The sequence below is a fragment of the Indicator indicator genome, chromosome 6 (genome assembly GCF_027791375.1).
Source record: "Indicator indicator isolate 239-I01 chromosome 6, UM_Iind_1.1, whole genome shotgun sequence".
NCBI classification, from domain to species: domain Eukaryota; kingdom Metazoa; phylum Chordata; class Aves; order Piciformes; family Indicatoridae; genus Indicator; species Indicator indicator.
In genome coordinates, this window is record NC_072015.1 from 38,450,316 (window position 1) to 38,594,494 (window position 144,179).

At 42.6% G+C, this 144,179-nt stretch overlaps 2 protein-coding genes across 2 annotated transcripts; one reads left to right on the forward strand and one right to left on the reverse strand.

Annotated features, from left to right (window-relative positions):
• Window positions 1-3,267: 3,267 nt before the first annotated feature.
• On the forward strand, window positions 3,268-15,646 carry ZNF830 (zinc finger protein 830). The gene is made up of 10 exons (XM_054381667.1): window positions 3,268-3,389; window positions 3,536-3,635; window positions 5,309-5,429; window positions 5,967-6,000; window positions 7,381-7,592; window positions 7,922-8,012; window positions 8,654-8,717; window positions 11,658-11,738; window positions 13,061-13,137; window positions 15,049-15,646. The coding sequence occupies exons 1-10, from the start codon at window positions 3,268-3,270 to the stop codon at window positions 15,230-15,232; spliced, it is 1,086 nt and encodes a 361-aa protein (XP_054237642.1). The 3' UTR covers window positions 15,233-15,646.
• An 8,778-nt stretch (window positions 15,647-24,424) lies between these two features.
• LOC128967521 (poly(rC)-binding protein 3-like) lies at window positions 24,425-87,292 on the reverse strand. Its single transcript, XM_054381666.1, has 12 exons — window positions 87,215-87,292; window positions 71,140-71,163; window positions 70,990-71,022; window positions 67,040-67,156; window positions 57,899-58,030; window positions 53,087-53,215; window positions 50,264-50,407; window positions 43,777-43,833; window positions 43,196-43,271; window positions 41,312-41,364; window positions 30,603-30,772; window positions 24,425-24,773 (listed from the first exon to the last, which is right to left on the reverse strand). Exons 1-12 carry the CDS (start codon window positions 87,290-87,292, stop codon window positions 24,425-24,427), a joined length of 1,362 nt encoding a protein of 453 aa, XP_054237641.1.
• Window positions 87,293-144,179: the final 56,887 nt, after the last annotated feature.

A 144,179-nucleotide genomic window follows, 5' to 3' on the forward strand; every position in this document is an offset into this window, starting at 1 on the left:
CATAGATTTCTGATGTACTGTGGTTTTTTATAGGTTATTATTTTTATTATTTGTGTTCTGTCTCGAGTTATGGTGGGAAATTAAATGAGATTACTCATGCTGCTCATACACCAAGAGTTCAGTTCAAGCAACATATAACTAAGGAGCTATTCTGAAAGTGGTTTTTATACTTTTTTTTCTGATTGTACTGAATTCATGATGCTATGGATTTAATGGCAAATTGCAGTGGTTATTTCTAGTCCATTAAGGTAATTTTAATTGAATTTTTGTAACATTACAAAGTGACACAACTTAATTTTAGCAGTGCTGTGCATCTGAGGGTTATAACTGATTCTTGAAGTCAGATATGTGCCACATATGACCTTCTCTGTTGGGTGAAAAATAAGCTTTTTGCAGCAGATAGTAACTGTCTGCAGGTGCAGCCAACTTTGCAGTTTTTGATCAGAGCCCCTAGCTAACATACGTGTAGTGGCAGTTGCTGTTTCACTGATGCTTGTGGTCAGGAGATCAGCAGTGACTGCTAAGGAGCCTGTTTCTCTGTGGAAAAAAAGCTCTTTTGTCTCAAAGGAGTCAGACTGAGAATATTTTGAAATGGCCTTTAGGTAGTGAGCCTTTATAAATATGTGACTATTTTGAGATTCCTGTCCTTTCAATATGAAAATGGGAAATGTGTATAAAAAGATGTTCTGATAATTATAGAAATTAAATAGTAGCTGAAGTATTACTATTAAAGTATCATCTTTGATATTTGTAACTGGAGGAACATTTCTTCAGTGAGAAATGCTGTTGGAGAAATTCAAGTGATAGCCCTTAATTGGAAAAGGTCACTTTTACTCTAAAAAATGTGTTTGACCATACCAAAATTGGAATTGCCATATTTTTTACTGTTAACTAATTTCTTCAAAGTTTTTTTTTTGTTTTGGGTTTGTTTTGGTTTGGGTTTTGGGGTTTGTGTTTTGTTTGGGTTTTTTTTCCCCATATGTAAATCTCTTCTCAGCATCTGTGGAGGATTTTAAGGTCTAAATTCCTAGGAAGCTTGTCTTTACCATGTTAGGAAATAGCATGCTTGGTAGGACTGTATTTTTCCCTAGGTTACCATTCTGGTCATGCTGCATTTTCCCTGCACTTTAAGGTTGGGAGGAAGAAGAGTTGGTTGTAGCTGTTTTTGTGAAGCCCTACCTAGCTTGGTGCTGCTTCCAGATCAGATTCAGCTAACTTTTAAACCACTAGCAATACTGTTGCCTAATCATGGAATGCAAAATGAGCCACTTTCCTGTGACAGAAAGGAGCCTCACTCTCTCAAATAATTGAACTTTCACAGGTGCATGTGTCTTCTTGTGCTCATGAAGAGAACTGGGATGTGTGGTCATGGCTATGACTGCTGCTCCTTTATATTTTTCTCTCTTGGGTGAGAACACTACAGCTATAGGCAGACATCATCTTCCCAGTGCTCCTTTCCAGAAACTTGCTGCTTTTTGAGATGTGCTTGTGTGAGTACATCCTCTGCCTCTCTCAAAGCTAGGTGGATTAACTTTTAAGGTGATCCATAGCAGATTTTCTGATAATTTGGTGCTTGAAGCAAAGGGAATGATGATGAAGCTCTTCCACCAGGACATCTGGATTCAGCAAGGGGTGGGTGTTCTGAGTTGTAGTTACCCTACAGTGGTAATTCCTGGTATCAGAGTGTTTGGTTTCTAGGACAAATGTGTGCATAAAGACAAACTTACGCAGTATAAAATATTTTGTCTTCCAAATATAAAAATTAGTTGATCCATTTTGGAAAACAGATGGTTGTATTTAGAGTTACCTGAGACCTCCTAGAGTGGACTGACTTTTATACTTAGTTTTGAAAGACAAGTCATACACTTCATTTTTTTCATAGTAGCCTTGAATTTCAGCAAAAGCAAACTTCCATGCTTTTGAAAAGTACAGCAGCCTACAAGCATGGGAGGAAGGAAGAGGAGATTTTAAATATGCTTCAGAATTTGTAAAGGTAAACATAGACCTCAATCATGCTTAAGCTGTATTCTCACTGATTCTGTAGTCTAGGTGTTAGTGTGATACCTATTTTGGTACTGAATCATTTTCTCACCTCAACTGTCGTCCCTGATCATGTCAAAAGAGAAATTACTCTCATTTGCCTTAGTTGCACTTAGCCCATCATCGTCCTCCAGTTGCAATATTACTCTGGCTGTGTTTACACACTTCAGATGTACTTTCTGAGCAAAAGGTTTTACTCAAAATTTGTCATCTATGAAGATGGAAATCGAATTACACGCTTCCTCGCCCCATTTCCTCCTCCAGCTCCTGTAGGTTGGTGTGAGACAAACCAACCCCACGTTCAGGGATGCTGTTGAGCCTGAAGCCCTGGGATGGCTTGGTCTCTGGGAACAGTGAAATAACAATGGTTGTAGCAGTGTCCTCTGTGGCCAAGTCCTCCTGAAGGTAGTGTCGCTGTAAACCTGGAGTAATGCATCTATCACACGCTTTTTAAAAATGTTAATAGTCACTCGTGGTTTGTGGTGGAGTACTTAACACCATGGAAATTGAGGCTAGAATATTTTTTTTCAGTTATTTTATTGTGCTATCATAAATGGAAAGGTATAAATAAAACATGGAAAGTTCTCTGCTGTCCTTGGTCATGATGCAGTTCCTCAATGCTGTCAACGGGCTGTATTTTAGTGGGGAAGGTGCCTGCTGCTCCGTGGTATGGAGTTCACTGTGCAGGCAAGTAGGAAGTGTTTAGGAAGAGGTGGCTGTGCCAGGCCTCCCAAGGGCCTGGAATGTTACTGTGACTGGCAGTAATGCTGGGGCATAAAGAAAAGTTTGTTTCTATTTTTTTATTATTTTTTTAAATTATTTTAAGCACTGAGTTGTGCTGCATACTGAAGGGTTCTGTATATGGGTGTAGTGGGGTTTTCTTTGTTTTGGGTTTTTTTACTTGTTTTGAGGACACTTTTTAGGATATTTATGCAGAGGTGTGGCCGTTAGCTGGACAGCCGTGCTTCTCCGTTATAAAGGCTTAACTACTGAAAATCCTCATCAAGCCAGATGATTTAATGCTACACCTCTGACAAAGTTTATTTTACCTCTGCTCCGCTTCCTCTAACTCGGGGAGCCGAGGGCGGGCCCCGCCCCGTTGGCGCCGCCCCGCCGGAGGCTGGTCCCGCCCCACGGCGAGGGTAGGGCAGCTCCGAAGCGCCGCCGTCCCGACGTGCCTGGCGTAGCGAGGCGGAGCCAGGAGCTGCTCCTGCGCGTCGGTAAAAGATGGCGGCGACCGGGGTGGGCTCGGGCCGGAAGCAGGTGCGGCAGGAGGAGCTGCGTCGCCTCATGCGGGAGAAGCAGCGGCAGAACGCGGGGAAGAAGCGGATCGACTCGCCCTTTGCCAAATATCCTCGGCACTGAGCTCCTTAGCCCCCTCTTCGGGGGCTGGCGCGTCCCGTCCCGGTGCTGTGGGTGGGAGGTGGTGGCCGGTGAGGGGCGAGGGTCCGCGCCTCAGCGCGCTGCTTTCCTTAACGGCGGCCGCTGTCGTCACGTACAACAGCCTGGGGCACCTGAGCTGTACGCTGTGCAGCGTGCCCGTGAAGAGTGACCTGCTGTGGCAGACGCACGTCCTGGGCAAACAGCACCGTGAGGTGAGCGGCCGCTGGATTCCCGCCCTGGCTGGCGAGCGGGTGGTGCCGGTGTTCCGACGGGCCTGGCTGCCCGCTGGCATGGGGTGCGGGTTTCAGCTTGCACCGGCTGGGATTTTGTTGTTCAGAAGTTTTTCTGTGTTCAGAAGGGGGAGGTGATTCTCCCCCTCTATTCCGCTCTGGTGAGACCCCACCTGGAGTACTGTGTCCAGGTCTGGAGCCCCTATTACAAAAAGGATCTGGCTATGCTGGAAGGTGTCCAGAGAAGGGCCACGAGGATGATCAGAGGGCTGGAGCACCTCTCCTATGAGGACAGACTGAAAGAGTTGGGGCTGTTCAGTCTGGAGAAGAGAAGGCTCTGAGGAGACCTTCTTGTGGCCTTCCAGTATCTTGAGCAGGCCTACAAGAAACCTGGGGAGGGACTTTTTAGGGTGTCAGGTATGCACTAGGGGGAATGGAACAGAAATGGGTAGACTCAGATTGGATGTTAGGAAGAAATTCTTCCCCATGAGGGTTGTGAGACACGGGAAGAGGTTGCCCAGGGAGGTGGTGGAAGTCTCATCCCTGGAGGTTTTTGCAGCCAGGGAATGTGGCTGTGAGCAACCTGATGTAGTGTGAGGTGTCCCTGGCCATGGCAAGGGGTTTGGAACTAGATATGATCCTTGAGGTCCCATCCAACCCTAATAATGCTATGATTCCACAAAACTGGGGTCCACATGAGAGGGGTGGAGGATTGGGGAGGGTATATGGCGTTAAGTGAGCCTCGGGGTTTGCTGCTCTTTGAGGTGTGTGCTGATAGGTCACGGTGGTGCATCTACCGGGAGAGCGCAGTGTGAAATCAAGCCTGATCATTTTGTCTTGTTTGCTTAAAACGTGTGCAGCGACTGAGAGGCCAGCACCTGTGAGAATCGTCCTTTGTCTTTCAAGAGGTGTACTGTTTAACGTGAAGCTGTGCCCAAGTTAGTGACATGTTTTAAAAAACTGTCACTTGTCTTCAGCTCGGACTTGAAGACCACTCTTGGGATTGCTTTGTTACCTGTATGCTGTGAAGGGACAGCTACATGAGGTTAAGAAAATACGCTTTCTGTTTTGGTATAGTTTAGCAATAAAAAGAATTTGTAAATGGGTTTCAGGAAGCTTGTAAGTTGGATGCAGCCTTAAATCTAAATTTTGTTAACCTTTAAAATTCTGTAGCTGCTTCTTGGCAGAAACTGAGAGATTGCCTTTAATCTTGCAAGTACTGAGGAAAAGACCAGAAGAACTGAGGTGTTCCGTGTTCATTGCCACATTGAGTAGACAATCATGGCAAGGCACAATGGTGTGTTTTTAAACTACTGTTGTGTTTTAATGTTAAAAGCACTTACTATTCCAGGACCTTCAGCATGAGTCCAGCCTTCCTGCTCTTTCCTCCGGTGCCTTACTGCTGTAAACGTCAATGATCTTAGTCTTTCATTTCTTACTCATACTGAATCTCTTGTGCAAGTGTCAGTTCCTCTGCCCTCATTTCACATCATTCCACAGAAACATTGACCTTGGTTTTGGTATCTGTGATGTCTGTTTCAGCGATGTTGTTCTAGAAAGATATTAGCTCACTTTAATAAAAGTGTTCTGTATTGTAAACTGGAATCCAGAAGTTCCTGATAGGATAGGCTCCTGAATTTTGTATTTCTTCATAGAGAGTTGCAGAATTAAAAGGCACAAAGCAGACAGCAACTGGTTCATCTGCTGGAACATCATCTCATCCTGTCAAGAGAAAAACGGTTGACACAGAAAATACAGAGCTAAAGAGAGTCAAAGGTGAGGAGAGAAAAATACTTTTGTCAAGTATGTGCCAGAGTCTAGCCACTTCACATATTGAATGCTTTTGATTGTTTTGTTTTGTTTTCCTGTGGAACTGAGTGTGAATATACAAGAATGTTGAGCAAATGTCAGCCTGATGTTGCTGAAAAGGGAAAAAAAAAGTCTGTCTTGCTCTGTGAGTTCACTGAGTAGGAGAAAACCTTACTATGATAGTTTACCTAGTTTTCTTTTGGGTTATTTGGTTAAATTAGATTATGGAGACGTGGGCTTGGTCTAAACAGTACCACAAACAGTGTAAGTTGAACGGTAGAAGCACTTTCCCAGAAGTGGTGTTACTAATCTTCAAGCCTCTGGTGTACCTCAAATCACACATGAAAACTTATAGCAAAGGAAAGAGAAGTTTTGTTGGTTTTTTTTTTTTTCCCCTTGATACTATTAAATATGTAAATATGTGAAAGTGTGTCTTTATGAAGTTTGAGGGATATTTCTTTTAAAAGCATGGATGGTAAGAAGTGACTCTTGGCTGTTCTACAGGTACAGATGAAAAGCCACATACATCTACATCTGGGTAAGTACTACACATGAGATGTTTGTGACTAGCAGCTGCTGCATTCTCACCCGGTTCTGCCTCATCTCTTCTTTCTAGCCAAAGAGATTCAGCAGATCCCTGCTTCTGCTTATTTTTTAATGTGGGTGTATATTCCTGAATATGGCAGCAACTCCCTCAGTGCAGATGAGAAAATCATGGTGTTAACTCTGGAGTCCCTGACAAAACAGGAGTTCTTTACTGCTACTATCAGACTTACAAGAACACGTTGCCCAGGGAGGTGGTAGAAGTCCCATCCCTGGAGGTTTTTAAGGCCAGGCTGGATGTGGCTCTGAGCAACCTGATCTAGTGTGAGGTGTCCCTGCCCATGGCAGGGGGTTGGAACTAGATGATCCTTGAGGTCCCTTCCAACCCTAACAATTCTAACTATTACATAGTTAGAATTAAAATAACTAGGATGTGTCATGTATTCTAATCTTTAATGTTAGCATACTGCAGAAGAGATAGTAGTCTGAAATTGAGACAAATTTTGAGTGTATGTTTAAATATTTTAATGGCATTTATTCACAAAAACTACTAAAATGTCATGAACACATCTTTATTAAGATATTTTTGTCACTTAAATACATGTAAATGCACATCATGAAGTGGAACTCTCATAGGAGTGTATTTGACTTGAAGGGATTGGGTTAAGCATCTTAATACTACTCATGGTATTCAGACACCTTTTTGGGGTTGGTATGTGTCACATGAGGCCTCCTCTTCTTCACAGGAGAAATTATTACTATCTTTCATAGATACTATAATGCTGTTATCTTGACAGCACCTTTAGAAATGTTGCACATATGTGCAAAATGAAGAGTTGAGAGGTATGTTCATTATTAAATGGATCAGTATGATTATGTTAAAATATAACCTGGAAAACTGTTTGGCTTGGAGGCTTGCAGTGAATCTAGGCAATCTTTTTTCTTATTGCTGAGCCTGTGTGGCTTTTGTAACCTGCAGTAGGTACCCCAGGGTTATCAAGGTCTACATGATGCTAATACGAATGCTGAACTGTTCATTTTCTGTTTACTGTGTTCACAGCAGGTGTACTGATAGAAAGAAATTTGTCTGTGGAAACAGAATTACCTAAGCTGCCGTTCCTCTACATACATTTTGTTACAGTATTTTATTGATGTTTCTTATATTGACTATTAAAATACAGATGGTGTTTTCAGAATTAACCTGAGCATTTCTGGGGAGCTTTAGATGAAAGCAACAAGTATGTGCTGCCTTCAGCCAGTGGTGACCTGGGTAGCTGGGCACTATATCTAAACAGTTGTATTGCTCACAGATTGAATAGGTTATGGGTGCTAGACTGTAGCTGAGCTTGGTGAAATGTTTGGTGTTCCTTACTAGGCTACCTGCAGACTTTTTTGAAGAAATGGAGCAAGGTGGTTCAAATGAACAGGTTTCAAAGCATCCAGGTCCCAGTTTATTGTCAGGAAATTATGATGATGATGATGATGATGAAGAGGAGGAACAAGATCAATCAAACAAATCTTCTGTTACACATAAAACTGAACTGCCCTCTCCAACTCAAGAATCAATAACTAATTCTCTACCTGCAGGTAATACTGACTGAAATAGTAAGTAATTCAGTAAAGAGAAGCTGTGTATTAACTGATGATTGAAGGGTTTGAATTTATTTTTCTAATTATTCACTATTACCTGATTATTGTATGTAATGTTGGTAGAGAAAGGAGATTCTTTGCTAATTTGTTACTGAGCGGTGTTTTCTCAGCATGCTTATTGATGATAGATTCTAATTGAAATAATGTCTGGCTGTTCATCCCTTGATTCAGTAAGGAATTAATTGAAATGCCTGTCTAGTCAGAATTTTATACAGAAGCTTGAACTCTTGCTCCTTTTGCTCAGATGCTGTTGTCCTTTCTTGTAGACTTCTTTGACAGCAAAACTACAGCTGCTCCTATAGTTTCCCATTCAGGATCCATACAAAAAGCAGAGATACAAGAGAAGATAATAGAAAGGTAAGCAGTCAAATCAAATATTAATAGATTTGGGAACTGTAAATAATCATTCCTCAAGGCAATGCAGACTGCTATCACTTAGAAATCTGTCATTTTGTTAACTTGTATTCAGAATAGTTTGTATGTGTGTCAGCCTCCAACATGGTTTCAAACAGTTTGCACCCTAGGGGCAGGATAAGAAATGGAGCAATTCCACGTAGTGTCTATGAGACATCTCTGCTTGCTAATTGTAACCCAGGATACTTTAGAGGCTTAATGTCAGCCACTGCTTTTAACTGTTTAAAGAAAACCATTTGCTTGTTCTGTAGTAATGGCTCAGCTCACTTGGGCACTTTATTAGACTTTCTAAAGTAGAGACTGTGTTTTTAAAATGTGTGTTCAGCATGCTGGAAAAAAATAATTTAAGGAGAAGCCTAACCTATGGCTCTTGTTTAACAGTGAGATTTAAACCTGTCTATGCAGCTCCTTGTAAGTTAGGTAAGACCAAACTGAAGAACAAGGATTGTAGGCAAAACTTGGTGTGTTAGAATCTTGCTCCATTTCTAGGCTCTTTTATAAAAGATTATGGCTTTTATTCTTGACTATTTTTAACTTCATGATAAAGTAGACTGTAAAGTGTTAATAGTAATCAAAAATTTCAGGAAAGAAAACACTGCTGAAGCTTTGCCAGAAGGTTTCTTTGATGATCCTGAAGTGGATGCAAAAGTAAGTGATCTGCTCTTTTTATGTGCTGGATTTATTTTCCCAGTTGTTATGATTTTGTGAGTAGTAAGGACATTTTCCCAGGTAATTGGTTATACCAGAATATAAGAAAAGGACTGAACTACATAGAATAGAATATAGAATAGTACTATTGCAGTTGGAAGGCACATGCAATGATCATCTAGTCCAACTGCCTGACCACTTCAGGGCTGACCAAAAATTAAAGCATTAAGAGCATTGTCCACATGCCTTTTAAACACTTCACAGACTTGGGGGAACGACCACCTCTATAAGAAGCCTGTTGCAGCCTTTGACCAACCTCTTGGTAAAGAAATGTCTGATAATGTCCAGTCTAAGCCTCTCCTGGTGCAACTGAACCATTCATTCTGCATTAATTAGAAAATATGAAAAAGAAACAGAGGTGGACAGGAAGAACTTGTTAACTCATCTCTCTGAAGGTATTTTTAATTGTGTTTTCTTAGTGGCTTTTAAAGAAAACCAAAGAAATGTGATGTGTTGGTTAAAATGCTGTACTTGGATTTGGACAATCTACCTGTTACTTTATTCTTTGAGTCACCTCAGGAAAAGCATTCCACCTGATTTGTATAGCCAGTTCTACTTTGGAAATGAGGATATAAAATCAGTTCTCTAATGTTTGGGGAGATCTGCTCAAAAGTGCTAGGAGTTGCTGTGTGACTAATACTTACATCCTGTAGAATGAAAATAGACTATAGTACTGGTATACTGGTATACTGCAACAGTGAACTTGGTCTTCAGCTCTTTTGTCTTTTACAACTCAGGGGGTGGTTGGTTGGGGTTTTTTTATGCTTGGAAAAGAAAGGTGGACATTTAATGTGTTGCTCAAAAAAAATTGAAATTTTGATCAAAACCATTAATATTCCCTTCAACTTGCACAGTACCAAATGATGAGTACAATAAACAATGTTTGAAATACAAACCTTTTTTTGATTTGTTTTGTAAAATTGCCAGATATTTGACACTTTTCCTGCCTGCTTTATTGAAATTATAGTGTGTCAGGCTTAAAGTTTTTTTTTTTCTGTTTTCTCTAGTTCCCTATAGTTCACACTGTGGAAGGGTGTTGGTGTATTTAAATTGAGTTGTGAGATTGGGCTATGACTTCAGATTTGGAGACCTTGCAAATAATGTGGAGTTTTTGTGTTCAGTTAGTCCCACTGTACCAATTTTAAGCTGGGGTGTCTTTTATTTTCTCTGGCAAGATTCTGTAGGCACCACTCAGGTCCACAGGCTCATATGTGATTACTTTTCAATAATGACATGTTGAATATTGAAATACTTACCTGAAAAAGCCACACCCTTTTTTTGGTTGTTGTTTTTCGCATATCACTAGTTGGAGTGTTAGTTTTTCAAATGCTTATTTCACCATGGGTTGGGAAGCTTGTGCAAAGCAGGAAGGCCTAGCAAAGGAGAATCTGCTTGTATCTGTGAGGACACTGGTTTTGTTTTGGTTATTGTTTCAGCTGATAAAATTTACAAATGGATATATGTTTCCGTAAGATCTTCCTTCAATTGCTTGCAAGCATTTTTCTCTTTAATCAGCCCTTTCTAAATGTAGCTAATATACAGAGGAAGGAAAATGTTTGTGACATCTCTTATACTGAGATGGCTGCATTGATTCTGTGTTGGAATTACACACAAAATAATTATTTTCAGAATCATTAGTGAGCATGTGGAACGGAGATCGTGGACTTGAAAAAATGTGTATTCTTTACATCAGGAATTTATAAAGCCTATAAATTCTTGATTAGATAAATATTTCAAGGAAAAATAATATTTTTAGTGTTTAAATTTATTTTAAGAAATAGAAATAATTATGAATTACAAAAGACAACCACAATGTGTAATAACACAGTACATACACATATGATAGAAATAATCACAGAACAGAAGAATGAAATGACGGCTATTACTTCCCAGTATGTAGTTTGTTTGGAAGCTTCTAATTTATTCTGTAAACTTAATCCATACTAGATTTTTGTACAGTTCAGGAACAAAATGTACCAAAATGTTGCCTTTACCGTGATGATAACTGATAGGTTACCGAAAGAGAGGAATGAAGTCAAAATTAAACTAATGCAAAAAGTTGGTGTCATGTTCAAACTGCGTAGTTTCCTAGCTGCATAATTTCTACCTAGTCCAGAGTCAGGCATTACCTGCCATCTAACGCAGGTAATGTGTCACATTTTCCAGTCTTAAATTGTGGTTGCACAAGCAGATTATCTTGTTTGTTTGTATTAAAAACACAATCTGGTTTTCATTATCTTATATATCTTAAACATAGTCCTACTGCTACTGCTTTTCAGTCTTCTTCTCTCAGTAATTCATGCCACCTATGACAGAAGAAAAAGCTTTGCATGTTGGTAAAATTGGTATGGAGCTGTACTTTCTTCTGTTAGCCAACAAAATTAGACTAGGCTTGAAATACAGTCAGACTATCTAACACCAGTCAGACTACTGACTGAGCAGTTTGATGTTTTATATTCTGCCAAAGGCAAACAATTCACTGCTTTTTTGGCATGTGAGATAGCTAGTATATACAATTGAACAAGCAGCTTACAGAGGAATTTAAAAATTACCACCAGACATAGTGAAATTACAAACTATCAAATTAACAGACTTGGTCACTTCTGTTACTCCAAATGTTCTACACCATCCATGCTTAATCAGTTATTCTTAAATGCTACAGTCAAGGATGTTGTCTTAATCCAGGAGAAGAGTCAGATTTTTTTTCTTCAAAACCATCCTGCAGCTGCACTTCCTTACTCATATACATTATTTAGACTGAAGTATGTTAACAACACTGAGAACACAGCCTAATTTGCCCTATTTCTCCAGGTGTTTTACAGTGCCACAAAGAGTCACTAGATGTAAATTGTCAATAAGCTTGTTTGTCATGTTCCTTAGGTACGAAAAGTTGATGCTCCAAAGGATCAGATGGACAAAGAATGGGATGAATTTCAAAAGGCAATGCGACAGGTCAACACAGTAAGTAATGGAATCTATTTTTATCAATTCTAAATATTATACACCATAAGTAAAACAGCAGTTTCATGCAGCTCTGCAGAACGACTGACATCTGCATTTGTCAGCTGTTTGTTGCAATGCAGTGTGTGGTTAAATGCACTTTATAAATGAGCAAAGGGTTCCTTTTATTTTTCCACTTAAGGGAAATTAAGGTGCAAAAAACCCCTTCTGAACAGGATCTAGTCATCGATACATATCTAGTTACATTTGTTAAATTGTATTTAAACAAGATAGCATATACCTCAGATCAGCATCCTGTATGCAAGCAGGACATAACTGTGGGTTCTTCTTTAGATGAGATATATTCATATTTTAACCTTGAAAGACACAAAGCAAAATACCACCCATTTGTTTATCTTTTTCAAAAATTATCTATAAAAGTGTAGGTCACGTGGGGGTTATTTTGGTTAATTTAAATGTAATGAAAAGGAAGTCCCAGATATGGGAAACTGACAAAAGATTTTGTGTGAGACACATAAGTGGGCCGCAGTCTTTTTGTACTTTTTTACTTTTTAGAATTGCGTGGAAAGTCTTCCTGGAACAGGTTTTCATTTGCCCTTTCGTACAAAATTAAATGACTAAAGATACCTGATGTCCTCAGTCTTTTCCTAGAGTATTAGCTATTTTTAACATTTTAATTGTAAGTAATTTCTCATATGTCAACTGCTAAGAAAAGTGGTGCAAAAAAACTGATCATTGCTCATTTTAAAGCAGTCAGCACTATAAACAGAGCGAATGTTCATACAAAAGCAGTGGTGGATACATTTTGCTAGCATTTGCCATTCAGATAATTCTTCAGCTTAGAAGGAATCTTCTCAGTTATGCGTGGACCATTGATTGCATAGCATCTCCCAGACATTCAGATTTGAGAAAGTATATGCTGAAAAAAATAACAGGTTAGAAACACTTCGGGATCTAGTGGAATATTCAACACTTTCAATAACCTTGTGTGATATAAGTCCCAAGCATTGGTTTTCAACCTTAGACTTTGGATGCTCGAAGTTTATGCTCAAATAGTAAAAAAATTCAAAAGGTTAACCCTATAGCAGCCAAACTAGTTTTAGTTTTAAGAAGAAACATTTCCATTTCAAGAATTTCCATTAAATCAGATAATTTTTTTTCTGTATTTGCCTCCAGAGTCTTTTGTGAAGGTTGGGAGTATATGTATAGGACATTGACATTGACTTGAGGTAGAGGAGAGGAAGGGAAGACACAGACATCAAAAACTAACAGCAGTGGAATTTGGGATGAAGGTGAATTTTCTTAGCACTTTTCTGATTTAGATTTCAGAAGCAATAGTGGCAGAAGATGATGAGGAGGGACGACTAGATCGTCAGATTGAAGAAATTGATGAGCAGATGTAAGTAGATCAGTTTTTCCTAACTTTCTTTTCTCTAGCAGTAGTGGATCGTTATTTGTCTAGAGCACTAAGAACATTTTCAGTGTTAATCTTCTGTGATACTAACTTTAATTAATCATCTAAATATTGGAAGGACAAAAACAAGATTCCCATCAAGCTGGAAAATAATACCTAATAAAAACATGAATTTTGGTGCCAGGTTATCTATTTGCAAAGAGAATGCACTGAAATCACTGAAAGTACAGCAAGCAGGCATGGGCAAAATAAAGCAAGTAGAAAGCAAACTTTGAACAAACTCTCCCCCTTCCCCCTGTCGAATGCCTTAATTTGTTGCTGTCTGTGAATTCGGATTGATTTAGATTTTTATGTGGACATAAAAAAACCCCAAGGTCTGATCCTTTGCACTGCAATTAAAATGTCAGTAATGAGACTTGTATTGTTATTATCCAGATGCTGTACTGAAAACCTCCTGTTCTGTGACTAACTCTCCTCATTTCTAATGAAAGCTTACTTAAAGGCTTTGTGGAATGATGCATTTCATGTAATTGAAGTGGTTTGTTTTTTTGGTTTTTTTTGTTTTTTTGTTTTTTTTTGTTGAAATGGTAGGTGTTGCAGTTGGATGAGCATTAGTTTAAGCTCTTCAGTAACCTGAAATACAGCTTAGTGGAACACATTGTTATTATCCTGTGGCTTTACATGCTCATTAGCAGTGATTATGACAATGGTAGTGATTGAAAAGAAAAAGATTAATTCTGATTTTAATGAAATTCACAACAAAAAGACGACACTGAGAATTAAAGCAACACTTAAGCTACCTGGACAGATTTAAATGCTACAGATAATCAGCATATAATAACAATAGTTTGGGACTCAAATTGAGCTTTGGTAGTACAGAAATATCTTCTAACAGTGTTTGCATTATTTTGGAAAGGGCTCGAGCTAAACCTGTGTGGGTTGAGCGTTCAGTTTTCCCATTACCTTAGGATCCTATAGTATGTAGAACCAAATTCAGGAATTTGTAGAGAATTTCAAGTTTGTAGCCAAAATTATTTTTCCCCAAAATAAAAGTTTCAAATAGATTTTTTTTTTTTTTTAATACTTATTTTTTTAGCTTTGTATTCTGAGTGTATTTCAATGCAGGCTATTGTGAATTGAATTAAAAATCGTATTCATTCCAGTGACATTAATGTTTTCCTTAGCCTTCAAATCTTCACCTGTGACTGCCTGTAAGTAATTGTATTTCCAATACATAAAGGTTAGAGGATCCAGATAAAAATCTTTCCTTGTTGATTCTTCCTTGCAAATAAGAATGAAAGAAGCAAAGATGTACTTAAATCAGCCTGATACTATTTGGCATTTTCAACAAAATGCCCTGTTAAAATGGCTAGAATAATTGTTAGGAAATGTATTTCAAGGACGGAACGTTTGAAGTAAATGGAAAACTGAAACTTGTGAATTGTGTTTTCTTTATAAATGTTTGATTACAGCACACAGTAAGCAGATAAAGAACCCAAACACTTGTGCTGCTTTGTTTATTTTCAGAGATGCCATCACTAAGTTATCAAAATCAATGGCCAATTCTACCATCTATGAAAACCATAAGGGAATGGTGTCTGTTCTTGTGTGGGAAGTGGATATTGGATCTGTGCTTTTTAAAAAACGGTTTGTGATGGTACTGCAGCTGTTAAAGTGTTTGGATTAGATCTCATGGCTAGAGAGCTGACCACACCTCTCTCCTCTGGTCTATTTCCGCTCGATTAACACAGAGAAGGTGCAGTAGCATATTGAAATTTAGGTTTAAATTTACAAGAAGCTTTCATCCCAAGTTGGAGAAGTGAAGTCCAGCACTGGAGAAAATCCAGTTACTGTTGACGGGCCTGAAGTGTTAACAAGTGGTTTGCTTTTCAACAGTGAATGTTACCGCCGTGTTGAGCTTTTGCGTAACCGCCAGGATCTGATGAAGGAGAAGTTAAAGGAAGCCATGAGATTAAGAGCAACACAAGAGAAAGAGGATGAGGCTATTGGTAGCGAAGATGAAGAAGAACTGCAGGATTTGCTGTCTCAAGACTGGCGGGTGAAAGGGGCTTTGTTGTAGCATTTCTGCAACATGGTTGATAGTCTCTTTATCGCTGATGTTACTTCCACTGTTTGAAGTGAGGGGCTTTTGTTAAATATTTATTTAAAGCGGATCGTGAGACGGTAAAATCCAATTGGATCGAAAAGAATCATCTTTGTAGATCTGCAGTGGTCTATTACTTGCTGTAAAAACTGTATATTGCTAATGTTTTACCATATGGAATCCACATTTCCTATTAAAATTATTTGTTTCCTACCAGAGGTATTTTAATAGAATTAATAAGTAACTGAAGAATCTCTTAAGGTTTTGGAAGCATTCGACGTATCTGGTAATTTTGAGTCTCGGGACTCTTGTGTGTAGAAGTGAAGGACTTTGAAAAGTGATAGTCTGAGGGGTTTTCTCAGACTGGGGGAATAGGGAAAAGAAAATATTACATAGTTTATGTTATCTTAAAATTTGTAAATGCTCCTCTGTCTGTTGCCCCAGCTTCCAATAAAATATGTACATTTTTTTTCAGTATCTGTTACAGTTTCTTTGTGCATGGTAGGGACAGAAATGTTGAGCTACAGGTTCTCCACAGTGTATTCTCTGTGCTACGCTGTAGTCAGTGCTGAGTATTTTTCTTTATAGTATCTTGTTTTGCTTAGTGCAGCTGTAGTGTAGCATAGCTCACATTTCTTGAACAAGAGGAATATTTTTTTTTCCTGAAGGTTATCTTGCACATGGAGAGCATCTAAAATTGATTTCTGTTCTGATAAATACAGATGAAGTAAAATCAAGAACGAGCAAACTTGACAAGATTGAGGCACAAAGAACCAAAACTACCTTGAGCTTTGGTAAGCGAAATGAAACTTCTTTTGGTTGTTTTTTACATTTGAAAATCTTAAATTCAAATTTGCAGAGGACTTTAAAAAATTAGGAAAAAATACATGGTTTGGTTTTTATCAAAAGTAAAGGAAGAGCTTAACATTTTGCTCTTTTTTTTTTGTTTTTATTCTGGTTTGAAAACCAGTTAGTGAGGTTTTAAAGGGAAAAGACAAGATTTGTTCTTGTGGAAGCATTCTAGATACCTGCTACAAAGATGCTTATTAACCAAGCAACAACAAGAAAAACTAAAGCTAGGTGTGTGATTTGCATGTTTTACAAGAAAGACTTGATATGGTGGGAGCACTTTCCATATTGTGAGATGGTCTTTTACCACTCCTGGTTCCTGGGTTCAACTATTTATATTTAAAAAGCTGTCAAAATTCAGGCAATGGTCCTGAGCAGTTTTGTGCATCCATTTATTCCTGCTCACTTGTGCTGGCTTACAGCCATTTTGTTGGTTTAATAACTTTAAGTGTGAGTAGCTGTTGCTGCTAAAATGTTTGACACAACACTCCAGTCTTCCATGAATTGTTGCTGTTGTACAGGTAGCAACATTCAGAGAGTATTGAAATATAGAAACATTCAGAGAGCATTGGAAAAAAAAATCTTTTGGCAAGTTGGAGAAAATGTAGTTGGGCCAAATATGAAATAAAATTCCGTTCTATAGCATGAAACATTTGAATATCAATGCAGAAAGTACTTATGCTGTAATGAAAGATCCATTTATTACTATACAAAGAACCTCCAGCTGAGAGGGTGAACAAATTTCTTCAAAAGAAAACTTAAGACACTCCCCAATTTCATTCTGAGGAGAGCTAAGTTTCTCATTGCTCTATTTTGCTTTTCTCCAACCTCACTCACCAAAGCACACTGGCTTGTTAAGGCTGAACTTTAGAACCATTCTCTGCACTTGGCTTTACTTCTTAAACAGATGTGCTTGAAGTCAGGTTACACTGAGTTTTTACAGTGCAAAAACGTTAATCTCTGAGTTTATAACTTGTACTTGCATTTTGTACCTATATTTGAAACTTTAATTTTGTACATGAATCTGCAAATCACAGTTTCCTGCAGATAAATAGGAAAATAACTGAGCACTAATACAGTTCAGGGGGTTTAGTTCAATTGCCCTCTTATTTAGAGATATCTAAAGTAAGAAGCTAAAGGCAGAGAGTTTAGTTACAGTGCAGGGAGCTTGTACATTCAAATCCAAACCAGTGCAGCCTGTTATAGTTAGCAAAAATAGATGGCAGGAGTAAACACTGGGTAAGTCATCAATCTATCCTCGCATAATGTCTGTTGAAAGAGTAGAGATGATGGACCAGGCAGTGGTTGTATGGGTTGCTGAGGGAGTAACTGACAGCACTGGCCCCTCATTGCTCCTGCTTGTTCAGTAGTTAGTGCTTTCTTCCTTAGAAGAATCTCATAGATCCACAAATAGTGTTGTATATAAGTTTTATGCAGTTAATTGTGTACAACTGTACATTTCTTCAGCATTTGAAAGAAAGCTTTTAGACAGCTTTGTGAAGGAGATAGGAGTGACTTTGCCATCTGTATCTGATGTGGCCAGTGATGTTGTGTCAAGAGGGCATTTTTAGCAATGGAAGTAGCCTGGCTGTAAGGCAAAAGAGGGAATTATCCCAACCTTACTGAATAGTCAAGCTAATTTATCACAGTAAATGATCATAGAATCATAGAATTGTTAGGGTTGGAAGGGACACCTCAAGGATCATCTAGTTCCAACCCCCCTGCCACGGGCAGGGACACATCATACTAGATCAGGTTGCCCAGAGCCGTAGAAAAACACAGGCATAATTCATTTATATCTTAAGTCTGTCGCCAGAAAACAATTTTATGGTCTTCTGATGAGCTACTCAGATGATTAACCAGAGAAAATAATTATTTTTAAAAACACATGCTTTCCTAATATCTTTATAACTTATTAACTTCTTTTAATTCCCTTTTTAAACAGTAAAGATCAAAGCAGTCCTAAAAGCTAGCTCTGTACATAGCCACTATTAAAAGTGAAGTTTTAAACCTCTGTCATAGTGGAACTGAGAAGAACAACAATTTAATTCTAATCTACAGGACCTCCAGAAAACTGAAGAATTGGGATTAAGAGGGAAGGCATAGCATTTGCAATCCTTATTTATTGATAAAGTAATAAATACTGCATTGCTCAAGTTTAAGAACTGGAGTTCCACACCACTAAAAAATAGTTGTGGTTCCCCCGGCTCAGTGGGTTTGAAACTGCTAAGTGACTTTGAGGGGACACAATGTGTATGTGCAGGCATGCAGGTGTTTCTGAAACGGAGTTCAAGAAGCAGCTCTGCAAGGAGAAGCTGACTACAGCTACAACTGCAAGTTCTTGGTAGTTAGCTGTTCTCTGACAAGTGCAATCAATCACAAATGGTAGACTGTGTGCTACTTTCTCTCCTGCCGTGGAGAAAAGAAGCTTCTTCTAAGTCATGACTTACAAGTAGATGTGGAAAAAGATCTGTATTTGGTACAGAAGAACCAACCAAAGCAAACTAAAACAGCAACAACAAACAAAACAGTGTACTTGTTTGCTAGCATGACTGTCATTTCTCCACTAAAGCATGTAATTCTAAGTTTTGTTTCAGAATTGCAGATAATAGTTAAAAAAAGAGCGTGAACATTAGCTTTGGTCCACCCCCATGCCAGTAAGTCCCATCTGAGGGGAGAAAAATTCTGCTAATTGCATGCCAGTGTAATTAAATTCTTTGTATTTCATCATCTTAAAAATACTGAGCTAGAAAAAGCTTTAATGAGAGGAGCCCTATGATTCAAGTATTTTCAGCACTTAAAGTATTTTATCTTCTTATAATCAAGAAAGCTTGCACTGGGAAATCAGACACTTAACCCAGAGGAGTCATGCTGTGGCTGTCGTTAGAAGCCACAGTGTGAGCATACAATGTTTCAGAAATTCCCTTTTGCTAGAGTGACAGGACACGTGCACTGATGCAGAAACTGATTTAATTAACATTACTGTGTTCCTTCTGGAACCATGGAGTAAGTGCTGTGGTGGCAAGAAAGGCAATTACATACTTGGATCTCTAGAAAGTGTCACTCTGACCAAGAGATGGAAATTTTCTTGTTTGAAGCAGTTTTTCAGCATTTGCCTTCATTTAAACTTTTGTTCTTCACTTCATTTAGAGCTATCCTGGCCTGTTAGTTGTGGGGGAAAAAAAATGTGAGCAGTTCCCTTCTGTAGATACTGAAACCAGATCCTTCTTCCATGAATACAGTGGAGGAAGTGATGTCTTCTGTAACTGGTTGTTACAGCAGTACCTAAAACATCACTCCTCTCAATGCTGTCCTTTGAATGTACAGTTCCTGTGATCTAGATGAGCAGCCTAACAATTTCAGTCTTCTGTAGCAGCTGTGCCACTGTAAAGTAATTGCATTAGTGAGCATAAGTGACTTTCTTGTTCACTTATCCTGTCATTCATCCAAGAATGAGAAGGTCCTGTTCTGAGTACATTAAAAAAAGGTGCTGAAACATTCAGCTGTGAGATATGAGGCTATGGTAGAAACTGGATTTGGATCTACTCCGTCCCAGTGATGTGCTCTGGTTTGCATGCTGTTGGGTATTCAAAAATGAAGAAAGCAAGAAAACAAGTTTGGATGAGGAAGGTTCAGTGTGTGCTTTAAAGCTGTTGTGTGCAACCTTGCAGAAACACTTTGCAAGTGCAGCCTGATGAGGCTGTGGCTCTTTACCAGGTGCTTACATTCATGACATAAGTGAGATTTATGCTGTTAGCTTCCTGGGAGCCTTGACTGGCACAAATATGCACCTTTGGGTCTTAGATGCCTTCTGACTCCATCAGAGAACTGAAAGAAGGAAGCAGGAGGACTAAGGAAAAACTGCTCTGAGGGTGATAGAACACTTGAGCAGACTGCCCCAGAGAGGCTGTGGAGTCTCTGGAGACTTCAATAACCTGCCTGAATGCATTCCTGTGCAACCTGATCTCTGGAGGTCCTTTCTAACCACTACCAACCTGTGATTCTGTGAAAACACTGCCCACTAGCAATGAACTAGGTGGTGTGGCTGAATACCTTTAACTTGGTTTGTTTTCATTCTGGCTGACTGTTACAGCCAGCATTCATACTGCCTATTGTTTTCACCTGAGCTGCCTGAATTCATATGAGCCAGAACTAGTGTTTGACATACTAGGGGCAGAACTTGTGCTGTCTTTCGTTTGGAAACACACAGTTGGTGTGGGCAGTGACTTTCATATCGGGTGTATGTTTCCTGCCTTTGGGAATGAGTAGGGAAGGAGGTTACAGCATTAGTCTCACTTCATTAAGGATGCTACTCGCTTGCACTGCCAAAACCTCTGCTTTCTCATGAGGATGAAGCAGTAAATGTGAAATTATTGCCAGTACCCTGAGAGGTGGGCAGAAGTGCTGTATGCAAGCAGCCAGCCCCATTCTTTCACTCTCCTGTGAAGAGATAATTGGAGGCTGTGGCTGCAGTATTTCAGCAGAGGCTCTGGGCAGGATGAGACGCTTCCCTTGGGCCAGCTCTGTTCTCGGATTTTAATTCAAATTGTCATGCTAGTTTCCTGGCAGGTGAAAGGTGCTGCTCAGAAGCCTTGCCATGGAATAGTGCTGCTAAGAATGGGGAAATATGAAGGGTCTTACCAATAATGTACCCAGTACCCAAATTCGTTCTTTTGTTCCTGTTTTTCTTTCCCCAGTATCTGATCTTAAAAGCAGCATGGGAAAAACAGGAGATACAAAACCAGTGACTTCTTACAGCGAGAAGCTAAAGTCTGTTGTTTCTATGCAGTGTGAGAGGTTCTCTGAGAGCAACTTTGTTAGAAAACAAATAACGTTTTGTGGAAATACTGCTTACTCTACTAATTACACCATCTGTCTCCATGTAATGATGAAAAGACTCATCAGCCCTGACAAGGGGCTGATGTACTTTCTAACGTTGCCAGCGTTGCACAGTTGTTGCACTCTTTCCCAATGAGCACTGGGACCTTAAACGTGGTGATACCAAACCTTTAATCATTAATGAAAACAAGCAATTTGTCTATGATCTTAGTTTGACAATCCATAAAATAGTTTCTCTCAAATGACAAATTACCAACTTGGTTACAAAGAACAAAGTTTAAACAACACAACAGTTGTATGCACAAAGCTACCACGTTTTTTTTTGTAGTTTTTTTTTTCTTCTTTTTTTTCTTTTTTAATCAGGAAAAAAAATTATTTATAAAAATGTCTCATTTAATTTACTGTCAAGTCTCTAGCTGAATACAGTGGTTTAGAACACTAATGGCCCATGCTTTCATACAGATTAGCCAAAGCATGAACATCAATGAAAATTAACTCTCCTGAAAATAACTTTGCTTTATGTTATGAGCCACAACAGTGTTAAAACTGGAACAGTAATGAAAGCAACACAAGAGTTAGGAAGCACAGTTGCTTAAAGAGTAAAGGAAGTATTTTCTTTTGATGTCTCAGAATAATAAGAAAGTTAGAAATGGCAGAAACTCCTCTGTAGATTAGTCCATAGAAAGCATTGTCTCATGGGGCTTTGGGAAAGTCCTGTCTGGTGGCTAATGCACTAGGGCATGATGAGATACATTACAGAGCCCCCAGGCCAGTAACTTCTGAAGACAGCCTAAAATGTAGAAACAAAACCAAGGAAAACAAAAGGAAATATAGAAGGCAAAAAAAAAAAAAAAAAAAAAAAAAAAAAAAAAAAAAAAAAACAAACAAAATAAAAAAGAAAAAGAAAAAAATCTTCTCACTATTAAAAAAATAACACTTGAGTACAACCAGCATAGAACAGCATTTCAGTGCAGGCAAGTTTTCTCACACAGAGGTTGGTGGGGTGTTTTTTGTTGTTGTTGGGGTTTTTTTTAAATGTCAGTTATTGAAACAGTTACAATAGTCCAGAACAATTGTACAGCAGTTTTCTAGAGCTGTTAAACAGCTGAGGTACCTTGACATTATTTCCAGTGTTTCCTTCATTATATACAAACACCAAAAAAAAAGAGGGAAATAAAAAAAAACAAAGAAAAAAAATTTAAAACCCAAAACAAACAACAAAAAAAAAAAAAAAAGGAGGCAAAAATAGCCAAATCCAAACAAACAACAAAACCAACCAAAAACCCAGTTTGGATAAGTGCAAACTGTAACAGTGGCAGTTCTACAAATGGTTACAGTGACACAACTTAGTGCAAAGGTACTAAGGTGAATAAAAGCCCACAGAATACAGAGAGACACAAAATACTGAGATAGTACTTAGCCCTATACAATAATAATAACACACTTTGAAATACCATGTCTTAAAAAGTATTGCATTTGCATTGTGTTTTTAGTTTATATTAAAATGCACTGAATACAGTTCAATCGTTAAAGCTTTGTGTCCAAGGAGTGCAAAGAGGATGAATATGGCAGGCTAATGGGATTCTGGATTCAGAAGTGCAGAGGAAAGCAATATTGCATTACTGGGTTATGCAACAGAAATTAAAAAAGAAGGTGGATGGAAAATAAAAAAAAAAGGAAATGCAGTTAAAAACTAGTTCCAACAGCTAGTAACCAGCCATTGCATCCCCCAGCTCTTTTTGACTAGGCTGACATTAGGTCTCTGGCTCTGATTTAATCTGAATGTCTCGTTACAGGGATGTCCAGGCAGCAATCTTTGCATGTTCTTTGATTAACACTAGATTTTATCCATAATTAAAATACAACCCAACTGCACAGTTAGTGATGAGTTCAATAGGGATGTATTTTGTAAAGAAGCCTAACAAAACCGAATCATTTTGGCTGAACAAAATAGCAGGTCTAGAGGGGGGTCTCCTTCCCTTTTACTCTGCCCTGGTGAGACCACAGCTGGAATACTATATCCAGTTCTAGGCGTCCCAGTTCAAGAGAGACAGGGATTTACTGGAGAGGGTCCAACAAAGAGCTATGAGGATGGTTAAGGGACTTAAACATCTCTCCTATGAAGAAAGACTGAGAGAACTGGGACTCTAGTCTTGAGAAGAGAAGGCTGAGAGGGGCTCTTACTGATGTCTGTAAATATCCTGAGAGGTGGGTGTCAAGAGGAAGGGGACAGGCTCCTTTCAGTGGCACCCAGTAATAGGATAAGGAATAATGGATATAAGCTAGAACACAGGAAGTTCCACCTCAACATGAGGAGAAACTTCTTTACTGTGAGGGTGACGGAGCACTGGAACAGGCTGCCCAGAGAGGTTGTGGAGTCTCCTTCTCTGGAGACTTTCAAAGCCTACCTGGATGTGTTCCTGCCCTATGTGATCCTGCTTTGGCAGAGGGGTTGGACTTGATGATCTCTGGAGGTCCCTTCCAACCCCTAACATTCTGGGATGCTGTGATATGCAGGAAAGGGTACCAGAGTTAAGTGACTATCCATGTCTGACTTGTACCTACTATTAAGTGCTTGCAAAAATAAGTACTCGGTATATATGGGTAAATCATCTGAGTGCAAAAGGAGGAGCATGCTCCCCATCCCTAAAGGAGTGTTCTGTTTTTTCCAAACCAGAGGAAAATTGTTGCAGCCTTTAAAAGAATTAAGTGGAAAGGCACAGGTGCCTGACACTACTTCTTACTATCTTCTAATAGTTTTAATTTAGCAGTTCTTCTCAGACCAGAAAGCATTATTTGGTGTATGTAGAAGTACCTGAGGCTTGGTACTTTCTAGCCATCACCTGTTGCTCACAGGCAGGTGTTTGGGCAGGGAAGATGGGAAGTCTTCAGATCTGTTGAGGGCAACAGAATGACCGAGGGGGCCAGCACATCAGATGGGATTTTAGGGGCATTAGCAATCATTACAAGTGCCAAATCTGCAGGCAGTTAGCAACAGAAAAAAGAAATCATCAGCGGTGCCCATCTGTTTTGTAGTTGGTGGGATCCCTTGAAGGGGCTGTAAGTGTATTCATGAGACAGGCAGCATTGCTGGAACTGAGGGACCTGGCAGTAGAGAGTGGGCTGTCCAGATTTTGCCTCATTTATGCACCTTTTCTCTCCAGATGTCTCCTTGCTGGGATGGGGGCAGCCCGGCTGTGCCGCAGGGCTACCGGAGGGCCAGCCCTAGCGGTGGCCCCAGCATCAGGAAGGTGTTGTCAGGGAAAGCCCCTGGGCTAGCACCCGCCTGCTGTTGGAACTAGTTGGTAGGTGGTGCCTGGGTGTTAGTTGTTATGGAGAGCGGAAGACGACTTGAGTCGGCAGCAGTTAACACTAGCGATTGAACAGAAAAATAAAAGATGCCGTATTGTTTCCTTGATAACTAGGATCTACCAGAGACTCGTGGTAGAGCTGGCAAAGCTTGCATTGTGTCTCATCCCTTCAATATGGAGCAAACTTCTGGCGGTCAGATTTCTTAACCCCACTCGTCGAAGGAATTTTGGCAGTGTAAGCGGACAAACTCCCCGGGGCCCCCGCGGCAGCCGCGGCATTTAGTGCCAGGAGTGGGACAGTTTTCATGCCAAGCAGACTGGAGACAGGAACGGCATAGTGGGTGGTTGGCAGAGTTGGTAGGGGAGGGGGGGTACTGACGGTAACGGCGGAGGCGGCCGCCAGCACGGCCATGGAGGTGGGGGTGGAGGTAGGGGTGGCAGACTGAGAGAGGTTCATGTTGAGGTCAACAGGGGTCGTGACGGAAGCGGTCTGGGTGCTGACTTTAGCCATCTCTAAGCTGCAAACGAAGAGAGGAAGAGGAACAAAGGTTGGGAAGGTTCAAGCCAGGGTGGTGGGGCAGGGAGGAGGAGGAGGAGAAGGAGGAGGAAGGAATGGCAGGAGGGACAGCAACCACGAAAGGTCAGGATTAGATCGGTGGACAAGGTGGACAGACGAGTGGGAGAGGGGGGAGAGAGAGGGAAAAAAAGGGAAAATGAAGGTCATAGGAGGAACATGTTATGTGTTAAAGAAGAGAAATAACAAAAGGGTTTTTAATGATTTGATGGTGAAAACATAATCGAGACTAAAGTTCTTTCAAAAAAGAAAAATAAAAAAAATGTGGAGGGGGTTGCTAGTTTATTTTTCATATGGAGGGGAAGAAAAAAAAAAAAGGGAAATCTAAGGAATGCAGGTAATGGCAAAAAAGATGGAAAAAACCAAAACACAAAGGAAAACTCAAAAGTGACTATGAAGTTTACTCCCCAGCACTGATAACGGTGAATTTTGCTTTTTCCAAATGACAGTAGTTTTGAAAGGGGGACGCGGGGGGTTTTAGCAATTGCTTTCAATTTGGCAATTTTGTGACACAAATAGTACCTTTTGTTGTTTTGCTAGGACGAGAGGAGCCTAAGCATGGATTTGATACTTTCATCTAAAGTTTTGGTAGTTTGGTTTTGGTTTGGTTTTGGTTTGTTTGTTTGTTTTGGGGTGGGATTTTTTTTTTTTGTTTGTTTTTTTCTTTTTTTTTTTGAAAGTTAGTTTTTCATTTCATTCACTGTGAGGTCATTGTGCATTTTTCATATAAAACAAACCTGATTAGCCAGTGTTCACTTCCGTTTCTAACTTCTCCAGACTTTTTTTGGTTTTGTTTTAAAGCACAACAAAATATTTATGCGGTCTAATTATAAGGAAATGAGCGAAAAAAGAAGAGAGGAAAAAAAAAACCAACACCCTGGTTTCCACAGCAACAGTATCCTTTCTGAACTTGTGGCAGTGGTTACAGAGAGCTTAACAACATCCGACAGACGAAGTACTACATGGATACAACATACATATACATCATCAGATGGACCCCACCAGCGCCAGGAAGTTGACTGAACCCGACCTCCCTGCCCAAGGCAACAACAGGCTCTTTAGCAACAACAGGCTCTTTGCAGGCTGCTGATCCTCATGCCTAACTCCCACCCATTGACAGGGGTGATGAGTTTGGCCCACATGCTGAGGCTTTTCTGTACATTTTTAGGCACAAACATACAGTACTTCCAAGGACGCATTGTTGTTTCCTTGTGACAAAACCTTTACCTCCCTCAGCTCTCCGTTAATTCTCCATTTGCTGTCTGCTTGTTGCAGCTTTTGGGTTGGCATACAGCCTAAATACATATTTCAGGATGCGTTTTGTATGTAGCCAGCTGTGAAGAATGTCAGCCTAGCATATGAATCGCACTAGTTACAGTTCTTCATGTAGCAACTCCAAGTATTTGGGGCTTTTTTTGTTTTGTTTTGTTTTGTTTTTCCCCCAGTAATTACTCTTTTATCAGGCTCCTGGGCTTTCTCCTGAGGTGAGCTGAGAGGCTGCAGCAGCTTCTCCCTCCCAGAGTGGATTGCTAGTGAGCCGACTGCCTGGCTATGCAGAAGACCTGCCAGGTCCTTATTGGGTCCTACCAGGTCTGTGGAAGCTTCCCAGCACAGGGTTTGTGCTGGTTCCTGTTGGTGCTAGGGGTTGGGTGCGCAGGCTTAGAGAGCAGCTGTAGCCAGGCTACAGGGTTGGGGAGGGAATGGGGTCACCCTGCTCAGGACCTAGAAGAGCCTTGCTTTTCCTCCCCTTAGACTTATGTGCAGCTTTGAGAGTAACAGCCTCTGATCTATTCATGGCTGAGAAATGGAGTGACTAAAAGGCCTTTCTGCTTTGTGCAAGGGCAAAGACACAAGCACTACAGATAAGATGAAGAGGTTGGACTCGAGTTTTCCAAAGCACTAAAGGATACTTGAAGCAAGTCTGAGCTGGGGAGAGGAGCATGAAGGAAAAGGGGAAATACCTGAGCATCAAACTCCACTCTTCCTCATACTCTCTAGGGAGTATTAAATTCTTGGTGGCTTTTGCTGGGAAGTTGGAAGGTGCCTCTCTTCTCTTAGGGGCTGGGAAGGGAGAAGGGTGAGTGCATAAAACAAGCACCTCTTTATAGGAGGTAAAGCTTTGGTTTCCTACCCCGTGGTGTTTGTCCCCATGGATGAGCAGCTCCCAATTTTTCTAACCCTTGCAGCAGAGTTGCTCTTTGTGGAAAGCAAGGCATCCTTGCACCATTAGCTATGCTGCTTGCAATCTACTTGCACAGTGGGATTTATATCAGGAATACTGAATTGGTGTAGCCAGCTGCAGTATACATCCTCAGCTTGGGGTGCAGGAGTTATGTGGTGACATCTTAGTAGGTTCTGAAAAATTCAGTAGGATTTTTAAGTATTTTGAACTCAGTATTATTATGGGAGGGAGGCATATAGAAAGATAATGCAGGACTCAGTGTTTCAGTGACTCCAAATGTGCTTACCTTGCATTTGACAACAACAAAAAAATTCCTTACTGACTTGGGGTCTATGGGAGCCTGAGATTTTGCTACACTGGCAGGGAGAATAGGTTCCCCAGGCTAAATGCTGGTGTACTCCCTGTGTCTGCTGTACTCATACAGGTACAATTAAAGCAATAATTTGCTCTGCTTCACATTCATTACCAGTGGTAACACAGAAGGTGAAGGTATATCAGGTTAGCTATGAGCTGTCCTGTGACAGTGGCAGTTTTCCAAACCAATTGTAAATAGAACAGAATTGAATGTGAAAGCAGATGAGGCAGCCTCCATGCAAAATATAATGGTGCAAATTTTACACCATTCATGTCAAGACCTACATTTTATGAATATATACAGTGAAGGCTACATCCTGCATTACCCCAAACTAGTGACAGAAGTAAAGGTTGAGTGTGGCATTGGCAGTCCTGTTAGCTCTGTGAATGAACCTCTCACCAAAATCGCAGTAAAAAACAAAATCTTTGGGAAACAGCTCTTCAACAAGGGGCAAGTGCTGCTGGCTACAATTCATCTACAATTCAAAGTCGAATATCACACAGGAAACCCAAATGACAGTTCATTCTTAATGAAAACTAGAAGATGGGATTGGAAAACCCATCAGTTACTACAGTGGAGACCAGTTAAGAGACGAGAGATTGTACAGGAAAGTAAGAGAATTCTACTGCAAACAATCTAGGACACAAAAGTCAGTGCTGGGTAATCAATACAGAATCAAAACAATACAATAGAAAGATTTAAATCTCTGTCTTGATATTGAATCAATGTATTTATATATATATCTCTATCTATAATTTAGAGTATGTTATGTACATATTTCACACCAGATTTCAATAAAAGTCTTAAAATGAGTCAATAAATTATTCTACAGACAGCAGCTTTGGTTGGAGGGTAGTTTAAAGAGACACACAGAAGGTTTCAGAAATACTGTGGACAGATTTTTTGTTTTGTTTTGTTTTTACATCCTATGCTTCTGTGAGACATTGATTTATATAGACACTCTAGCTCTGGAAACCAAATCCAAGAGAACAACAGATCTTGTGAAGGAGAGAAAAGAAAAAAGTCCACCTTACCCTTAATGCTTATATGATTTTCTTTATTGTAATTACTCTTTTGACATACCAGGCTATACCTGGGGCACTCTAGGTACTGTACTCAGTGCTTCCCAACACTGTTTATTTTGTGCCAACATCTTTAAAAGAGACAGCAGTACTGGTGGCAGGGTTAGGACTGACAAACACTGAATTCTGCTCCCAGTGTGGCAGCAGCAGCCCTGAACTACCTCTCAGAAACCTGCCTGAGCACCTAAACCTCAGCTAAAGCAGACCTCCCTCTTGCCTGAACATTTCTTGATTCTTCCTCCAGCGCAACTGCAAGCTGGCACTGCTGCAGCAGTGGCATCTAACTGGACAGGAATTTCATCTTGTGAAAGGAGAAATCTGGAACAGTGTCACTTTTTAAAAATGAAAAAGTCACCTTAATGTCCTATGTTATCTTAGAGCTTAATTTATTATACATTACTTCAAGAGTCTTCACTTACAAATGAAGTCACTTCATCTAAATACAGTTTCGATACATGGTACATAATAATAGATGATGGTTCATTGTAGATGATGGTAACAAACGACTTCTATCTAGGAATTCAACAGGCAGCAAATGTTTTGTTTCTGGTTGCACAGAGTATAGAGAGAGCATCCGTGGTATATGGCTGCTGAGAAGTTTTCTTCTTTGCAAAAGTATGTTAAAAGACCTCATCTATATCCCACTCCACCAAGAGAATCGTTAAGCAGTAGTAATAAACAGAAGTGTGAGAGTTCACAGGCTTTTCTAAAGTGAGTCAAACAGAGGTTTGTTCACTAACATTTCTGTCTCTGGTGAGCAGCTCACTGCAGCTCCATTAGTAAGTGCATTATTTTATTTGCATGCTTTAGCTGTCTTGAAGATCTTAAATTGGTATCTTCTGAGATCCAGATGCATGCCATGTGGTGTTTGTGCAACTAAAAATGAAGGGGTCTATTCTCGTCTCGATGTGTGGGGAATCCCTGAACACCAAGAGAAGAACATATCCTTAAGGGTTAAAGGAGGGAACACATTTTTATTTGATTACAGGGCTTATGGAAGTGACTTATATTTGCTACAAAGAATATAAAGCAAAAGAGCTGTAGGTTGTTTTAGGAGTCTGGAATTGGCTTCTCTTTAAGTTTCACGACACACCACCCCTCAATGTCTCTTTCCCTAGGAGGCTACTTTCAAGCTGAATTACAAAGAACAGTATTTTTGTCTACTGTAACACAGAGCTGCACAAACATCCTTTTCCTCCATTAAGACACATACAGTGGCATTTAGTGGTGCCCTACAGAACTGGGCTGGAGAGGAGGTTAGACCATAGGAAGCTGTACATCTGCTCCACAGATAAATCACATATTTTCTGCTACCTTAACAACAAACGTAGTTAAACACAATGCTTGATTCATATCACAGTATTTTGAGAGGGGAAAGAAAAAAAAAAGAAAAAGAAAAAATTTAAAAAGGCAATGAAATACATAGATACTTCCCCCTCCTCCCCCCAATATGTTGCCTCAGTCCACTGTCTACAAGGGAACTTAAGAAAACTGCAAATGAAGGTGGCAGCTATTTTAATATTTTTCTAAATAATCATATCAAAATGATGAGAGAGATATAAGCTGTCACAGTGCCTTAGCTGAACAGCCAGTGTTTTCATTCATTCTGGCACCAAGAGCTGGTGAAGCAGATAGTCTCACCCTGTCCCATTAGGGAATGCTTTTAAAAAAAAAAACATTTGTGATGCTGTCTCTGAAAAAAAATAAATTCTGTGCCTCTTTTAGCAACCAAATGTCAATGACCCAGAGTAGCCATTTCCAGTTAGTATATTAAATCTGTGTGGCAATTTGTTCCACTATATTTGCCATTTAGGACAGTAAAGTGGGTCTCTGGAAAGTATTTTCTTCTAAAGAATTTATGATTGCCATTTAATTGATCTTCCTGTATTTTAGATGGATGCTAATGTGATTATTCAGATTTTTTTTTTTTTACCTTTTCTAGTTCAAAATGCACCAGATGGAGCTCTGTTGCATATGAACCAACAGCAATCACAGGTTCTAACGATACAGGCTTTACAAATCACTAGGAATTGAATACTGCTATGCAAAATGGACACTGCAAAGCAACCTTCTGGATCTGTCCAGGACAGATAGTGGCTGGAGAGCAGACAGAGCAATCTTGCAGAAGCATTATCACTTACAAAGCAAACTTACCTTGCGTTAATGAGGTACTGTGCTAAGCTGATGTTTGCAGGGGATCCTGTGATTGTAACTTGTCGTTCTGCAGAGCCTTCTGTGGCATTAGCAATCTTGATCTGCGCTCCTGACATCTGCCTGATTTCATTTATCTTACTGCCTTGTCTGCCAATAATGCAGCCTATTAACTGGAGCGGGACAAAGACTGAGATTAGTGCCACAGACACAAGCAAAAACCACTCAACTGCAGTTTGTCCTATTCTAGAAACACAGTCATGAAGAGCTCAGGATCAAAAGATTTTTGCTGTGCTGTTTGGAACGAGTAACTAGTGCAGTCCATTGGCTGTGTGGCCATATGCCTGTGAATCAAGTTCTGCTGCTACAACTCAGTATCCAGACTGTTTTGCTGTCTTCTGTGGCAGAAAATGACAGCGTACCATGATGCTGACAAATATAAAACACAGGCCAGCCTGACTACCATTGGCAGCAGCGAGCTGAGAGCAGCAGCTGGAAGTCAGGCTGGCCACCCACAGCTGCTGCTGTGCAGCTCTGCACTGTTCCAGTGCACTGCCAGTCCCTGACCTCCTTGGGGACATGTGGTCCTTGCTTGGCCAGGTACTGCCCCATTAAAGTCAGTGGGATTTACAGCTCTGTAACTGCAGGCAGAAGCAGATGTAGGAAGAGACATAGTTTTGTGTCTCCAGATCTCAAGGCTTTTTTGGTGTTATCCTCAATTATCAGTGTTTTAAAGGTCTGCTAGAGACAGATTTAGTATCCAGACATTTTATCAAAAGAAGAAACCTTGGCCAGCATAAATCTTGCCCCATGCTCAGAGGCACACAGAAAGCCAGAGCAGGGACCTGGATAGCCAAAACAGGCACAAGAGCAGCACCTGCAATGGGGGAAAAGTGAGGTTCCAGGAAACATGTACACATGATATCTGGGCCTGTTCAAGCAGGAGGGCCTTGCTGAACTCTCTGTCTTTATCCTGAGGACCTGTCTTAGCATGTAACTCTACATGCCACTGCAGAAGCCCCATGTGAGCTTTACCAGGAGGCCTGTGACCTGGCTCTGTGTGCACATGAATGTGACTGCATATGCAAGATGGTAGCAGCACAGGGATCCCCAAGTGCCTCCTTCCTATACCTCAGTCTCACTGACCTCCACAGCCTGCAGGCAGTGAAAGTGCAGCAGGTGAGAAGAGTGCCCAGAGCACAGATGGTAGCACCAGTGCCAGCCAGTGGTGGGATCTGTTTTTTTTTTATTAGAGTATGCCCTCAGTGTGGGGAAAGCAAAAGCAGTCCTGCCAGAACATCCATGTACAGCAAAACTGGCAGCACTAGATCCACTCCTATCTATTTAAACCTGTGTAAAAAATATGCAAAAATATATAACAATGTATTATTTAGAATAATTTCAAGCAGTCCAGTGTACAGATGTGGCTGTCATTGTGACATTCAAAGCAGAGGAACTGCTTGGGACTACTGGTTCTTGTGGCACATTGTGAGAGGTACTCTTACAGCTCTGAGAAGGCACTTGCTAGGTTGCTCAAGAGACAGCCACTTGTATGTGCTGAAAGTCCTCCAATGAGGTCTGTAACCTAGGTGGGTCATAGAATCATAGAATTGTTAGGGTTGGAAGGGATCTCAAGGATTGTCTGGTTCCAACCCCCCTACCATGGGCAGGGACACCTCACACTACATCAGGTTGCTCAGAGCCACATCCAGCCTGGCCTTAAAAACCTCCAGGGATGAGGTTTCCACCACCTCCCTGGGCAACCTGTTCCAGTGTCTCACCACCCTCATGGGGAAGAACTTCCTAACATCCAATCTGAATCTACGCATTTCTAAGCATCATAGAATTGTTAGGGTTGGAAGGGACCTCAAGGATCAGCTAGTTCCAACCCCCCTGCCATAGGCAGGGACACCTCACACTAGATTAGGTTGCCCAGAGCCAGGTTGTCCATTCCCCCTAGTCCTATCACTACCTTGACACCCTAAAAAAGTCCCTCCCCAGCTTTCTTGTAACCCACTTCAGATCCTGGAAGGCCACAATAAGGTCTCCTTAGAGCCTTCTCTTTTCCAGACTGAACAGTCCCAACTGTTTCAGGCTGTCTCCATAGGAGAGGTGCTCCAGCTCTCTGATCATCCTTGTGCCCCTCCTCTGGACACCTTCCAGCATGTCCAGATCCTTCTTGTAAGAGGGGCTCCAGGTGGGGTTTCACCAGAGCGAAGTAGAGGGGGAGAATCACCTCCCTCGACCTGCTGGCTACACTTCTCTTGATGCAACCCAGGATGTGATTTGCTTTCTGGGCTGCAAGTGCACTCTAGTGGCTCATGTTGAGCTTCTCATCCACCAGCATTCACAATCTCCTAGCTAAATTCTAGTTAGGCAGCAAGAATTCAGTCCAAACCTGTCGTGAACACTGGTGATGCCCTTCTCTAGAAAAGCCTTCAGTCTGAAAGTCTCCACCGTCATCCTTTGTTGCTGTGACAGTGGGATCCCTGATCATGCCCTGCAAGCCATGGCGTGACTTGCAGCTCATGCAGAATTCACTTCTTCATTTGCCATGCAGGAAGGACAACAGTGCTGGAGTGCATGAGCTTTCTCTGGGCTGCCTTTCCAATTGCCTACTAGTTATGATGACATTTGTGCAGTACCTGAACATTCAAGAGCTGAAGGGTTCTGGAAGAAGTTCAAGGGACTGGCTTTCCTCTAAAGAGCTGTGATCAATAAGGGCATGGACATTTGGTTTTACATAAAACCACCTGTTCTGCCTTGCTTTGAGGTGAGGCTGTGCCAAATCACCTCCAAACGTCTCTCTTTTCAAGACTGATGCTTCCAACGCTGTCAGCTGCCCCCTGCCATTCCGTAGCTATTATGAGCCACGTGTAATTCAGTCCCACAAAGGCCCCTAGCCACAAAAGCAAGCTGCCCTAGGCTTTGAAAGCAGCTACCTTGTGTGCAGTGCTGCCAGTTTCATAGACATGGGTTGGCTGCTTTGCCAAGCCCAGTAGGTGAAGTTAAGGAATGGGGAAGCAGAGCTGTGTTCAAGGATTTTAGAATCATAGAATCAGTCAGGGTTGGAAGGGACCACAAGGAGCATCTAGTTCCAGCCCCCCTGCCACGGGCAGGGACCTCTCACACTAGATCAGGGCTCCCTGCCCATTTTAGGTGCTACATTATTTTTGATGCTGCCCTGCTTCCTCAACACACAGTAAGCTTTACTCTCACAGAATACATCCAGAGGAAATTCTCCAGGAAAGAAGTGATAGAGCTGGCCAGTGAAAGAGGAACCAAACCTGCTATAGATTATACCAAGCTTACTATTCACTATGGTGTAGTACACATACTATAAATATATATATATATATAAATAATATCTAGACTATAAATATACATATATACAAATGGACGCACACATGTGTATGTACATGCACATACATTTTAATGCTCTCAAGGCATGAGTGGAACAGCTCAGATCAGATGTGCCCCTAGCCTGGCAGCCTGTCTCTGGCTGTGGCAGTAGCACATGCTTACAAAAAGGATAAAGCCAGGGTGAGGTATGAACCAAGTGACCATTGGTATCCCAAGTCCCCACCTGAGGCTTACAGACTACCTGAGCAGCAGCTGGTATCTTTGCCTTTATGCTCAATAGTCTGTGTGTCTGCCCATTCATTTTTTTCACCCATTTCTCCTTCTGCTGCCCAACATGGGTCATAGCAGTGACCTGCAGAGCTTGCTCATGTGTGGTGTCTATCATCATTTGTCTGTACACCTCAAAATTTCATCTGACTTCCCCTACTGCTTGGACTGTGAGCACCAGGGACAGCATTTCCCTTTTCATTTTCTCTACACCTGCCTCAGTGTACCTCATTTCTCCTCATGCCAAAAAAAAAAATCCAGCACTTGAACAAACCAGCCCTAAAACATGATTTCTGCTTTTTTCTACTTTTACTCTGTCCTGCTGGTGCTAATATAAACAGGCCTGATCAGGAGTCTTGAGTCTTGAAGAGTGGGACTAAAAGATGCTCTGTGAGTTGTCTCACTCCAAATTCTTGATGCTGATACTTTCTCCCAATGCACTGTGCTGTCCCTGATGCAGATCCCTCTCTTCCACTTTTTTTTTTCCCCAGTTCCCTATCATACTAAAGATATATGTGATTCTCCCCATCCCCCCTTCCCCTGATAATGCTGAAGTCATTGACAGAGCCTAAAAATAACATCTTTCTGCTGGGTGCTTCCTACAATTTGTTCCTCTATGCTCATCACACTTCATTGCTTCTGTGCAGCACTGGGAGCAGTCAGACCTTTAGGTTTTGGGTTTTACCCTAGTCCAATGCCACAAAGAATTGCTTGTCACAGAAAGTGACATAGAGCCCACTTGCTTTCTAAATTACTGCTTAAAAAAAGTCAGATTCCTTTCTTATAATAAATGTAGCATGGTAAAAATGGACAAGGAGTAGCCTCTGCAACCTAATATCCGCTGTCCTGAGCAGGGAGGTTGACCATACCTGTCCACAGGTACACATGGCTCCCCTGCCAACCTCCTCTGCCAACCCAGAGCATATCCATTTGCTTTGGCAAAGTCTCTGCATTAGTTGAGCAAGGAGGGGCTCTTCAATTGCTTTTCATGAAGAAATAGACTTCTGTAGCTCCAGTTCTAGTTTTGTTGTTTGGTTGGTTGGTTTGTAGTTAGAAATGTTGGGGCAGAGTGCTCTACAGTGAGAAATAATCTCCTGAGATGTGAGTACAGTTCTTTACAGACTTACTGCAGGGCCTGGAAAGAGATGCTTAAATACTCTGTGCCTCTTACAAGACAATTAATAATAGTAATTAGCTTCACATTCCTTGCCAGGATAATGCAAAAATCTGGACTATGATAATTTCACAGGCTTGGCAAGAAGGCATACAGAAAACTGAGAAAACCATGTCCAGAAATGAGCCTCCTTATTACTTGTTTTGTAACCCAAACGACACTGCAGATCTGTCTGCATTTCAGTTTAGTGAGGATCCAACACCAATTCCCATCCTCTTCCCTAAAGTCAGCAGTAGGCAGTTCTGGGAGAATTATCACAGAATCAACCAACCAACCAACCAACCAGGTTGGAAAAGACCTCAGAGATCATCAAGCCCAACCTATCGCCTAACATCTCTTGACAACTAAACCATGGCTCCAAGTGCCACATCCAATCCTTTTGTGAACACCTCCAGGGATGGTGACTCCACCACCTCCCTGGGCAGCACATTCCAATGGCCAATTACTCTTTCTGTGAAGAACTTTCTCCTCACCTTGAGTCTAAACTTCCCCTGGCACAGCTTGAGACTGTGTCCTCTTGTTCTGGTGCTGGTTGCCTGGGAGAAGAGACCAACCCCCACCTGGCTACAACCTCCCTTCAGGTAGTTGTAGACAGCAATGAGGTCACCCCTGAGCCTCCTCTTCTCCAGGCTTAACACCCCCAGCTTCCTCAGCCTCTCCTCATAGGGCTGAGCTCCAGACCCCTCCCCAGCCTCATTGCCCTTCTCTGGACACATTCAAGTATCTCAATGTCCTTCTTAAACTGAGGAGCCCAGAACTGGACAGGTAGTTCTAGAGATGCTACATATGCATCTCTACACACATCTATTAATGCTCAATAGTGCCTTGTCCCACAATGATCTTATTTTGCTTCTGGTGGATATTAAGTCTGAAAAATCATTCTCCTGCTTCCTGAGCTCATCTGGACTGGTCTACTTGAGAATCAAATGGCATTCTCTTAAGGTGAAACAAAAATCAGGCCTCATGTAGGCATCAAAAATTACTTTTTAATACTTATTTTTAATTACTGCCATAAGACATCCCTTTTAATATTGCTAATTGATAGAATATGGTTAGTTCTGAATTTTTTTTCCCTCTGGGCATTATTTCTCTATTACATGGGAGGCTCTCAGCAGTAATGTAAATTTATTGTGGTTTTGAACCCTCTCATACAAATGGAATGTCTGAGCCTGAGATAGGCTTAGTCAGCAGCTTAGTTTTATAACTAAGCACTTGCTCTTGGGACTTTTCTGCAGAGGGCTGTAGGGAGGGTGAGGTCCATCTTGCCTGTAATGTGTGGTGGCCTTGCTAGAGTCAGACACTGCCCCTTATGTTTTTCTTAAGGGCTTGCACCATTTTTCCCCTCTGCAGGTGATGGATTGAGGATCTGGAAAGATCAGAGCTCAGCTCCCCCCAGCCATCTCTGGTAAAAGAGGCAGGGCCATGAAGACCTCCTCAGAGCCATCACATGGAGCTGATGTTGGATTCTGTGGTGCTCTAAGAGTGTTTTGCACATCCCCTCTGTCTATCATTTGCAGGGACGTACTTCTGGCTCCAGGGAGAAATAGAGATGGTTCTCCAGTATGCTGTTCCAACTTGGATGGAGTACTGATCAGATTTGTAGCTTTCTTACAATGTTCATGGTGCTTTCCAAGGGGAAAGTTTTTTTCCTGGTACTTGCCCCTGCCTGTCTCTCTTGCATATACACAAAATATGCATACTTTGTTAAAAAGACAGATTTTTTTTTTGCCTTTTAATTATTATTAATAGTTTGTTCATTTACTCTCAATGGGTAGTTTGAGGGATCAGATTGTGAAATCTGAAGCTGCTGCAGGGCCTGGAAAATAAACCTTATGAAGAGAGACTGAGGGAGTTGGGGTTGTTTAGTCTGGAGAAGAGGAGGCTGAGGGGAGACCTCATTGCTCTCTACAACTACCTGAAAAGAGGTTGTGGAGAGGCTGGTGCTGGTCTCTTCTCACAGGTAATTAGTGATAGAACAAGAGGGAATGGCCTCAAGCTACAACTGGGTAGGTTTAGATTGGACATTAGGAAAAATTTTTTCCCATCAAGAGTGGTCAGGCATTGGAATGAGCTGCCCAGGGAGGTGGTGGAGTCCCCGAGCCTGGATGTGTTTAAAGGTGGTTTGGATGTGGTGCTTGGGGCTATGGTTTAGGGGTGAACTTTGCAGAGTAGGGTTAATGGTTGGACTTGGTGATCCTGAGGGTCTTTTCCAGCCTTAATGTTTCTGTGATTCTGTGAAGATATCTGTTATCTGTGCCCATTCAGCTACACCCAGGGATAAAATCCCTTCTGTTTCCCAAAACACTTGCCACTGTTAACACAACTTTATCTTGAGACTTGAGTAAAATTCAGCAGTGGAAGGCCAGAAAAGATTCCAGCAAGGAAAGAAAGGCAAACAAATGCCCCTATAGGAAGTTTTGGTGAGGAAAAGGAGATATTAGTGACTTCTGAGAGGGACCTGCAGTAATCTCCTCTCTGTTCCCTTTTTGGAAACATGCAGAAGTTATAAGAAAACTTAGAAAGGTAAATCTTCTGAATTCATTACTCAGAAAGGAGGCTTGGGCTTTTAGCATGTGGAAAATAACTTTCTGTAAATGCATTTCTTTGTTCTCCAGTATCTCTCCAGTAACTGAGAAACAGGTTTGTTGCAATTATCAGTATTGTGTTTGAAGGAAGCAGCATGATGCTGTTACTATTAAAAAAACCCAAAAATTCTATCACTGCCTTAATGCCAGAGGGAAAATTATTCTAATCTGAAGCTATGCAAATTGTAAATGGCTGCTATCCACATTCTATAGACTAAGCTGAAGTCTGAGCTCCCTATTCTCTTTATATCTAATTTTGCTCCATCAAATTCTCACTGAGGCTTTGGCTTTATGTGCTTATCATTACCTTTGTTTTAAGATGTAAGTGCAGCACACGCAGATACACACTGACCTCTCTGGTAGCTGTAGAGCATGTAAATGTTTTCAAGTCTGATGTTCTTCTTGTGCATGCTGAACGTTTCCATGGATAAGCACATTGAATAAGAAAAGCTGTGGGACCCATGCAGCACAGGGAACCCCTGGAGTCAAGGTAGGCAGGAGGCTGGCCATGTGCAGCCTCAGGGCTACAACACAACCCCATACAAGGGCCTGCAGCTTCCTTTACCTTCAACCAGATACATAATCTCTATGCCACACCAACTGCCTGTCTATCACAACTGGGACTAGGAGATGCTCATCAGGAAAGCAAAGTCAAAACACCCATGCAGGCTTTGCTGCACAACTGCTGTTGCCTCTCCCACCCTGACCTCCCTCTGTGCACAGCATCTGACTGCAAAGACACACAAGACACAAGTGAAACATGGTGCTGGCCTCTCCTCACCCAGCTCCCTCTCTGCCCCATGTCCCTCCATCTCCCTCCTCCTCATTTTTGGCACTGTGCTGTCTGGAGTGCAGCCTTGCTGTAGCAGTGCTGGGGCTGCAGCACTCTGGTATGAATGGTTACACTGGGAGACCCCAGGGGTGTTCCCCACTTGCTGCAGCAGTGTTGGGGCTGCAGCACTCTGGTATGAATGGTTACACTGGGAGACCCCAGGGGTGTTCCCCACTTGCTGCAGCAGTGTTGGGGCTGCAGCACTCTGGTATGAATGGTTACACTGGGAGACCCCAGGGGTGTTCCCCACTTGCTGCAGCAGTGCTGGGGCTGCAGCACTCTGGTATGAATGGTTACACTGGGAGACCCCAGGGGTGTTCCCCACTTGCTGCAGCAGTGTTGGGGCTGCAGCACTCTGGTATGAATGGTTACACTGGGAGACCCCAGGGGTGTTCCCCACTTGCTGCAGCAGTGTTGGGGCTGCAGCACTCTGGTATGAATGGTTACACTGGGAGACCCCAGGGGTGTTCCCCACTGGCTGCAGCAGTGTTGGGGCTGCAGCACTCTGGTATGAATGGTTACACTGGGAGACCCCAGGGGTGTTCCCCACTTGCTGCAGCAGTGTTGGGGCTGCAGCACTCTGGTATGAATGGTTACACTGGGAGACCCCAGGGGTGTTCCCCACTGGCTGCAGCAGTGTTGGGGCTGCAGCACTCTGGTATGAATGGTTACACTGGGAGACCCCAGGGGTGTTCCCCACTGGCTGCAGCAGTGTTGGGGCTGCAGCACTCTGGTATGAATGGTTACACTGGGAGACCCCAGGGGTGTTCCCCACTTGCTGCAGCAGTGCTGGGGCTGCAGCACTCTGGTATTAATGGTTACACTGGGAGACCCCAGGGATGTTCCCCACTTGCTGCTGCAGCCCAAGGACAGCTGGCAGGGCACTGCTGACAGCCTGGGACAGAGGTAAAGTGAATGCCTTTGGGAGTTGTGTGGGAAAACTGCAACATTTCCAAGCAGCCCCTGATGCCCAACAGAACATGAAGAGTCCTTTCTCCCCTCTGCACTGGCATTGCAGCACCACACACATGGGCAGCACTAATGCCTCTTGGTCCTTTAACAAACTCCCTGACACCATACAAACATCTCACCTCCCTCTCAACCACCTGTAGAACCCCAGCAGGCTGTTTCTAAGCCTAACCCCTCTTTGGCCTTGGTTTTGCTCCTTCAGCAACAGCATCAAGGCATGCATTGCACAGCCAGGAAAATGTTCCATTAGAAACAACACATAGGTGCATGTTTGATTTTCCTAGGACAGTGCTGAGCCAGGGAATTTCAAACCTCCTGAATGAGAAATTGATGGGGTTTTTCAAATTTTTCTACTGCACTACAGGAAATAAGGCCAACTTTCTCCCATTCTTTCTCCACTATGAACGAAGTGAAGTCAGAAGAGTGACCTTGGATTTGGATGACTGATGGCAAGAACATCTGCCTGAAAGTGAGATTTACAACTTTGCAGTGTAAGGATAAACAGCATGCTCCCATAAAACTCTGCACACACAATAAATTGGGTTGTAAAGCAGGTACTGATAAATCAGCAGGCCATCTTCTACGTAACAAAGAGCATACAAAAAATCACAGGGCTCACACCTCTGCTTCTTTTGTTACTCTCTATTTTTTTCCTCACTGTAAATCATTGCCACTGAGTTTAATAGGGCTTACAGAATATTCTCAGTATCTCTTGGGTAATAGAATTGCTCTTTGTGATCCCACTCATGCTTAAAAGCTTTTTTTTTTTTTTTTTTTTTTTTTTTTTACTGTAAGAGAACTCTTCCATTTCCCAAGTGACTTTCATTTGTAATGAAAGTGAATAAAAGGGGAAAATGTTTTCATAGGACATGCTGTGTATCTGACTGAGCATCATCCTGTTTGTGGAGACTGTTTGTGTTTGTTGATCAGAGCCAGTCCAGAGCTGCTGCAGCAGGAATGCTTTTTATCTTTTATTCTTCAAGTAAGTCCTTATATTGCCCCTTCACATAACTGACAATAGATATTTTGCTTAGGAAAAACTCGAGGTGCAGTGGATACTGGCATGGTACAAGCCACTGTGGTGCAAGTTCTCCCCCCCCCTGCCACAGAGGTCTCCAGCCCAACATATGCAGCATGCAGGGCTTCAATTATTTACATTCCCTTTAGCCCCCCTCCTGGGACTGTGCCTGTTAGTGCCATGAGAGAGATGAATTTTGATAACTCATCTAAGACCCCTGTGAGCAGCAGGCTGCCAGACTTTAATGAAGGTGGTGAAGCACCACGGGATTGGTGCCATCATGCAACTAAAGCAACATCACTGGAGACCCAACACGAGAGGGGACAGTCACGTCTACTCTCCAGCATGTCACTAACCCCTAACATCCCTTCCCCAACAGACTAAAGGCCATACAATTTATTCTGGGGATTAGTGTTTGCAAATCAGCCAAAGATGAGAGTTTTTCCCCTCCAGTAGCAGAGGAGCAAGAGAAGAGAAAGTGAAACTGACTATTGGTCCACTTACATCGTTGGGAATAGTAAGTTCATGGGAACTGGTTGGAGTAGTGGCATCCAGTCCTATTCAGGGGACAGAGGGAAAATGTTATGCCAGTCGTTTGCAACAAGGGCAAGACACAACAAATGATATTTTAAAGAAGGAACATACAAAAAGAAGAAGAAGAAGAAGAAGAAGAAGAAGAAGAAGAAGAAGAAGAAGAAGAAGAAGAAGAAGAAGAAGAAAAAAAAAAAGGAGTAGCAAAGAAAAAACAGAGAACTGCTATTGAAACAGGAAAGAAAGCAAGAGATGCAGAACTCACAGGGCTGGACTACTTTTAAATAAGTCTTATTTTAATTAACCTTTAACCCACCAAAGCAGCAAATGTCACATGAGATTCCACAGGGTCATAAAAAGCTTCTAGAAAATTCCCCTAAATTCTGATCTTTGCTCTAAACACATCAATGGGTGGCTGAAAATTTGACCTGTCTACCAGGAGTTCTAGAACATGGGAAATGAAAGTCAAAAAGAACAATTAGCAGAACAAAACACATAGATATGGACAAGAAAAATTAATAAATTAGATAAGGAACTTAACCTAGGAAAATTTAGAAATTATATGTGGGATTAGTTGCTGAAGAAATGTTGTGAAGGGTAATTTTTGGAGGGAAATGCTACAAAATACTCTTAAGCAGCATACATTTGTTTGTAAATTGAATGGACAAAAGGAAAATGCTCAGGAAAATCGGAACCACTGCTCTAACACACAGCAAAAATTACAGAAACATACATGTCACAAACATAACCAGTAGAAGATTAAGGAGCAGCAAGTTAATGACAGGAATAGGGAGAATATAAAGCTAGGAAAGGCAATTTAGTATGACTTTGAGATATTTTATCAGATACATCATGAAAAAAAAATGAAAGTACATTTTTGGATGCAATGTTTATTTCTCTCCTTTTTCTCTCCTTTTTTTTTTTTTTTGGTGTTTATTATTACTACTATTATCTGAAAAGCCATGCCAAAAAAAGAAAAATCCTCATTTCTAACTAGAAAAGTGGAAAATAAATACTCCTACCAAAAGAAAAACAAACAAACAAAGTGACTCATCCATATGTTACTTATGTTTACATGCAACTAAGAGTTGCATATGCTTATTTTACCCTGAGTATAAAAGAGTCAGGTTGCTTCTGGAATTTGATGTATGTGATAAAATGTTATTAGCCATACAAAGCATGTACCAGTACATAATGGACCTCTGTTCTGGGAAGTTTTTAGATGCCAAGCATGCATCTCTAGTGAAGTACAGTAAAAATGATTTACTGCAGGATTAACTGCACTCTTGAACCAGGAGGTCAACTTCAGCTTTAATAAGTCTGGACCAAATGTACAGTCCTTACTTCCACTAAATTCCCATGGCATTTTGTAGCTATGTCTGCATATCCAGTAGGAAGGGAGGCACTTGTGCCAGCAGTTTCAGCATGCCACAGTTTCATTAATCAGCATTTCTGCTCCACAGTTGTGTTGCCTTCTTTCTGAACCACTTTATCAAACTGGAAATCTGATTAGATGCACGCCCAAGTGCTTCACTTGGGACCAACTGGTACATACTGTATGGTCCACAATAACTTCAGAAGGACCAAAGAAACTCAGGGGGTTTAGCCAGTGGGAAAAATGAAGCAGTTTTGATTAATATATGTAACAAAAAAAAAAAAAAAAAAAAAAAAAGCAGCACATTTTAGTAATGATGAAAGGAACTGTAACAGAGGTATGGGAGGAAAGAACAGAGATTAATGTGTAAAACCAGAAGGATTGCTGGTCATTGACCACATTTATTATTAAAATGATGTAATGACCACGGGAAACAAAGCTGTTAAGAAGAAGGACATCCCCAGGGGGTCATGGGTACGTACCAGGGAAACCAGGGGTGGTCTGCCCAAGGGGAGTAAAGGGGGGATGCTGCATAGCCAACTGGTGAAGCTTGGTCAACTGCAGGGCAGGATGGGAAATTAGAACTAACCAATCAAATGGAATTATTTCAGAGCAGAGAAACCATCTTACATGTTCTAAAACTGGATTAATTAAAATTATATTTAAAAAAAGGAAAAAAAAAAGGTTTCATCATTCATTCTAATCTATTGTAGAGAGAGAACAGAAAAACAACCAAACCAAACTGGTTATAAATGACATCTCTACTGTTATTACATGTAATGGCTATTGTTAATATTTACTAATTACTGTAGAATTACATACTAAAAGAACTCAAATATATCACATGCAAAGAAGGCCAAGAATAACTGTAATTTGTTCCTGGGCCATTGTACTTTCTAGCAATTATTACACAAGGTAAGAGATGCAGCTGAGCTGACACTTGGCTATACAGTGTGTGGGGTCAGGAAAGGTGTCCCTAGGCCACGTCTTTATTGCTAACTGTAGAAAGCAAATGTTGCCCAGAACAAATCAAAGGGAGAGGAAGAAAAAGGGAGTAATTTACATGTGCTGGACTCACGTCTGGATGAGGGATGGCATACTGCCCCGGAATCGTGAATGCCTGGAAACAAGCACAGTTAAGACACAGCTCAGTCAGGGGGGACAAGCAGCACTCCTCATCAGAAACGCTCTGCCTGGCTCCCCAGGCAAATGTAACCCACATCACTTTTCATGCTGAGTGAAGCTTAATTGTCTTGTGCTGCTTGACAGTGCTTGGCAGAAGATGGAAAGGCCTTTGTCAGGACGCCTGCATACCCTCTGCGAGCAGGGGATGCCTGCGTGAGCTCTGGTGACCTCAGTCCTCAGGACATCTCTTCATTCCAGCTCTGTCTCCCAGGAGCAGAGCTGGGGCCACTGTGGTGGTTGAGGAGCACAGGGGTGGCCACTTCCCCTCCTGGCTGCTCTATCTGCCCAGTTGTACCAATGCACATGGGGAGGTGCTGACACTGAAGGGGGGCAAGCGAGGAGGAGGCAGATCTGCCTGCGGGATGCCCTGCTCTACCATCCAGTTCCTGACTGCCATGTGCAGGGGCACCTGCCAGCCAGCTCTAAACCACATCATCTGGCTACCAACAGCCACAGATGCTAAGAGTCACCAAACATGTGCCCTGGTGCACCCCATGGGGCTTGTGCCCCAGGCTGCCATGGCAGTGGGTGCATGGGCATGGGTGCTGGAGAGCAGCCTGTCCCGCAGTGCCTGGGCAGAGGGCCAGCACACCAGGTTGGTAATAGGAGCATTATGGTGTGGTGGTCTCATCTTCCACAAGAAGCCAAATATCTCCCCTCTCCAAATCCAGCCTGTCTGCATCAAAAAAAGCAGTGCAAGGGGCATAGCTTCTGGCAGCACTGGGGTAAGGTGAGGGAGGCAAAAAATTCCCACGAGTGAGGCAGGATACGAAGGCATGCCTGGCACCTGTTAGCACAGGCCTTTGTCTTTCCAGATGGGTCTGGTCAATCCTGTGTAATGGCCTACAAATTAAAAAGTATAGAGAGCTGACAATTTTCTATTACATCTTGTGGTGTTTTTCTGAAAGGAATGGCATGTCAGAAAAAATTTAATGTGCTTGCTCTTAGGCAGGCAGGAAAGCAAAAGGGCAAATTGCAATGGATAAATATTTGTACTGGGAGAATGATAGGAACAGAGCTGATCAGCTTAGTCTGCAAAATGTTAATTTGACAAAAGGCCTCTTAGAAAGTAATGGCCCCTCTGCAAATGATAAAACAATTCATTTAATGGAGTTTGGATGTTAAAATCTTTAATGTCTCAGCTGCTCGATGCACATTCCTGCAGCTGAATTTTGCTTCCAGAAAAGAAAAAAACCCCAAACACACACCATGGAAAACCTAATGCACATGAGCAGTTTTCAGGCTGTGACTGGGCTCAGTGAGATGCTCATGGGCATCTATGGGGGAATGGCCATTACTGGTGGTTTATAAATGACAAGGAAATTGTTCCAGTCCACCAAAACAGGTGATTGCTACCATCAGTGGCCCTTAAGTAAGCAAATGAGGACAACCCTAAGGAGATGTTACACTGCTTTGCTGAGCTGGGGCTCTGCATGCAGCCAAGCACAGAACAGCCTCAGGCTGGCTATAGTTGGAAATAGCACTGGGTGAGGGCTTAGGCCCATGAGCAAACAGCAGGTTTGGAAACAACACTTTGGTCTTTGAGCCTGAATTACATAGGCACTTTCTGATCATGGCTTTACTTCAAACCCAGCTGACAGGACATCTTTTACATGGGTGCTTCCCAAGCAGTGGTCTGCAAACCAGCAAGAAACCATCACAAAAAAACCACCAGCAAGCCTAACAGAAGTCACCCTTCCCTCCTACTTCCATCTATACATATGAGGAAGCAAACAAACTGGACATACAATAACAATAATAATAATAATAATAATAATAATAATAATAATAAACCAAACATTGAGAGCTCAGAGTAGCTTTGATTTGGTTGTCAAAGAAAACCATCAATGCAGCATGTACAAGATGGGTCTTGAAGTATCTTTCTTAGTTTTTTTTTTTTTTTTTTTAAAAAGGCAGCTTTTAATTTCTTAGGCTCCCCAAAAGTAATTTGATTGATTTAGGCTGAGAAAACCTATCACTGATAGTATGTCATACTCTGCCCTGGTGAGACCTCACATGGAATATTGCATCCAGTTCTGGGCTCCCCAGTTCAGCAGGGACAGGGATCTGCTGGAGAGAGTCCAAGGGAGGGCTACAAGGATGCTGAAGGGACTGGAGCACTGCCTGATGCAGAGAGGCTGAGAATCCTGGGGCTGTTTCATCTGGAGAGGAGAAGGCTGAGAGGGGATCTGATTAATGTCAATCAATATCTGAGGGCTGGGGGTCAAGAGGTAGGGGACAGCCTCTGCTCACTTGCACCCTGTGATAGGACAAGGGGTGATGGATATAAACTACAACACAGGAGGTTCCACCTCAACATGAGGAGGAACTTCTTCCCTGTGAGGGTCACAGAGCACTGGAACAGGCTACCCAGAGAGGTTGTGGAGTCTCCTTCTCTGGAGACTTTCAAGCCCCATCTGGATGTGTTCCTGTGTGACCTGTGTTGGATTCTGTGGTCCTGCTCTGGCAGGGGGGTTGGACACAATGATTTCCAGAGGCCCCTTCCAACCCCTAACACCCTGTGAGCCTGTGAGCCTGTGACAGAGGAACTGTGCCTTTCTGTGGCTAAGGCATACTAAGTACAGGTGTGGTAGATATGTCCTGAGACATCTGTACTGCAACATTTCATTAAGGACACAAGCTAAGGGTCTGCTTCCACCAAAGTCAAGGGCAACTTCCCTACTGATGCATTGACATTAGTGACAACAGCCATGTCTTGGTCTATGAACCTTCTTCAATTTAAACCATAAAACTGCTATTAAACATAAAGCAAAGCTGCACCCTGTGAGTACCCATCTAAACAACAGTGGAGCACAGTAGGTGGAAATGTCTAATTTTTTTCTATCAGGCAGGAATGCTGCATTTTTTTTTTTTTAACCTTTGCATATGCTAAATATCAGTCCGGGGCAGAGCAGGGCAAGACAGTGTTCATCTTCCTTTTACTTCTGCCATGCAATACAGTATCAGAGAAGCACAAGACAATTAAAGCAATATATAAATAGCAGAAGAATCCCAAATTTGTTAAGGAAAACTAGAAATTTGATTTTGCTGGTGCAGCTGGATATGCAAGGATTAAACAAACCAAACCCTTCCAAGCATGCATGATACAACTTGGAATGGAAAAACAACTTCCGACAGCGTAGCCAAAAGGTTGGATGGAATTGGTACTGCTGATTAAACCTTATTTTCAGCATTTCATTCCATTTATGAAGCCTGGATGGAGTGTCTTTCCATCCTGACACCCAAACAGATTTGGAACATTTTCTTTAGAAGTTCTGCTTAGCCAGAGCATGCAGAAATTCAAAGCACACAGAAAGCATCTCTTGCAATGTCTCACACCAACAAGGTCATATTCGAGCAGTGAGAACACTTTTAACTGATAAAACTGAAGAGGACAAGAGCTATTAAATGTAAAAGAGGACAAGAGCTATTAAACTATTTATTATAAACTGCTCAGAGCACTCTAGCAAACAGTTTCAACATATACAGAGAGAGTCTTTGAAGGCAGTGGCAATTAAAACACTGCTCACATGGGGTTGTTGCATTTGTACACACACACATTTCTTTAAGGAAAGCACTGCAGTGTAAACACATGCATGGAGTAAATGATTGAAAACTTTCATCCATAGACTGACTTCTGGCAAAGTATTTTAGATTTCAATTCAGCTTTGGCCACTGAGGAAGCAGATTTCTTCTTTTCAAGGCAGCTTAGGGTGGCAGGCTTGAACACCAGGAATTGAAGGCTACTATGTCTAGATGATGAGAATCTGGATACACATCAGCTCAAGGTTCAAAGAGAACACAGAAAATTTTTGCCCCAAGTAAAGGATACAAAAAATTGCTGCTCATGGATACTACAATAGCATATGTAGGGCTTCAAATAGAGCTGCAGAAAAGTTAATAAAAATGCAGATCCAGAGAGAGGTTACCATCCAAAGAATCTGATAAAACAAAGCTGTGAGACATGAACTACTCTAACAGTGGAGAAGCTAAAAATATCATTCCTAGTGCTCAGTAAGTCTCCACGTTTACCACTCTGATCTCTGCTTCCACCACACAGAGTATCTCAATACAAGAGAGATGAGGAGGTGCTGGAGCCAGTGCAGAGGAGGGCAATGAAGCTGGGGAAGGGCCTGGAGAATAAATCTTATGAAGAGTGACTGAGGGAGCAGGGGATGTTTAGTTTGAAAAAGAGGAGGCTGAGGGCAGACCTCATTGCTCTCTACAAGTACCTGAAAGGATGTTGTACAGAGGTTGGTGCTGGTCTCTTCTCACAGATGATTAGTGATAGAGCAAGAGGGAATGGCCTCAAGCTACGGCTGGGTAGGTTTAGACTGGACATTAGGAAAAATTATTTCCCAGCAAGAGTGGTCAGGCATTGGAATGAGCTGCCCAGGGAGGTGGTTGAGTCCCCAAGCCTGGATGTGTTTAAAGGTGGTTTGGATGTGGTGCTTGGGAATATGGTTTAGGGGTGAACTTTGCAGAGTAGGGTTAATGGTTGGACTTGGTGATCCTGAGGGTCTTTTCCAAGATGAATGTTTCTGTGATTCTGTATCATTGCAGAGTTGAAGGTAAAAGTGAAACAAAAGCTCAGAGAAAGCTCATTACAATGGGCTGTCAGAAGCAATGGCATTTTGGCATATTCTTGAGATGCACAGCAGCTTCCTTGCATACTGGCAGGTTGTGGGAGCATGATTCATCACACCACCCACAATACTGGCAGCACTTTTTGCCCCCTGCCCCACCAAGAACCCTGTGCCCACCTTCTCATATCACCTCTAAATTTCCTGCTGGGGTTAGACACAGCTCAGGCTCCATGCCCCACAACAGGGTGGGACCTGGGCTGGGTTAATGGGATGGGAGGTGGGACCTGCCTGCTGATGGTCCACCATACAGGTGAATGTCTTTTCCCAGTGGGCTACTAACCAAAAAAAGAGGCCTTGCCATCATCTTGGGGAAAAGATTTGGCTAGGTAGGGGAGATCTACTGCCAGAGAGGTTTCACATAGGTGAATGCAGAGTACAGACATGGCTGCATTCTTCTAGGCCAGGTTTAGGAGACCAAATTTCCCTATAAGCTGGGCAGAGCTCTCAGAGTCTCACTCTTCCATTGCCCCTTAGCCTGTTGGCTGCATGAGAGCCCTTGGGAGGCTCCTATGGTGGTTTTAGGGTACTTATCAGCTGCATTCATGGCTGGCTCATCAGAGGCTAAAAATTGTATTCCCCCTGCAACAGATGACAGCAAAACAAATTTCTACCATGTCTCAGCAGCATGTTGCAGATTCATCTCAGAGCATTACTGAAAGAAAAGGAAGACCTGACACTGCACGCAGGGTTTTAAAGCCAGATAAGAACCATTACTGATATAGCTTAAGATGAATGGGAAATGGTCAAAACTTCACTATATATAAAGGAAGCAGGAATGCTGCTCTTGTGTTATTAGGCATAGTCGGGAATGTTTACACTTGCACACATGTAGTATTTATAACCCCGTTGCTACTTGCTCCTGAGGGACTTTGAGCAGCAGAAATCACAAGTGCAAATTTTTACTGCAAATGTTTTATTTGGTCTTAAAAAAATATGAAAACTGTGAGAGAAAAATGATGCCTTTCATCAGCAGGCACATCCTGCTGTTTGATTGTCTCAGCAAACTGACAGAACATCTTAACCTGCTAGTGGAGCTGTGGAGTGAAAAAAAACAACCACTACAGTAAGCAGTTTTGTCCTACTCAGGGACCATTTAATTTGGGCATCTCTCAATTTGCAAAAGGGCCATGAGGATGATCAGAGGGCTGGAGCACCTCTCCTGTGAGGACAGACTGAGAGAGTTGAGGCTATTCAGTCTGGAGAAGAGAAGGCTCTGAGGAGACCTTATTGTGGCCTTCCAGGATCTGAAGGGGGCCTACAGGAAAGCTGGGGAGGGACTTTTTAGGGTGTCAGGTAATGATAGGAGTAGGGGGAATGGAACAAAAATAGAAATGGGTAGATTTAGATTGAATGTTAGGATGAAGTTCTTCACCATGAGGGTGGTGAGGTTGCCCAGGTTGCCCAGGGAGGTGGTGGAAGTCCTATCCCTGGAGGTTTATAGGGCCAGGCTGGATGTGGCTCTGAGCAACCTGATGTAGTGTGAGGTGTCCCTGCTGATGGCAGGGGGTTTGGAACCAGATGATCCTTGGGGTTTCTTCCAACCCTAACAATTCTATGACTCTATGATTAGAGAAGTTGGATCTTACATCTTGATCGTCACAATTTTGCATCAGGTTTGCAGTGCAGTGGTTTCCTTTCCTGCAAACTGTAAGCACACAGAGTAGACAAAGCACATCAATACTATACCAAGCAAAAAAGGAGTAAAAGTTGAAAACTAACAGGTGCTGGCTGAGGCTGGGCCAAGACGGTGTGGTTTCCAGCTTGAGTCAAAATGGTGTCTGCTCTTACCTGGCCACCTGCAAAAATGATAGGTGCAGAGGCAGGTTTGGGACGGTAGGGGATGGTGGCACCTTTGGGTGGGGACTGCAGACAAAAACACAAAGTGATCAAAATGCAGAATGAAGCAGAGCATGTATTAAAATATCACTCCTTATCTTGGTCACCTAAGACAACACAAGGCATGCAGCTAACTTTTTTTTCCCCAGCCCAGGACACCCTCCACCCCATCAACCCCAAAGAAAGCCAGAGGTCAGTTGTCTGGGCTTTGAGGGAAAGAGCCAATCCCAACCACACAGCCAAACAGGCAATGCAGGCACTTGTTCCTTCATTACTGCCATTGTTGGATGAGGCTATGGAGCTGCATTAGGCATGAAAAGGCATTTCATGAATTACAGGCACAAGTTTGAAATCTGTCTGTGTTGGAAGAATCTGGCCAGGGCTCTTGCTTTGTTAACACAGAGAACATCTCCTGCTTATGGATCCTTCCTACAATGGTCACTACACATCAGGGTTTCTTGTTTTACCAACTTGGTTAAGTCAGCTGTTCAACTGCAAATGGCCAGCCCCATCCTGCTTCTTGTCTGACCGAGCTGGAGGGTTGGAAAAAAACCCTCTCAGCTTTAGCAGAGAATAACCATGGACTTCATAATGTACAAAAAGTGAGCTTGTTCCTTGCAGCCCAAGGCAAGGACCCAAAGGGGAAATCACAGACCAAAGCTTTCTCCTCGGAAATGAAGCAAAAGCAGGTGTCTGTAAACAAGGCTTCAAGTGCCTGTGCAGCACCCAGCCTGTGCAACTGTGCTGGCTTCAGTGCATTTGCCACAACTGCAGAATGAAACAGTAATGTCATTTCCATTAATGAAGGTCATACAATTAACTAGCTACTCATGTCAGTTGAAGTTTCTTGCCAAATTAAATATACTCTGCAAATTAGAGCACACTTCACTGTAGGTAAGGTGGTGTCTTGTTAGTGCTGCTCACTATTTGCCTAACACTAAAACAAAATACTTCCTTATCTTAAAACCAGATATTAAAAAGTAGCTCTACCTGTGGGAAAAAAGGACTCTCTCTTTCTCTCTCTGATTTTGAGAAGTGTTTTTTCCTATCTTCCTTAGCAGGTAACTATTTATTCCATGAATGTCACTTGGACAGTAGACTACACTTTATTCACAAAGCTGATAAGTACTGACATCACATATTCCATCTCTAACAAACAAAAAACTTCTTTTTTTGTGTGGTTTTTTTTTTTTTTATATTGTCTTCCTGTCCTCTTCCACTTTTAGAAAGAACTTCCTTCCTCAAAGTCCTTCAGAAAAAAACTGAAGCATGAGCAACTTTTCCCCAGTAAAATGAGGGAGGTGATTCTTCCCCTCTGCTATGGTGAGACCCCACCTGGAGTACTGTGTCCAGTTCTGGAGCCTCTAATCCAGGAAGGATCTGGGGGTGATGGAACATGTCCAAAAACCAGCCACGAGGATGAGTAGAGGGCTGGAGCACCTCTGCTATGGAGGCAGACTGAGAGAGTTGGGACTATTCAGTCTGGAGAAGAGAAGGCTCTGAGGAGACCTTCTTGTGGCCTTCCAGTATCTGAAGGGGGCTCCAAGAAAGCTGGGGAGGGACTTTTTAGGGTGTCAGGTAATGACAGGACTAGGGGGAATGGAACAAAACTAGAAATGGGTAGATTCAGATTGGGTGTTAGGAAGAAGTTCTTCACCAAGAGGGTGGTGAGACACTGGCACAGGTTGCCCAGGGAGGTGGTTGAGGCCCCATCCCTGGAGGTTTTTAAGGCCAGGCTGGATGTGGCTCTGGGCAACCTGATGTAGTGTGAGGTGTCCCTGCCCATGGCAGGGGGGTTGGAACTAGATGATCCTTGAGGTCCCTGCCAAGCCTAACAATTCTATGATAAAACAGTGGGGATTTGCTTGTTTTAAAGCTTTTATTTTCATTAAGCTGATGACATTTTGATGCAAGGCTGTATGTCATCTTGATGCATTGCATACTTCTGAACAGCCAATAGCCACAGTGCTGTCTCAAGCACTCCACCTTTTTTTCCCTCTTTAAAGAGTAGCAGCATAGTAGGGTGCCAGAGATAATAGAGAGACAGCCTTTGACTAGACTTAGGTAAAGAATAAAGAACCACAATGAAACAAAATGTGATAAAAGCAGAGATGTTTCACGTTCCTTGTCAAAAAGTATGGTTACTAAGTCAAAAAAATTTAATTTTGATTTGCTGTAATATTTTTCTTTTCTAAGTTCTATTCATTTTGAACAGTTGAGAAATGTACTTGCCTGATTTTCAGCAAGGGTTAAAATGCCCAGGCTTTGATATATATTAATTTTGCCTCATTTCATCTAAGAGCTAAAATCTGCCATCAAAATTAAACATTCTGCCCTTATGAAGTGACTGGTTCTTAAGGAAGCAAACCCCCCCTGCTAAATCTACGTTATTCCACTCAGAATTATTTATATTTGAAAGGAGACCTAAGATGTTTTCTGCCCTGCATCAGAATCAAATGCTTTTCTCTTCAGAACAGGCTGCAGCTCAATGCTGGACACCAACGGTGTCACGACAGCCCTGGCCTTTGACTGCTAAGCCCTGCTGCGAGAAGCTCTCAAACACCAGGCAGGGCACAGTCGAAGAGCCCACTCAAAATTCCTGCTACAGGAAGGGCAGGCAGCACCCCTGGGGAACCCTTGAACACTTGGAAATGGCTAATGTGTCTGAAGAGCTCCCGAGCGAGGGGTGATACGCCGAGCACTCACCTCCAGCATAACCACACAGATCTGTTTCACGCACTGGATGATGGCGTCAGGAGTGCCTGATATGGTCACTGCACGCTCTGTGGAGTTGGGCAACATGTCCCCTGCTACCTGCACCTGGGCTCCTGTGGACTAGAGCAGAAACAAAGCAAGGGGAGCGTCAGCAAAGGGCAGGCCACAGCACCTCTCAAAAAAGCCACAGGTTGACTGGTGTGGTGGAGGGAATGCACCTCTAAAGCTTTTGTCTTTGCTAGGTAGGTGGCAGAGCGCACCTGTAAATTCGTGTCCAGACAGGTTAATTGGGGTCTGGCAGGGCACGGATTTGCCTGTGCAAGCCAATTTGCAAACACTTTCATCCCAGGAAGATTAGCCCTCAGTAGCTGTTAATCAATCAAACTGTGACCTGAATTTCAGGACAAGTCTTTTAACCCTCCGAAAGGGAGACAGCTGCAATGCTAAATGGAGTACTTTTCAATAACAATAATAATAAACAAAAATAAAAAAGGAAAGAAATGCTGATAACTGAAGAAGGTCTCCTAATCAAATGAGTTGCAGATAAATGTCTCTTCAATCCACTAGAGCCACAAGGATGATTAAGGGACTTGAGCATCTCCCCTATGAAGAGAGACTGAGAGCCCTGGGGCTGTTTAGTCTTGAGAAGACTGAGAGGGGATCTGATCAATGTCTATCAATATCTGAGGGGTGGGTGTCAAGTGGAGGGGGCCAGGCTCTTTTTGGCAGTTCACAGTGATAAGACAAGGAACAATGGGTTCAAAGTAAAACATAGAAGATTTCACCTCACCATGAGGAGAAACTTCTTTACAGGGAGGGTGAGAGAGCACTGGAACAGGCTGCCCAGGGGGGTTGTGGAGTCTCCTTCTCTGGAGACCTTCCAAACCCACCTGGATGCCTTCCTGTGCAGACTACCCTAAGTGATCCTGCACTGGCAGGGGGGTTGGACCTGATGATCTCTTGAGGTCCTTTCCAACCTCTGATATACTGTGAGACTGTGATGGCTGACTTATGTCTCTGGATGCAAGGTCCTGCATCTGGGTCAAGGCAACCCCAAGCACCAGTACAGGCTGGGCAGGGACTGGCTTGAGAACAGCCCTGACGAAAAGGACTTGGGGGTGCTGGTGGATGAGAAGCTCAACATGAGCTGTCAGTGTGCACTTGCAGCCCAGAAAGCCAACCAGAGCCTGGGCTGCAGCAAGAGAAGCATAGCCAGCAGGGTGAGGGAGGTGATTCTCCCCCTCTACTCTGCTCTGGTGAGACCCTACGTGGAATACTGCATCCAGTTCTGGAGCCTCTATTACAAGAAGGATCTGGAGGTGCTGGAACGTGTCCAAAGAAGGGCCATGAGGATGATCAGAGGGCTGGAGCACCACTCCTATGAGGACAGACTGAGAGAGTTGGGGCTGTTCAGTCTAGAGAAGAGAAGGCTCTGAGGAGACCTTCTTGGGGCCTTCCAGTATCTGAAGGGGGCTCCAAGAAAGCTGGGGAGGGACTTTTTAGGGTGTCAGGTAATGGTAGGACTATGGGGGATGAAGCAACACTAGAAATGAGCAGATTCAGATTGGATGTTAGGAAGAAGTTTTTCACCATGAGGGTGGTGAGACACTGAAACAGTTTGTCCAGGGAGGTGGTGGAAGCCTCATCCCTGGAGGTTTTTAAGGCCAGGTTGGATGTGGCTCTGACCAACCTGATGTAGTGTGAGGTGTTCCTGCTGATGGCAGGGGGGTTGGAACTAGATGATCCTTGAAATCCCTTCCAACCTTAATGATTTTATGATACTGTGGATGAAATCTAGGGCTGCCTTATGGTCCTGAGTATCTCAGGATGGTACAAAAGTAATTCTAAATCATGTGTGTTGACTAATATGTGCACATCATGAACTTTACCTCATTAATGAACCCAAGGAGATAATGAGTCACTTTTGTTGTCTTTTTTTTTTTTTTAATATTTGATCTTGGCACTAATGTATCTTACTTAACCAAAAGAAAAAAACCAAAACCAACAACAAACCACCAACCCCAAGAATGAAAAAAATACACAAGGCCAAACCAATCCCTGATGCTATTTCACAACCATCCTAGAGGACTCTTAGTCAACAGAGAAAAACCTACACATTGAGGTAGCCCTTCCATGTGTTACAAACAAAAGTTTCTTCTGCCTGCTACTGCAATGCAATGTTTTTGGCTATTTAAAAAGTGTATTTGCAGTAACCTTTGACTTTGTGTCAGAAAACAAGGAGTTAATTTTTCTTGCTGCTTACATATGACCCATAGTATTCTTCCTCCCAAAACCTGATTAAATTACTGATTGCATTTTCTGTTCACTAGTGCTGTTTGAGGCCACAATACCAATTCTTTGCTCTATAATAGGCTTTGGAATTTTGCCATAATTTAATCAATCAGCCATGCTTTAATTTTTCTTTCTGGCGATCTTCCCTTTAAAAATGGTACTGCATCCCTACCTGTTCTTTCTGGGTACCTGTCTGAACACAAAGTGTGTGGTGTGATGACAAAATTAGAACACATCTCAAACTGGATGCTCCTTTTCCTTTTCTATTTTTCCCCCCCTCTGATCTTATTTGCTGTTTAACAGTTCTGGGTATCTGTACATCCAGCACAAAATACTCAGCCACATACTGCTGTCATTTATGGATTTGTTTCCAGTGCCAGTCTTATTTAGTCTTCGACTTTGGTCATGTGTCAGCAATGACAAAGCAAGTAGTATTTTGTTCATTACACTTATGCTCAAGAAAATATAGGCTGTGACTTCCTGCTACATTAGCCTTATCAAAACACCAGGCCAAACACAATCCTTTGACTTCCTTGTACTCCACTAGTAGGCAATTGCTTCTGAAATTAAGTTCACCAGAATAAGCACTTCAGTCATTCATAACAGCCTCACCTTTCAAAGCCTGTATCCTAAAGGCACTCACTCAGTGCTCTGGATGAGCTTACCACCATTTAATATAAAACTCTGCAAAAATCTAGAGCTAAGCACTCACCAGCACAGGCTTCACACTCACACCAGCTCCTACTTTAACAAAACTAAGAAATCAGCTGGCTTCCTGTTGCCTGAGGGTTCTCCTGGACACCTAAGAAATCTGGAGGACCAAGAGAAATCATGCCTTGTAGCTAAGATCACCTCTGTGTGCTCTGACAGTGGCAAGGCTTTAGCCTGGCTTTGCTTACTGCCTGCCAGGATGAGAGCATGAAGCTGCTCATCAGGCTTTCTGACTCACCCTGACCCAAACACCAACAGTCTGGTGGCCATTCAGAATCTCAGCTAGAAATGTCCTATGTGTAAGGCAAACTGAACAGCTTCCTTCAACACAGGAAATGCAGTTGAACACACAAAGTATCTTCTCCCATCTATAAAAAGTTCTCTCACTAAGCTTTGTTGGGAATAGAGAATAAAAGAGTGAAAGCTTCCTACGACCCAAACATCTGCACAGAAATAATATTTTCTTCTCCTCAGTTTCATTAGGTAACAATCCAGAATAAAAACATGTTGTGTTTTTTGGTTTTTTTAAATGCTTTATTTGGATTGTGTCCACATAACTGAGCATGTACCTAATTTTCTTGTTTGACTGATTACTGGCTCCTTGGCCTGGCATGTGCTCTGTTATTACAGTCATGCATGGAAAAATTAAAACTGGCACTGTAGGACAATTTTTGCATTACCTGGTTAAAGGAAAAAGTGGCTGCTAGCACAGCACATTGAATGAATACCTACAAATAAAAGTCTGTATTAAAAAAAGTCAATAATGGTTTAGAATACATGAAATCAAGTCACCTATGGCAGAGTGAAATGAGGGAGAAACAGGAAAGGAGGATGCTGTGATGGGTTAAAACTGTCTTTTTAATTTTTCTTTGCAAAGTCCAAGCAGAAAAAGCTGAAGAATTTAAATAAGTCACTATTGGGTGTAAGAAAGCAAAATAATAATTGTTCAAAACACTTCAATTGGATAGATAGAAATGTTTAAGAACCACTACTCAAAACAAAGTAGGGGCAGTCAGGGCAACTTGCTGGGCTGTCTGGCTGCTGTTTCTTCTTCTTCTCTTCTGGCTGGAGATAACACACTGACCTTGGTGAGCTAAGTTAACAGCTTCTCTGCTTCTGTCTCTCTGCCTTCTGCCAGGGGGGTCTGGGGGAGAGGTCCCTTGGGAGGTGCCCTCAGGGGAAGCAAAGGGAGCTTGGTTGTACTTTTCTGTTGATTGCACATATTTGTAAATGTTGTGAATTGTGTCTATTTGTACATATTCATTGCATTTCATCATAGATTGTAGTTTTGCTTGTAAATGCAGCTTTCATTTGCTTCCAGACTGAGCTAGCCTGGTCATTGTCGGTGTGGGGGGAATTTCAGCTCACACTGATACAGATGAAAACAATTTTTTTTCTAAAAAGTAGATCAAGTGCTTGATCTTCTCACCTGACTCCCCAGTGCTACCTGGGTCTTCCTCTGTCTGCAAAGGTGGTAGCTAATTTGGAAATGACTGGAGTGTTTCTGGAAAGGAGGTTGTGCCTGAAGAGAAACTGTGGCTAAAACTGCTGTTTAGCTATATTGTGCAGTTAATATGTTGTAAAGCTGTTTATTTCCTATATGGTCTATAGCTTCATGGGAGGAAGAAAGGTGCAGTTGTGCTGGACTCCTGCTTCCCCCTAGCAAGACTTTTCAGGCTTCTCACTCAGCACATCCTCACATTCACGTAAGAAGCGAAGTGCACTGACCAACAGTGACAAAGAATGCTGCAGCGGGATGCTGAGCTAGCCAGCATCCTTAGCAGGCATCCCAACACTTACCTCCCTGATTTCTTTGATTTTGGAACCTCCTTTTCCTATAAGGGATCCACACTGACTTGCTGGGACGACGAGTCGCAGCGTCACAGGCGGTTTGCTTGTCACTGTGCTGTTTGTCATCGAGGCGTTTATGTCCTGCAATCACAATGTCAGGAAGAATGAGTGGAGCAGTTGTCATTCCTTGGTAAGCACTGAGCTGTTTGTGGAGATCTGGGGAGTGTAAAAGCAGTTGTGGTTGGTTTCTGTTGCTAGTCAAGCCAGCAGCTGCGTTGGTGGTAAGCATGAACAGCACAAGTGGCTTGTGCCAGAGGAACTCTTTTGCTGCCTGGCATTGCAGGTTGTGGTAGTTTTAGGCTGTACCTTGAAAATTTCCCACAGATCTTGAACAGAAAGTAGTAGAATGTAGCTATATCACCATTGGATGTAAAAAAGAAAATACTGGTAAGTTCTAAAGTTCATGATGAGTTCAATGTTAAATAAGTTAAATGATAAATGAGTTCAACGATAAGTTCATCTATGAGGATGATCAGAGGGCTGGAGCTCCTCACTTATGAGGACAGACTGAGAGGGTTGGGGCTGGTCAGGCTAGAGAAGAGAAGGCTCTGAGAAGACCTTATTGTGTCTTTCCAAGTACCTTAAGGGGGCCTACAAGAAAGCTGGGGAGGGACTTTTTAGGGTGTCAGGTAGTGACAGGACTAGGGGGAATGGAACAAAAATGGAAATGGGTAGATTCAGATTGGATGTTAGGAAGAAGTTTTTCACCATGAGCGTGGTGAGACACTGGCAGAGGTTGCCCAGGGAGGTGGTGGAAGCTTCATCCCTGGAGGTTTTTAAGACCAGGCTGGATGTGGCTCTGGGCAACCTGTGTGAGGTGTCCCTGTTGATGGCAGGGGCGTTGTAACTAGATGATCCTTGAGGTCCCTTCCGAACCTAACAGTTTCTATGATTGTATTAATAATCCCATTGGACAGACTACTAACAAAGATAGTTTGTATCAACTAACTTTCTCTCTATTTTCATCTTCCTTCGCTTGGGCAGATACTAACTGCTTGGCTTTGCTGACCTTGAATGTGTTCTTGCTGTGGTTTAGTTACTAACAGCATCTCTCTGCTCTTTCTCTTGTCTGGTGTACAGGGGGTAGGAAAGGGAGCTGGGAGGAAGAAGCTATTAGTAGCCCCCTGGTTTGTCCAGGCAGGTTCTTGTGTTGTTTGTACATTGTACATACATGCAACTATTGCACATTTTGTACATATTCATTGCATTTCATTTCTAGATTGTAGTGTTGCTTGTAAATACAGCTTCATTTGCTTTCTAATTGAGCTGGTCTGGCAATTTTATGTTGGGGGGGAGGAATTTTCAACCCACTGCACAGGTCCGCACTGCAGGACTAGAGAACACAGCCTCTGAGACAAGATTAGGATGAGAAGGTCATTAGAACAGCTGAAGCAGATGGAAAAGACAAAGAGGCTTTGGAGTTTACAGGCCCTGAAATGCTGATTTGCTTTCTTTCCCACCATCTCAAGTAGAACACTTCTACCAAAGTCTATGTCTTTACATTTCATGCAAATTTTTGTCAGGCTTGATACAAACAAAAGAAAAGCTACAAAAGGGAATGACAAAGCATCTGTGAGTAATATGAAGAACAGAAAATCATATTCGTTTGATAAATATTTTGTGAACTTTGAGCTTTAATTTCTCTTTTGTCACACATCCATTAAGTATCTGTTGTGTTACACAATTTCTAAAATCTTTTCCATCCCAGCTATGTAACCAGAGTACAAAGAGCTCAACAGAATGGCAGTTACCTGCATCCAGGTAATGTATCCTATATCCATGTATCTCTTATCCAACGAGACTACACTGTAGGATTTCATGACCATTTCAATATGCTACTTTTTGCGTGGTTTACAATGTTTTAAATACATTTTGCTAATTCAAAATCTTCCAGGTAAGACAAAACAACCCCTCTGAAGTCTTTGTTGCAGAGGAAAGGATAAAGCTTTTCTTCCCACAGATTGGTGGGATGCTGATTAGTACCCTGAGGATCACAAAAACAAGCCACAAGTTGCATAGCACTTGCCCAGAAACTCATGAGAACCTCAGTGTGGTTTGCTAACCCTAGCTGTGAGCTGAAAAGACCATCTCATCCAGCTGTAAGATGGTATGGCACAGCTATTACACTCTTCACAGAAATGATGCCCAGAAGATTATGAGAGGAAGACCAGAAAACATTCCTTTCATGTCCATTTAACTCATTGAGGATGCACAGTAGTTCTGCCAGACAGAACTGATGTGTTTCCCTACATTCTTCTTTATCAAGACTGGAAGAAAAAAAAGTGCTAGTACTGTGCAACCAGGAGCCCAATTTCTTATTTTAAACAACTCAGCATGCCTTGTTTGTAGAATCATAGAATTGTTTTATTTGGAAAAGACCTCTGACATCATTAAGGTCATCCATCGACCCAACACCACCATTGCCATTAAGCCATGCCCCCAAGTGCCACATCTACACATTTTTGTAATGCTTCTAGGGATGGTGACTCCACCACCTCCCTGGGCAACCAAGTGCAGGACCTGGTACTTGGCCTTGTTAAACCTCAGTTGAATTGGTGTGGGAGCTCAGTGACACCAGCACCAGTTCTTACAGTAAATAATACACAGTAATCCTGCATTTGCAATACTCAAGTGTGACCTTGCTTGGCTTAAAAGAGAAGAAAAAAAGCTGGAACAGAATGAGGCATTGTTGCGTGCCAGAAGACAGCTACCAAATCATTCCTCTGTCAGCCAGTAACTCACATTTTGTTCAATGCCCCTGTCAGTGAGAGAAGGATAACAGAATTTTGCAGCACCCATGTATCTGAAATAAAGTGCAGGTCAGGTCTATTTTTCATCTGGAAGACATCATCTCACCACATCACCTTTGTGGCAGGGGAAGGCACTTGATCATCCAGCTGTAGGTGCACAATCCTCTTCAGCCACCCAGCACGACCCTGATAATGCCTCCTACTTCCATATCATGTGTGGTCTGGCCTCAAAGCCTTCACTACACTTAAACTGCCTTCCAACAGCACTTCACAAAAACTGGAAGCTGCCTTTCTTTTTATCTTCTTCCCATTTAAAAAAGAGCAAAAGAAAAAATACAGAGGCTCAGCAGTGTGGAGTGCATACAGGATCCAGTCCAGTGTATAAACATGACAAAAGAGAAATGAGCAGAAAAATATCCCCTCAAGAACTGCAGCCTCCCAAGTAGAGTTGACTGGAGACTTTCTCCCAGTCTTTCCAACTGTGCGATTCCTATTTCTTTAGCCTCTAACTTTCTGTGGCACTGCATTAATTTCCTCAAGGTTCTGGCAGGCACTAGAGCTGCATTGCTTTTCCCAGCTTACCTGGGCTTCTCCTCAGCCAGGGCAGGCTAAGTGGGAGCCTTGACCTGCTGGGAGAGCCAGCTTTTGGTGTTGAAGCCTTGCAGCATCCCTAGCTCCTGGCATCCCAGAGTCACAGTGTCTAGGGCTTCCCAAACCAAACAAACTTGGGAGAAAAGCATTGACATTCTTCCTTGCTGGTTTCTAAATGAAATATTAACCCTGCCAATTTCCACAGCAAGTGCAAGGAGTCTGTGAGGTGGCTCTTTGAGGTGGCTCTTCACTTGGTAATGACCACAACAGGATTTACCATAGTTGTAGCAGCAGGAGTTAGTATTAGTCAAAAAAGTGTATCTCAATTTTTTCTTTATCACCTTGCTTTTCCCTCCTCCTTATTTCTAGAGCTAAGCAATTTCTTCATAAATGTTTGCATACAAACAAGGATCCTGCCAAACTTTCTCTTATTCATTTAGAGAAGGTCAGACCACTGAGCTCTGCCTGCTGGTTTGTCCAGCACTTAACTACCACGTGCTTGCAGTGGATTATTCATATTTATACCCCAAACTGGAGGTGTCCCACTCACCAGTGAAATCAGAACTGCATTTCCTTGGGTCTTGGCCTCCAGTCTGGAAATCACTGCTCTGAAATGACCTCCCTTGCAACTCCAGTGGTCTGCCTGGGGTTACTGTCATTTTTCTAACAACTTTCTTTTTCTTCTGTAGTGAACATTTCAGTTGTTTATGTAATGGACTACCTAGGTTAGAAATTCATCATCAGCCTGCTAGAAAATTACTTCTATTAGGAATGTTGTCAAAGCAGAGCAATACAAGGCTGCAGAGCAACTCCTCCAGATCTTTTTTGGTTTTCTTATCTTTTTTTTAATGCAGTTTGAGATTTTTGCTAGCATGATCTAGAATGCTAACAGCATTCTAGTGCTCCTATGTGTTTCTAGACCTGCTTATCCCCAGCTATACAGATGTAAGGGAAAATTAAGGGTTCAAGGGCTTCACGTGGGCATCCATATTCCCCAAACCATCTGTGGTGGTTTTAAGGCTATGCCTTTAATTTCTTTTCACAGAGTTCGAGCAGAAAAGTAAAAGAATAAATAAAAATGTTAAAAAATATAATATATATTATATATGTATATAAAATATATAATATATATTAAAATATAGAATAAATAAATAAATAAAACCAAATAAATCACAGTAAGAAAGAAAAATAATTATTATTCTAAACTCTTCCATTGGAGAGATAGAAACCTTTAAGATTCAGTTCTCAAAACAGAAGTTCAGTGCTCTCTCTGCAGCATTCTAGCATGGGTGTTTCTGCTCCTCTCTTCTGGCTTTGCTTTGGAGGTAACATACCTGCACACTGACCTTGGCTAAGTTCTAACAACCTCTCTGCTTCTTGTCTGGAGAAGGCAGGGAAGGGGGAGGCAGAAGGGCAGAGCTTTCCTGGCTTTGGCCAGGAGGGTTTTGTGCAGTTTCTGTTAATTGTACACATCTGTAAATATTGTAAAAAGTGTATCTTTGTACATATTGATTGCATTCCATTGTAGATTGTAGTTTTTGCTTGTAAAATACAGCCTCATTTGCTTCCAAGCTGAGCTAGTCTGGTGGTGTTAATGTGGGGAGGAGATTTCAACCCACCACATTACACCATCCATCTCACACATATATCTTTTTTTTCTTCTGTTTGAAGGCAACTGTGATAACCAGAGCTGAGCCAAGCTCTGTCTGCTCTGGAATTTCCATATCTTTTTCATGACTGAATAAATCTCCAACAAAAAGGTATGCATGAAAAACAACATTGACAGCTGGCTCATTTCTACCTTCTGAGACAGTGCTGTATTTTGCTTCCAAAGTATTACAGTTACCTCATTTTATTGACAGGAATAAATATGGGAAATCTAACTGACTATAGGAGATGTTTTTCTTTACCATTGTTATTTTAAATACATCAGAAGCAAATTCTATTCAGATTAAATACAGACACTTGAGAATATAGGAGTAGTACCTTATCTGTGGAGAGTGCCAATACTTCTTTGATAAAATCCACATGAAGAGTCAAGACTACCCCTCTAAAATCTTTAAGGGTCAATGGATGGACTTAATGATGTCAGAAGTCTTTTCCAAATAACACAATTCTATGATTCTATGAACAAGGCATGCTGGATGAGGAGATAAGAGTCCACCATCAGTAAACTGACAGATGACACCAAGTTGGGAGCAGGTGTTGAATGCTGGAGGGTAGGAGGGCTCTGCAGAGGGACCTTGACAGGCTGGACAGATGGGCAGAGTCCAACATGATGGCATTCAACAAATCCAAGTGCAGCACTACAGGCTGGGGGCAGAGTAGCTGCAGAGCAGCCAGGCAGAAAGGGACCTGGGGGTACTGGTTGACAGCAGCTGAACAGGAGCCAGCAGTGTGCCCAGGTGGCCAAGAGAGCCAATGGCATCCTGGTCTGCATCAGGAATAGTGTGGCCAGCAGGAGCAGGGAAGTCATCCTGCCCTGTGCTCAGCTCTGGTTAGACCACACCTTGAGTACTGTGTCCAGTTCTGGGCTCCTCAATTTAAGAAGGACATTAAGATACTTGAACATGGCCAGAGAAGGGCAATGAGGCTGGGGAGAGGTCTGGAGCACAGCCCTGTGAGGAGAGGCTGAGGGAGCTGGGGGTGTTTAGCCTGGAGAAGAGGAGGCTCAGGGGTGACCTCATTGCTCTCTACAACTACCTGAAGGGAGGTTGTAGCCAGGTGGGGGTTGGTCTCTTCTCCCAGGCAACCAGCACCAGAACAAGAGGACACAGTCTCAAGCTGTGCCAGGGGAGGTTTAGGCTGGAGGTGAGGAGAAAGTTCTTCCCAGAAAGAGAGATTGGCCATTGGAATGTGCTACCCAGGGAGGTGGTGGAGTCACCATCCCTGGAAGTATTCAAAAAAATCTTGGATGTGGCACTTGGAGCCATGGTTTAGTTGTCAGGAGGTGTTAGGTATTAGGTAATAGGTTGGACTTGATGATCTCTCAGGTCTTTCCCAAGCTGGTTGATTCTGTGATATGAGTATGTATACTAGTACTGCACATATTGCTCTCCCTCTCTGTGAATATCAATCAGGTGGCTGTTCAGACAACACTATTCATATAACATTGTCATGTTGGGTGGTGGGGATCTGAAGCTGTGTGGTGTTCAATGTTTTTATGAAAAATGCAGCCTTATTTCCTCTGGGTGCTCATTTTGGCAGGAATTGGAAGGGCTTATCTCTGTTAATGATTCCCTCAGCATTTTTCAGGATAGGGCCTTAAGCAGAGCATGTTCTTTGTGTAGAGAATAGAGAAGCAGCAGTCTCTAGGTCTCTGTGGACAGGAGAGTAGGTAGTGTACACAAAGCTGCCTCTTAATGTAGGAGAAATAGGGACGGGTACAAGATGGATGAGAGATAAATCTGAGAAGAAAATGACAACAGCTCTTTTTAAAATTGGGCTGGAGTGAATTACTTCTGCAGTTTTGCAGGACACAACCTAAAAATAATTATTATTTTATTAACAACTGGTAAGGAAAACAAAATATTGTTCTTAGAAGATGTGCCATGCCACAAAATAAGGGTGTTTTATCCACACACAGAATGATTGGGACATCACAAAGGACGACCTGAAGCCCCATGAAGGATTGGAGAAATATAAATGTGATTCATATTTGCAGTATATATATAAAAAAAAGGGGTCATTTGTCTAGGAGATGACAGAAATGTCTGCCAAGACCAAAGATGTTTCGACTGAAAACACCTGAGCAGGGGCTGGGGATACTTGCCAGGCACAGTATGTCAGTGAAAAAAGCAGGAACACTAGCAGGAGGCGATGCATTTCCAGCAGCAATAGGGATTTGCTAGCAAATAAGCCCTCATGGACGTAATTTGCAACCTGTCAACAATTAATACATACATTTAATACAAACTGTAAGTGGGAAAGCCATGAGGATGATGAGGGGACTTAAGCACATCCCCTATGAAGAAGGACTGAGATCCCTGTTCAGTCTTGAGAAGACTGAGAGGGGATCTGATCAATGTCTATCAATATCTGAGGGGTGGGTGTCAAGTGGAGGGGGCCAGGCTCTTTTGGGTGGTTCACAGTGATAAGACAAGGAACAATGGGTTCAAACTTGAACATAGAAGATTTCAGCTCAACAGGAGGAGAAACTTCTCTACAGTGAGGGTGACAGAGCACTGGAACAGGCTGCCCAGGAGGGTTGTGGAGTCTCCTTCTCTGGAGACTTTCCAAACCCAACTGGATGCCTTCCTGTGCAGACTACCCTGAGTGATCCTGCTGTGGCAGGGGAGGTTGGACCTGATGATGTCTTAAGGTCCCTTCCAACCTCTGATATACTGTGAGACTGTGAAAAGGTAGAAAGGGATTAGTAGAATCACAAGAGGGGTGGGTAATGCATCACCTGGAAGACTGAGCTTGGCTCACTCTGGCAAAAGCAGGGTTGTGAGGGGATGAAACTGATTTCTAAAAATATGCTCAAGAGAGGAATCCCCAGGGGTGGAAAGGCAAGAATTGTTTAAACTAATGGCCAGTGCTGGCACAGAAACAAAGCTGTACAAATAGCTTTTGAATAAATTCAGGTAAGGAATGAAAAGAAGGCTTGTGGATTCAGTGTCAGGAAGGAGGATAAAATCTAACTGGCTTTTGATCATGCTGATCAAAGTTGCAAGCAGCAAGACATACTGCTCATGCTAGTAGACAACTGCACCTGATGACCCACAATAAACAACAGAGTTGCTTTAGATGAGAACAGGGGGTAAACAAAGGCACACACTGACCATTTCCCACCAATGCCAGCAACTCCCAGTGCTGTGGGGAGATGTGCAGACAACTGCATTGACTTGGAGAAATAAGTACAGGTGAAAAAGGGATTCACATCCCTCCAGCTAAATCACTGATGAAGAGGCACAGCCCCTTCCTTCTGCTGCAGGTGATTCAGTCCACCTGTCTGCAGGCTCTTTCCTAGGAGAAGGTGACTTTCCATAGGGGCCTATGTCTCTCCGGAGAGGACAGGAGACATTCCTGGACTAGACTTACGATTCTCAAAAGTAGAAGAAATTAAATCCTCCCCTGAGCGAAGAGGGTTTGTCTTTTGTGACCTGCTGCCTTTTCTGTCAGGCTTCCCATTAAAGTGGTGACCGTATCTAATTATGGTTAGTTCAGGGAATTTTATGAGATCCCTGCACTTCAGTTACATATCAGCACAGAACAGTTGTTCGACAGTAAATTGAACTCTTGTCTCACATACTTTCAGTACCTCCATTTCCATTCATTTTAAAAGCCAAGCTTTAACTATGGTAATTGGCAATCACATATTTTCTGTGTTGAAAACAAAACATTTCTAGTTACATATTCATTTTGTCATGCAGAAGATTTACCTCAATACCAAATAGAATCATATTAAAAAACAGAGTTAAAAGTTAGGAAACGATTCTTTTCAAATAAGGAAATTTTCCAAGACATTTTTTCCTCCCATTAGTACACATTATTAGAAGTAATTGCTTTTCCCTGAAGCCTCCAAAAAAAGCAAAAGAAATGATCAAACAGCTTGTAAATTGACCCATTCTTCTTCTTCAGCATTACTGCCAAGAGCATCTATAAAAATACAACCACTTTCATCGCTATTAAACAGAATGTTAAACAAACCATACTTAAACATTAAAGCAAACACAAGAAAAATCAAACAGTATTTTATTTCAACAAGAAAACAGGGGACAAAAAAAAAAGTGTTGTATTTGCTTACCTCTTCAAATTTTAGTGCAATCATAGAAAAAGCTTTGAAAATTGCATCTGTTGGGCCTGTTATTGTCACAATTCTCTCTGGACAGGAGCCTTCTGAAATATTGATTCGAGCACCACTCTGTGAGGGAAAAAAAAAAACCAAAACCCAAATATTTTTCAAATTTATACTTCCCAGGAAGCAAATTAAGTAGGATTAGGGATATACTTTGGGAAGGAATATCTCGAAGCATCTAATTCTCTCCTCTACAACTGCAGCCCCAGCATCACGGAGTTTCAGCATGAACTGGTCCTGTACTCAGCACTGGTTAGACCACACCTTGAGTACTGTGTCCAGTTCTGGGCTCCTCAGTTTAAGAAGGACGTTGAGATACTTGAAAGTGTCCAGAGAAGGGCAATGAGGCTGGGGAGAGGTCTGCAGCATAAGCCCAATGAGGCTGAGGGAGCTGAGGTTGTTTAGCCTGGAGAAGAGGAGGCTCAGGGGAGACCTCATTGCTGTCTACAACTACCTGAAGGGAGGTTGTAGCCAGGTGGGGGTTGGTCTCTTTTCCCAGGCAACCAGCACCAGAACAAGAGGACACAGTCTCAAGCTGCACCATGGGAAGTTTAAGCTGGAGATGAGGAGAAAGTTCTTCCCAGAAAGAGAGATTGCCCATTGGAATATGCTGCCCAGGGAGGTGGTGGAGTCACCATCCCTGGAAGTGTTCAAAAAAGGATTGGATGTGGCACTTGGAGCCATGGTTTAGTTGTCAAGAGTTGTTAGGTATTAGGTAATAGGTTGGACTTGATGATCTCTGAGGTCTTTTCCAACCTGGTTGATTCTATGATTCTATGATCACACTCCTAAAAATTCATCCAACTGTGGGAAGCCAGATTCTGTCTGGGTAAACACTCACACAGCCATGTCATCGCAGTATGCAAATAGTGCCTCTTTAATTCAAACTTACAAATAAATGCACAAGCAAATATTTTCCCTTTCCTCTTGCAAAGGTTAAGCTTAAGTTGGACCAGAGCTGCATAATTTCAGACAAGGTTGTCTCCAGTGAAATATGAACCTCTCTGTTTTGGATACCCAAACCTGGAGCTTGATATCTCTAACTGGGACATTGCTTTGCATTGTAGACAAGGTTTCTGTGGTAGTTTCAGGCTATGCCTTTAAAGTTCTTGAACAGAAAGTAGTAGAATGTAAATAAATCACTATTAGGTGTAAAAAGGAAAATAATGATTATTCTAAACAATTGGAGAGATATCTACCATAAGATTTGGTTCCCAAAACAATCTCTCGTGTTCTTTCTTCAGGCTGGGAGATACTACCTTGCTTCTGCTTCACCTTGGCTGCACTGCTTTTGTTTTGACTGGTATTAATTTCTTTGCTTCTATCTCTTGTCCCTTTTGTACATGGGGGGAAGGGGGAGGCAGGGGAGAAGCTGTTGCTGCTCCCTGTTTTTTGGCCAGGGGGCTCCTTGTGCTGTTTGTTAATTGTAAATATCTGTAAATATTGTAAATCCTATTTTGTACATATTCATTGCATTCCATTGTAGATTGTAGTTTTGCTTGTAAATAAAGCTTACACCTGCTTCCAGCTGAGCTGGCCTGGCAAAGTTAATGTTTGGGGGGGAGGAAATTTTCAACCCACCACAGTTCCTTACAGATGTCTCATGTGAAGGCAGTCAGTTAATATGCACCAACTGACCCTTTGAAGGAATAGCAGTAAGACAGGCAACAGTAAGAGTGCTTGCTTAAGGCAAAGAGACTGTTGGAAGGAGTTATAAAACCTCAGTCCTGGAGACAAGCCAGGATGGCTCCCAGGTACACTTAGTCCTCTTTATGCCACTGCAACAGTGCAGAGAAGAAAAATATATTTACATCTGGTTTACCAGTTAAGAGGATATTGGTGTAGATAATGATCAAATCCAGTTCAGGTAATATGCACCCTATGCTTTCCCTGAGGTTTTAGGTGTGCAAATGTGCTAATGCATCCTAACAAGTCACTGGAGCCTCAGCTCAGCCACAGGCACTGACCTTCTAGCAGATCTCTGCCTGCAGCAAACATGAGACAACCTGGGTTCATTTGGCCCTTTGCCCTCAGGATTGCCATGAATCAGCTGCTGCTGCTGCTGCTGCTGCTGTGTGTCGGAGTCCTTATCCACCTGCATGCTGCAGCTCAACAGCAAGATACTGTATTTCCTCATATGACAGCAACCAAGCACTCAAACCCCAACAACTACTGAGAGAAAAATCTTGCTGCCACAAACTCAACTGTCAGACATACTCAGCACTCACAGATAAGAAAGGGCAGCAGGCACTTCTTCTGACAGGCCAGTCTGAATGGGACCTGCCTTCATCAAACACCAGTGCTGGATCAGAAAAAAGATCAGCACTCAGGGTTCCTTCAGGCTGGTGGCAACACCTAGCTGCCACCACCCCACGTGAACGCAGGGCCGTTGGACTCAGGATGGCAGGGAGCATGCCAGGTGTCATGCTGGGCAGAGCTGCCTGCCACAGGCCTGGCCAACCCACAGCTGCCTTTGAGCAAAGCCACAAGGGCACATTGCTGTCCCATGGATAACCTCCCACCCACCAGGACTCCCAGGTCTTTCTCCACGGGGCTGCTCTCCAGCAGATCACCTCCTAACCTGTACTGGTGCAGTTTATTACTCCTTCCCAGGTGCAGGACTCCTCACTTATCCTTTTGAACCTCATTTGGTTCCTCTTTGCCCACCTCTTAGTCTGTCCAAGTCTCTGAATGGCTTCACAGCCTTCAGGTGTCTCAGCCAAGCCTCCCAGTTTGGTATCAGCAAACTTGCTGAGCAAACACTCTGTTCACTCATCAATGTCATGAATAAAGATGTTGAGCAGGACCAGATCCAGCACTGATCCTTGGGGGACTCCACTAGTTACAGCTCTCCAGCTGCACTTGGCACCATTGATCACTACTCTTTAGACTCCATTGTGTAACCAGTTCCTAATCCATCTCACTCTCTGTCTGTCTGTTCCACACATCCTGATCTTGCTCACAGGGATGTCATGGGAGACAGTGTCAAAAGCCTTACTAAGGTTAAGGCAGACTACATGCCCTGGTCTCCCTGCATCTACCTATTCAGTTATGACATCACAGAATGCTCTTAGATTAGTCAAACATGATTTCCCCTTGGTAAATCCATGCTGACAACTCCTGATAACCTTCTTCTCTTCCAAGTGCCTAGAGATGACCTCCAGAATGAGCTGCTCCATCGTTTTTCCATGGATGGAGGTCCAAGGAGTCTATAGTTTCCTGGAACCTCTTTCTTGCCCTAGCATGTCTACCCGACTTTTTCACAATCCACTGAAGACAGTGAAGTTTGTTCTGTGGCAGGGAAAAAAGTCTGCAGACACTGGGGATGGTGAGGTTTATGCAGTGCCTTGTTTTGCTTGCAACTTTTTCAAAGGTTGTGAGTAGTGGTTGTGGAGGTCTACCCTGTCCACATCCTACTCACAGCTGCAAAAGGATGAAATGTTAAGGTGTTACCAAGACATGGCAGAGAGATACTCTGGCTTCTGCCATCCTGTCTCCTGATCTGCTGAAGCTTGTACATACCCCCAGGCTTTGCACAGCATCAATCTAGTGGTTCAGATTTTGGAAACTCTCTATCAGGAGGCCAAGCCACGTGCAGGGCTGATGTTGATATGCTAAAGAATCATGCACTGAATCATGCTGGATAAGCTGTTCCTGAGATAAGACAGCAGGAGGCATATTGCTATGGGAATGAAAGCCTCCAGGCTGCTGTGGTGATAAGGAGATTGCATTAACAACAATGTTTAATTCAGGCCAGGACTTTATACACCACCACTTGCAAAGAATGCTGATGTTAAACGATCTGCCCTCTTGATGGCAGTGTCGGTCTGCACATGCTGAATTCACCTGCTCTCTGGGCTGGAAAGAAAGGCAAGTGAAGACATCAAGGCTTGTCTTACCTCCTCTCTCATCTTCTTAACTGTCTCACCTTTCTGTTAAAGAAATGAAAAAAAAAAAGAAAAAGAAAAAAAAGGTTAGGTTGGGCTGATGAAATGAACTGATATACAATATTTCAGCATGAAATGAAAGAGAGAAAATAATTTCCTGACCTTTCCGATAATACTTCCGACCTCCTGAAACAGAAAAAAAAAAAAGAGGACACTGTGAATAATAATAATAAAGACTCACTACAGATGAACATTTGCTTTGCTCTTAGGCTATTTCACTCTCATTTATTCCAGATCTGCAGTGTGCAGCACAGCCCCCTTCCATTGCTGCTGTATACGAGTACGTCGGGTTAGTTACAAAGAGGTGGACTGAAAATGTGCCTTTGCAGCTTGCTGATGGTGGGGGGGATTCCTTTAACAGAAACTGCTTTTTGTGGTTACAGATCAATCTTGCTACTATAAACACAGATGAACCCCTACTGGGGAATAAAAACTTCAAAACTAATAGTACTGCACAGCCTGCATGTAATACAAACATCAAAATAACTGCTGATCTCTCTGAGGGTAGGCATTTACTGACTTTACACCATGTAGTAGCAAGAGATGAATTTCCATGCTACCAAGTGTTACTGTGTAAACACCTGGTGGCCTATCTTAATCTCCCAATTAAGCAATTACCAAAAAAGAAAAAAAAAAAAAAAAAAGAAAAAGAATTGCTAATCACTTTTGAGGGATCTGGGAATTGGTACTAAGCTCCTACAATACTCCATGAAGGGACAAAACAATACTGAGAAACAGTACTGGGAAACAATTTGGCAGTTCTGGCTAGGGTTAAATAATTGGTGAATAAACCCAACAGGAGGCAAAAATGAAGCTAATAACTCTAAAGTGAATAGTCTGGACATGTTACACAAGTCACACAGGTGAGAGATCAGACTGGAAATCACAGGATCACAGGATCACAGGATGTTAGGGGTTGGAAGGGACCTTCGAAGGTCATAGAGTCCAACCGCCCTGCCAGAGCAGGACCATAGAATCCAGCACAGGTCACACAGGAACACATCCCGATGGGTCTTGAAAGCCTCCAGAGAAGGAGACTCCACAACCTCTCTGGACAGCCTGTTCCAGGGCTCTGTGACCCTCACAGGGAAGAAGTTCCTCCTCATGTTGAAGTGGAACCTCCTGTGCTGGAGTTTCTATCCATTACCCCTTGTCCTATCACAGGGAGCAACTGAGCAGAGCCTGTCCCCTTCCTCTTGACACCCAGCCCTCAGATATTTATAAACATTTATCAAATCCCCCCTCAGTCTTCTCTTCTCCAGACTATCATCTGTTGGAAAGGAGACCACCTAAAGGAATACCAAACTTTCCTCCTGTACTCAGATTGTGAAATCCACGTAAAGGGAGAGAGATGGCTGCACATGGTCTGATCTGTCCCAGATGATACACAGTTTCCTGCCCCCAGGCTATATATACTTAAGTCTGACTCATCCTGAAACACAGTCTAAAGAGGAAGATAGGAAGATTTAACAAATTACCCTCCTTTATTCCACCCAATGATGGGCTCATGACAAAGTGGTACTAGCTTCACTTTGCAATAGAGAGTTACCTGCAGAAACCTTGAGAAAGCTATTTCTCACCAGGAGGTTAGTTATAGGCTTGTGATACAAAGTTCCTTATACTTGCAACTCTTTACATCCTGCTCACAAGGCACAAAGGCTTTTCATTGAGAAGAAGACCTATTACAATGAGGAACTTTAGCATATGGTTCCTCTGCAGGTAACACCAGACTGAGGGAAAGAGTCAATAAATACACTGCTGGAGAAGGCTGCCTTTTTGCAGTCACTTAGTCTAGAGAAATGGGCTGAGTGAAACCTCAGGGAGTAGAACGGTCATATAAAAAGTCCCATGAATGAGATCCTTCTGCTTGGGCAGAAGAACAAGCTAGGCAAAAATTTGCTTTGCAGAAGATGTCCTTAGGGTCCCAATGCACCGCTCCAACGTAAGTATGAGCATGCATCAGCAATGCATCCCAGACCAAACAAATATTAGCAAGAGTGCAGCCAGCAGGATGAGACAAATGATTCTTGCCTTCACCTTGTGTTTGTGAGTCCATGCCTCAAGGTTTATGTCCTTTTTTGGGCTCCTAGTACAAGGCAGACAAGGATACACTGAACTGAATCCACTGCAGGGCCATCAAGATGACCACAGCACAAAAGAGGAGAGGATGAAAGATTTGTGTTTGCTTGTTCTCAGGAAGAGAAAAGTTAGCAGGATCTTATTGCAGTGTACAACAAGGAAAGCAAGTTGCAACATCAAATTCCTACTCAGTATGAGGAAAAAAAAACACCATAGGGATGGCTGGACATTAGAATACGTATCCGGAGAAGCTGTGGAGTCTCAGTCCTTGAAGGTGTCCAAACTCAGCCTGGGCAAGTCCCTGAGCAACCAGCTCCAGCAGGATTAGCTTGATTCATGAGACCTTTGGGGATCCCTTTCAGCCTCTCTGGGTCTGTGATTCTTCAGGAATGACCTTATACCCACTGAAATCAATGCCTAACTATCCATAAAGTTCCTCAACCCAATGAGGCCTCTTCTCTACTCTCTCGTACTTACTGATCAGAAAATCACAGAATCACAGAACTAACAAGGTTGGAAAAGACCTCAGAGATCATCAAGTCCAACCTATCACCCAACACCATCTAATCATCTAAATCATAGCACTAAGGGCCTCATCCAGTCTTATTTTAGACACCTCCAGGGACAGTGACTCCACCACCTCCCTGGGCAGCCCATTCCAATGGCCAATCTCTCTTTCTGTGAAGAATTTCTTCCTAACATCCAGCCTAAATCTCCCCTGGTGCAGCTTGAGGCTGTGTCCTCTTGTTCTGTCACTGATTGTCAGAGACCAACACCCACCTGCCTACAACCTCCCTTCAGGTATATATATTCTGATCAGGAAATATATATTGTCCAGGCAGGAATCACAACTCTTCCAAAGGTATCTGCTTTGCAAACCTATAGTTCTGCTGGCTGCTGTACAGTAGATCATTACACACTGCAGAGTTGTGTGACTGTTGTTGAAAAGCTCTCTGCATCCATCTGGGACTGTAAAACTCCTGCACATACAATGTAAAGGAGCAGCTCTGGGAGAAGAGGAACGAATGAAGCAGACTTGCTGCAGTTTTGTGTCTTGTGACCAAATTATCCTGTGTCTCTTACTATGTGGGTTTGGGTTGCACTTTTTCCCATGGCTGAGGCAGGTGTAGCAGCATGCTCCATAGGCTGGCTAATGAGGGGCATCTTTTTGTTAGCAGTGCCACAAGTTTGGGACACTTATTCCACAACATTTATAAGATCTTACTGTTCTTTATATATCACTATAACTCTACCAACCTGCTTGTACCTGCTGAATGGGATGAAACAATACAGGGAGTAAGACTCTCAGTAATGATAAGCTTTCAGAACCCCTCATGTCTTCTTGTTCCTATCTGCCTATTCAGCACATTTAGCAGTCTGACCTTGAAAACTTTTCCCATTCTTTTTGGTCCCAGCTTTCAGAAATAATTTATAACCCAGATTCTGAGGAAGTAGAAAGACCTTTTGCTACAGGTGAGCATATTGTCTTTCTCTAGCTATGGGCAAGCAATTCTGTTTCAATCTGTGGTATAATTATAGCTTTCGTGCATCTGAAGTTTCATTAGAAGCTGCAGGTCTGGTGTAGAACCTACAAATCTCTGCCACTATACACTTGGAATGAAACTTGTCCCAATCCATTTGATCATCCTGTGTTTAATGACAGATGTTGTTCTTTCAGAAATGCATGAATGCGGCTTGGCTAATAATAACTACAAAAATATCTTCCTTGGGAATGGGAAAAGATAGTCATGCTTTGGAAACAGAGGCAATCCCAAGCACAAATCCAGGCTGGGCAGGGACTGGCTGGAAAGCAGCCCTGAGGGGAGGGACTTGGAGGTGCTGGTGGACAAGAGGCTCAACGGGAGCTGTCAATGTGCACTTGCAGCCCAGAAAGCCAACCAGAGCCTGGGCTGCATCTGGAGAAGTGTGGCCAGCAGGTCAAGGGAGGTGATTCTCCCCCTCTACTCAGCTCTGGTGAGACCCCACCTGGAGTACTGCATCCAGTTCTGGAGCCCCTAATACAGGAAGGATCTGGGGGTGATGGAACATGTCCAAAAAATGGCCACGAGGATGTTCAGAGGGATGCAGCTCCTCTGCTATGGAGACAGACTGAGAGAGCTGGGACTATTCAGTCTGGAGAAGAGAAGGCTCTGAGGTGACCTCATTGTGGCCTTCCAGTATCTGAAGGGGGCTACAAGAAAGCTGGGGAGGGACTTTTTAGGATATCAGGTAGTGATAGGACTAGGGGGAATGGAACAAAGCTGGAAGTGGGGAGGTTCAGACTGGATGTGAGGAAGAAGTTCTTCTCCATGAGAGTGGTGAGAGCCTGGAATGGGTTGTCCAGGGAGGTGGTTGAGGCCCCATCCCTGGAGGTTTTTAAGGCCAGGCTGGATGAGGCTCTGGCCAGCCTGATGTAGTGTGAGGTGTCCCTGGCCATGGCAGGGGGGTTGGAACTAGATGATCCTTGTGGTCCCTTCCAACCCTGACTGATTCTATGATTCTATGATTTGTAGCCCTAGTAAAAAAGAAGGTCAATTTCCAGCAAGGAAATTTGGAATGCTTAAACAAGCAGAACAAGGCATAAAATATTAGGATTCTCAGGCCACTGAGGGCTGTGGGAGTTTTGCTATTGGCTTTAGTGGGCTCAGGAATTTGCCCTGACTGATCGTCACCTTGTTATTGTCGAAGAGTACAGGCTGCCAAAGAACTGAAAGAATGAGCAGTGTGAATCCCACTGAGAAAAATATTTCAATGAGACTGATGAGCAATTCCTTGGAACATGCTAGAAAATGTTACTGTAACGGAGCACAAAACAGGCAGCTATTGCAGGACCATATAAAAGGACAGCCCCTGCTCTACTACCATGGGGCATGCAGCTCCTGTTATCAGCACTACAGGGTGAATGGAACACTAAACTCCCAGGAGCCCTGTGATAAAGCCACATCTAGAAAGAAAACACATTTAAAAAATTAGAATATATATTCCCAGCTCAAAGTATCTGACAAAGCATAGGCTACATTCCAAAGCCTGCAATTCATTCAGGCAATGCTTTGATTGCATATGATTACCTACTTTCTAGGAGCAAGGATAAGGCAGAGCCAGTAGGACCAAACTGCACAAACAAGAAAGAGTGCTATAAAAGCATTGAAAAGAAAGAAACAGAGCCTCCTTCCATGGTGGGGAAGCACATCTGTCAGGAGACAAGGAGGGGTCCTGGCAACAGCCAAAAACATCCACATTGATAAAGTTTTCTAGACCAGCACTAGTTGTCTTTTGCATGCATAAAGAGGCATAAAACAACCCAGCTCTCTCTCTCTGAGGAGAGAGAATTGCCTATACTTATATAAACACATGAGTCACAGAATCACAGAATCAACCAGCCTGGAAAAGACCTCGGAGGTCATCGAGTCCAACCTATTGCCTAATACCTAACACCTCCTGACAATTAAACCATGGCTTCGAGTGCCACATCCAAGCTTTTCTTGAACGCTTCCAGGGATGGTAACTCCACCACCTCCCTGGGCAGCACATTCCAATGGGCAATCTCTTTTTCTGGGAAGAACTTTCTCCTCACCCCCAGCTTAAACTTCCCCTGGTGCAGCTTGAGACTGTGTCCTCTTGCTCTGGTGCTGGTTGCCTGGGAGAAGAGACCAACCCCCACCTGGCTACAACCTCCCTTCAGGTAGTTGTAGAGAGCAATAAGATCACCCCTGAGCCTCCCCTTCTCCAGGCTAAACAACCCCAGCTCCCTCAGCCTCTCCTCATAGGGCTGTGCTCCAGACCTCTCCCCAGCCTCATTGCCCTTCTCTGGACACATTCAAGTATCTCAATGTCCTTCTTAAATTGAGGGCCCCAGAACTGGACACAGTACTCAAGGTGTGGCCTAACCAGAGCTGAGCACAGGGCAGAATGACTTCCCTGCTCCTGCTGGCCACACTATGCCTGATGCAGACCAGGATGCCATTGGCCTTCTTGGCCACCTGGGCACACTGCTGGCTCATGTTCAGCTGCTGTCAACCAGTACCCCCAGGTCCCTTTCTGCCTGGCTGCTCTCCAGCCACTCAGACCCCAGCCTGTAGTGCTGCATGGAGTTGTTGTGGCCAAAGTGCAGAACCTGGCACTTGGACTTGTTGAATGCCATCCTGTTAGACTCAGCCCATCTGTCCAGCCTGTCAAGGTCCCTCTGCAGAGCCCTCCTAACCTGCTCCCAACTTAGTGTTGTCTGCAAACAAATAGAGTTGAATGGAAGATCCCAGGAACATATTCCATGAGGATATTCTGAACAATGTTGCCTGCATGGAGCACATGGTGCTTCAGCATGTTTCAAATGCTGGAAGAAAAGTCAGGGTTTGGAAACATGATGTAATGTGTCTGCTTCAGGGAACAAATAACTGCCTTGAATAAACTGAGAGTCTGCTTTGTGTTGTGGGGTTATGTGGGATTACCCTCAGTGACATGAGAGATCTCACGTTACTAGGTGATACTTCAGTTGTCATTGTCTGATGGTAACTGCCCTAATTTAGTAAGGCACTGCAGTCCAAGCCCTTGCTGGAACATATCTCATGCTAACAAATGTGTAGTGTATGAGAAGACTTCCAAATCTGTCTTTGTGATGCAGATGCCAGTGTTAGGAACCTGCCACAGGTCCATCTACCCTTTTTTGGGCAGCTGTGCCAACAGGCATTTCTCATTTGCTTTTTGATAGTAGATGGGTAACCCATTTACACTCAATTTCACACCAAACCTCTAAGCCTTCGTCCCAAAACACAAACCTAAGAATGGATCAGCTGAAGCAGCAGCACTGGGCAGGGTGCGCTCCTTCTGCAACCTCAGTTCATTACAAGGATGATCAAGGGACTGGAACATCTATCTTAGGAGGAAAAGCTGAGAGCCCTGGGGCTGTTTAGTCTGGAGAAGAGAAGACTGAGAGGTGATCTTATTAGTGTTTACAAACATCTGAAGGATGGGTGGCAAGAAGGGGCCACTCTCTTTTCAGTGGTGCCCTGTGATAGGACAAGGGCAACAGACACAAAGCAGAACACAGAAGTTCCACCTCAACATGCAGAAACACTTCTTTAACTGTAAGGGTGACAGAGCACTGGAACAGGCTGCCCAGAGAAGTTGTGAAGTCTCCTTCTCTAGAGCCTTTAAAGACCTGTCTGGATATGCTACTGTGTGACCTGCACTAGGTGATTCTGCTTTCACACAGTGGGGGTTGGACTCAGTCTCCAGAGGTCCCTTCCAACCCCTGCCATTCTATGATTCTATGATTCCAGCTGTGGAGTGATGAGGGAGTTTTTAGGGAGGGGCTTTTTAGGCTATCAGGTAGTGACAGGACTAGGGGGAACGCAATAAAGCTGGAAGTGGGGAGATTCAGGCTGGACGTGAGGAAGAAGTTCTTCCCCATGAGAGTGGCGAGACCCTGGAATGGGTTGTCCCAGGGAGACATACTGTGTCCAGGGGCTGAGGTGGAAAGACCTCTGCCCTCTCAGTTATTTTTTTAGGCTAATGAGAACTTTTCAGCTCTTGCTACTACAAACTCACCAAGAGGAAATCCACCTTCTGTGGTATACATGCACTTGGAGTTTTGTTCTATGATTAGAGCTCTTAGGTAGCACAGGAATGCAAACAAACAAAACAAGCACTATAACAGCAATAGGCAGGACAGTCAATCCTCATAATACCCTGAAAGCATTCATGGAAACTAGAAAGAACAGAACAAACATTGTCTTACTTGGCATTTTATGGCTGGAATTAAATTACTGACAAGGTACTTTGTTGTGTCTTAATAAGTGAAAAGTAAAAGGAAAAAAAAATGGGGAAGGAGAAGAGCATTACCTTCAAGATGGGGAAAAATTATTTCTGTGCTTGCTTTGCAGTTTTCCAGGGGGCAGTTAAGCAGGCACCAAAAACCAAAACCAAAACCACAAAACCAAACCAAAGCAAAAACCCCTCCCAACACTACAAGAATCTCTGGTGATAAAAATGTATACTTATGACAATAGCAATTTTCTCCATGATTTTATTCTGCCTATATCCTTAATGAGCCCAAATTTTCTTTCTGGTAAGAAATTCTATATATAGCATCATAAAATAATCACCAACGTGTCTGAAAGTCACCACTGAAGCTTGATGTAAGTTCACTTAATTAATCAATCATTCCAGTGCCACAAGGCATCCACTGATTCTGCTGAATTCACTGTGAGACAAGAGTTCTTTAGGGCACCTAAAGGTAACCTGTAAGTACTGGAAGCCTAGTGCCTGACAACCAAAGCACTCAAGAGTTTTGTCCAAACCTGTTCATTTGACTTGACTACAGATACATTTTTCTGACTCAACACTGCTTAAACTATGAGAAATGTATAACTGAGCAAATGCTATTAGGGAAGGGAGGTGGTAGAAGCCTCCACCCCTGGATGTTTTCAAGGCCAGGCTGGATGTGGCTCTGAGCAACGTGATCCAGTGTGAGGTGTCCCTGCCCTTGGCAGGGGTTTGGAACCAGATGATGCTTGAGGTCCCTCCCAACCCTAACAATTCTACAATTCTAGGGAAAAACTCCACTCAGTCATTGTATCTTTCCTCCATCCATGCAGGTTATACATTCTGCACAGTACAATTTTTGTTTAAAATCTGTTTAGGAGACTTCCAGAAGCTCCTAAAAATCTCAGTATCATGGGTTTCCCTTGGGATTCCCTTATTAGCATTTATTGTCCAACCCACATTTTACCCTATTATTCCCCACTACAAGGACTTGTTTCATGCAGAATAACAACACTCCATTACACTCACATTTATTCTCTCCAGGTGTTTATGAGAATGACTGGAGAAAGCTAGGCAATTTCCTCAGCCTCCTAAAAACTTTGCTGTTTTTCTGTGAATTCCCCCTTCTGCTCAGTTTTCCACACCACTCACACACGTGGCACCTGCTGATGAGCACAGAACTGCAGGTGTGACTTTTTGCCAGAGGAACAGTAAGGTAATGAACATCTCTTTGCCCCATGATACACTGAATCTGTACATCCAGCACTGCATACCCATTTGCTGCGTGGCTTTCCTCCCCAACTCAGCACATCCCAAACGTGCCACTCTCTAGACACTGCCACACCTGATGCCTTTCAGCCTTTTATGCTTTCCAGGTTGCTGTCTCTCACTCAACATGTATCTCCCAAATTATCTTCTCCAGTTAATTGCCTCAACTTTCCAATTTACACCTCTCAGTATTTGGCAAGAGTTCTACTTCCCTGCCAATTATTCCCTCCCTCCTTCATCCTACCTGTAAATAATTTCCTTGTTCTTCCCAACCATCTGACTTTATTAATCCACTTTGTTTTCTATTTCTGAACTCCTTCCCTAAGCCCCTCAAAAATGTTGATCTGATCTGAGTAAATGCTGCCACTTCTGCCTTTGCTGGAAGCAGAAATCTTACAATCCCTGCAATATTCTAATCCTGACCAGAAATTATACTTTTAAAGTTTACAAAGGTCAAAAAGTATCTGCATCTACTCACATATCAGTCCTACACAGTGATTTTACTTCCAAAACCATCAGGAATTAGATGGAAAGCAGAGAAATAGGGCAATGTAAACAGCCCCAACACATATTCCCTGTTTTTCTCTACTGAAATGCATGCAACAGCTTTATTCCTTAATGTGGTGCACCTTTCTCATTAATAAAAGATGAAAATGCATTTCTGCATTATTTAATATCTAACTCCTGCATATACTTCAAAAACCTTTCCTGTTCCTGCCCTCTCTGAAGCAGCATTCAGCTATTTCAGTTGAAAAGGTCCCCAGCAGCAGAGGCTGCAGTGCCATGGCAGCTTTACAGGATGTAATCATTTTAGTTCAACTCATCCTTAAAAACTTCCAGTGATGGATGGTGCAGCATGCTTGGGCAGGCTTCCCTCCTCCTCACATGCCCACAAACCAACTTTTTTCCTAACTTTTAAAATACCCTGCCTGTGGATGTGAGGAATGTCTGATCACTGCCCCTGAAGCATACTCCCCTGCGCTTGTCCTCTAATTCATTGCACCCAAGTATGACAAATGTTTTGTGTTGCTCTTGGTCTCTCTCCAGGGTTATCATACTCCCACAAGTGTCCTAAGAAGGGCAGTGAAGCTGGTGAGGGGTCTAGAGAACAAGTCTTTTGTAGGGCAGCTGAGGGAACTGGGATTGTTTAGTCTGGAGAATAGGAGGCTGAAGGGTGACCTCATTGCTCTTTATGACTACCTATAAGGAGGTTGTAGTAAGGTGTGAGTTAGTCTCTTCTCCCAGGTAACAAGTGATAGTACAAGAGGAAACAGTTGCCGCAGGGTAGGTTTAGATTGGGGGGTTAGGAAAAATTTCTTCACTGAAAGAGTTGTCAAAGTGGTTGAGTCCCCATCCCTGGAGGTACAGACACCTAGATGTGGTGCTTGGTGACATGGTTTAGTGATGTTAAACGTCATTTCCAACTGAAATGATTTTGTGGTAAGTTTTTAAATGATGCAACACGGCACAAGAAGAAAATTAAGTCTCTCACATACCATAACATCACATGCACACTGAAGTCCTGGCTCAGGCTGACACCTTTCATATCAGACCCTGAGACATTCATCCTAAGGTTAACCTTTTATTTACTCACAGTTGTTAGCCTTGCACAAGACTTTTTGCTGCTTCCACTGGAAAAAAAAAATGCTACCCTCCCCACATTTTCTGCCCTCAGAAAACTAAGGCTGTGTGTTGCCTTGTTGCCTGTCCGTTGCTCCTGTATTTTACTTCACTGCAGAAAAGTGTCTGAGTAGGTTTCTCAGGTGACCATCCCAGCCTCTTGAGTAGGAGGTTGCACAGAGAACTGCAGGAGCTCATCTGGACCTACTGTTGCTTTTTTACATGAAGCAAGGTCAAGCAAAGGCAATGATGAGAGGTGTCCTACCTATGGAGTGACACTGGCCTGGGTGCTCCTGGAGCTGAGGACTGTTCAGACCTGTTTTCCTTTCAGCAGATACTAATACTGTCTTTAATTTTTGCTACTTGTTTTGTTTGTTGTTGCTAAATATACTTTTTAATTGCCCATTTACTTGCACTCATACAAATCCTGATTTTTCTGTCTGCAGGTTCCAGAATTTAGCTTAATTGCCTAACGAGGATGTCCATTCTTTGACTTAAAGCCCCTACACAAATACACGAAAAGTACATGCTGAAAATTTCCTAAGTATGCAGAATGTACAGTCAAGATAGCAAAGCAGAGCAGAACAAGTTCTGGACTTCCAGTCAAAATTGATGCAAATATCACAAAGCACACAGACCTTCCCTAAGCACACTGGTAATGAAGTCTTGGAGACAGAGCTAAGGTTAGTAAGGATAGATCAGCATATTTCCATGAAACACAAGCCTGAAATGATAGCACAAAATAGCACAAAACTGGAGGCATGGCTGACACACCAGAAGGCTGTGCTGCCACTCAGCAAGTCCTGGATAGGCTGGAAAGTTGGGTGGGGAGAAATTTAATGAAATACAACAAGCACAAGTGTAGAGTCTTGCATCTGGGCAAGAACTTCATGTATCAGTATAGGGTGGGGGCTGACCTTTTGGAGAGCAGCTCCATCAAAAAGGACTGGGGGTTCTGGTGGACAACAGGATGTCCACAAGCACACAATGTGCCCTTGTGCCCAAGAAGGCCAATAGCATCCTGAGGTGTGTCTAGCAGGTTGAGAAAGGTTCTCCTCCCTCTCTGCTTTGCCCTGGTGAGGCTGCACCTGCATATTGTGTCCAGTTCTGGGCCCCTCAGTTCAAGAAGAACAGGGAACTGCTTGAAGGATTCCAGCACAGAGCCACAAAAATGATGGAAGGAGTGGAACAGCTCCCTCATGAGGAAAGCCTGAAGGAGCTGGGTCTCTTTAGCTTGGAGAAGAGGAGCCTGAGGGGTGACCTCATTCATGTTTATAAATATGTGAAGGGTGAGTGTCAGGAGGATGGAACCAGGCTCTGCTGGGTGATGTCCAATGATAGGACAAGGGGCAATGGGTGCAAGCTGGAACATAGGAGGTACCATGAAAAGATAAGGAAAAACTTTCTCACTGTGAGGGTGACAGAGCATTGGAACAGGCTGCCCACGAGAGGTTGTGGAGTCTCCTTCACTGAAGACATTCAAAACCCACCTGGGATGAGTTCCTGTGTGACCTGCTCTAGGTGATCCTGCTCTGGCAGGAGGGTTGGACTCAATGATTTTTTGTGGTCCCTTCCAAACCCTAACATTCTGTGATTCTGTGATCTTACTTTAAAAATTATCTAACTTAATCCAGTTTGCTGCTGTTGCCTTTTAATTCCCCTTTTCTCTTTCAAGTTATGACCAGTTATTTACAATCCAAGCTCTGCTTCACTTATTTCTTTTTTCTGGAAATACTAAGTAGAGATGAGAAATTTCTGCCAATGCCATTATTACAACAAATCTTAAGGAAGAGCCTAGAATTGTGTTTCTTCTTTTTTTTTCCACAGGCACATAAAAAGCTTTCAGAGTGACCTTTTCACACTGGGTTCATATTGACTCAGAGAGCCTTCATTCAGCTACATAGCCATTTCTAAATCACAAAAATTACAGTGAAGAAACCATAAGACTTTTCCTTTTTATGACCAGAATAAATTCTGATTTAATGTCCTCTCTGTAATACTTAGGCACAAGAGAATCCATTATTAGAGCATAGTAGAGTTAATAGTAGACCCATCATGCCTTGCTAAGTGGGAACACATGGTACACTCCCACTTCAAATTTGAACTTTGTAGCTTTTATGGGTTTAATTTAGACCCTAGGGGCTGCGCATGCTTTGAAGATTGGACACATGATATTGTTAAAAGTGGTTGCACACTCTTATTGATGGTTAACATGGAAAATCAGCTTTTTCTAATTTAATTTAGGATTTTTTAATTTTTTCTTTTTTTTTTTTCAAAAATAACCTAGCTCACAGTTTAACTAAGATGGCCTGAAAACGACAGAAACTTGATTTTTGCTTTACAGGCATGAATCTGAAGGAAGCAGAGCTGTCTGATAGTGGTTAAAAAAAAAGCATGGGAATTTGACTGAAAACAGCAGGGCTGTGAGGATGATTAGGGGACTTGAGCATCTCTCCAATGAAGAGAAGACGGAGAGAGGATCTGATCAATGTCTATCAATAACTGAGGGGTGGGTGTCAAGTGGAGGGGGCCAGGCTCTTTTTGGTGGTTCACAGTGATAAGACAAGGAACAATGGGTTCAAACTTGAACATAGAAGATTTCAGCTCAACAGAAGGAGAAACTTCTTTCCAGTGAAGGTGACAGAGCCCTGGAACAGGCTGCCCAGGAGGGTTGTGGAGTCTCCTTCTCTGGAGATTTTCCAACCCCACCTGGATGCATTCCTGTGCAGACTACCCTAAGTGATCCTGCTCTGGCAGGGGGGGTTGGAGCTGATGAACTCTTGAGGTCCCTTCCAACCTCTGATATACTGTGAGACTGGGATACATATACCACCCAGGATAAGGGTGTGTTCAAATGCTTTTTTGGACTGGGATCAGAACCTGGTGCAATCAACCTCCAAGATCTAACTTTTAATGAAGACATTGTGGTAGTTTTAGGCTCTGCCTTTAAAAACTTTTCACTGATCTTGAACAGAAAGTAGTAGAGTGTAAATAAATCACTACTGGGTGCAAAAAGGTAAACAATGATTATTTTAAACAGTTCCATTGGAGAGATATCTACCATAAGATTCGGTTCCCAAAACAATCTCTCTCTCTTCTCCATTCCTTGGGCTGGAAGATACTAACTTTGTGCTTCTGCTGACTTCTGCTTGACCTTGGCTGCATTGTTTTGACTGCTATTAACTTCTCTGCTTCTGTCTCTTGTTCTTTGTGTACAAGGGGGTAGGGGAGGAGGCAGGGAAGGAAGAAGCTGCTGCAGTTTCCCTGGTCTTTGGCCAGGGAGGTCCTTGTGATGTTTGTTAATTGCAAATATCTGTAAATATTGTATATTTGTGCACATTCATTGCATTTCATTGTAGATTGTAGTCTTGCTTGTAAATACATCTTTCATTTGCTTCCAACTGAGCTGATCTGGCAAATTTAATGCTGGGGGTGGGAGGGGGGGAATTCTAAACCCACAAGAAGATCTGTATAGATTTCAGGTGGGTTTGGTAAGGGAGACTGTTACCAAATTCGTTTGACAGCTCCCTATTTAAAATGCAGATTTTTACACACCTGATGCCTGCCTGAAGCTGAATCTTTCGGCAGGGAGTGGGGGAATCAAACAAAATGGTTATATCATTCCTGAGAAAATACATAATTTGATCTGACACAACCTAATTTCTGAGATTTTTAATCTCTGAATTTAAACTATACCCTCTCAGACTTAGCAGCTCCATAACCAAAACACAGAGGGAGATACCTTAGTCTCCTATTTGTGCTGTTGCCATATCATAACGTATGTTCGTGCTATAGGTTGAAAGCATGCACTGTTTTAAAATGTGTGGTTTTAACTACTAAATTAAATTTTAGAAGTAAAAATAAATTAATTTCTTAGATTTATAGACATAAATGTGATCTCCAGAATGGTATATACAGTTATTCACTGTTTTTTGGTAGGACAGAGCCAAAACCACTTCCTTTATATAACACTCATTATGAAGCCTAAAAATGCCTGGCGTTGCCTGATGCAAATACCACAAACAAACCTATGAAATGTGTTTTTTAATCAGAACTCCATTTTGTGATCTGACAATCTGAAATAAACAGCTATCAGACTGTTCAGTCTGGACCCCTTGGTTTAAGAAAGATGTTGAGTTGCTCGAATGTGAGAAGGGCAACAAAGCTGGGGAGGGATCTGGAACACAGCCCTGTGAGGAGAGGCTGAGGGAGCTGGGGGTGTTTAGCCTGGAGAAGAGGAGGCTCAGAGGAGACCTCATTGCTGTCTACAACTACCTGAAGGGAGGTTGTAGCCAGGTGGATGTTGGTCTCCTCCCAGGCAACCACAGAATCACAGAATCAATAAGGTTGGAAAAGACCTCAAAGATCATCAAAGTCCAACCTGTCACCCAAGACCTCATGACCACTAAACCATGGCACCAAGTGCCATGTCCAATCCCCTCTTGAACACCTCGAGGGATGGTGACTCCACCACCTCCCTGGGCAGCACATTCCAATGGCCAACCACTCTCTCCCTGAAGAACTTCCTCCTCACCTCCAGCTTAAACTTGCCCTGGCGCAGCTTGAGACCAGTGACAGAACAGGAGAACACAGTCTCAAGCTTCACCAGGGGAGGTTTGGGCTGGATGTTAGGAAGAAATTCTTCACAGAAAGAGAGATTGTCCATTGGAATGGGCTGCCCAGGGAGGTGGTGGAGCCACTGTCTCTGGAATTCTTTAAAATAAGACTGGCACTTAGTGCCATGGTTTAGCTGATTAGATGGTGTTGGGTGATAGGTTGGACTTGATCTCTGAGGTCTTTTCCAACCTGGTTAATTCTGTAATTCTGTAATACTAAACTGGCACTTGGTCTATGGCCCACATTTCACACTTCATCTGCGTGCTTAAGCGCTGTGGTGGGCAGAAAAAAGGCAACAGTCAACTTTCCAAAATAAATCCATGAGGGGCCTGAACAGACACTTGATATGTCTGGGGGTTTACTCTAATAAGATCCTACACCAGAGTAACAAAGAACTATCCCACTTGCCTTCAACAGAGGGTAATTCTGTGGCAATTAATTTACACAAGTCAAAGTTCTGCTATCTCAAAACCCCCCTGCAAAAATCTACCCAATGATGAGGAAAGTGAGCTGTATACAGGTCAGCTTTCTGTAAGGGTCTGTCAAATGTGGGTAACTGTCAATGAAAGACCTCTTTTATTTTTTTTTTTTTTTGGATGCCAGATTGCTCAAAATGGATTTGGTATAAGCAGGGTTTGTTCCAAGTGCAAACTTAACTGTGATGCCTTGAAAGGCAGGGGATGATTTTTTGGGGTAATGGCAGCAGTGCTTTTGACTCAGGTTGGAGGAAAAGGAGCAAACCCTCTGTCAATAGCACTGTCAGGCTCTGAAGGGAACTGCACACACTCACTCCACACACAAGCAGCTGCTGTGGGAACAGTAAATGCTTCACCTTGCCGTGCATGAGCAGGCGTATGGTAAGCGTGACGTTGAGACCTCCTTCGGTCATTCTCCCGTCCTTCGTGTTCATCCTGGCCTTGTATCTTCAATACTTGGAAGCAGCTTTGCTTTTGATTTCAGTGTTTTCTTTGTTTGGTTGGTTGTTTTTCTTTTTTTTCCCCCTGTTCACTTAATCAACCTACAAAGAGAGAGAAAAATAAAAAAGTACCGTTGAGTGGCTGAAGTTACTGTGAACTGGGAATATAGAATCATAGAATCAAGCAGGTTGGAAGAGACCTCCAAGGTCATCCAGTCCAACCTATCACCCAGCCCTAGCCAATCAACTAGACCATGGCACTAAGTGCCTCATCCAGGCTTCTCTTGAATGTCTCCAGGGACAGAGACTCCACCACCTCCCTGGGCAGCACATTCCAATGGGCAATCTTTCTCTCTGTGAAGAGCTTCCTCCTCACATCCAGCCTATACCTCCCCTGGCACAGCTTGAGACTGTGTCCCCTCCTTCTGCTGCTGGTTGCCTGGGAGAAGAGACCAACCCCCACCTGGCTACAACCTCCCTTCAGGTAGTTGTAGACAGCAATGAGGTCTCCCCTGAGCCTCCTCTTCTCCAGGCTAAACACCCCCAGCTCCCTCAGCCTCTCCTCACAGGGCTGTGCTCCAGACCCCTCCCCAGCTTCGTTGCCCTTCTCTGGATACGTTCCAGTACCTCAACACATTGTACAAACTAGTCAGCATTCCTTCTTTTGATTTTTTGGACTACAAGTTAGGGCTGAAAAGGCTCCTTTGATTATTTATCCCTCCACAGCCAACTTTTTTTAGCCCTTCAGCAAGTACAAGATGAACTCCTTTTTGAAACCTTAAAAATTCTCTTTGCTTCCTATATGGCAATTCTGAAAGCACAAGCACAGCAGAGTGAAATACACTGGTTTTTCCTTCTCAACAGCTCTTTCTTTCTGTTAACATTTGCAGTGTGTATATGCAATACATGTCTGCATTTTCACACGTGCCTGGTGTGGTTTTCATTTTTCCCTCTGTTACTACCATTTTCTCTTTTTGCTCTTGCAGAAGAAATATTTCTGTTTCCTCTCAAGCTAGAGAGAAATTAATTCTGAGCCTAAACACTGATGCCTGCCAGCAACAGTGGATGACACATTATCAGAGACATCTGAGTAACTAAGAGCCACTTGCTGCTGTAAATCTGGGCACTGTCTGACTTTGTTTTTGTCTACCAAGCCCAGAGGTAGTTCAGCCCCTCAAAGGCCAAAGCTGATCTTCAGCCCTACGTAGAATGAGATTTTTCTTAATTCCTAATGCCAAATTGCAGATTTTCGGTCATTTACAAAGACATAAATATCCTAAAATTCTAATGAAAGCTACAAGGGCTGGCTTTGAAGGGATAAACAAGATGCATTATGAGTTTATTGATGCAAGGACATTTATCGTTACAAATAAAAATGGGGGCAGGAAGGAATATTACCAAGGTCAAGCAAATTCCACAGTAGAAAAGGCTCTCAGACTCCGTATTTGGTGTTGTCCTTTCCAGGGCTGTCTTACACAGTGAAATGATACAGCACAAGGGCTAAACCACCTGCTCCCCCAACACAAAAGTGAGGGGAAGAGTAACACACAAAGCTCAGGGCCGAGATAAAAGAGATAAGAGTTTAATGTAACATAGGGTGACATAAGCACAATGCATAATTACCTTAGCTAATAATCTAATTAATCTAATAATACGATACATGATCACCTCAGCTTAGCCTATTTGCAGAAGAAGTGCAGTGAAATACAAAGGGAGAAAAAAAGAAAACCCAACAAACATAAAACAGAAAACCAAACCCAGTAGCTATCCAACTCCCACTTTTTCCAATGCCATGCCTGCAGGGAAAAAAAAAAAAAAAAGACCACACCCAAGACACTGGAACCCAGAAACAGCAACTGGAACTGTAAGCCTCCTATGCTGCAATCTGAACTTCAAGCCCCATAAGACTTTGCTCCAGTTAGCACTTCCATTTTTTTTTGAAGCTGGCATGGCTTCAGCTGGGGTCAGAGTGGCTGGAGAGCAGCCAGGCAGAAAGGGACCTGGGGGTGCTGGTTGACAGCAGCTGAACAGGAGCCAGCAGTGTGCCCAGGTGGCCAAGAAGGCCAATGGCATCCTGGTCTGCATCAGGAATAATGTGGCCAGGAGGAGCAGGGAAGTCATTGTGCCCTGTACTCAGCACTGGTTAGACCACACCTTGAGTACTGTGTCCAGTTCTGGGGCCCTCAATTTAAGAAGGACATTGATATACTTGAACATGTCCAGAGAAGGGCAATGAGGCTGGTGAAACACAAGCCCTGGGAGGAGAGGCTGAGGGAGCTGGGGATATTTAGCCTGGAGAAGAGGAGGCTCAGGGGAGACCTCATTGCTGTCTACAACTCCCTGAAGGGAGGTTGTAGCCAGGTGGGGGTTGGTCTTTTCTCCCTGACAACTAGCAGCAGAAGAGGACACAGTCTCAAGCTGCACCAGAGAAGGTTTAGGCTGGATGTTAGGAAGAAATTCTTCCCAGAAAAAGAAACTGGCCATTGGAATGTGCTGCCCAGGGAGGTGGTGGAGTCACCGTCCCTGGAATTGTTTAAAATAAGCCTGGATGAGGCACTTAGTGCCATGGTTTAGTTGATTAGATGGTGTTGGGTGATAGGTTGGACTTGATGATCTCAAAGGTCTTTTCCAACCTGGCTGATTCTGTGATTCTGGTATGAATAACAGCAGCAGGTTCAACTCAGTCCATGGCATAGAGCATAAGACCCTTAACCAGACATCACGCCATAATCAACTCTTATTAATTCCAATCTTATTGGTATCTTGGTGTTTCCCCCAAATTTGGTTAGCTTTGGCACTGGCTAATGAGCATTCCTAGGGACAACCGTTTTGTGGCTCAGAGCACACAGCAGTGTCTCACTGGGGTTGCAGGCTGTTGTTTCTGTGTGGAAACTGCCCAGGAATGGGACAAAACTACTGGAAGGATCTACCAAACCATTCCCCTACAAAGGTCAGTGGTAGCATCACGCAAACTGTTTGGTCCACTGGTTAAGCTCCACCTTAAAAACCACTAAGCACTGATGTACTAGATGAAAGTAAAGTCCATTTTAGCTGAGCATGTTCTGTATGAATGCTTAAAAAATGCTAATGTATGAATGCTTAAGCAATGCCTGAAAGAAGAGCACAAGAAACATGTATGGAGTCGTCACCAAAAACTTGCTGAGCTGCCAGCAATAAGCACTTCAGGGTCTTGTAGGACACTGTAGCAGAGCATTTTCAATAGCCACTGATTTTTCTAAACCCTTCTTGAATTCATACCTCTGGTCTCCAAAAGTTCCGGTCTCAAACCTGACATTTTTAGTGTGGGAAAAAGAGTGCCCTGTTTTATCTAGCTTAAACCTGCTGACTGTCATTGCCAGCTGTTACACATTTTGTTCTTTGTGCATTATTTGAAGACAGTCCAAGAAAGTCCGTCCCCTGAGGGCTGATGTTTCTCACTTCAGCCTGAGCCTGCGAGTGGCCAAGCCTCTCCTGACCTTTTTGCCACTGGGAAATACATTGGAAGATGCAAAGTTTTCTCTCAAGTCTCTGCAGGAGTACTCAGGACCTCAAGTACTCTACAGGAGTACTCAGGACCATAGAGAGCCAAGCAATTTGGTCTTACGTTTTCTTCAGTGGCAAAACCGGTTAAAGAAATTTCCAGATGCTTGTTCCAGCCCTTGCGGCGCAGTTGTGCTAATGCAACTATAAAGGAGAGCTGAAACAGTCCGGTTACTCAAAAACTCCAATATGTGACACCTGGGTGTTATTTTCATGATCTGTTTTGCCCTCCTGTCTTCAGATGCCTCTGTTAATGCAAATGCAGGGGTAGGAGCAGGGAGAGAGTGAACTGCTGTGACAGAAACATCATGCAAGAAACACAGATCCAGAGAACAGACTTGCCAGAGAATAACATCACAGATTATTTCTTGACGTGGCTCTTCTGTTTCAAATCCCTAAATCACACTTTCTGAACTTAATTTAGGGATCTCTGTGCTGTGTCACATATATGCCTGCAATGGATCTGTGTCTTTCCTAAATGCAACTTGTCTCGTGCAGTCTGCATGCTCTGCACTGCTTGCCTCGTCAGCCATTCTTTAGTATGTCATTTTGCTGCCTAGTTTGGGTGAAGCAACCTGAAGGTAGCAACTGCAGACTCAGTGAAGGCAGGGGAAGGGGAGGCAGTTTGTGCATGTCTACAGAGGACTGCCTATACAAATTTGGTTACTGGGAGGAGCATAGCTATATCATGTTTTCCCACCAAGGACAATACACGTTGCTGTTCAGCATGGCTGTTCTGCAGGGTGTTTCAGATATCCTGCAGGTTCCTTTCTACAGTTCTATCTTATGCTCATAAGCAGGTTCATTAATACCTACACTGAGAAGCAATCTATCTGAAAGACTTGATTGAGGCAGCCATGCTTGAAGAGAGGTGAAAAGCAAGAAGGAGAAAGAGCAACTTAAACACCTCCTTCCTAAAAGAAAACTCATTAGTGGCTACCACAGAACATCTCCTGCCCACATACTTCACTGCCAGGGCTGACTTTCCCTAACCCAGCATGGACTCAGTGTATTTCATCCCATCTGCTCTACCACTCAGGCCAGAGCTACTGAAATGAATCCCATTTATTCCCCACTTTAGGCTTATCACTTATATTACATATCAGCTATCCAGATGGAGAAAAGTAGAAAGAGAAGTAAGGTGCCTGGGTGAGAAGGCAGACAACAAAATCAGCCTGGCCATGTGTGCTAAAGGGTGAGAGGAAAATGCCCCATGACAGCCAGCAGGAAATGACAGAGAGAGGTATCAGGATGTATTCTGTTTCTCTAAGGTTAGACCAGGACCCACAGAAAAATCTGCCAGAGGGTGACCAGGACAGTCACTCCTGACAACCACAAAGGGAGGAGCAGTGGAGGCTCTGGTTGTTCCCTAAGGAAAGGAATGGTCCCATGGTGCTTACCTCTTCCTTGCTGCTTGCTGAGGGAAATGCTCTGTCTCTGACAGCCTAAGTATTTTCTACTCAGGTCTGTCAAAAAAAACCAAAAAAAACCAAAACAAACCAAAACAAACAACAACCAAAAACCCCACAAAAACCCAAAAACACAAACAAACAAAAAACCCAAAACAACCCAAAACCAAATAGGAGGAGCACTTTGGTACATAAACAGTAGAATACATCTCCACAGTTCCAACTTTATGGAAGCAATATTGGTCATCTGAGATCTGCTAGCAGCTCACAGTAGCTTAGGATGTGTTTGGAAGATGTCATGTTATGGATGTATTTCAAGTAGAAGCAAGGTATTTAAGACCTTCTATGGACTAAAATACAGTGATGAATTTTAGTACACCTGTGTTTCTAATGAAATGCATACCCACTTGGGAAAAATAATCTCAGACTAGATACAGGTTTACAGTTGCCATGGCCTTTTACTGCTGTGATGTAACAGCAATATGCTCACTTTGAAAATAAAATTGGAGGAAAGCCTTTTCCCAGACAATAAACCAACCCCCAGCTAAGCCTGACCTACCTTTTCCAAAAAAAACCCCTGACCTCCCCCCAAAAATGTCTATTTTTTAAAAGCAGAGGTTAAAAATTGAATTTCACCACAAATATTCTTAAATATATCACTGACATCTAGTTTGTTTTTTTTTGTTTTTCTTCAGGATTTTTGTTTTTGGCCATCCTCCCAACAAGTTCAAACTCTGTCACCTGATACTGAGAAGCAGAACAGATGCTGGGGGGGAGGGCTGAGAGTGTGTATGCCTTCAAGAAGTTAGGAAGCTGTGTGAGATACAAAGGGAATATATTCAAAAAGGCAACCTCCCACAATAAAGAATAATATGTGAAACCTATACATATACCATTAAGAGAGAAGAGATTTACTCTGCTAGGTCATTTACAACTACCCCTACTTGTCCTGATAGTCAAAGTATTCTGGTAAAACATCTCCAGCTTTATAAAATACACCTGCAGGATTGTTAACTACCTGAGTATTTCCATTTTAAAGACACATTAAAATAAAATGCAGTGTTGTACTTTTATCATTTGCAACTAATTAAAGCACGTTTTACTGCAAGCATGATCACAAGCATGGATTTCTGTGTGCATGGAGATGACAGATCATGGCACAAGAAAGAGAATGGTTTCCTCCACAAAGCCTCCTACCAGCCAGCAATACATTCATGTATTTATAAACCTACTGCTGTAATATATATGAGAGCATCATGAATGTTTCATCAGTCAAATAATTTCCCTCTCCTTTGCAAAATCAACATTATGATCAATTTACTATGTTCCTGGCTTGTGCATGTCCCTCTGTTAGCAAATAGAAGGCTAAATACATGTGATTTTCCTTTCTCAGGCTCCCTGTGATGAAGTCCCATGACTGTTCTGGGAGCTGTGAATGTTGAATCATAGATTCATAGAATTGTTAGGCTTGGAAGGGACCTCTAGGATGATCTAGTTCCAACCCCCATGCCATGGGCAGGGACACCTCACACTACAGCAGGTTGCTCAGAGCCACATCCAGCCTGGCTGCAAAAACCTCCAGTGATGAGGCTGCCACCACCTCCCTGGGCAACCTGTGCCAGTGTCTCACCACCCTCATGAGGAAGAACTTCTTCCTGACATCCAATCTGAATCTACCCATTTCTATTTTTTTTCCATTCCCCCTAGTCCTATCACTACCTAACATCCTAAAAAGTCCCTCCCCAGCTTTCTTGTAGCCCCCTTCAGATACTGGAAGGTCACAATAAGGTCTCCTCAGAGCCTTCTCTTCTCCAGACTGAATAGCCCCAACTCTTTCTGTTTGTCCTCATAGAAGAGGAGCTCCAGTCATCCTCGTGGCCCTTCTCTGGACACATTCCAGCACCTCCAGATCCTTCCTGTAATAGAGGCTCCAGAACTGGATGCAGTACTCCAGGTGTGGTCTCACCAGAGCAGAGTAGAGAGGGAGAATCACCTCCCTTCCCCTGCTGGCTATGCTTCTCTTGCTGCAGCCCAGGCTCTGGTTGACTTTCTGGGCTGCAAGTGCACATTGCTGGCTTATGATGAGCTTCTCATCCCCCAGCACCCCCAAGTCCTTTTCTTCAGGGCTGTTCTCAAGCCAGTCCCTGCCAAGCCTATTTTGGTGCTTGGGATTGCCCCAACCCAGATGCAGGACCTTGCATTTGGTCTTGCTGAGTCTCAGACTATGAAAAAAAAAAAAAATTGAAGTGTCACACTGATGCCAGAGGAAAGTCAGAGTATTCCACAGAAGAGCAGAGAGTACCATGCAGGCAGATACAGTCAAGGGCATGGTTGACTGTTAAGAGTGAGGGTTTATGCATTTCACTCTGCCTGCAGCAGAGAGCTGGCAATGACAGGAGGACAGTTGGACAACAGCACCCTTCCAACCTTGGGACTCTGGACCAGAATGCACATAACCCAAATCAGAATGGCAAGATCCAGGGCTCTGCAGCTCCAGGTAACAAGCAAACAAACAAACAAAAAACCCAATCCTGCCCAAAGAACAAAGTCAAGTAGATTACATCTGATAGTTCCCAGCAAATGGCATGTCTTTTCCTCCCGTGGGGCTGAGAGTGAACTTTTGAGGACATTTCCACTGTTATTTGTCATGCAAAAAACTGAAAATTCCACTTTAAGTTGAAAAAGGCATCCAAACACATTAAAAAAAAAATTTCCCCCCAAAAAGCACATCCAGTCCTGCAAATGTCTATTTTACATATATATATATGTGTGTGTGTTTATAGACATTTTCAGTATTGGCTATCCCAAGATGGCATAAAATGGCATGCCCTATAGGCTCACTATTCATTACACAAGGCCCATCAGTTTTCTAACATGGTTTTTCAGTAATTGTGGGTAGACCAAGCCATTGAAATGACAAGCAGCTAAGCCACATGTTCATCAGACTGCTACACAGAACAACACAGCTCCTCAGTGATTCCACTGAATTAAACAAATCTACAAGATTAATTATATAGCCAGAGGACAGTACCATCCCTCCCCCCCCCATATCCTCCCTCCCCATGCATACCCATGGAGGTGAGGAATCCACACAGCCAAGGAGGTGGTTTGCAATGGCTGCCTGAAGGCTGAGACATGGAAAGACAAGCTCATGAACCTCTTTCTTCCTGCCCTTTAAGCCTACTGATCCTCTCCCAAGAAAATAAGCAGAGAATATGGCTGTATAGTGCTGAAATAAAAAAAAAAAAGGAAATGTTTTAAATCTCTAAGGTGACCACTTGAGGCATGCAGGGTAAGAAAGCCTTTGATTCCACAGGAGGCACGAAAGCCAAAGATGAATAAAATCAACAGAGTACCAAGGCAGACATGGAACAATTGATCTTTGAGTTTAAAGCCACAATAAATTATTTGACATCCATGAGTCTGCCAAGAAAGCTACTCATCTGGAAGATCCAGAGGAATGACAGGGAGGAGGGAGAGAAAGAGTGTGCATGGGGTGAAACGAGATGGAGCTGCAGTCACACAGGTGTGCTGGAAAGGAAAGAGATACAGAGAAGAGAGAAGTGAGAAAGAGAGACAGGGAGATGAAGCTTCAGATGGCTGATAGAGGGAATAATGTGAAAGTATAATGTGGAAGTAAGAACTATCTGAAAGAATAATGTGGAAGTAAGAACTATCTGAAAATGTTCAAAGAGGAAGCCTACTCTGGCATGTGAAATCTTGATTGTTAAATCTGAGCCTGTCAGGGAAAATGAAGCAGGTCAGAGAACCCAGCACAGCATTCCTTGTGCTTGAGCCTGAAAAGGGACTCTTGAACCTAATTACGATGCTTCATCACCATCAACAGAAAGATGTAATTATGAAGAAGGCAAAGAATAATCTACAGATGAAATTAAAAAGAAAAAAAAAAATCCTGGCTGTTCCACTGGAAGAAAAAAAAGCCTCCAAGCTTAGAACAAAGGAAAAAAGAAAGAGGGAACTGATAGTGACATTCAGCAGAAGCCATGCATATTTGAAATAAGGACACCTAAACTCAGTCATATAGTTCCCATGTATCTGTAGATTGGAAAAAAAGAGAAAAAAAGGAGAACTTCAGTAAGAGAAACATAAGCACATACAGCCTCTGACAGTAAATCTATCGTTTTCATAACATATGAAACATCCCAAAGGAGATGTAGCTAAGCAGATTATTGGGCCACAGAGAGGGGGACAGGAAAAGACAGGGACTGAACAAGGAAACTAAGATGTAAGCAGAGTAACCTGAAGTCAAACAAAGAGAATTATCATGAGCTATGAGGAACTGGAAGCTGGACAGGAATATGCTGATGTTATGAATAAATAGTTCAGTTCCATTTGTTTAGCAAGGGACCTTAAATAAAAGAAAGAAGTGTTATTGCCAAAAAAAGAGAAAAAATATAGAAGAGTGAACAAGAAAGAATGGAGAAAACTGAAAGATGGGAAGCAATGAAAAGGCCATAGCTAAATCCTCTTGATCAGAAGCCTCCAGGTGGAGGGAGACCTGGGAATTAGAAGCAGCTCACTGACAAGGGACCATGAAGAGAAGAAAGAACCATGGGCTCTCAGCAGAGCAGAGTTCTTCAGGGACATACTTATGTTACTTACATGACTTTAGTCTTTCATTTGAACTGGAGAGAATGTGAGAAAGGAGACTGAAAGTAACATAAGAAAATTACTACAAGAATTGATGACATTATCATTAGAAATTGATGCATTCAGCCATACAAAAAATAAGCTACCTGCCACAGAAAGGTTAACACTATCAAACAACCACAACAAAACCCCTAATTTGCTCTTTGATAAGCTAAGCAGTTACTACTTATGGCTTTTCACTTGCAAGTAACACCTCTGGATGCCAAAGGACTAAAGAGTGTAATTACATAGAAAAACACTGGCAGAAGGTAGAAAAACCCAACAAACAAAAACCCCAAACAACAAAACCAAGAAACCACAAACCTGGATCCAAAAGCAAAACCAGCTCTAGTTCTATTGTTTGAAGGAATTTCTTCTTAAAAGAAGAAGAAATGGTGAAAAGTGGTAATGACCAGCAGCTCTTCACAGCCTCAGCTGAAGCAAAAGAAGATTACACATTTGCTAAACACAGGCATCTGCAGTTTCTGTGTCAACTGAAGGATGAACACATTGTTACTAAACCATATCCTTGTGACATTACTAAGAACAAAAAGCTCACAGGAAGCACACAATAACATAACATTGATAACAATGAAGCTCTTCAAAGGATTTATCTCCCAATAATAACTATTTGGAAAAGGAGAAATCACCTTGTGAAGCACCCCAGTTTTATAGAGAAGCCTCACCAGGAGAGCCTGATTAATGAACAATAGCAGCGGAAGCAGGTGCACTATTAATCTTTCTGCTTTACCAGTTCCATCTCCCAAATTACTAGAGAGGATTGTACACAAAGCAATGCATTTACACAATTTTATTCACATCCTTATCATTTACATCCCAAAATAGTTTTAATGTTAACCTTTAATTCTTTAATGAAATGAATACGATCTGTGGGACCTGCCTCCCTTAAATCGCCCTATAATGGCCCTTTTTAGGGAAGCTGAAAGTTGAGGCAGGTCCAAAAACCCAGAAATGAGAAAAAAACTAATTCTTTGTGTTAGCAGAACAAAGCCTGACTGTGGGTGAGTTTTCACTAAAATTAAAAAAAAAAAAAAAAAAGATAAGATAAAGGAATAGCTCAAGAATGAAATTTAAACAGACGGTAGACAGAACAAGGTTTCGGGAAACTCCACAACCAAATGCTCAAAGAGACCCAAGTAACAATTAACTAGTAGGACAGTAAGCTGAATACAGGGCACTGAAGGAGCAGCAATTAAGTATATAGATATTCAATATACCTGTTTTACATCCAAAGTACTAAAATATTAACCCAAAAGCCAAAGGGGATTAAAGAGCTACTTGAAAGGAGGTTGTAGCCAGGTGGGGGTTGGGCTCTTCTCCCAGGCAAGCAGCAACAGAACAAGAGGACACAGTCTAAAGTTGTGCCAGGGGAGGTTTAGGCTCGAGGTGAGGAGAAAGTTCTTCACAGAAAGAGTAATTGGCCCTTGGAATGTGCTGCCCAGGGAGGTGGTGGAGTCACTGTCCCTGGAGGTGTTCAAAAAAAGCTTGGATGTGGCACTTGGAGCCATGGTTTAGTTGTCAGGGGGTGTTAGGTATTAGGTAATAGGTTGGACCTGATGATCTCTGGAGGCTTTTTCCAGCCTAGTTGATTCTGTGATTCTGTGATTATTCCATCAGTTAACAGACACCAACAAAGGATGGTTACACATCTTAGCAAGCCATGGGCTCCTTTCACTAATTCTGTTTTTATTAGTTTTTAAAAAAAAAAACAAACAACAACAAACCAAACCCGCAAAACAACCTCTAAATTTTAAAGAAAAATGATTTACTGATTATAAATAACTAAGCAGGTATTTACTGCAGGTATCTGGAGGTAGCAGGTTTGCTGCAGATGTGAAATTGATAAGGAAACAACAGATTGCAGAAACAGCAGAACAACTTTTAAAGGCAACAGCAAGTATAAAAAGGGACAAGACTCCAGGAGTGCTGCCTTTCAAATGTAATTTTATATGTAAAGCAGTACTAGTTTTTCCTTCAGGGATATATTTAATGCTGTTTAAAGAGGAAGAACATACCCTATCTACAGAAGCAGCTGTCTTTGTGTTCTCCCAAACCTAAGAAATGCCCTTAACCTAGATGACTAATGTCTCATTTGCTGAGGATCACTAGATGGCCAATAATCTTTGAAGAGAACAGCAAAAGCCCAGAGACTTAATTTTTCTGTTCTCAACTGATGGATGTTTAGCTGCTGAGTTCACTGTACATAAGCCTCATTCTTTAAATGGGTCACTTTTCCTCATGCTGGTCAAAAAGCATATGCTTCAGCCAATGGCACTGGTTGTTCCCTCCCTGATTTACTAAAGGAAATGAACAGCAACATATTTATTGACTCTTCTACTTATTTTCTGCAAAGCCTTTTGAGTCAACAACATGGCACTGTGAATTTATTCCAGGAAGAAAGCTCACTGCAGCACAATAAAGGCTGTTGTCTCACCTCGTTTGCAAAACTATTTCCTGATATTGACATCCAGTGATTAATACCTTATCTAATATAAATTAAATGCTATCAGATGCTTGGAAATCAGGTCTCAGACAATGTAGAAAAGCTGCATAATGGCTTCCCCCCTCCCCCTTGATTATTGCAGAAAGATTTACTTTACCAGAGAGCATCTTTACAGTTTGCCAGAAACTAAAACAAAACAAAGCAACACAAAGCAAACCAAACCAAAAACTAAAAAAAAAAAAAAAAAAGCACCAGAGTGTGCATGTCAATATTTTACAGCTCTGCTAACTACCTAGCTCTTTTGCATATGTGCCAGACAGCTAACAGCTCTTCTAGATGGAAGCTGCCATGATAGACGAATGAGAAATAAGCCTCCCTGCACTCAGCACTGGTCAGGCCACACCTTGAGTCTGGGCTCCTCAATTCAAGAGAGATGTTGAGGTACTGGAACGTGTCCAGAGAAGGGCAACAAAGCTGGGGAGGGGTCTGGAACACAAACCCTGTGAGGAGAGGCTGAGGGAGCTGGGGGTGTTTAGCCTGGAGAAGAGGAGGCTCAGGGCAGACCTCATTGCTGTCTACAACTACCTGAAGGGAGGTTGTAGCCAGGTGGGGGTTGGTCTCTTCTCCCAGGCAATCAGCAGCAGAAGGAGGGGACATTTGCTAAGAAGCATGCACTGCCTCAGTAAGGCAAGAGAAGACTGAACAGGCCATAAGTTCTTCAAATTTTTTTTACAATCCATGAGAGAACAAATAAATCATTCATTTGGTGCATCTCCAAGAGATCTTAAGTGAGCAAGACTTAATGTACCTATACAAAAAGATCTATTTTAATACAGTATGCATCTATGCATAGAACACATTTAAATGCTGGAAAGAAAGCAAGGTAATTTTTTTTTCATGACTGGTGTGGACAAATGTTAAAAGATTGCTGGGACATAATCTAATCAGTAAATATTAAAACCAGCTTCTATTTATTTATATTTTTTAAAATGACATTTCTATTTTTAGTAAAAGAAGAATTATAATTTTCTTTGCCAGTACATACAAGAGTACAGAGAACTTCTTATTGATCAAAGGAAAAAAATGACCCAGGGTCAGAATAGTCCAAGAAACGTGGAAGCTTCCTGAATGGGAAACATTAAGCTATTAAGGATGGTCCTTTCAATGGGAAACATTAACCCATCAATAAATAATGTTTTATTTAGTTAGTTACTTTTAAACTTATTTATTTATTTATCTACCTACCTACCTACCTATTTATTTATTTTATTTAATAAATAATGTTTTATTTATTGATGGCCACAGAATAAACAGATATTTAAATATACCTGTATTTTTTATAATTCCATTAATGTTCAAATGACAAATGCTCTGGAATATGCATTTGTCCAATCTGTTTGTAAACTGAATGCTTTGTAGACACACCTGGTTCAGTTTTTGCAGTGACTCCAGTATAAATCATGGTTGCTGGATAGGGAAAAAAGATTAATTATAGTAATAAACAAAACAAAACAGAAAAACAAAAGGAAACATGCTGGAAGGTGTCCAGAGAAGGGCCACCAGGATGATCAGAGGGCTGGAGCACCTCTCCTACGAGGACAGCCTGAGAGAGTTGGAGATGTTTAGTCTGGAGAAGAGAAGGCTCCGAGGTGACCTTCTTGTGGCCTTCCAGTATCTGAAGGGGGCTACAAGAAAGCTGGGGAGGGACTTTTTAGGATATCAGGTAGGACTAGGGGGAATGGAATAAAGCTGGAAGTGGGGAGATTCAGGCTGGACATGAGGAAGAAGTTGTTCCCCATGAGAGTGGTGAGAGCCTGGAATGGGTTGTGCAGGGAGGTGGTTGAGGCTCCATCCCTGGAGGTGTTTAAGGCCAGGCTGGATGAGGCTCTGGCCAGCCTGATGTAGTGTGAGGTGTCCCTGGCCATGGCAGGGGGGTTGGAACTAGATGATCCTTGTGGTCCCTTCCAGCCCTGACTGATTCTATGATTCCATGAAAAACCCCTCAGCAACCAAAGATCCTAACAACCAGCCCTAAATAAATGATTCTTTCATGGGCAGTCAATATTCAAAGAGAGAGGAGGCAATACGTGTCAAGATTTAAACCACTTAAAATCAATAATTTTGTCACTGATTTAAACCTGTAGAATCTTTAAAACTCAAAAGCAAGTCTAATTGATGAAGTATTGAAAAGCAAAGAAAAATAAAACAGTTTATTTATTAACGACTTCCAAGTGCCAGCTGTAATGGGAATCACTGTCCATTGCTTTAGCACTGGGTAATAAGCAGCACTAAGGCTTTCTCTCTGCTATCTCTGTGAAACCTCTACAAAAACAAGACCCTGGTTTTGCATAAACAACTCATTTGCTTCACAAAGTTACTTAGCTGAAGCAGCACTTCATGAAGCAGCTGCCCTTTTGACTAGCCTTCAGGCCCTTTCCTTACAAATACACACACATATACCTGCAATAATATTTAACCTCCCAGTTTCAATATTTGGAAGAGATACAGAGATGCCCATTTCAATGAGGCCAAATGCCAGGTCCTGCACTTGGGTCACAACAACCCCAAGCAATCCTACAGGCTTGGGGAAGCGTGTCTGGAAAGCTGTCTGGCAGAAAGGGACCTGGGGGCTCTATCAACAAGCAGCTGAATATCAGCAGGCAGTGTGCCCAGGTGGCCAAGAAAGTCAATGGCATCCTGGCTTGCATCAGAAATGCTGTGTCCAGTAGGAGTAAGGAGGGGATTGTCCCCTTGTACTCAGCTCTGGGGAGACTATACCTTGAGTATTGTGTCCAGTTTTGGGCACCTCAATACAGGAGAGATGTGGAGGTGCTGGATCCAGTGCAGAGGAGGGCAACGAAGCTGGGGAAGGGTCTGGAGAATAAATCTTATGAGGAATGACTGAAGGAGCTGGGGCTGGTTAGTTTGGAAAAGAGGAGGCTGAAGGGGAGACCTCATTGCTCTCTACAAACACTTGAAAGGACATTATGGAGAGGTTGGTGCTGGTCTCTTCTCACAGGTAATTAGTGATAGAACAAGAGGGAATGGCCTCAAGCTGTGACTGGGTAGGCTTAGATTGGACATTAGGAAAAAAATTTTCCCAGCAAGAGTGGTCAGGCATTGGAATGAGCTGCCCAGGGATGTGGTTGATTCCCAAGCCTGGATGTGTTTAAAGGTGGTTTGGATGTGGTGCTTGGGGCTATGGTTTAGGGGTGAACTTTGCAGAGCAGGTTTAATGGTTGGACTTGGTGACCCTGAGGGTCTTTTCCAACCTGAATGTTTCTGTGATTTTTTCAAGTTTACACAAGTTTCATGGAGCCACAGCCTAGAGAGACAAGCTCATGATTCCACTGCAGGGAAAGCTTTGGTGTGAACCCAGCTGTGAAGGAGTGCTGGTTGGGCCTGACAGCAGGAGGATCACCAGGTGCACTGGTGACACAACAGCTCACAGCCAGCCACACCATGCACTTGCCTCTCCTCACAGTGACCATCATGAGAGAGAAGAGCAGGAAAAGGAGGCTCTAGAAGTGAAATATTCAATCACCAGAAAGGCTCACACATTCAGAGGAACTCTCCACAAAAGGTGCTTTCAGTAGACATAGGATACAAATTTGATCTTTTTTTTTTTTTTTTCCTAGCTGCTCCAGTAGATTTGTTGCTCATACACAGCCCCACTGTCTTTAAAAGAGTTTCATGGACATACCTCAGTGTGGAATCTGGTCCTATGTTCATGATGACCTGTGCTAATGCAAAAGATTTGATGCTGCCCTTACCTTTCCACCTCAGGTTTGGGACCACAGAGTGGTCCATTTGCTCATTTGAAAGAAAATAGTAAAGGTCAAGTGAAAGTAATTGTTGACTTATTGCAGAGACTCCAGAGACACACTGAGCAACAGGTTAATATGAAATAAAAATAGCCTTACTGAAGTTTTTGGTAGTATCTACATCAATAATTAGAAGAAGGAGGACATTAGCATCACATTAATGACAGTCAATTGGAGGGGGAGCAGACATTAAAAGAGGAGAAAAGCTCAAATGTGAACAGGAAGGTAACAAATCAGAAAGAAATACAGAGAAAAAATGTGTAACAATACATTTACAACACAAGCAATATATTTACATTATATTACATAGAATCATAGAATTGTTAGGGTTGGAAGGAAACTCAAGGATCATCCAGTTCCAACCCTCCTGCCATGGGCAGGGACACCTCACACTAGATCACGTTGCTCAGAGGCACAGAAATATAACAATGAGGCAACTTATTAAAGCAATTTCTTAATAATGAGTAAAATCTTGAAGGCAAATGATACAATCTGGGGATGACATAAGACTGTGAACCAGAAGCTGAAAACATACTTTAGAGAAGAAGATCAAAACCCACACATGAAAACCTTATCCTATTTGGATTTGGACACTCCATAACCACTGAAATAAAAAAAAAAAAAAAAAAAGTAAGAGTCCATTGAGAGGAGAGTGGAAAAAAACTAACACACACTTTTATACAGAGATGGGAGACAGATCTTAGCCAGCAACCAATGAGGCAGCATTCAAGAAATGCTACCAATATCAGAAAGGACCAAAGAAAAGCAAACTGGGATGCTGCAAAGCGTGGCTAGCTGATGCAAGGATGACTTTTATTACTCAGAAAGGAAGAGATTAAATTTCAGTCCCCAAAACCTGCTTAGGGTATCTCTCAGGATGAATGACGTTCTCCAGAAGCAGCAGTGCCTCTGGCGTTTCCATGTGGAGAAAAGAAGAGGTTACATAAAGCTGCTCTAAAGCCTCCTAAGAAATACACTGCAGCCAGCTGAGACACTCAGCACTGGGAATGATGGATCAGGGCTTAACAGAAGACAAAACAGTGCCTATTTTATAGGACACTCCACCTTGCAAAATTTGCTTTCACTCCCAATTGAAACAAACAAACAAAAAAATGGAAACAATTTACTGTGTGAGAATGCACTTTCCTGTATGTTTTAATATTTTTCCCTTGATGGAAAGAAGTTATTGTTCTGTAATTTTTTTTTTTTTTTTTTTGGTACAGACTTCAACTTGCTGGTTTTGTATTCCACTATGTATATGTTCTTCACCATGAGAGTGGTGAGAGCCAGGAATGGGTTGGCCAGGAAGGTGGTTGAGGCTCCATCCCTGGAGGTGTTTAAGGCCAGGCTGGATGAGGCTCTGAGCAACCTGATGTAGTGTGAGGTGTCCCTGGCCATGGCAGGGGGGTTGGAACTGGATGATCCTTGTGGTCCCTTCCAACCCTGACTGATTCTATGATAACACATCTCAAAGTAAAAATATATCTTTGCAATGGAAAAATCAGAATGGCAGCAGTTTTAAGAGGCAAAAATTAATAGCCATTATCAAAGCATTTAACTTTTTTTTTTCTTTTTGTAACAAGGAAATCAACACATTCCCACAGAATGTTTACATATTAACAACTTGAGGGGAAAAAAAAAAATCTATCTGCTTTTCCATAGAAAGGACATCCAGGTGAAGGAACTAATAAGGATTTGGTACATTTTCTGACTCTTTACAAAAGTAGTGGCATCACCTGTACTGAGTTAGGGAGAGGAGGGATGTTAGAAGAGGAGGTTTTTTTTTTTACTATTATTTAGTCAACAAGCAAGTTAACTTGGTAAGAGAAAAACAAGGTCATATAGTACTCAGAAAGATATAATACTTGGTTTTTTCTTTCTTTCCCTCCCCGCCCCCACCCCCCCCTTCCAGTGCTCTGTATTGAAATCTGAACAGCCCTGTTTCAGATTCTGCACTTTGCTATTGCACATGTAATAATAGGACACACTGGCCTTTGATACAATTCTCTTCAGGGAACAAAAGCTTCCTTTGGCACAACTGTAGCCACTGCTTGTTGTAGGTTACACATGTCTTTCCAGTCAAGCATGATTAATAACTGCTAAAAAAAATGTTCATGACCCATGGCAAGTATTCTTTCAACTATAATACCAGCATTATGGGCTTCGAATCTCAGTCGTTTTAAAATGTGTTTCTACAATGGAACTATAATTTAATTACTTTCTCTGCAGCCTGTTCCATTTTGTTTCATCACTTTGATTGCACCATGCACTTGGCAGCTTATGGAAGACTGCATCTGCCTCCAGGATTATTTCACTGGGCTCTTTTGACATCTGTTTCTGAAAATGACTTTATTTGCAGTGGCGTAAAGAATAAGCAGAGACTTGTTTAATCCAGATAAATTGGAAAAGAGAGAGACACAGAGAGAGAGTTGGAGACAGGGGGAAAAGAGAAGGGAAATCTATGCTGCAGGCTGCAGAAGACATCAAAATAATCTAACCTGTCCCTGTGCTTCAGAAGGTACTGTTATCTGAAGGATGATGTGATACATGAAAAGATTAGTCACTGAGTTGGTTCCTTTTAATATCTGGGTGGAGTGCATAAATGTAATACACAAGTTATTCTAGCTGAAGTGTCATGTTGTGATTGATCAGTTTAATATAATTTTTGTTAACTACATTTGCAATCTCATCCCTTGAGAATCACAAAGCAGTCTGAAACGATCTGCAGCAGTTGACAGGAGTCCCTGTAATAACTGAGCTAAACCCAGGCTCCAGTATGACCTGACACCCTTCCAAATGCAGCTACAGCTGACACCTGTTGCAGAGTGCCTTAGCACAGACCATCCAGCACATAGTTCAGCAGTCACCCTGACAGATAACTTTACCCATAGTAGCAGACATGAACTGGGTCACCTGTGTATTGCAGTGAGCAAATGCAAGTCATCCACGGCATGCCTGTGCCTGTGTCAGCTTGTATTCCACACAATGGAAATCACCACTGGTGACTGCCATTTATTTTTGTGTTATGGGTGGGCTCCTTACCTCACAAAACATCATAAGCATCTAAACAAGTGCTCTCTATCAAATCAGAGGTGTTGAAGAGGTCTTGGGTTGTTTTTTTTTGCTGTTGTTGTTTTTCGTTTGTTTTTACAGAAATCACCATTGGTGACTGCCATTTATTTTTGTGTTATGGGTGGGCTCCTTAACTCACAAAACATCATAAGCATCTAAACAAGTGCTCTCTATCAGATCAGAGGTGTTGAAGAGGTCTTGGGTTGGTTTTTTTTTTCTTGTTGTTTGTTTGTTTGTTTTTCAGAAATCACCATAGGTGACTTCCATTTATTTTTGTGTTATGGGTGGCCTCCTTAAATAGGGCTGGGTGGTTGGTTGGACTGGATGATCTTGGAGGTCTCTTCTAACCTGGTTAATTCTGTGATTCTATGATCTTTGAGGTCTCTTCCAACTGGATGTTTTCTGTGATCCTGTGATTCTGTGATCAGGGACTGTGGTGTTTTAGTTTGGTAAACTTTCTGTCTCTCTTTCAGCTTCTTCGCTCTGGGAGATACTAACTTTATGCTGTGCTGGCTTCTGCTGACCTTGGCTGCATTGTTTTGGCTAAGTTCTAACAACTTTCTGCTCTTTCACTTGTTTCTTTTTTTCCAGAGGGATAAGGAAGGGGGACAGGGAGTGGAGAAGCTATTAGTTCCCCTGTGTTTTTGGCCAGGGGGGTTCTTGTGCTGTTTATCAATTGTACATACCTGTAAATATTGTATATTTTTTACCTATTCATTGCATTTCATTGTAGATTGTAGTTTTGCCTGTCAATACAGCTTCATTTGCTTCCAGCTGGGCTGGCTTGGCAAATTTAATATTGGGGGCAATTTTCAACCCACTACAGGGACACTAAAATTCAAAGCACTAGAGTGAGCAGACCACAATGATAACAAGAAAAACAATCCATAGCATGCTCTCACTTTTGAGAGGTTAAAGTCTTGCCCATCTTGTTGCTCTTCTCCTTTCAGAGATTTTTTTATTTTTTTCTGTGTTATTTGCTGGTCTTCTGGGATCTATTGCTGTAGCAAACACTGAACAGAGTAGCCAGCTGGTTTGGACACATGTATTTTGCTAGGAATTGCTTAAAGACAATTCAAAAGGAGGCCACAGAATTCTCAGAACACTACTGAAGAAAACTAATTGTTCCCCAAAGTAATAGGTACCATGCAAACACTTTAAACAAGTTAATAGCATTCTGATTTCCATGGCTGTGCAGCCTGAAGTAACTGTCACAAACATTTCACAGAATCACAGAATCAGAGAATGTTGGATGTTGGAAGAGACCTTTCTTTTCTTTTAGGGCAAACTGACTCTTGCCCCAGTCAAAAGCAGTCCCAGCTTCCTTCTGGGACTTCATCCTTCCAGGGCATATAACTCCCTGCACCTCAAAAGACCTGCTTTTGAAAGGTGCCCATGCACTATGCTGCTCTCCTCCTAGGAAGGCTGCAAAAATGAAGAGCAAAAAATTCCTCCTCTTCTGTATTTCACTACCTCACCTATCCTCAGCAAAATACAGCAGGTGAGCTGAGGACATTGAAAAGCTTCCACACTGCTGATCTACTTACAAGCAACACAAAAAGCGAAACTCCTCTGGCAACTTGCATGTCTAGTAACTTGGCAAGCTGAGCAGACTGCATTTGGAAGCCTGGCTGTTTTCATAAAAGACATAATCCCAAAAGCAAACACCTCAACATTTTGGAAGGAAACGCAGAGCAAACCAAAAATACAGCCAACAAAAAAGGAGGACGAGTCATCGGTGTGGAATATCTTGCTGGAGAACTATCTAAAACCCAGGAGAACAAGGTCCTCTCTCCTCCTTCCTAACCAACCCACTGATACCTCTCTGATGTTTGAAGAAAAGGTGAACCTAGTCAGAGAAGATTTCTATTGGGCTAAAACAGGCATGGAAACTGCTCTCTTCTCAGTCTTTCTCCATAGGAAAGGTGTTCCAGCCTTCTGATCAGTTTTGTGGCCCTCTTCTGGACTTCGATGCTGTCCCGCACCACATCCTGGTCTCCAAGCTGGTGACACATGGGTTTGATGGGTGGACCATGAGATGGATAAAGAACTGACTTGATGGCCACACCCAAAGAGTGGCTGTCAATGGCTCCATGTCCCAGTGGAGGCCAGTGACAAGCGGAGTCCCTCAGGGATCAGTCCTGGGACCAGTCTTGTTCAGCATCTTTGTCAGTGCCATGGACAGTGGCATTGAGTGCACCCTCAGCAAGTTTGCTGATGACACCAAGCTGTGTGGTGCAGCAGACAGGCTGGAGGGAAGGGATCCATCCAGAGGGACCTGGACAGGCTGGAGAGGTGAGCACATGACAACCTCATGAAGTTCAACAAGACCAAGTGCAGGGTCCTGTATCTGGGTCGAGGCAATCTCAAGCACAAATAGAGGCTGGGCAGTGACTGGCTGGAGAGCAGCCCTGAGGACTTGGGAGTGCTGGTGGACGAGAGGCTGAACATGAGCTGTCAGTGTGCACTTGCAGCCCAGAAAGCCAACCAGAGCCTGGGCTGCATCAGGAGAAGTGTGGCCAGCAGGTCAAGGGAAGTGATTCTCCCCCTCTGCTCAGCTCTGGTGAGACCCCACCTGGAGTACTGCATCCAGTTCTGGAGCCTCTATTACAAGAGGGATATGGACATGCTGGAAGGTGTCCAGAGAAGGGCCACCAGGATGATCAGAGGGCTGGAGCTCCTCTCCTATGGAGACAGACTGAGAAAGTTGGGGCTGTTCAGTCTGGAGAAGAGAAGGCTCTGAGGTGACCTTCTTGTGGTTTTCCAGTATCTGAAGGGGGCTCCAAGAAAGCTGGGGAGGGACTTTTTAGGATATCAGGTAGTGATAGGACTAGGGGGAATGGAATAAAGCTGGAAGTGGGGAGATTCAGGCTGGACATGAGGAAGAAGTTCTTCCCCATGAGAGTGGTGAGAGCCTGGGGAGAGTGGTGAGAGTGGTGAGAGGAATGGGTTGTCCAGGGAGGTGGTTGAGGCCCCATTCCTGGAGGTGTTTAAGGCCAGGCTGGATGAGGCTCTGGCCAGCCTGCTGTAGTGTGAGGTGTCCCTGGCCATGGCAGGGGGGTTGGAACTAGATGATCCTTGTGGTCCCTTCCAACCCTGACTGATTCTATGATTCTACTCCAACAGGTTCATGTCCTTCTTGTGCTGAGGACACCAAAGCTGAACCCAATGTAGAGGGGCAGAATCATACACCCTCCCTCTCCCAAACCTGCTGCCCACACTTTTGATGCAGCCCAGGATACAGTTGGCCTTCTAAACTGTTATTGCACATTGTCACCTCATGTCCACCTTTTCACCCACAAGTACCTCCAAGTCCTTCTCTGCAGGCCTGGTCTCCATCACGTCCTCCACAAGCCTGCATTGATACTGAGGACTGCCCCAACCCAGATTCAGAACCTTGTACTTGGTCTTGTTGAACCTCATGAGGTTTGGTTCTTGCAAGCCTACTTCCCAAGCTTGTCCAGGTCCCTCTGGATGGCATCCCTCCCTTCTGGTGTGACAAGTGCACCACTCAGCTTGATGCCATCTGCAAACTTGCTGAGGGTGCACTCCATCTCTCACCTGACTTCTTCAGGATCTAATTTTTCACTTACTACCAGAAAATAAAGCTCTGTCTTTGTAAGAGCATTCAGACAAGCTAAGCCTTCCCAACGGGTACTCTAATACAAAATCAAGACAACTGAGAGATCAGCCATATATATATTTATATTCATTCTGATGGAGTCCTACACACCTAAACCTGCCTGAGTTAGCCCCTGAGGCTCCCTCAGTGCTCAGAGGTAAGATTCTGATCACATAAAACGCAGCAACAACCCCTGTTTTACCACAGGCTCGTTCTACACACAAATGTCAGATTATGTATTGTTCTTGTCAATGCAAATGTCAGCTTGGATTGTTCACAGGCTGCAGATGTGTCCCAGGTTACCTTGGGTCCCCTGTGGAGCTGAATTCTTAGCCCCTCACAGGATGGAAAAACCTTTGCCGCATCAATAAGGAGGGGTACGCTGGTCCTGCCTTCCTGGCATGAAGAGGGCCCAAATAAAACATTAAGTCTGTGCACTTTTGATCCCCCAATGCAGCATCAAACAAAAGCAGGGCAGGCTGATTTCTGTGGGCATGCAAAATTAACGCTCCAGCTTCTCTGATTTGTAAGCAGAGGTGAATGTTGGAATGGAAGGTCACAGGCACAAACTTTAAGGAGGCACGTCAGGCATCTAAAAACCAGGCAACAGGGAGCAGCAAAATACTTGGTGGGTGACTTCTATGGATTACCACTCCTTTACTGTTTCTGCAGACCCCTGTTGATTATAGAAGGCTGCTGGTGAATGTAAGATAAAAGGCATTTTAGGATAAGGAAGTATCAGGTATGCACGGCGTGTTAAATGTTTCCCTCTGCTCTTGATAGCAAAGGTGATAAACTACTCTGAAACATTTCCTGGGCTGTACTGACAGCCTCCAAATGGTTCTACTTCCCAATTTCTCATCATGACAGATTTGTTTAATGCTAATACAGACAAAAAAAAAATGTAGACAGTCTGAAAATATTGAACTTAATAATTTTGCGGTTTGGTTTTCTGTGTTGAAGCCTGAGAAAAATAAATTCTGTTGACGTATTAGAACCTTAGAGAAGAACTGTACAGGTAATTTGTTCTTATGGCTAGCTGAATAAAACTCCTCAAAAGCTCTAACACATCATTCCCTCCCAGAGTATTTCTTTAAAAACAATATTTCAAATGCTACAGAAAGCCTAAGGCATCTTGTTTTATATGAGGGGTGTAGGTGTTAATAGAGGGGTATCTGTGGTACCTCCAAGCCCTAGGCAAACTAACAATGCCTCTCGTCCCTCTGAGCCATGCTCCCTGCTGCCCCCCCTGCATCAGGTCTCTGCCAGCTACTTCAAGAGACTCAAGATGAAATATTCTGAATTTCTGAGAGCTATTTTGTTAAAAACTCCTCAATGACAGAATAGGCTAAAAGTCTTATTTCTATTACCTAAACATTTGTCAAATATCATCCATTCCCAGACATTTTTTTTTTTTTAATTAAAAACCAGTGGAATACAGCTCTGTACCAGTATATCTTTATCACTGATCTGGATGAGGGAATTGAGCACACCCTAAGTTTGCAGATGACGCTAAATCGGGTGGGAGTGTTGATCTGCTTGAGGGTAGGGAGTCTCTGCAAAGGGATTTGGACCTTGGGACTGGCCAAGGTGAGTTGTATGAGGTTTAACAAGGACAAGCACTTTGGTCGCAACAACCCCATGTAATGTTACAGACCTGGGGCAGAGTGGCTGGAAAGCTGCCTGCTAGAAAAGGACCTGGGACTGCTCCTTGACATCCATCTGAACGTAGGCCAGCAGTGTGCTCAGCTGGCCACCAAGGCAAACAGCATCCTGGCCTGTGTCAGGAATGGTGTGGCCAGCAGGAGGAGGGAAGTGATCGTGCCCCTGTCCTTGGCACTGCTGAGGCTGCTCTTCAAATACTGGGTTCAGTTTTGGGCCCCCCCGGGGTAGTTTTAGGCTATGCCTTTAAAATGTTTGCACAGATCTGGAACAGAAAGTGGCAAAATGTAAATAAATCACTGTTGGATGTAAAAAGGAAAAGAACGATAATTCTAAACAGTCCCATTGGAAGAGTTAAGGGACTTAAACTAATTGTGCAAAACAATCTTCTCTCCTCTTTGCTCTGGGAGATACTAACTTTGTGCTTCTGCTGGCTTCTGCTTGACCTTGGCTGCATTGTTTTGGCTATGTTCTAATGTCTCTCTCTGCTCCTTTCTCTTGTCCCTTTTTGTGTACAGGAGGACAAGGGGGAAACAGGGGGGGAGAAGCTATTAGCAGCTCCTCTGGTCTTTGAGCAAGGGGGTCCTTGTACTGTTCATTAATTATAAATACCTGTAAATATTGTAAATCCTGTCTATTTTGTACACATTCATTGCATTCCATTGCAGATTGTAGTTTTGCTTGTAAATGCAGCTTTCATTTACTTCCAACTGAGCTGGTCTGGCAAATTTAATGTTGGGGGGGGGAATTTTCAACTCACCACAGCTCCAAGAAGGACATTGAGCTGCTGGAGCATGTCCAGGGAAGAGCAGAGAAGCTGGTGAAGGGTCTAGAGAGCAAATCTTATGAGGGGCAGCTGAGGGAACTCAGTTAGTTCAGTCTGGAGAAGAGGAAGCAGAGGGGGGACCCCATGGAGCTCTACAACTACCTGAAAGGAGGTTGTAGTGAGGTGGGTGATGCTCTCTTCTCCCTAGTACCAAGTGGTAGAAGGAGAGGAAATATCCTCAAATTGTGCAAGGGGAGGTTCAGATTGGATATTAGGAAGATTTATTTACTGAAAGAGCAGTCAGGCATTGGAATAGGTTGAGGGTGGTGGTGGAGTCACAGTTGCTGGAGATGTTAAAAAAATGTGTGGACATGGTACTCTGGGACATGGTTTAATGACCACAGTAGTGTTAAGTTGATGGTTGGTTTCAATGATCTTAGAGGTCTTTTCCAATCTCTTTTTCTCTGATCTTTTCTAACCAAACAATTCTATAATTCTATGATTCTTCCAGAAGTACAGATAACGGAGATAATCACGTTACTGCACACTAACAGTGCTTGAGAAGACCAGCAGAAAGAACAGCAAAACCACAAAAGAGTTGTATGAAGATAAATAAATACGTGAGCAGTACCTTTTAGGTCATGCAGATGCATAACCCAAGTCATTCCTTCTCAATTTTGTGAGTAATAGAGCCACAGCAGAGGAATAGCTACAGCTGCATAGAATCATAGAATTGTTAGGCTTGGAAGGGACCTCAAGGATCATCCAGTTCCAACCCCCCTGCCACGGGCAGGGACACCTCACACTACATCAGGTTGCCCAGAGCCACATCCAGCCTGGCCTAAAAAACCTCCAGGGATGAGGCTTCCACCACCTTCCTGAGCAACCTGTTCCAGTGTCTCACAACCCTCATGGGGAAGAATTTCTTCCTAACATCCAATCTGAATCTACCCATTTCTATTTTTATTCCATTTCCCCCAGCCCTATCACTCCCTGACATCCTAAAAAGTCCCTCCCCAGCTTTCTTGTAGCCCCCTTCAGATTCTGGAAGACCACAATAAGGTCTCCTTGGAGCCTTCTCTTCTCCAGACATGTTTTCTTCACCTGCACACCCTGCTCCCCCTGTCAGACACACCACAGTTGCTGATCTCCTACCATTTCTGAAAACGACTATTTTGCCACCCAGCTTCTGGAAATATATAATGCAAAAACTCAGTGGGTTTTACTTCCTCCTTACTGATGGACTATTAACACAACCTGGCTTAGCTTTACATGCAGACAGAACATACTAACAGCTGCACACCTTCATAAAACGAGATAGAGAGTTACTGATTTCTGCCACCAAAGTCATCAGAACAGAGTTTCTTACTCTGGCCATGAAATTGCTTTCAGGTGACATACATAAAAATAAGTAAGTAAATAAATAAGAATTCATTTAGAGGAGGATAAAATAACTCACATATTTTAGCAAAGCACAGGCTTGCAGCTTCAAGACATGGAGGCTTGGCAGGAAGGAAATTTGTACACAGCCTATTGCAAAAGTCATCTTGTTGGTCTCTCCCACAAACGCATAAGTGGGCTACCTGAAGTGCTCATGAAAATAGCTTTTTTTCATGGAAAACTGGGTTGCTGCACTGTTGGGGGTTTTAACAAAGCTTTAGAGTATTATTTTTTTGCATGAAGGATGTTCCAGATTCCACATTCCAACTCGAATCACAAAATATATTTGCAGCATGTATTAGAACAATGATGGTGCTTCACAAAAAGAAGTCCTTGCTGGCTGGATCAGCTGCCAGCAGATATGCAACTCCTAGAATACCAAAGTGTGAACCCACTGGCCCTGCTCTCTTCCTTCCCTCTTTTCAGATCTTGGCCAAAGCATTTGCAGACTGAGCTTTGAGGAAAAAAAAAAAATCTCCCTTTCCATGTCCCAGTCTGCCTTACTCAAACAGAAATGCACTTCTCTGGCCTGTGACTAAGGACAAGGATTTCTGTCTCAGTGTGGGTGAGGGACACTGCTGTCCCCTGTCCCTCTGCTCCACAGAGAAGCAGCTCAGCATGAGCACCAAGATACAAGTATGAAGGGATGGCTGGAGTAAAAATGCTACCAATGACAAAAGATAGGTGAGAACTCCTACACTGACAGCACAAGTGCTACAGGAAGTGGTGGAGTCCAGGTTCAGATGGGTTGAAGTTCCTGTGCCCAGTATTGCCTGTTGTGTAGGCACCTCTGGTGGGTACAGCCAGGATACAGAGAAACTGGGCACAAGGTCTCCTAGCTAAAGACATCTGAATCCAACCACCTATTACATTTCCTATACCACAGCCATCTCCCCAGCTCCTGCAGGAATTCTGGCCAAGCATAGCCTCACTATTTAGATCCATACATCCTGGGCTTGCAACCTCAAGACCTACAGCCCTGCTCTCACTGTCAAAAGTAGTGCTGCAAATCCTGCAGACATTTAAGACAGTAACATCCCATGGACCACCTGTGAGCTTACCTATTTGACAGCAAGGTGGGGGGAAAAAAACCCTCCCCACTCATTGCTGGTAGGTAATAATTCTGCAGATGGAAAGAACTTTTAGTTCTGTATGTGGGGTTAACTCTGATAGCATTACTCCCCTCAAGAGGCTTTCTAGTAAGGGCTAAGGAAATCTATATAGATCTATATCTCTCTGTACTCTCTGTCTTCATATACATCTCTATAACTGTAGCCTATATATAGGACTGTACTGCAAGTATACTGCCAGATTCATCTGCCAGCACGGGCTATGAAGGGACAAGAAGATGCAATTCTTGGGTGCCAAAGCTCTGCTGATGCAAGCTTTGATTGCAATACATGTTCAAACCCATGTACCCATATCAGAAATAGTTTACTGTGCTTGGAGATTGTGTAAAAGCTGTAATATGTTCACTAGCCAGACCAAGCTGTAAACACACAAAGGGTGCACTGGGGTGTGTGCAGGTTTCCATCACTGGAGCATGTGCCTTCAATTTCGCTGGGACTGCTTAAGTGATTGAAGGTATAGAGGACTGGGCTTTATCTTTTTTTTGCTAGTTAACATTCCCTTGAACCCTGAAAGGTGAGCTGCCATTTCCATCTTTAGTAGATTAAAAGCATTGACTTTGTTCGAGTTTGCTTTCCAAACAAATTTAATTTGAAGGATTCTGTGCACCTTTTGTTACTGGCATGTAAAAAGCTAATCCACTTATTTTGGTACATGTCCCTGCTTTAAGATGCTTTAAAACTGCACAATTTTTTTGTGATAGAATTACAATTTAACATATGCTGGCCCTGAAGGAGATTAAATCTCAAATTCTGCCATGCTGTGGCAGTTAAGTGATTGCTCTGAACACTGGAGCTACTTCAACCACTGGTTGTCAACAGTTTGATAAACATAATGGTTTTACCCTGCTGGTAAATAGTTTGTAAGGGAAATAAAGTTTTTCTAAGTAAGTTTGCTGTTCTCAGGTGTACTGGGATTGATTTACCTTGGCTACAGGTTTCTCCTGAACTCTTCACAGTGAACCACAAACTGATTGGACAACATTCAGCATTTTGCACTCACAGACAGTGGTGTGTGCCACAAACTTGGTTGATTCCATCATAAGTAAATCAGAATTATGAAACATTGTTTAGCTCTGGTTTCATGCATAGTATAATTACCTGTCTGAACACTAACAGCTCTTTATATGTGTGCATGAAGCTGAAAATTTCCATGGATGTGGAATAAAAAAAAAAATAATTTCAAATTAATCAAACATTAGAATCATGGAATTGTTAGGGTTGGAAGGGACCTCAAGGATCAGCTAGTTCCAATACCCCTGCTATGGGCAGGGACACCTCACACTACATCAGGTTGCTCAGAGCCACATCCAGCCTGGCTGCAAAAACCTCCAGGGATGAGGCTTCTACTACTTTCCTGGGCAACCTGATCCTGTGTCTCACCACTCTCATGGGAAAGAACTTCTTCCTAACATCCAGTCTGAATCTACCCATTTCTGTTTCTTTTTTTTCCATCCCCCCCTAGTCCTACCATTACCTGACACCCTAAAAAGTCCCTCCCCAGCTTTCTTGGAGCCCCCTTCAGATACTGGAAGGCCACAAGAAGGTCTCCTCAGAGCCTTCTCTTCTCCAGACTGAACAGCCCCAACTCTCTCAGTCTGTCCTCAGAAGAGAGATGCTCCAGCCCTCTGATCATCCTTGTGACTCTTCTCTGGACATGTTCCAGCATGCCCATTCTCTCTCTCTCTGTGTATATATGTATGTAAGAACTCTATGTGACTCTTAAGCCAGTTCAATTCAGACTCCTAAGCTCCTGGTATCACAGCAGACAAGTCCACCTGCACACTGCACATTCTTATCTCCAGAATACACACCTTTACTTTCACATCCTTAGCAGATCCCCCTTAGATGACCTTAGAGGTAATGAAGAATATTTAAGTAGAAGATGCTGAAAATGCTTTGTTTCTTTCCTCCACTCCTCCATCCCCTCAGTCATGCTGATGAAACCACAAAGAAACCAAACAACACTGTCCTGAAGTGATTTGACTTGAAAACCAAAGCAGAGAAATAAACCCCAAATCTTTACCTGGTTGAGCAGTATAATCCTATAAATAATTCTGGTACAACATGTGAGTGGGTGAAGAACAGTGCAGGAATGGTGGCTTACTAATGGTGGCTTTGCTGACAGAAAATATTTGTGCAACCGTACCTGGCTGTACAAACTGGATGGTACCAAAGAATTAGAGGTTGGTTTTGGTTTCGTTGTTTTTTTTTTTTTCCTCTAGCAGTTTTGCACATTTCTAGTTGAGCAGGGTTAAACACTTTTTTCTCTTTCTCAGGGAGCATAAGAAGTCTTGTTATCTGTCTGTAATTCCTCATTGTTTCTCAATCATGCTTTATCAGTTCCAGTAAGGGATGTGTTCATGGAGATGAATTCCTCAGCAATGCACAGTGTAGCTGCCTTTGGTGGTAGCAAAGTAAGTGGTCATTTCTTACTATACACTATACCCCTGTACTACATATACTATACTATACCCTTAGTACTATGTACTATACCCCTGGGGCTATATAGTCTTGAGAAGAGAAGACTGAGAGGGGATCTGATCAATGTCTATCAATATGTGAGGGGTGGGTGTCAAGTGGAGGGGGCCAGGCTCTTTTGGGTGGTTCACAGCGATAAGACAAGGAACAGGTTCAAACTTGAACAGAGAAGATTTCAGGCTCAACAGGAGGTAACCAATTTGGTTACCTACCCAACTACTGCAGCTCTAAGATTGATGAAGGCAGCAGTGGTTCACAGCCTCACAGTATATCAGAGGCTGGAAGGGACCTCAAGAGATCATCAGGTCCAACCCCCCTGCCAGAGCAGGATCACTCAGGGTAGTCTGCACAGGAATGCATCCACGTGGGTTTGGAAAGTCTCCAGAGAAGGAGACTCCACAACCCCCCTGGGCAGCCTGTTCCAGGGCTCTGTCACCCTCACTGGAAAGAAGTTTCTCCTCATGTTGAGTTGAAATATTCTATGTTCTACTTTGAACCCATTGTTCCTTGTCTTATCACTGTGCACCACCAAAAAGAGCCTGGCCCCCTCCCCTTGACACCCACCCCTCAGTTATTTTAGAAAAATATTTGGGCCCAGAGGTTACCAGGTGAAATTCAAAGGCATGCTAACCAAGCTGAATTTATTTCAGACTGCTGGCACTGCAGTGTAAATGGCTCTTACTAACTGAATTCACCCTGAACACCTGAAATGGATTTAAACTAATTTTTGTCTTGCAGGAAGAACCACACAAGAGTAATCTGATTAGTTTAGGAACTGCTGGAGTGATTAAAGAAGATGCTTAAACTGAAATGCATGTGGCAAGGAGCAACAGCTAGTATCAGCAGTTTTCTTGCTTTTCCCATCAAAGACCCAGAAGAAAACTTTACCATCCCATTTCTATGGCAGTATCCTGGCATGTCTATAACCATCTTGTTCTGAAAATCCTGCTAATGTTATGTATGGAGATGGGTTGAAAACAAAACCTGAGCTGACAATGCCAGACTCTGAAGCAGCACTTCTTTGTAACTCTATCCACAAGTATTTCCACCAAGCCCCAGCAGAGAAATCTAAGCTTTAAAACTGGCCCTTATCTCTTTCTTTTTCTTGTCCCATTGAAAATTCTAATTCCCTATATTATAGTCTGCAGTGTGTTGATCATTGAATATAAGGCTCTGCAAAATATCTGTGGTTCCTCATTAAGCCTCTCTATATCAGGAAAGGATTGTTGCTTCTGGTTGACCACAAAATCACAAAGGTCTGAGCTGCTGTCCCTGGTAACTCAGTGGTTTGAGCTCATGACCCACATCCTGCTCACTAAAACAAAACTTGCTTAAACACCTTTCCTTTGCTGTCTTCTGCAGGCCTTGTAGCCTGCTGGCCTCCTGCCAACACCATCTTTGGACCAACTTGAATTTTTCTGAGGCTTCAAAACTGGACTGCTCTCCCTGCATAACAAACTAAAGAGAGTAACCATTTCTCACCAGACTCAGAGTGACATCGTGTCCAAAGCTCAGGCTGTCTCACAGTTGGGCCCCCATGCTGCCATTGCAGCTGTGCACAGTGTTGAGAAGCTTGCAGAGCAGATCAGCCTGGTTTGACCACGGCCAGCAGCCAAGAGGAAAGGAGAAGTTTGTCTGGACTTCTCTCTTCTCACACTGCCCAGAGTCAGTTCCTAAATCCAATGCCTTCCTGCTTCCCACTACCCTGGGGAACCGTCAGCAGTGAAGTCTACCTCCAGTTATTCTGATTTAAACACAAGAACATCATATCCTTTCTTGAAGTCACAGAATCAACCAGGTTGGAAAAGACCTCAGAGATCATCAAGTCCAACCTATCACCCAACACCATCTAATCAACCAAACCATGGCACTAAGGGCCTCATCCAGGCTTTTCTTAAACACTTCCAGGGACAGTGACTCCACCACCTCCCTGGGCAGCCCATCCCAATGACCAATCTCTATTTCTGGGAAGAATTTCTTCCTAACATCCAGCCCAAACCTACCCTGGCACAGCTTGAGACTGTGTCCTCTCATTCTGTCACTGGTTGCCTGGGAGAGGAGACCAACCCCCACCTGGCTACATCCTCCCTTCAGGCAGTTGTAGATGGCATCCTAGAAGAGGTTGTCATCCTTCCTTTTCACCACACAACTCTCAATTCCTAGATTAACTTCTATGACAACATCCTCATTCTTCACACCAAACTGATTCATGCCCTGAACTCTGCCCATCTTATACCCAGAGGGAATGCTGCTTCTCTGCTAAAATGCCTGCAATGTTGTCATTTGGGACTGTAACACAGTGTGTATGTATAATTAGGCCAAATTGAAGGCAGAGAAAAAAAAAACTCCACACATCTGGCTTTTCCTAACTCCCAAGATCTGGTTTCTGCCACTTTAAAGTTCCTTTCATGTTGTTTTTCAGTGAAATGCTACATCCTCTTTGTTAAGCACTGACAGTGGGGTGAGTGCCACAGTGGAAACAGACATAAAGAGAGTCTCTGTCTTGAGGAATATCCTTACAAGCAAAAAAAAAAAAAAAAAAAAAAAAAAAAAAAAAAAAAAAGAAAAAGATGCATAAAGAAAGGAGTTTGAACCCCTTTGGTATTGCAGAACCTCCTGAGCTTCACCTCCCACTGTCAGCAAAGTGAAACCTACTGCAGGAGACACAGGGGAATTCCTTCAGATGGGAATAAAACTAAACCCCACCTAAGTCTGTGTTGTTACCAGTCTGCAGCATAGCAGCATTTGCAGCACAGATATGCAATCCTCAGCCTCCTACACATCCTCATGCATAAACACAGCCTAGGGAATTCCTTTTTGAACAATCTAGGGAATTTCTTTTTGAACAACATGCACAATGTGCACTTTGAGCTTCTTCATCACAGAGAGTATGCCTTAACAATTATTTCATTAAGCTTCATTGTTCTAATCAATATCCCATCTACTTTTGTTCTGCTTTTCAATCGGTGTCACATAACACACATGGCATCACACACCAGGATTTTTCTTAAAACAAGTCAGCTGCACCACATGCAAGTAACCAATGCCATGAAAACAACAGCACTACCTTTGGGCTTGCTGTCATTTTTCCTTGCAAGCTGGAGTCCTCTCTCTCTAATGCACAGTTTGCTTCCACTTCTAAAAAGTACGGTTGTAATATGCCAAGAATTGTAGGCACTCCAACCATTTGTAGATGTGCTTGAGGTTCTGAATATAAAGGGTCACTCTATGCTAAATTAAAAAGGACTGAATAATCATTTATTTTAAACAAAGGGGGTTTTTGTTCCCTGAAGTTGTTGCTATGGACATTGAAATAGGAATATAACTTATTTACAGGAAACAAGAAAGCTTTGTAGCTTGTATCTTTTTGGCTTACAAACACAATCCTGTTCACAATGGACACAAAGACATCACTTGATTTGTCACCAGTATTAATAATGAAACAATCCTTTCTTTGCTGATGTTTAGTGCTGCACAATTAATACACAACTGTAATAAAACAGACTTGTCTTTATGGGGATTGGGGTCTGGAAAGCCTGGTTTATTCAGTATTTCTTAGCCTTTCAGACAGCGGTGGACACTTCATAGAATCAACCAGGTTGGAAAAGACCTCAGAGATCATCAAGTCCAACTTGTTACCTAATACCTAACACCTCCTGACAACTAAGCCATGGCTCCAAGTGCCACATCCAAGCTTTTCTTGAACACCTCCAGGGATGGTGACTCCACCAACTCCCTGGGCAGCACATCTCAATGGCCAATTACTCTTTCTGTGAAGAACTTTCTCCTCACCTTGAGCCTAAACCTACCCTGGCACAGCTTGAGACTGTGTCCTCTTGTTCTGTTGCTGTTTGCCTGGGAGAAGAGACCAACCCCCACCTGGCTACAACCTCCCTTCAGGTAGCTGTAGACAGCAATGAGGTCTCCCCTGAGCCTCCTCTTCTCCAGGCTAAACACCCCCATCTTCCTCAACCTCTCCTGACATGCCTTGTGCTCCAGCCTTCTCACCAGCCTCATTGCCCTTCTCTGGACATGTTCAAGTGTCTCAATGTCCTTCTTAAACTGAAGAGCCCAAAACTGGACACAGTACTCAAGGTGATGAGTGGATATTCAGTAGGACATTCAGAGCCTGCGAACAACACTCTCTCTACTTTGGCTGCAATGAACTGCATCTTCACTAAGTCTACCATTAGAGAAAATCAGTTATTGCTACACTTCTCCAGTTCCAGCTGAACCATTCTTGGCTCCAAAAGAAAGGTAAGGATGGGAAATTTAGGATGGAGAGGCAGCTGAAACGTGAGCATATATGATGAGAGGTTTCATGTGGCTTGGCAGCTCAGGAACAGCAAACAACACAAACTATGTCATAAAGCAGTACCTAGGGAGACAAGCTCTTTGGCACTGCATGGTATCAATGGCAATTTGGACAGAACATTTTTAATCTAGAGTTCTCCTGATTTTGTTATGCTATCATATGGCCTTGGACTGACAGCAACTCCATTCATCTGACAAGGGGAAGCTGTTATAATATTGCATTTTACATCAAACAAAACAGAGCACCAGTTAAAAAATTGGACTGGACTGCCTAATCTTCAGGACTCTTCTGATAAAACAAGTTAGATGCTCTTTTCTAACGTTGCTAATACTAATTTTCACCAGGCCAGACGATGTCAGAATGCACCTAATGTGTTCACAACAATTCTGCAAAACCATTGAAACAGGCAGACCACAATGACCTTCACTGGTTCAGTGGCAAAACTGCATCCACTCACTTGAATCTGAGATCCACTCACTTTAACCTTCCAAGCACGTCATGGGCAGGATGTTTGGTGAGCATTCAACACATAGGTTTGCTTAGGCAGTGGGATTAGTGCAAGACAAGACAGAAAATTCTGTTACCTTAAGAAAATGCCTTTACCCTAGGGAGACTCTTCTTATGTCCTCTGCAAAGAAAATCCAGCTGTCAAGTGCCAGTCTGAACTCAGAGGTAAGGTTTTAACAACATAAAACTGCCTTGTTCATTTCCAAGCTTTGCAACAACTTAGAAATCATCTTAGAAAAATAGAACTACCTGGTTGTAACATAAACTTGAACTAAAACCAGCACTTAATGATTTTTTTGTCCCCTGCTTTAATGCATAAGGGACTAGAATAATGTTTAAAGCCAAAATCTCAGGATGTAAAAACCCTACCAACAACAGAGCTCTTTCTTGACAGTTTTTTTTTCCCCTTATGGCTCTTCAGTTTGGTTCTGCTCTGTTAAGCTAGGATGAAATCACAGCAAACTCTAACTAACTCTTCTGTTAATTAACAACCTGCTTCCCAACTGCACTTTTCATTCCCACAAAAAAAGTGCTGCATTTTCACAAAGTATCACTTGTAGTAAGGCATTCAAACGTGCTAATGGCAGCTTTGCCTCCCAGGGAGATGTAGGAGTTCACTCTTCATTAGTTAAAGACTTCTGGTTTGATTTCTTTTTATTACTGTTGTTGTTATAACTATTTGGGAAAAAAACCCAAAACCACAACCAATTTTTTTTCCCCCTCAAACTTTCACAAATGCAGTTCAATTACAGATAAAATGCTACCTTAATATGCTTTATATGAAGATATACATAACCCAGCTAGGTTTGCAAGCATCACAGAAATGCAGATGGGAAGAGGGCTGGGTGGAAAATGTCTTTGGACATCCCTGGTTTTTTTTTCCCACATCACAGATATGGAAGACAAGCTGCTCTGCATTGGCTGTGATGAGAATGGGAGAGAGAAATGCCTGCAGACTGTGCAAAATAGACATGATTGTAAACTGCTCCAAATGCAAACTGTTCAGTGCAGCTTCCTCTAAACACTACACATAAAACTTTTTAAATGATCTTCCCTTCTATTGTTATTGACTGTAGAAGTATATTGTATATATTTATTCCTTTGCTTTACTTTTATCTGGTTGTTGGGCATTAATAACAACAACTGAAAAGTTTAGTCACAAGACAACAGGACCCAGCACTTGGTGTTTACAAATTCCTGTTTACTGCAAACACTGGCATATGTGAGTAAAGAATCTGGGTCAAAAAAAAAAAAAAAAAAAAGCACAACAGAGGATGCTACCTGTCTTTGTACTGAATAGCAGGCAGCTGGGAATTTGGCAAGCTTTAGCACAAAACCAGTAGGAAACTGCTTCCATGAGACAATTTATTTTTTTATAAGGGCATTTTTAGATGTTCAGCCAAAGTGAGGAAAGTTGGCATTTCCTATTGAAATAATGCTTCACCTGCCAACAGAGCTGGGCATCCGTGGTTCCTATTTTGGTGTCCCTGCAGCAGCCAAATTTGCATTGCTAGGCACCTCTGCACTGATTGTATTGCTAAACAAATTAGTAGGGGACCAGACCTGTGGGTTTGAGGCTTCAGAATAGCTGTCCACTGCTGGCTTGGGAAAGAGAGAGAAGAGATTCCTTGGAGAACTTGTTATTAGGAAGCTGCCTGGGAAGAGAAACCCCAGGGATCTTGTTTTATTTTGAAAGCAGCTGCTATACTGATAATAAATGATAATCTCACTGGAAGATTCTAGGGTAATGTTAGAACTAGAATAAAATACATAGTGCAATTTTGGGCCATGGTGTGCAAGTGGTGGGAGATACTACAATGTTAAGAAAAAGACAAAAAGCAGGCCACTGTGTGAAAAGAATGTCTGGAACACCTCAAAAGTCAGTTAACAGGATGTGGAGAAATGACCACAACGTGGCCAGAGAGCCCCAGGTGAATTTACAGGGAGTCATGATTCTACAAAATAAGAAATCAACATAGGCAACTTTTCCAGTCATCATCCAAACAATGCGGCTCTTTTCGAAGCAGATCTTGAAAAGAGTAATGTGTCCCTTGGAAATGAGTATTAGGACGAGCATTTTTTCCAATGAAACATGTAACCAGTATTTTTTCTTTGTAAATTAATCAATAGACAAAACCATTAAATTATACAGATATTACTTGTTGAAGGTCTTGTGAAGATGTGTTGAAGATGTCATGCATTGAGAGCTGAAGGCTCTTCAGAAGTCCATGCACAGAGCATGCTATGCATTGTCAGTCTTCTAGTTGCATTTAAACACAAATTTAGTCAAACCTAGTAGATTTTTTTTTTAAATCCTTTTTTCTGAAAATATATATGCAGATCACATATACAAAGCCTTTACTACCTCAGAATTACAGACTCACAGAATTAACCAGGTTGGAAAAGACCTCAGAGATCATCAAGTCCAACCTATCACCCAACACCAGCTAATCAACTAAACCATGGCACTAAGTGCCTCATCCAGGCTTTTCTTAAACACTTCCAGGGACAGTGACTCCATCACCTCCCTGGGCAGCACATTCCAATGGTCAATCTCTCTTTCTGGGAAGAATTTCTTCCTAACATCCAGTCTAAACCTACCCTGGCACAGCTTAAGCCTGTGTCCTCTTGTTCTGTCCCTGGTTGCCTGGGAGAAGAGACCAACCCCCACCTGGCTACATCCTCCCTTCAGGTAGTTGTAGACAGCAATGAGGTCTCCCCTGAGCCTCCTCTTCTCCAGGCTAAACACCCCCATCTCCCTCAGCCTCTCCTCATAGGGCTGTGCTCCAGACCTCTCAGCAGCTTTGTTGCCCTTCTCTGGACAGGTTCAAGCAGTTCAACATCAGTCTTACTAGATGCTGTTTTCAGTAAGACTAATGAACGCCAAGAGTAAACTGATTTAGCTTGTTGGTATTACTGCATAAGACAGATTATGCTTCAATTTACAACGCTAAAAATGGTTAGACAGACTTGCTGTAGGTGTTTAAAAATTTGTATTTCATTCTAAAAGAAAAGATTTTTTTAAAAGCTGCTCTAAATTCATGGTTACTTAAGAAAGTGAAGCTCCTGAAAACTAAGATTAAAAGCCTAATAATTCCTCTTGTGGAAACCACCAGGAGCTCTGTCATGAGAATAAATGGCAGCAGAAATGGTAAATAAATTAATTGCCTACAAGCACACCTTTATAAAAAGAAAACAAAACAAACCCATAGACGTATGATTAATTTGTTACAATATAGATGTTAGGTGTTACAGAGTCAATTAGTGAAATGAAAAGTTAGGCTAAATCCATCACTGCCAATTAAGATGCATTAAGGATAACATTGTCTCTTTGGTGGTGTTACAAATTTAAAGGTATTTACCCTGAGGCTATTGTTACTCAGCTGCTGGAGGTGTGCATTAGCCTGTGTCCTCATGATGCTTGATTACATAAACACTTGAACAGCCTTTTTTCTGCATTAGAAGATGAACTGCCAAGCAAAAAGACTGTGCCCCCACTCTTGGTTTTTTTATTAAAGAAATGCAGTAGCAGGGCAGAATATTATCATCTGCTAACATCCTTTGTCTTATTTTCTTTTTCAGTCCCTTCATCATGGAGGGGCTCTGAGAAAATGCAGCATCTTGTTTCGTTCAAGCTTTATTGTTTGTATCTTTTGAAATGCACAAATTGCTTCACCTTTGAGAAGGTTTTGATCTTGCACACTGTCTGGGCCTGGGCATTTTCCATGTCTCCAAAAAAGGGGGCAGCTGGTTTTGTGAACTTGCGCTGAGCCTAGATGCCTGTTTGCTTTCACTTCCACACCACACAACAGAGGGGAGCACAGGCCCAGGCTGCTCAGTGGACAGCTGCACTGTTGCACTTGAAGGCACACACACTGCCCATCTGCCATTCTCTTCTGTTGGGTTTGATATACTTCTGAACATCCCTAAACCATCTTTGGATGACCTTGTTCATCTATTCTCCTCAAGAATCCCACTCCCATCTTACCCTACCGTGACAGGCAGACTGGTCCCAAGACATAATCGATACATACAGGAGCAAAAAGTAAAGAACAAGAACCTATATCCTCTCTTGGGAAATCAGGATCTGTCATGGGGAATAGCAGTGATACAGACTGTTAAATGGTTAAAAACATGAGATGAATGACAGCTTCCAAGACAGCACCACACAAAAACTGTCTCCTTCCTGAGAGGGAACCTCTTTGTCTAAAGAAAACCTCCAAACCAAGCCTCTCCCCTAGTAGGCTTAAAGAAACCTTTCTACTGTACTACACTCCAACAAACCGCTAGCCCTGGCTAGGGTGGCCAAAAGTTAAAACTAAAGATGTCCTTTGCACCTCTCTAATGAAATGGGGAATGGTACTCATCCCACAAAGTGCAGGCTTTGCCCTTTGCAGACATGGCAGAAGGGTTGACCTAGACATTGCCATTAGAGGAGGCAGGTGAAAAAAGACAAGCTGTCAATTTCTCATGCCATGCTTGGTTTAGAAAATGCACTATGGTAGAACTAAATCGTGCTGCTAATGAAATAGTATCATTAAATGAAGCTATTTATCATGGATAAGCATTAATCAAAATTAAGTATGCCACTGTTAAGCACTATTCATGTTAAAAGTAGATCATCACTGAAAGTCTGTCTTTGTTGAGGAAACACAATTAATACAAGGCAGCACTCCCACTTCCATTAGAGGCATAATTGAGCTTACATGGGAGAAGACACCTGATCCTTTGGAGAAGACATTTTCCCCTAAATGCTACCCTGCTGTCTTCTCTCACCCCTGCCCACTAGCTTTGAAGAGAGCAAGACAGAGCTCTCCATTGATTCACTGGACATGATTTCAGCCATCTCCATGAATGAACCTGAAGGCAGAAACAAAAGAATTGTAACACCGAGGTAAACTGAACCTTAAAGATCTTGGTCTTAAAATGTCACTGGTCAGAGATGTCCAAGTAAATATACTTCAGCCAGAACTGTAACCTTTAATAAAAAGGTATGAGTATTTTCTAAGGATATATCATCTTCAGCACAAATACAAAGCATACAAACAAAACCAAATCCAATACCACAGCTGGTCTTTAATGGCACTCATGTAAATAACAAAACCAGAACTGAGCGTTTATGGAACTGGCAAAGGACTGAAACAATGTTTTTACCTTTAAACTGCTACAAAACCCCCTTCTGTTTCTACAGATGCTTCCCAATGGATTAACTTTTCAGTCATGACTGCTAGGAGGTCTAATCAGAGCTGGGTGCTTGCTGTAACACAGAGCCACAGGCAGTTGCTCCTTCAGACAGCAAAATTCACCTCTGAGTAATTTCCAGAGGAGCAGCAGGCTTTATGACCCTCTTGGACTTTCAAACTGGGGTTTAAGTATGAAGTTTAGTTATTATATTGCTTATATTATCACTTGCCTGAATGCTTTACTTAGGTGGCAAGCAGAGGATGTGGAACAGAAGCCAACAAGCCTTGTGATCAATGCTGTCAAAGGCCAACAAGAAGTGGAACCAAAACCAGCACAAGCATCACCATCCATTGCTAGGAGTCAATTACCCGCCCCCTATGCAAGTGCACAAGAAGTCCTCCAAGTGTTACCTGAACATCAAATTGCACCAAGTCTGGTCAGTTTCAAAGGCTGGATTCCTTGCTGCCTGAACTCCACATCTCTTTTCTTGCTCTACTTCAATGCCCAGCACCAACTTCTAGCAAAGCTGCAGTACGCTATTCTATTTATTTATTAAAATGAAGCCTGATATTAATACTGACAACTAATCTTGGGAACAGTCAGTTTGGGCACCAGTGACTCTATCCAGCCTTGCTTTCCTCCAGTGGAAGGGAGGTCCCCAGCTACATTTTCACCCCATCAACTCAGAACCAAGCTTTTAGGAGCAACTGCTCCCGAAGTGCTCAGTTCCAGCTCTCATTTTCAAACTGCTAGGGTTTCTCATCAACCTCAGTGAGACAAGGAAGTCCAGGACCCCACAATAGGAAAGCTCCAGAACAGGAAGCTGCACTGGAAGCACTTTCAGCAGGCTGTCATCTACCTTGGCTTTTGCCTCTCCATTTTCAGTATCCTCATTTGGATATAAACTCCATACAGTTTTTCAGCTTTTCCCCTCTTATCCATTTAGATCATAAAACTGGCTTATTCCTCCCAAATGCCTGTAAGCTGATCTGGTATTTCACTGAGAGAAACTAATACCCCACATATCAAATTGCTACAGTGACATTTCTAGTAAGTTTTGCTAGTCCTACAGTGACAAAAAATACAAGAGTAAAGAGGGCCATAAAACCCTGAAATGCTTAGAAACCTCTTAAAAGCCTCTCCATAGCATCAGGTGGCCCTGCTGTATGGGTAAGTCTATTTGATGTGAGCAGCTGAGAAGTAGTTGTCAGTACCTTAGAAATTCAGTAATAAATTCTGGCTTGATATCTTTTCTCCATATCTTCCAGGGAGGTAAAGTTACAAAGCAAGGATAAAACTTTGAGGTATCTTACATCCTTCCTCCTTCTCCCATAAGAAAGTTTAGGACTGAGTTTTACACGGGTTGATGCTGGTTCAGCTATTCATTGTTCTTTTATATCATAAAAGAACCCCAAACCCTACATTTATAGATAGGAAAGTCATCCCAGGAAGCTGTGAGAAAGAAAAGCATCATTTGGGAGCTCATTTAGAGAAAGCAAAGTAGGATGTGCAGTCACAGAAAAACAATATTCAAAAAATCTGACCTAGATAACAGGATTTCCTTTGGACTGGAATTCATTAAAAACAACAGATTAAAAAAATGTACTGCACAGGATTCTTTGAAGCCTGAGTGTCACATTCAGTTCAAACAGCTCAACCCAGATAAAAATAAGGGCAACTTTTGTTTTTCTTCCTTACCAAAACCCTCCCTGACAACAACAAAGCAAGCTGAGAGTTCTGCTATTAAGAAAAGGCTAATAATAAATCAGTATGAAACAAAACTCTGACTTTGTGGGGATTTATATGAGTGAATGCTTGCTTTGGCTGTGAGTGAAGCTAATAAGCTTGCAGACCGGAGTGCTGAGTTCAAAGGGATTCCAAATGCAAAAGCAAAACTCAGCAGAAAGTCCCAAATTTTCCACACTACAAACCCAAAGCATTTTCACATCATTCCAGTGGAAAAATCATGATGATTAAATTATGCTGTCTCATGCTAACAGTACATTAGCACATGTTAGGATGTCTCCTTCAAGCCTTTTCTTCCCTGTTGTTTTCCGGAGCGCGACAGTGAAAATCCTTCTTACAAAAGGAGGCTCAGTTGCGCCTGCCACAGAGAGGAAGAAGGGAGAATCAAACCCTTCCCTCCTTGAGAAAGCTACTGAGTTATGCTGAATGAGGTTCCAGGTTACCTCTCCATTTCAAGAAGCTACAGACATGCTTCTATACCCAAAGCTAAGCATGTGCTTCAGCATGATACTAAAGTCCAAGTGCCTTTCCACATCAAGCCTATATTCACCTTACAAGTAGATATGGTGTACTTTAAAAGCTTTACTTTGCACCATTGTGTAGAAGCAAGAATAAAAGGATGAGATTCATGGACTTGTCCATCTTTTCCTGTAGAAATAACACCATGTATCACAGAATCATAGAATCATAGAATTGTTAGGGTTGGAAAGGACCTCAAGGATCATCTAGTTCCAAGCACCCTGCCATGGCCAGGGACACCTCACACTACGTCAGGTTACTGTGAGGTGTCCCTGCCCATGGCAGGGGAGTTGGAACTAGATGATCCTTGTGTTCCCTTCCAACCCTGACTGATTCTATGATTCTACTCAGAGACACATCCAGCCTGGCCTTAAAAACCTCCAGGGATGAGGCTTCCACCACCTCCCTGCACAACCTGTTCCACTCTCTCACCACCCTGATGGGGAAGAATTTCTTCCTAACATCCAATCTGAATCTACCCATTTCTATTTTTGTTCCATCCCCTCTAATCCCGTCATTACCTGACACCCTAAAAAGTCCCTCCCCAGCTTTCTTGTAGCCCCCTTCAGATACTGGAAGGCCACAAGGTCTCCTCAGAGTCTTCTCTTCTCCAGACTGAACAGCCCCAACTCTCTCAGTCTGTCCTCATAGCAGAGGAGCTCCAGCCCTCTGCTCATCCTCGTGGCTCTTCTCTGGACACATTCCAGCACCTCCAGATCCTTCTTGTAAGAGGGGCTCCAGAACTGGACACAGTACTCCAGGTGGGGTCTCACCAGAGCAGAGTAGAGGGGGAAAATATTTTCTTGTGTAAGAGGGGGAGAATAATTTCTTGTGTGTATTCAGCAGCTTTGAAGACCCATCTGGATGTGTTCCTGTGTGACCTGTGCTGGATTCTATGGTCCTGATCTGGCAGGGGGTTGGACTCAATGACCTTTGGAGGTCGCTTCCAACCCCTAACATCCTGTGATCCTGTGAACTGCACAAGTGCCACACAATTGTTGACTGCATGGTTATCCATGTGTCACTTGACAGTATTTGGTTTTGCCCTGAAGCAGTTACAAATGAAGATCACACTAAAATCATCCAGGTAGATGAGTGTGCTCCATTCTAGTCACTATTTACTTACTACTCACTCTTCACTTCCTGTCCACAAAGCCTTTTCCAAGCAAACTCACTAAAGAATGTCAATTAGTAGATCACTACAGTTATTAGCTAATATAGGGCCCAGTTACACCCTGAAGATAGCAAAGTGCTGGTCAAACACATTGCTTCTGCAACCTGGACTCTGCAAAACAATCTCTACTGGATTTACCAGGGGTGACTGAAGAGGTTGTTGGTCCATCATCTTCCCACACCAGCTCATTGCCACAGCTAAATCTGATGAGTGAGTGATTTGAATCCCCCAGCCACCTTAGCTCACACACTAACTCAACACAAATAAACTCTCCACAATTACACTGCTCAGGGGCTGGCAGCTGCAGTGGCTGGGGAGCAAGTATGCTACTTTTTGCTATTTCCCCCTCAAGGAAAAGGAATTCCAGCAGAGGCAAGGCAAAGTAATAGGCAGTAACTTCTTTAACTGCCTTGGCCTGAATCAACACAGCTCTTAAATCACAGCCCACGGAGCAAAACCCAGCCCTGCCCCCCATCCATTCCACAGAGTTACCCATAAAAGGATTTGCAAGGGTATATTGCAATTGGCTTTTTTCCCCCTTGCTCAATCATTGACAAATCTTTGAAATGAAACTTGTTGTAACTCAAGTCACCAAGAAGTTAGAATTTCTTCTTAGACAGGCATATCTGCCTAGTAAGGCAGATATCTGCATGGTTTTGGATCTCAGGCAAATTTGCAGACTTACCAGAGTTAAACCTGAGTTAAACCTCCTGGGTTTTAACTGATTGCACTTTTACATTTTAGAGTTACTATTTCTAGGCCTTACAGGCTGACAGCTTCTCCGTGCAGGGCCAGTAATCAGAAGTTAAACTTGATATCTTGGAGTCAGTACACTTCCACCTGGGATTTTTGCAGCTTGCCCCCAAAGCCTTAAAATAATTTGGCACCTGTCCAAGTGTCTTTAATGACAGTGACTGTTTAGTAGTTATCTACAAGACCTCCCTAGCATTTTCTTTTTTGCTTTCAAGAACACTGCATTACTGTATTTATAGAATCACAGAATCAGTCAGGGTTGGAAGGGACCACAAGGATCATCCAGTTCCAACCCCCCCTGCCATGGCCAGGGACACCTCACACTACATCAGGCTGGACAGAGCCTCATCCAGCCTGACCTTAAACACCTCCAGGGATGGGGCCTCAACCACCTCCCTGGACAACCCATTCCAGGCTCTCACCACTCTCATGGGGAAGAACTTCTTCATCATGTCCAGCCTGAATCTCCCCACTTCCAGCTTTATTCCATTCCCCCTAGTCCTATCACTACCTGATATCCTAAAAAGTCCCTCCTCAGCTTTCTTGGAGCCCCCTTCAGATACTGGAAGGCCACAAGAAGGTCACCTCAGAGCCTTCTCTTCTCCAGACTGAACATCTCCAACTCTCTCAGTCTGTCCTCATAGGAGAGGTGCTCCAGCCCTCTGATCATCCTGGTGGCCCTTCTCTGGACACCTTCCAGCATGTCCATATCCCTCTTGTAATAGAGGCTCCAGAACTGGATGCAGTACTCCAGGTGGGGTCTCACCAGAGGGGAGTAGAGGGGGAGAATCACCTCCCTTGACCTGCTGGCCACACTTCTCTTGCTGCAGCCCAGGCTCTGGTTGGCTTTCTGGGCTGCAAGTGCTCACTGCTGGCTCATGTTGAGCTTCTCACCCACCAGCACCCCCAAGTCCCTCTCTTCAGGGTTGCTCTCCAGCCAGTCACTGCCCAGCCTGGATTTGTAATTGGGAGTGCCTCAACCCAGATGCAGGACCTTGCACTTGGTCTTGTTGAAGCTCATGAGGTTGGCTTGTGCTCACCTCTCCAGCCTGTCCAGGTCCCTCTGGATGGATCCCTTCCCTCCAGCCTGTCTGCTGCACCACACAGCTTGGTGTCATCAGCAAACTTGCTGGGGGTGCACTCAATGCCTCTGTCAATGGCACTGACAAAGATGTTGAACAAGACTGGTCCCAGGACTGATCCTTGAGGGACTCCACTTGTCCCTGGCCTCCACGATCCATAGACAATCTATTAGACAATCTATAACAGTAAACTGCTACAGGATCCTCCTGCTGCCTTGAAGACCTCTGGTAGCAACCTTTTGCTGGATGTTGATTTATTCTGTTTGGTATCCAGTCTTTCTGCATCAGCTTCCATCATGTCAAAGTTCACAACACAGCTCCAGGTTGAATGGCTAACACAGGCTATGCTGCTCTCCTACTGTAAGAGTGTGTGCTGCCTTCATCCCTCTGCTCAAGAACAGAAAGGCAAGGTTGGTCCCAGCTTTTACCTGATCCCTTCCTACTTAAGCAGCTTGGAAAAAAACTATTTTGCTGTTTTGCTGCTCAATCAGAACCATGAGGCTGGACAGATGTTTCTCCTTTTCCACTGAGTAGCACAAAGCCAAATAATCCTTCCTCCCTACCTGACATTTCAAGTGACTGATAATTTGGGACTCTGCATTAACCTTGTCAGCTAAAACAGACTAAACCATTTAATGCTTAATGAGGGAGTTTGTGGTTTTTTTTTTTTTTGTTTTTTTTTTTTTGTTTTTTTTTTTTGCATACATGAAACAAGTTTCCACTTTCTAGAGCTCCAGAAATGGGAACAGCTCACTGCTCCTTTTTATTTATTGAATTCATTTCACTTGAGCCCCATCTTGTGAAGAATATATGAATTCAGATCTTAAGAATTAAATTCTAGGACAAGTTTGCAAGAACAGTAGCAGATGGATAAATACAATATGCCATGACACTCAGAATAAACAGACATATTAGGCAGGGATAGTGCTGTTTAAGCTCTGAAAGATGGAGTTCATTCTGTGGGGACATTTATCACAGTCTCACAGTACATCAGAGGTTGGAAGGGACCTCAAGAGATCATCAGGTCCAACCCTCCTGCCAGAGCAGGATCACTTAGGGGAGTCCACACAGGAATGCATCCAGGTGGGGTTGGAAAGTCTCCAGAGAAGGAGACTCCACAACCCCCCTGGGCAGCCTGTTCCAGGGCTCTGTCACCCTCACTGGAAAGAAGTTTCTCCTCCTGTTGAGCTGAAATCTTCTATGTTCAAGTGTGAACCCATTGTTCCTTGTCTTATAACTGTGCACCACTGAAAAGAGCCTGGCCCCCTCCACTTGACACCCACCCCTCACATATTGATAGACATTGATCAGATCCCCTCTCAGTCTTCTTTTCTCCAGACTAAACAGCCCCAGGGATTTCAGTCTCTCTTCATATGGGAGATGCTAGGACTCCAAGGTCTTTCTCTGTGGAGCTGCTTTCCAGCAGGGCAGCCTCTAACCTGTCCTGGTGCCTGTTGTTATTTCTCCCCAGATTTAGGACCCTGCACTTGTCCTTATTAAACTCCATGAGGTTTGCCTGCACCCAGCTCCCAGCCTGTCCAGGTCACGTTGGATGCTGCACAGCCTGACAGGTGTCAGCCACCCCCCAGTTTGTATCATCAGAACTTGCTGAGGGTACTCTCAATCCCCTCAGCCAGGTTGTTGACCAGCTGTCTATACCACATCTCCTGAGCTTTTCTATGAGAATGTTATGGGAGACAGTATCAAAATCTTTACTGAAGTCAAGATTACATGACATCCACTGCTCTTGATGTACTTGATCTCTATTTTGCTAGGGCCAAATCAAGAACAACTTCAGGGCACTGACTGAATTTGTATCAACAGAGGAGGAGGAGGAGATAACTGGCTTTACATGGTGTATATACTTCAAAAAGTTGAAGTAGCCTGTAGGTCTGTCATCCTTTCCCCAAACCTTAGTCTATACAGACTCACAAGATGTAGGCTATCAGGTAGTGACAGGACTAGGGGGAATGGAATAAAGCTGAAAGTGGGGAGATTCAGACTGGATATGAGGAAGAAGTTCTTCCCCATGAGAGTGGTGAGAGCCTGGAATGGGTTGTCCAAGGAGGTGGTTGAGGCCCCATCCCTGGAGGTGTTTAAGGCCAGGCTGGATGTGGCTCTGGCCAGCCTGATGTAGTGTGAGGTGTCCCTGGCCATGGCAGGGGGTTGGAACTAGATGATCCTTGTGGTCCCTTCCAACCCTGACTGATTCTATGATTCTATGATTAAAAAAGAAAATTAAACCAATGAAACTAAGGCTCTCACTTGCACCTTTTCCCTCACCTAGCCCCACAGGATAGAGTTGTCCTAACAAATACTCCATTTCCACACTAAAGCTAGCAAACAGCTACCGAAGTATCAGCTGCACTTCCTTGTATTCTCCTTCATTTTCTCTATATGGAAATACTGGAAAGCCCACCCTTATGGAAGGCTGTTTTTCCTTCCAGATTCCAAGAGGAATCTCCCCAGGAATAAATGGTAGCTGTTTCCCCTTGTCTTTTCCATGTGACTCCTTGTAAACATGGAGTCTCTGTTGTCCTGGTAGCCACCCTCCTTTATGCACTGGTACACACTAATAAGAGCACAACCAGAAATAACTTAAAAAAAAAAAAAAAAAGAAAGAGAGAGAGAGAAATCTTATTGCAGAGAGATACAACTAAATGACTATTAAATTATTTTTAGAAAAGCTCTTCTGCATTTCCCAAAGCAATTAATTATGTCCCACATCACAGGCTCAAAAGCCCCAAAGCAGTTCTTTAACAAGGTAAGAGTAGCAAGTAGAGATCCAGTAAACAACTGATAAATTGGTAACATAATTCTGTGAAGATGTCACATGATGATCTCCACACATATGGAAATGCATATTTTTTTTTTAACTCTATATACTTTACAAAGGCACTGAGAATACACACAAAGATTATGTGTAACGATATTAAAATGGCACCAGGCTGTATATTAAGTTAATAGAATTCCCAGTTATACAAATATTAGTACTTCTTCCAAAAAAAAAGAGAGAGAATTCTCTCTTCCTTTTCATCTTATAAATTGAGAAGATACCAAAATTAAAATTAATCAAAACCTAGGAAAGCACCACTTTCAATGGAGATTTTATTCTCTGCTTTGCTTGTGCTCCTCAGATTTATTACCCTCCATTCTCTTGCAGTTTGGTTAAATGTCAATGCTCCAATTACTTTAATAGTCAAACTGTGCACTATTTTCACTACATGCTCATTCAGGCTTGCTGTGTTTGACAAATCCAGCAATTGAGATGAACTCTGGAAGAATACTGACATGCAACCAGTCATTTCCTACTGTAGAACATTGACCTCTGCAGTGTAAACCACAGAGGATTTATGAAACAGCTTGGAAAAAAAAAAACAAACAAACAACAGGCTTGTTAAGTTTATGATCATCATTTCACACTCATCTCCACTCATTTCCTTGTTTATTCACTTTATATTCCACTGGAGGAGGAACTAAAATATTGCAAGCATTTTGAGTAAGTGTGAAAAAAGGGCTCAAGCAAATATTCTGATAAACTATTGTAAAGTAGAGATTGCCTAACAGATTAGTAGAGGCTGAGTGTATTGCCAAACAGCTTCAAGCTCCTCCCCTCAACCCTCCCCTGCACCCAGGCAGCTGCACTCCACCTAAGCTTTCAGCTCATTAACAGAAGAGTATTAAACAAATTACACCAAGTTTTTATTGAACAGTGCTCGTTTCAGTCAGTCATTACAGAACATTAACCCTTGCTGGGGCCTTTTGATTTGTGCTGTTCCTCTACCATGATGTCCTGCAGCCAATATGCAGGCAATGCAACCTCATGGCTGTTCCCTTTTACCTCAGATTCACTGAGCCTAGGCAAAAGCACTGCAAAACCTACCAAGTGTGTACTTGCTGGCCTGGCAAGTCCTCAAGTGATGCCTTTGGGACGACATCACTGTTTGACAGGTGTGGACAGCTACAAGCCCATCACATGTCTATTGAAAAAAAAACCCAAACAAATATTTCACAATGTCAGCTCATTACAAAGAGAAAAGGCAACAAAAAAGGTTTGGGATGAGGATGCAACCTGACACTCCCTTGATCTACACCAGCTGAGGACAGGATGCTACTTTTGCTATAGTTATGAAAGTTACTATGGACCTACCAAAATTTAGCCCTTCTTTAGATGAAGTGCTGACATAAAGAGAAATTAAGGGAAAAAAAAAAAAAAGGAAATATAAAAAAAGACAATACCAACCTCCAGGAAGTGACCTTCAAAATGCCCCAAATTAAACATCCTTTGAATGCTTCTGACTGTCTTTATCAGCAGCAGCTGGTCACACACAAATAAATTGGGCTGTAAGAGACCTTGCTTCATTTCCTCTCCCCTAAAGACTATTTTATAAACTGATTGATTGCTCCTTGGAGTCTTTGAAAGAAATATGTTAACTATTACGGGTCACTTATATCCTACAGAGAATAAAGACCTCTTAAGTACCAAAGACAGCCTGTCCATATATTTTTTTTTTTAATACATAGTAGTTCACAACCAAGTATATGGCAACCACCAAGGCTGAAAGGGCAAAAGGAACCATCTGAGAAGGCAGAACTAAAAGCAGAAGATTTCTGTAGGAAATAAGGAGCTAGAAATTCCATTGTGCAAATGTCTATTTCCTGGAGCCTGTATTACAAGAAGGATCTGGAGGTAATGGAACATGTCCAGAGAAGGGCCACAAGGATGATCAGAGGGCTGGAGCACCTCTGCTATGAGAGCAGACTGAGAGAGTTGGGGCTGTTCAGTCTGGAAAAGAGAAGGCTCCAAGGAGACCTTATGGTGGCTTTTCAGTATCTGAAGGGGGCTACAAGAAAGCTGGGGAGGGACTTTTTAGTGTATCAGGAAGTGATAGGACTGGGGGGAAAGGAATAAAAATAGAAATGGGTAGATTCAGACTGGATCTTGGGAAGAAATTCTTCACCAAGTTTTGTTTGAGTTACAGCTCAGACTGTGCTGTTTTAATTTTTTTCTGAGGATTTAAATAATTTTAGCCATTCTTAGATGATACATTCCATGGCATCAGTATTTTCTGTTATAAAGGCTGTGCTTATTATAACATATAAGCATACATAAATAGATGTAATATGCAGCTGAATTTTTTTTACATGTATCCTTACATAAAACATACATTATGTAATATATTTTCTGTATGTACATGTATTATGTAGTATACATAATATTAGTGCACAGCAAGATCTCCATGGGACAGCAATGTGCTCTTGTGGCCAAGAGAGCCAATGGGATCCTGGGGTGCATCAAGAAAGGTGTGTCCAGCAGGGCTAGGGAAGTTCTTCTACCTCTCTACTCTGCCCTGCTGAGACCACACCTGCAATCCTCTGTCCAGTTTGGGGCTCCCCAGTTCAAGAGAGACAGAGACCTGCTGGAGAGAATCCAAGGGAGAGCCATGAGGATGCTTAGGGGACTTGAGCATCTCCCCTGTGAAGAAAGACTGAGAGCCCTTCTTGAGAAGACTGAGAGGGGATCTGATCAATGTCTATCAGTATCTGAGGGGTGGGTGTCAAGTGGAGGGGGCCAGGCTCTTTTGGGTGGTACACAGTGATAAGACAAGGAACAATGGGTTCAAAATTTAACATAGAAGATTTCAGCTCAACAGGAGGAGAAGCTTCTTTACAATGAGGGTGACAGAGCCCTGGAACAGGCTGCCCAGGGGGGTTGTGGAGTCTCCTTCTCTGGAGACTTTCCAAACCCACCTGGATTTGGAAAGTCCTGTGCAGATGCATCCCTAAGTGATGCTGCTCTGGCAGGGGGGCTGGACCTGATGATCTCTTGAGGTCCCTTCTAAGCTCTAACATACTGTGATACATGTCCCCACAGAATGAACTCTTGTTTCAGAGCTTAGGCAGCACTAGCTGATACACTGTGATACTGTGATGCCTTTTCCACTTGAAACTGCAAAACTCATTGCACTGCCTAAATAACAAGTAACTATATAACTATGTCCTTCCCCCTTTACACCTTTTTATTTAATAACAAGTACCTATGTAACTATGTCCTTCCCCCTTTACACCTTTTTATTTAATAACAAGTAACTATGTAACTATGTCCTTCCCCCTTTACACCTTTTTATTTAATAACAAGTAACTATGTAACTATGTCCTTCCCCCTTTACACCTTTTTATTTAATAACAAGTACCTATGTCCTTCCCCCTTTACACCTTTTTATTTAATAACAAGTACCTATGTCCTTCCCCCTTTACACCTTTTTATTTAATAACAAGTACCTATGTCCTTCCCCTTTACACCTTTTTATTTAATAACAAGTACCTATGTCCTTCCCCTTTACACCTTTTTATTTAATAACAAGTACCTATGTCCTTCCCCTTTACACCTTTTTATTTAATAACAAGTAACTGTAACTATGTCCTTCCCCTTTACACCTTTTTATTTAATAACAAGTAACTATGTCCTTCCCCTTTACACCTTTTTATTTAATAACAAGTAACTATGTCCTTCCCCTTTACACCTTTTTATTTAATAACAAGTAACTATGTAACTATGTCCTTCCCCCTTTACACCTTTTTATTTAATAACAAGTACCTATGTCCTTCCCCCTTTACACCTTTTTATTTAATAACAAGTACCTATGTCCTTCCCCCTTTACACCTTTTTATTTAATAACAAGTACCTATGTCCTTCCCCCTTTACACCTTTTTATTTAATAACAAGTACCTATGTCCTTCCCCTTTACACCTTTTTATTTAATAACAAGTACCTATGTCCTTCCCCTTTACACCTTTTTATTTAATAACAAGTACCTATGTCCTTCCCCTTTACACCTTTTTATTTAATAACAAGTACCTATGTCCTTCCCCTTTACACCTTTTTATTTAATAACAAGTAACTATGTAACTATGTCCTTCCCCTTTACACCTTTTTATTTAATAACAAGTACCTATGTCCTTCCCCTTTACACCTTTTTATTTAATAACAAGTAACTATGTAACTATGTCCTTCCCCTTTACACCTTTTTATTTAATAACAAGTAACTATGTCCTTCCCCTTTACACCTTTTTATTTAATAACAAGTAACTATGTCCTTCCCCTTTACACCTTTTTATTTAATAACAAGTAACATGTACTATGTCCTTCCCCCTTTACACCTTTTTATTTAATAACAAGTACCTATGTCCTTCCCCTTTACACCTTTTTATTTAATAACAAGTACCTATGTCCTTCCCCCTTTACACCTTTTTATTTAATAACAAGTACCTATGTCCTTCCCCTTTACACCTTTTTATTTAATAACAAGTACCTATGTCCTTCCCCTTTACACCTTTTTATTTAATAACAAGTACCTATGTAACTATGTCCTTCCCCTTTACACCTTTTTATTTAATAACAAGTACCTATGTAACTATGTCCTTCCCCTTTACACCTTTTTATTTAATAACAAGTACCTATGTCCTTCCCCTTTACACCTTTTTATTTAATAACAAGTAACTATGTCCTTCCCCTTTACACCTTTTTATTTAATAACAAGTAACTATGTAACTATGTCCTTCCCCTTTACACCTTTTTATTTAATAACAAGTAACTATGTCCTTCCCCTTTACACCTTTTTATTTAATAACAAGTAACTATGTAACTATGTTTTTCCCCCTTTACACCTTTTTATTTAATAACAAGTAACTATGTAACTATGTCCTTCCCCCATTACACTTTTTTATTTAAAGTATCCCACAATTTTAAACCTGGAAGGATGCTACCTGCACTGAAAATTAAGCTAAACATAAACATTTCCAAATGAGAAGGAAAAAATGGAAAGAACTCTTCACAGAAGAAAAAGAACCAATAAGATGCAGTAACACACACACACAGAGGAAGCCTATTTTGGTGCTACAGCAAGGAATCATTTGAATTTATGTTTCTGGTTGGTTTTCATCCTACCAGAACCCTATCAGCTGAGTGGTAACCATGTATTAGGCTGCCTACTTACTGTTAACACACACTTAATCCTGCCAACACTGGTTCTACAGAAAACATTACCACTGTGCAACCATAAATGAACAAAATTACCATCTGCACACTGAAGAACAAAACTGTAAACAAAATTATATCTCTTACTTGCTCTAAGTACACAGTTGTTTTAAATTTGGACTTCTAACCTGCTTCTAAAATCAAATCTCCAGCCTGCTTCTAAGTCACCAAGGTAATGGCTGTAATAAGTAGCTATACCTCCTAATCAGCAAATGTCAAAATAAGCATAGTGCATCTATCTATCTAATCTTTTTTTTTTTTTTTTTTTTTTTGGCCATGCTATTATGGTTTATGAGCAGTTTTACCACCCATATGTTATGCTGACATGTTCTTCTAAAAGCTGGTTATTAGGATTAACTGGAGAAAGTGAAATATGAATGCCTGTATAAATTGTGGAGCTGAGTGCTGCTAAAAGCAAGGTGTCACAGGGGGCTTCTTATGGAAAACAACAGCTGACCCTTATTTATTTCTGCCTTACTAGTATGCACCATGGACATCTGTACAAAGCAGCAGAATCAATCCATCTTCTCCCCAAGTTTAAAGCTGGATGCTGTAATGACTCTGTTATTCAACATATTAAGACCACTGTACTCTATGAGGAATTACTGAAACCCCTTTTTGGCCTCAACAATACACCAAAATTCAGAGGACTACTTTCATTAGGACAAGAAGTTCATTATGAAATCAGGTGTCCTTACACACAGACATCTATCTTCATTTTGGGTACAAAATACAAGAGATATACAATGGAGTATAACTAGGAAACAATAAAACCCCCCAAAACCAAACAAAAACAAACAAACAAAAACCCCAAACAAGCAAAAAACCCCCACAACAAAACAAAACCCAAACAAAAAACCCCAAACAAAACCCAAGCAAAAGCCCCCACAACAAAACAAACCAAAACCCAAACAACAAACAAACCAAACCAAACCATAACAGACAAAGCCACCCCCCACAAATCCCCTTGTGGACCTCTGACCCACAACAAAAAACCACAAAACCAAACCAAACCCAAACAAACAAAAAGGCAAAACTCCCACAACAAAACAAAACAAAATGCAAACAAATAAACAAACAAAACCCAAGCAAAAACCTCCACAATGAAACAAAACAAAACCCAAAAAACAAACAAACAAAGCAAAGCAAACCATAACAGACAAAGCCACCCCTCACAAATCTCCCTGTGAACCTCTGACCCACAACAAAAAAACCCAAACCCAAACCAAAACAAAACAAACCCAACCCAAACAAACAAACAAAAGGCAAAAACCCCCACAACAAAACAAAACCCAAACAACAACCAAACAAACCAAACCAAACCCAAACCATAACAGACAAAGCCACCCCTCACAAATCCCCCTGTGGACCTCTGACCCACAACAAAAAAACCCAAACCCAAACCAAAACAAAACAAACTAAACCCAACCCAAACAAACAAACAAAAGGCAAAAACCCCCACAACAAAACAAAACCCAAACAACAACCAAACAAACCAAACCAAACCCAAACCATAACAGACAAAGCCACCCCTCACAAATCCCCTTGTGGACCTCTGACCCACAACAAAAAAACCCAAACCCAAACCAAATTGAACCAAACCAAACCAAAACAAACCCAGACAAACACAAACAAACAAAAAGGCAAAACTCCCCACAACAAAAAAAAAAAAAAAGAAAACAAAACAAAACCCAAACAACAACCAAACCCAAGCAACAACAAAACAAAGCAAACCAAACCATAACAGACAAACCCACCCCCCACAAATCCTCTTGTGGACCTCTGACCCACAACAAAAAAAACCAAAACCAAACCAAACCAAACCCAAACAAACAAACAAAAAGGCAAAACCCCCACACCAAACCAACCCAAAACCCAAACAACAAACAAACCAAACCATAACAGACAAACCCACCCCCCCCAAGTCCCCTTGTGGACCTCTGACCCATAACAAAAGAAACCCAAAACCAAACCAAACCAAACCAAACCCAAACACAAACAAAAAGGCAAAACCCCCTACAACACAACAAAACAAAACCCAAACAACAAATAAACAAACCAACCAAACCAAACCAAACCCACACCTCACAAACCCCCTTGTGGACCTCTGACCCACAACAAATGATGACTTGCAGAAGAACCAATACTGTAAGGTTTTTTGGGGTAGAGGGGGAGAAAAATCTCAATCATGTATTAGCGGAAGTGCTACATGCAATATACAGGAGATGATTATTGTCCTTTGTTCATCAGGGAGAAACTGGGAAGAATCTACAAGCAAGCAATGCATTTTAAGAATCCCTTAAGCTCTGACCAGGAAGGAGAGACTGAGAGGTGGGGTTTCCAAGTTTTAGTAAAATCCAAATTTTTTCTGAGAGGGAAAGATTCTTCTAAATGAGAACAGTGCTGTTTTTCTCCATGTCTGGACAATAAAACTACTGTTTTACTTGCAATTAAAAAACCCCCAAACCCTAAAATTCTAGTATTCTAATCAATAGTGATAGACCTTTTAACTAAAAGGACCACAAAGCAGAAAAGTGGACTACTGCATATAGATTTAAAAGAAAGCAATCCCAAGGAGATAATGTGTGGTGGGTTGAAAATTCTTTCCCCCCCCTCAACATTAAATTGCCAGCCCAGCCCAGCTGGAAGCAAATGAAGCTTCATTTACAAGCAAAACTACAATCTTCAATGAAATGAAATTAATATGTACAAAATATACAATATTTATAGGTATTTACAGGTATTTAGAACTTCTAAACAGCACAAGAACCTCCTCTGGCCAAAAACCAGGGGAGCTGCTAAGAGCTTCCCATTCTCTGCCCTGCTCCTTACCCACTCTGGACACAAAGGGACAAGAGAAAAGAGCAGAGAGTTATTTTGTTAGGACACTCAGCCAAAACAAAGATCACAGCCAAGGTCAAGCAGAAGCCAGTTAGTGTCTCCCAGAGTGAGGAAACCAAAAGAGAGAGAAAGATAGCTTACATTACCAGCCTCATGTTTATTATCTATGCAATGGGATTGTTTAGAACTCGTTGTTATTTTCCTTTTTACACCCAATGGTGATTTATTCACATTCTACCACTTTCTGTTCAAGATCTGTGGAAGATTTTAAAGGTACAGCCTAAAACTACCACATCATGTAATCATAATTCTCTGTCATAGTGGAACTAGATGACCTTTGAAGATCCATCAAGCAGAAGCAGTGTGAGAACTGTGGTGGCCCACACAGCAGAGGGGAAAAGATGAGCTCCTTCCCCCTGTAGCATGGCCTCCCTTCTCAGCTGAACAAGGGCTGGCAGGGCCTGGTGCTCCTTCTCAACTGCCCAGGGAAGTGACCCTCACAGCTCCTCTGCCCTCCAGTCTCAGTTTGTATTTCTGATACCAAGAAAGCAGAGCTGTGTAACAGGGCTGAACGGCAAAATTTGCATCTTCCTGCATGCAGAAGGAGTCAAACAATCTCTTTTCTTCACGAGTCCCTCTGTCAGGCACATTGCCTGAAAGCCCTT

What these genes read in the sequence shown, in the direction of transcription:
- ZNF830 (XM_054381667.1), top strand. Translation starts at nt 3,268, where the DNA reads ATGGCGGCGACCGGGGTGGGCTCGGGCCGGAAGCAGGTGCGGCAGGAG. An exon ending in ATCGACTCGCCCTTTGCCAA is followed by an intron (nt 3,390 to 3,535) that starts ATATCCTCGGCA and finishes CGCTGTCGTCAC; the next exon opens with GTACAACAGCCTGGGGCACC. An exon ending in CAAGAGAAGATAATAGAAAG is followed by an intron (nt 8,013 to 8,653) that starts GTAAGCAGTCAA and finishes CAAAAATTTCAG; the next exon opens with GAAAGAAAACACTGCTGAAG.
- LOC128967521 (XM_054381666.1), bottom strand. Translation starts at nt 87,292, where the DNA reads ATGAACACGAAGGACGGGAGAATGACCGAAGGAGGTCTCAACGTCACG. An exon ending in TTGCACTAAAATTTGAAGAG is followed by an intron (nt 58,031 to 67,039) that starts GTAAGCAAATAC and finishes TTGTGATTGCAG; the next exon opens with GACATAAACGCCTCGATGAC. An exon ending in CAGACGTGAGTCCAGCACAT is followed by an intron (nt 43,272 to 43,776) that starts GTAAATTACTCC and finishes CCTGCCCTGCAG; the next exon opens with TTGACCAAGCTTCACCAGTT.